General features: G+C 38.2%; 1 pseudogene across 1 annotated transcript; it reads left to right on the plus strand.

Moving 5' to 3' along the window:
* Positions 1–28,101: 28,101 nt before the first annotated feature.
* LOC308610438 (ferritin light chain-like) lies at positions 28,102–97,601 on the plus strand (annotated as a pseudogene). Its single transcript has 2 exons — positions 28,102–28,109; positions 96,911–97,601. The product of its transcript is annotated as a ferritin light chain-like (transcript).
* Positions 97,602–144,179: the final 46,578 nt, after the last annotated feature.

Consider the following 144,179-nt stretch of genomic DNA (forward strand, 5'->3'; position numbering starts at 1 on the left):
AAATATTTCCTCTGGCTAAGTGATGAATGCTTTGATCTAGAAGTTGACTTAATATAAAATTGCCTAATTTGTATGCTGAGAGAGAGAGGAGGTACAGAGCACTGTTAGAGAAGCGTTAGATTTTCCTGAGTTTAGTGTTTTATCAATTGATGCAATTAATTGTTTCTAGTCTATGTGTGTATGTATATGTATTTTATGTATATATATATATATATGTTTCTAGTCTATGTATATATACACATATACATCATAAGACTATATATAAATACATATTTGTAGTATATATAAAATATATAAAAATATATGTAAGGAAATATAACATTTTCTTATTGAAAAGGGGGAAATTAGTAAAGAACAATTATTGTATAGTTAAACTTATGTAATATATGAGTATACCCTAGAAAAAAGATCAATTCATATTTGTCTGATATATACATATGTATAAGACAGTTATTACGTGTCCTATATAGAAAGAAAACTTACTACATTTGAGATAGTATTTAACATGTTTGGAATGACTCCAAAAATGATTTGAAATAACGTGAATATTAGATGAAAATTGCCCTTTGAATATATTACCTACTGTGTGTAATTGTTACTACTGTAAGAAACTTATCACTAGTATTATAAGCATCCTTAATTGTAAGTTATTGTTTTAAACCCAATTTTACATAAGATAACGCATTGCAGTGCATGTTGGTGTCAGTCCTTCTGATTTCAGACAGATCTTGAGTGCAGATGGGGACTGAGGAATGAGTTGAGGAGACAGAGCTGAGAGTTCAGAGAAACCAAGACTAGAATTCGTAGGTCAGAGGAACAGTGACAGGGCTGCACAGAGAGAGAATTCCAGATGGCAGCAGAGTGCTCCCCTCCAGCATTTGGCTAAGTGCTGATCAGGGCATGTGTCTGAGGTTAGGGAAAACCACCTCAAGGATTGGGTGTAACAAGGCATGGCATTCACACAAAGACAGTCATAGTGCATGTTCTCACCCCACCTTCCCGACTGGAAAACCTCAAAGTTTACAGGGTGCTGTACACAGAAGGGTTTTGCCTCAGTAGTGGGAAAAAAATTAGCCTAAAACAAAACTGCAAAAGTTCCAAATAACAAATCTTATAAACCAGATCCAGAGGATCAAAGCATTCCTAAGGAATTTTAATAAATCTCAAAATTAAGCATAAGAATGTTTATAGAAATAAATATATCTAACACTCACTATGTAAAATTCACAGTGTTAGAAAACCAATGAAAAGTTACCAAGGAAGTGTTAGAAGTAGTAAGCACTGATATTAAAACAATTATTATACCTGTACTGCCTATGTCCAAAAGGAAGTAGAAACAAAGAAGATAAAAAGTAATGCAAAACAGACTTTCAAATTTCTAGAGATGAAAATTACAATGTCCAAGATGAAAATAAATTGGATGTAATTAAAGACAAACTAAATATGGTCAAAAAAAGTTTAATGAACAATAAGCAAAGGGGTAAATAAACTGTACTATATTCATAAAAAGTAATAAAATGACAAAAAGGAATGAATTATTGACATACACAACATGAATAAATCTCACATATGCTGACAGAAAGAAGACAGACAAAAAGGGTATATATGGTGGAATTGAACATATATGGAATTCTAGAAAAATGCAAATTATTGCATGGTGACAACAGATTAGTTGTTGCCCGGGATTAGAGGGGTAGGTAGAGTTGGAAAGAATACATTAAAAAGACCATGAGGAAACTTTTTTGTCAACAGATCTGTTTATTATTTTGATTGTGGTGATAGTTTCATGGTTTTATACATACATCAAAACTCATCAAATTGCATACTATAATATGTGCATTTTATTATATAAACAACTTAATAAAGCTGTTTTAATATTAATTTACATGAAAGTATGAAAGAACATGTAATGGATTTTCCTATCTCTTCAAACTTGTGTTTTAAAGACTTGAAATTACCACTGTAATGTTCAAAGGAGCAGTTTTACAGGGTTCACCACTGTAAAAATTTATATAGCCTCATTTTTCTTCAAATTAAAAAAATAACATTGATTTAATGGCAAGAATGAGGTTTCATTTTTTATTATCTATAAAATTGCAACCACGTGTGGTAAAAAAAATCTCTCTGGGTCTCTTACGTATTTTCTGACCTTGAGAGTAGAGGCAGTGACTTCTAATTTTCCAGATTATCTTTTCAAAGACTCACCATTCAGTCTAAGAACTGAACATGACTCTTACCTTGATATCACTTGCATGACTCTGGTGACCTTTCCTCTTTTCTGATCCCCTCAGAGGTAACCACTATCTTCAGTTTTGCATTTAAAATTTTTTTGCTATGAATTTAAGCTTTACCAAATAAATTGAGAGAATTTATGGGTTATTTTTCTGTTTTTTTGACATATCTCCTAGTGTTAAATATGCAAGAACAGTTAGGCAAACAACTAATAACAATGTCTGCAGCATAGTGTGATATTTTCAGTTTTTAAAAATTCGATTGTGCCAAATTATTTTCTTGAGGCTTCCCTGGTGGCTCAGTGGTTGAGAGTCCGCCTGCCGATGCAGGGGACACGGGTTCGTGCCCCGGTCTGGGAAGATCCCGTGTGCCGCGGAGCGGCTGGGCCCGTGAGCCATGGCCGCTGAGCCTGCACGTCCGGAGCCTGTGCTCCGCAACGGGAGAGGCCACAACAGTGAGAGGCCCGCGTACCGCAAAAAATAAATAAATAAATACATAAAATAAAAAAGGCTCTGCTTTCCCCCATTTAAAAAAAAAATATTTTCTTAATCTCTTGGATCACCATATTCACCCAACAGAACACTAATGTGTGTAACAGTTGCACTACTTCCCTGCCATCTCTTAGTGATATCTCTCTGTGCTTTCAATTTGTATGTTCCTTATCATTAGTGACACTAATCACTTTTTCATATGGTAATGATTCTTTAAATTTTTCCCCCTAAATCCCTGATTTTTTCCCCATATTTTTCTATTTTTAATTAAAAAAATTTATTGGAATATAGTTGCTTTACACTCTTGTGTTAGTTTCAGGTGTACAGCAAAGTGAATCAGCTATACCTATACATATATCCCCTCTATTTTGGATTTCCTTCCCATTTAGGTCACCACAGAGAACTGAGTAGAGTTCCCTGTGCTATACAGTAGGTTCTCATTAGGTATCTATTTTATACATAGTATCAATAGTATATGTATGTCAATCCCAATCTCACAATTCGTCTCACTCCCCGCTTCTCCCTTGGTATCCATATATTTTTTCTGTATGTCTGTGTTTCTATTTCTCCTTTGCAAATAAGATCATCTATATCATTTTTTTAGATTCCACATACATGTGTTAGTATACAATATTTGTTTTTCTCTTTCTGACTTACTTCACTCTGTATGACACACTCTAGGTCCATCCACGTCTCTACAAATGACCCGTTTTCGTTCCATTTTATGGCTGAGTAATATTCTATTGTATATATGTACCACTTCTTCTTTATCCATTCCTCTGTTGATGGACACTTAGTTTGCTTCCGTGTCCTGGCTATTGTAAGTAGTGCTGCAGTGAACATTGGGGTGCATGCATCTTTTTGAATTATGGTTTTCTCTGGGTATATGCCCAATAGTGGGATTGTTGGGTAATATAGTAGTTCTATTTTTAGTTTTTTAGGAACCTCCATACTGTTCTCCATAGTGGCTGTATCAATTTACATTCCCACCAACAGTGCAAGAGGGATCCCTTTTCTCCACACCCTCTCCAGTATTTATTGTTTGTACATTTTGTGATGATGACCATTCTGACTAATGTGAGGTGATACCTCATTGTAGTTTTGATTTGCATTTCTCTAATGGGAAAATGAAATGTTTTATCTGGGCATTTTTTTTGTGTGTGTGTGTGGTATGCGGGCCTCTCACTGTTGTGGCCTCTCCTGTTGCAGAGCACAGGCTCCGGACGTGCAGGCTCAGTGGCCATGGCTCACGGGACCAGCCCCTCTGCGGCATGTGGGATCTTCCCAGACCAGGGCATGAACCCGTGTCCCCTGCATCGGCAGGCGGACTCTCAACCACTGTGCCACCAGGGAAGCCCGCGGAAAAGCTTTGATGCCTAAAAATGTCTTCTCATCTACTAACTGATGGTTGGCGCTCAACTCTCATCCTTTTATCTCAGAATCTCATCCCTTTAGCTTAAATCTTTTTTTCCCATTAAAATTCAAATACTGGTTGTGCTTTAAGATCGTAGTCATTTTTACCTCAGCCTGAATGATCCAAAAGCAAGTTTTGATGATGTGCAAGAGGGAAGAGAACTTGAGGGCATAAGGGTTCTGCAGAGGGTATTAGGGAATAGAGAAGACAGAGCAATAAATAGACTCACAGGGGAAACTCAGAAAGTGGAGCTTGATGAAACAAGCAAACATCACGGTTTTGCTAAGGTCTATTCTAATTAGTTGTTATTCGTGTGTAAAAGTTTGCCTAAAAAGCATAACCTATGAGTGATTTGTGCCCCTGCATATTACGGATGTATCATAAAATTCAAACAGTGCAAGGAACACACAGATGACCACATGGCCTCAGCCATGCTCCATTTTGTAGTCTGCCCACTTTGAGCATCAGAAAATGGATTGTAGAAATCTGGTTCATCTTATTTTAAACTTCTCATTCCCCAAATTTGAAATAGTATTTATTTAAAAACCAGGTTCTTTATAAAGATCGCAAAAACACTATAAAGTATTCATTGAAAAGAACCTAACATTTACTACTGTAGTACATTATGTACAATTTATTGACTATTTCTACTGAATATACATGTATGTATTACATAATCTAACATTTATATTAAGTATAACTATAATATGATTTTTTTTTAAATTTATTTTATTTATTTATTTTTGGCTGTGTTGGGTCTTCGTTGTTGCATGCGGGCTTCCTCTAGTTGTAGCGAGCAAGGGCTACTCTTCGTTGCGGTGCACGGGCCTCTCATTGCGGTGGCTTCTCCTGTTGCGGAGCACGGGCTCTAGGCACACGGGCTTCAGCAGTTGTGGCACGTGGGCTCAGTAGTTGTGGCTTGCGGGCTCTAGAGCGCAGGCTCAGCAGTTGTGGCGCACGGGCTTAGTTGCTCCGCGGCATGCGGGATCTTCCCGGACCAGGGCTCGAACCCGTGTCCCCTGCATCGGCAGGCGGACTCTCAACCACTGCGCCACCAGGGAAGCCCCTATAATATGATTCTTGTGTCAACCCTGACAAAGCTGGTGAAATCCTTTGCTACAAAAATATGTCTCTGCCTTATATTTTTGTTTCAGTATTAGTTTCCACATTTGCCAGCAAGATACTTTTCATCCTACTAAACTAATAGGCCACTTAGTTGAATACTGGATAAAATACAAATGGCAGAGAATTCTCCATTTCTGTTTATAATTTTAAAAATTTCAACTAAAAGTGCAAAGCTTTTATCAATTTCTGTAGCTTGCTCTCTTCCTAAACCTACTTGCTTCTTCCATCAATATTTAAGTTTCTGGTTTTAAATAACTGTGACTCTCCTTTAACGTGTTCTCTGTTAAAGGCTTTCTCTCCCTTTAGAATTGTTAGTAGGAGAAGTGGTACTTTTGTGGGAAGAAAACTGCATCTTCTCTACTACCCAGCTGTCAGGACTATAGAGCTACATCCTCAGTTGTATAATCAGAAACCTGGCCTGGCATCAACTAGTGGGATTAATAACCACTTTTTCAATGCCTTGCAATTAAAAGATTTACATCAACTTCTCTTTGTTTTAACAAGAGCATATAGAACCCAGTGTGGGTGTGGCTCATGATTCTGCTTCTCTGACTCATGATCTTAGACTTCTTGCTTCCAACTTCCTAATGAATGTGCCCTTTAGCAATTGCTGGGGGCCAGGTTTGTTTACTGCTACTCCTTTCCAACAGTTCAATGCCACGAGGCATCTCTTGAATGTATTTCTTTGCTACAACGTATTTCTCTCCCCTGCCCTCACCCCACTCTCAGGTTCTGTTGCTTATTTAAGATTTGCATCTGTAAAGAGTCCTTTGGGTTTGTTTCCTTGGTGGACTGGCTGTCTTCCAAGATTTTGTTGTTAATCTTGTCTGACCTTTTAAAGATGACCTTTTGGTGTTTTTATAAAACTTCTCAAGAAAAGGAAAACAGAAGTGCTCATCTAACCCTCTTCTAAAGACTAGGCAAAAAAGCCAGTTGTTTTAAAACATTATGGCTGGTGATATAAATGGCTGCAGCATATTATATCTACACCTGCATGTTTTTAACTTCCAGAAACTAAAAATCAGCTCTGCAACATGCAATCAGCCATGAAGAAAGAAACAAACAAAAACCCAGTATTGAAAGTTTTTTGCCTGATACCTGAATGTATTGGTGAACAAGCCTGCTACTTCTAGTATTTACATAAAGACAGTAGTCAAATAACCAATGCAGTAAAACAAACAATTCTTCTGTGAGAAAAAAAGAATGATGCTACTTAGAGTTGATGGACATGAACTTTAGGAATTTTAGAGCTGAAAGTAATCTTGGAGGCCTCCTTTTATAGATGAGGAATATGAGGTCTATGGTGGTTAAGTGAATTGTCCAAACCAGAGATGGGACTAGGGTCAAAGTTGAGGTCTTCTGCCAGGATGTTGAGCTTACTCTTTGAACTTGCTGGGTGTTTACATATTGCATCAACAGAGCCCATATGTACTGGATTTTCTTCCATTTACTAATAGAAGCAAGTTAGTGCCTTTACAGGTATTGTAGTATAAAATCAGCCCATTCAGTCAAACTAGTCAAAAATTAGTCAATCTAGGAGTCCCAAAGAGACAATGCTTTGCAGGCTTTTTCTTTTCTTTTCTTTTTTTTTCCACTGGAAATGGGAATTAGATAGATAATGCATGTTTGTGTGTATGTATGTATGTGTATATATATATATATATATATATATATATATATATATATATATATACTTATATCTTGTTCAAATTTAAAAGAATACAATTTTTTATAGTCTATGTATGACATAAAAATAGAACGTCATTAATCAAATACATTTGCAGTATTTATTTTTGTAAGTAACTTCCTTTCTTTATGTATCTATACAGTTTTAAAGATAATGGGACAACACAGAAATATTATTCATTTTCAAGCTAACACTGATAAATAATGTTTTGTAAGTGCCCTAAATTATGTAAAGACTAAAAGTTCCATTGTTCTATCTATTCTATGGAAAGTGGTTGATGTTTAGCTATGAAATAATGTATCAATCTCAGGAAACAATTCTTAGGTTAAAAAACTCATTTTCCCCGTGATGTCTTTTCACAAAGATTTAATTCAAAGAATTTGCCTTTGTAAGATCTCCATCACTTTTCACCATTGTTCCCATGCATGTTCCTGTTAAGAGTGCCTGATTCTGTTGCTAAGCAACCTTGCAGTCTTGTTGGCTCATGATGATGAACTAATAATTATTTAAAATGTGTCTGTTTGGATAGAGTCTTTTAAAGAATATCATGATACTTTTGTGTAAGAGGCTGGGTAAGAGGGTTCTTCATTTCAACTTACAGTTCTACAGGAATATAAGTGATAGAATGATGTTTTCCAGAAGAGTTGGAAGAATGCCAAGAGTACACTAAAAAGCACTAGGTCTTACTTCCTCCCGGTATGCTTTTTTTCTAGAAAAGGGTAAAAGTCAGTCAGATGACAAGTCAAGAAATTTACCAAAGGACTTCAAAGAAATATGAGGAACATCAATATTCCTTTTATTGACTAGATTAAATTATTATGTTTTTCCTTCTCATCCCAAATTCTTAAGAAAAATTGTCAAGCCATACTATGTTGAAAAATAAGTCCCATGTAAGCGAGACATGGGTATTTGAATTTTATCAGGCTTCCAGAGAAAACTAAATTGTTGATTAAATCCTCATCCTGCTTGCTCTTGTCCCAGACATCCCTCTCCAGTTCAGGAATATCCTCCTTTAAATAGCATATTTAACCATATGGGACTGATGCCAGTAGCCTTAATATTTTCTGTACGGTATACTGCGATATAGAAGGGGACTACCATCATATCTCTAGCATGTAGTGAGAGTTAGTAAATAGCATTCCCAGTGTGTATCTGGAAAAACAAAAAGGTTGTTCCTTTAAACCATCTTTTTTGGTGATAAAGCAAAGAATCAAAGGTATTTCATTACTAAAGAATCCGAGAATGTCCTAACTCTAAGAGAAGAGCACTTCTAATGTCATCTCAAAATCCATCCAATCCAGAAGCAGAGCTGATGGTGCTACCAAGAGACAGAGTCTCCTTGTGGTGACACCACCTTCAAAAGTTTTGCAAGGTACCCCCAAACATCACCAGTTTTCTTTACAACCTTGCTTGTCTCTAGTATTTAAAGACACATCTGATACTTATTGATTCTATTTATATTTTGAGGGTGATCCCTTCTTAGGGATATCATCTCATATGCAAAGTTAAAAGTATTGGTCATTTTTCTCTCCTAAACTTAAACTATTATAATTTATGTTTAAGGCAGCCAAATTTAACAGCTTTGGGGCCATAAAGGTGAGTGTTTAAATCTTGGTTCACTGTTCTGGAGGTGGTATATGGCCACTCCAGGTATCAGTTTTCTTACTTATAAAATAGGGTTTGCAGTGCTTTCTTCACAGATAAAGGATTAAATTTGATATGCTAACATAGTGTCTACCATATAGTGTACATTAAATGTGAGCCCTCTTTCCTATCTCCACTGGGTGTGGCCAACTTCTAGTTTTCTAGGATTTACTAGAAAATTTCATACCTTCTAGGAATATATGGCTTCTGATCATATTCCCTTACCATCTTCATTTTACTAAACTAAAGGCTCTTAATTTTCTTGTAATTCCCACATTCTTATTTCCTATCTCAGCTACTTTTCTGTTATTTTTTTAGAATTCAGTTTATTTTAGCAGGCATGAATTGAGGTAAGGGGAATTACAGTAGGTCCTGTGGTTACAAATGTCAACAGGATCCCTGTTCTCAGGTACCTTACAGTCTAGTGTCAAGAGTAGTAAACAGACAAAAAATTGCAATTTGACCTGATAAATTCTGTGATATTGGTAAGCCTGTGACAACACAAGGGAAATATCTAAATCAGATTAGGGAGGATGGGAGATTAAAGGTAAAGGAGCTTGCCGTACTTGTAGGCTTTTCTCTAGAGTTGGCAAACATCTTTACCTGTGTTCAAGGTTTAGATTGACCAAGACAGCCTTCACATTCCTTTCAGCTTAATAAAACTTTAGACAGGTTTCTTCCTGACTTATAGGCCCTTGACCTCCCCTTATTTAGAACATTCACTCTAAAAAACATGCAAATTCTTTTTTCACCCCTTTGACACGTAAATCTTCTTCTAGTAATCTTGCCAGATTTACAACCCAGGAATGTCTTTCTCACGGACATGGGAGCCATTTTTCGAAATGTAATCATCAAGAAAGATAGCACCACATTCTCTGTGGGAGGGCAAGAGTCTAACTTCAATAAGTGCTGATTAGCAAACACAGATGGCCTAATCACATTAACCAGTCTCCTCCTAATGTCCTCCAGTACCAGTCCACTAGCTCACTCCAGAATTGGTAAACTGTCCCACCTTTTGTTTCAGCAGAGTTTAGTCCAATCTCTCTCTCCAACTGCAATCGTTTTCAATAAACTTTCCCTTGCCTGTTTAAGTCTGTCCTTGGACAGGATGCATCCAGGTTTTGTACAAGGGGGAAAGACTGATTTTTGCCCAATAATCTACTCACTGATGCCTGGCACTTGGTCAACTTTTGTAATTGCTGATTAAAATAAGTCCATCATGTCAATGTCTAGGGGGAAATGTTTTCAATGGCTCTAAACACTTTGAGCAGTGATCAATGAAATCTCTGAGTTCACCATCTTCTAACTGGAACTAGAATTATTTTTCCAAAAATATATTTCTTTACACTTATGCACAAAATGAGCCTCTGCCTCAAAGAGACTGTGAGTAGGCTCAAGTATCCACTCGTCCTAATAGCTTTATACTCGTTCTTTTGGTATTTCAATTATCTCAAGTGTTCAGAATCATGAATAAAGTTGGGAGCAATTCATGATGATGTTAATCAACTATAAATTACTCAACAAGGGCTCCCCTTATTATACTCTCCATGAAGCTCCCTAGAGGATCAGCTCAGGTACTGGCCTCATGCACAGTCTACATTGAGAGGATTTCCAATAATTGATGGTTTTAGCCAAAATTTTGAATTCTAAAAATGGATGGAAATGTGGAAATTCTAAATCAATCATAGCAAATTACAAATTATCATCAAGAAAGACTGCATAATAAAAATTTCTAAAGGTTACTGTAGAAATTAAGCTTAAATTCAAATTTAATTCTAAGGTAAATAAAAATATGTACTCCATTTTCTTTTTTTCATTATAAAATTTATAAAACCAGAATTTTCCTTCTAATGTGCGCATTGGGTGTACTTGCTTTTTCTTTCCAAAAAAAGTTTCACTAACTTAAGGACATATACAACATATGGCACCTTAGAATTAAGGAAATATGGGAGAATGATTTTGATTACCTCCTCATGCTACATGAAAATTCATTACTTCAAACTTTCTTGAGCAGTTTTTTAAAAGATGCCAGTTATCTAACTCATACAAACACCCATATACATATGTACATCTTTCTTGTTGGGGAACAGACTTATATTAGTGTAAATAAGTGGTCATTAAAGTTAATGGGTTCATTTTATATAGTTATAATTTAAGATATAGTAGAAATTGGTTTGAACATGATATATACCTTTTTGAAATATATTAGAGACTTATAGAACCACCTCACAGTGACTGTATTTGTCCATTATGAGGTTTAGAATATACTTTACTACTTAAATGAGTTGAGTATGATATTTTATCATTATACCTTTGCTTTTATCATATATTGTGGATGTAGAGTCTTTGGTCAGAAACACCCTCTATATTATAAAAACATCATTATAGAAAAATGCAGTATTCTTTTAATATATAATTTAACTTGAAACTAGGACAGATTTTCAGCAGAAGAAGGGAGCTGCATATATTTGGCTTTTACTGGCGGGCCTGTTTCTGCCCAGTAATTACCCAGTCTTCACATACATGTTACAGTTCAGTGCTTTTAAGGAAATCCAGCTTTCTTTGCTCTCTGATCTTTTCTTCTCACAAAATACTTAGCAAACACATAGCTATTAGCTCCATAGGAAGTGGTTGTATATATCAGGTATTTTTCACAAGCCCACTTAACCAAGGTACCAAGTAATCTGACTAGAATCCAAACCAAATCAGTTGAAGAGCTAAGTGTGCAAAAAATCCTGTAACACACTACATTCCAATGAGCCACAGTTTTATTAACACTGCATCACTTAGCAAACTCAGATGGGGTCTTTGGGTCTTTATGTTGAGTTTCTTTAATTGGCAAATGCTTAAGAGCACACTTTATTTATTGATTGATTGATTTATTAAAGAATCATCTTTTTTTCTAATTTATTTATTTTTGGCTGTGTTGGGTCTTCATTGCTGCACGTGGACTTTCTCTAGTTGCGGGGAGTGGGAGCTACTGTTCGTTGTGGCGCGCGGGCTTCTCATTGCGGTGCCTTCTCTTGTTGCAGAGCACAGGCTCTAGGCACGTGGGCTTCAGTAGTTGTGGCACACGGGCTCAGTAGTTGTGGTGCATGGGCTTAGTTGCTCCACGGCATGTGGGATCCTCCCGGACCAGGGCTCGAACCTGTGTCCCCCGCATTGACAGGTGGATTCTTTTTTTTTTTGCTGTACGTGGGCCTCTCACTGCTGTGGCCTCTCCCGTTGTGGAGCACAGGCTCCGGATGCGCAGGCTCAGCAGCCATGGCTCACGGGCCCAGCCGCTCCCCGGCATGTGGGATCTTCCCGGACCAGGGCACGAACCCGTGTCCCCTGCATCGGCAGGCGGACTCTCAACCACTGTGCCACCAGGGAAGCCCCGACAGGTGGATTGTTAACCACTGCGCCACCAGGGAAGTCCCTAAGAGCCCACTTTAAATGCAGTTACCCAATGACATCATGATAAGAAATGCTATAGGAATATAGGCATAGAAAAAAAAATTATCATCACTCACATATGCCCTGAGCATTTTCTGCTGAAGAGAGAATCTGAACTCCATAATGAGGGTACTAATACATTACATGCTTCTGACAGTAAGTTCTTATCACTTGAGAAATATCATTAAACATTATATCTCTGCAGCTTAATCCTTCTTAACCTGAAATATACCTTTAGAAATAATATTTTAACAGTTTGAGAAAATTCAGCTATTACATAGCTATTTATCTAAATATTTACGTGAGATAATTATGAAGGCATTCTATTAATAATTTTGTGAAGACATTGTAATAACAATTTAGTCTTAGAATTTTAGAAAAAAAATAAACCAATAAAAAGGTACTTCTTCTGGTTCAAACTGTACAAATGAAAATTCTGAAGCTAAGTAAATTGGGCAAAGTATGTTGCTGTTTCATAAGTTAATGAAAGTAAATTTATTTATTAAATTTTTATTTATTTATAGTTTCATGGGTTTATAACACATAAGGTTCAGGTGTATAATATTATATTTTGACATTTATATAAACTACAGTGTGCTCACCACCAAAAGGTTAGTTGTCAACTGTCATCATATTGTTGACCCCCTTTACCCATCTTGCCCTCCCTCCACCCCCTTCTCCTCTGCTAACCACTACTCTGTTCTCTGTATCTATTTATTTCAGTTTGGTTTCTTCATTCATTTTGTTTTGCTTGTTTTTATATGCCACATATGAGTTAAATCATATGGGATTGGTCTTTCTCCATCTGGTTTATTTCACTTAACATAATACCCACAAGGTCCAGCCATGTTGTCCCAAATGCCAAGATTTCATCTTTTTATGGCTATTCTTCCATTGTAAGTGTGTGTGTATCTTCTTTATCCATTCATCCATCAGTGAACACTTAGGTTGTCTCCACATCTTGTCTATTCTAAATAATGCTGTGATGAACACAGGGGTGCATATATCTTTTCAGATTAGTGTTTTTGTATTCCTTGGATAAACACCCACAAGTGGAATAGCTACATCATATGATAGTTCTAGTCTTAATTTTTTGAGGAATCTCCATGTGATTTACCATAGTGGCTGCACTAATTTACATTCCCACCAAAAGTGCACAAGGGTTCCCTTTTCTTCACTTCCTCTCCAGCACTTATTTCTTGTCTTTTGGATAATAGCCATTCTAATGGGTGTGAAGTGATATCTCCCTGTGGTTTTGATTTACATTTCCCTGATAATTAGTGATGTTGAACATTTTTCACATGCTTGTTGGCCATCTATATACCTTCTTTGGAAAAATATCTATTCAGTTTCTCTGCTCGTTTTTTAATTGGATTGTTAGCTTTTTTGTTGTTGAGTTGCTTGAATTCTTTATCTATTTTGGATATTAGATACATGATTTGCAAATATCTTCTCCCATTTGGTAGGTTTTCATTTTGTTGATGTTTCCTTTGTTGTACAGAAGCTTTTTAGTTTGATAATAGTCCCATTTGTTTAGTTACGCTTTTGTCTCCTTGCCTGAGGAGGCATATGCAGAAAGATATTGCTAAAACCAAAGTCAAAGCGAATACTGCCTATGTTTTCTTCTAGGAGTTTTATTGTTTCAGATCTTACATTGGAGTCTCTAATCCATTTTGAGTTGATATCTATGTATGGTATAAGATAGTGGTCTAGTCTCATTCTTTTGCATGTGGCTATCCAGAAAAACTAAATTTAGATGCTCTCCATCCTTTCATCAAATTTTCAACCCATTCAGATTAATCTGCAAAACTGCATCAAGAGGTTTGAAGGTAGAGAACTTTTTACTGTCTAGCTGATTTTTAAGAGTGATTAGGGCAGAGTTATAAATCAAATTACTGCAAAAAACGTTCTGGCTAGTCCATGTCAGTCACTTTCCTAAATTTCAAGGTTATTGACTGCTCAACTTATCTTATGACTTTAAATTTGAAAGCCTCAAATTAGCAACAAGTTCTCATAGGATTCAAAGCAGTAGGGGTTTTACAGAATGATTCTGTTAAATTAATCTTTTCCTCATTTGAAACGTAGATGATTAAGATACATATTAATTTATTCAGAAAAGTCATACATTTTTTCAATGGAAAAAATCTTCCCTTCTGTGCTCCCTAGGGCTATTTGTGTGCAAAATTTAACAAATATTGGTTCAACTCTTTTTTTTTCTGATTCAAAACTTCAGCATGAGTGATGATTAGTTGGATGGCTAACGAGACAGTAATCTCCTCAAACATCTTTTAACCCACTTGTACATTCTACATGAAGCAGCAGCTCAGTAACTGTTGAATGAACGAGTGGACAGATCCCACTTACCCAGAAGACTGAATTCTTCTTTAAGAATCTGAGGTTTAATTTTGCGGTCAAATGTTTAGAAATGGAAATAGAACTCAAAGTTCCACTTGACTTATAACGTGACTTCTGTCCTCAGCAGATGGTTAAAAAGGTTAGTTCTACCAGTGGCTTCAGAAAACACACAAAAGGTGTTAGCAGAACCATGATATTTACGGTATACATTTGATTGTTTCAAGAACTGAGTGAACAGGTAGTACTTGTAAGGGCAATCAGGTGCCAGTTTCAATGGTCAGGCCTGAACTGCAGGGGTTCCACACTCAGCCCTGCTACTTGTTAATTCTGGCTTCACTCATTATGCTTCCCGATGCTGCCACACAGCTCCTTATTTTGAGGTAACAGGTGATCTGACTATGCTTTTTTGTTTGTTTGTTTTTCTAACGTTACACAGAAAGCTAGAGTCAAAAATTTGTGTGTAGTCTGAGAATGATACTTTGGATATATTGCTATTTATGATAAGCCCAGATTTACATGTTTACCTCGAACTGGAAAAAAATTGCTAACTAGCATTTCCCCCGTAAAAGTAATTACTGACAATGTCTTCCTCCTTAACCACATGGACCTATATCAAGGCTGCTTATCTGTGCAAGATACCAAAGTTGTTACCACAGGACTATGATATCAGAAGCAGATTTTCTGCCAGTGGGCTGGGCCAGCTTTTGCAAACTACAGGAATCCTGGGCTCCTAAAATAACCTAAGGGACACTCCTGATCTAAACTCAAACAGAATGGGGTTAATACATAAATCCTTGCAGGAAGTTTGGACACTGAAAAGATCTGTCACTGAGGATGGCGATTCAGCTTAACAAATGAGGCAATGAGACTGATGGAATACGCCCTTTCCAAAGAAGTTACAATGATTTCCGTTGACACTATCAGTATTTCCACAGTCCTCTGTTTCCAGGAGGTTATATATAGTATCACAGAAGAACCCTGAGAACAGATAATCAAGCCTTTATAAAGAATCAGAGAAATATATTAAATGTCTCTTAACAAGGAAAATTGAACTTTTTTTACTAACAATAACCATTATTATCATTATAGAATTATTATATTGTTCTTAATATTTTATTATTAAATAAATATTATCTGCAGGGAAGGCAGATTGGCATCACATAAGTGTTATGTCACTGAAAACTAATCAATACACACACAAAATAATGTGCTAAGGCTACACTAGGGAGTCTCACTTCTGATCTCAAGGTTCTGCCAGTTTATCCCAATTTCTCAACAAAACTCTTTATCAAACTTATTGTATCTTATCCCGCACTATATCGGAACTGTTTTAAAAGGGATCTTGTTAGTCATTTTCCTTAAAAAAAAAAAAAGAGAAATCCAAGTCATGCCTTTTCTATGAAATCTTTGGAGGTTGCTATGACAATGTTATTTGTAGCTCAGCCCACAATTCATATTCTTCAGCTTTTACCCAAAGTAACCTGGTTCTGCTTGCTAGGTATCATCTTCTAAGACTCCAAGAGATATTGCCAAAGCTTTCTCCAGAGACTAGGATTGGAAAAATGACGGCATTATTAAATGCTGAACTTTACAAAAATCATTTCTATTTTGAGCACCCTAACATAGTTATCTTCATTTTGCATAATCCTTTTTTTTTTAACAAGGATGTATATTTTTACATGGTTGCAATTACAGCAAACACAGAGTTTTGTGTTATTCCTTCACCATTTCCAATAACGAAAGCATTTTTCATATATTACAATTGGGGGATTATTTTAATGTTAAAGAATACATGATATTTAATGGATACAATCTATATTTAATTTAATCCGCTTCCTATTACTAGCTATTTGTCTTCATTTTTTTCCTTATTACAGATAGATTCACAAATAATATTATTATGAATATTTTTTTCCTCTACAGAATTGTTTCTTTGAATGAGACAGGGGTTATGGTTTGTTTGGCTTGTATCGACAGTATTTATAAAAGTGTAAATCTGAATGTGTTTAGGTGAGGCAAGTACAGTAACCTGTATTCCCATTGCCTTCCCCCAGGCCAACATTGTACATTTAGATTACCTGCTTGACCCTGAAAGCATTTGAATTTTTGACTCCTGGATTACTGGCTCAAAGGCGTAAGTATCTTTATGACTTTCAATAACAATGATCATTTAACTCTTCTAAACCAGTTATACATGTATTTCAATGTCACCAACTTTCATTTATTTGAGTACTTTCCAAACGTTAGGTGCTGTATAGGCATTGGGGACACAATGAGCAAGTAAGACAATGAACAGGGAGTTACAATGCAGTCTGAATTAATAGAACTTAGAATAGGGTACTAAGGGAACCCATAAGAGAAGCAGAAACAAGTCTTCTCCAAATCGGGTCATTACATGGGGAAGTGGTAGCAAGTAGAAGAACGGAGGAAGGAGAGAAGTCCAGGCAAAGAGAGCACCACGTGCAATGGCCTGGACAACATAAAGCAAGCATATTTTAAGTATTATGAGAATGGAGAGGGTGAGGTTAGTGTTGAAAGACATGAATATATATGAAAAAGCATATATATATGATTTTATAATGTAGTCATCATTAGGTATCATTTAATAATTTTTTGTCAAATTTACTAACTATATAAGCATGTTATACGTGTAAAGTAGATTTAGTGTGCATCGCATCTAAGAAAATCCGATTCCTGACATAATCAGCAGAATGAAAAGTGACACAGAGATTAGAAAACTCCCCAGCACTTGAGAGAAGAGAGGTTTGTGCAGTTTGATGGCAGCACAGGCCCATGTGTAGGAGAAGGGGAGGTGATGGAGCAGCAGGGATAGGTTAGAACAGTTGGAGTGCCTGGAGGGCCAGGCCAAGGAGTTCACTTTGTATTAACTCAATGGTCAATGAAATTACATAGCCATTTTAGAGGAAACAAAATTATAATTAAAACTGTAGAGGAAACACTCATTCCTTTCACTAAAGCAAAATGCAGAACATCCTGGTGTCAGCACTGGAAAACAATCTCCAGGTAATTGAAGCAGGAAAACCACATCCATTTAGGGGTTCTCTCATTTTCATTATGACTGCTACCACCATAGCAGCCTCTAGGCTTCCATTCTAACACTTTTGTCCAGGTATGGAGCAATCAAAAACATCTTGCTTTGTTTCACTTTAGTACAAATGATATAGAAAAGACATCAAAAGAATTTATTAAGTGATAAGAGAGAATAACTGGGAAAAAAAGCGTGTGTATGAAATATATAAACAGTCTAGTTTACAAAGAACTACTTTATTCTTTATAGAACATTGTTAGCCCATAGTCCATGTTATTCTACATTGGACACCAAGTATCGGTTACCCCTATGAAATAATATGTAAGACATTATGTGCACTTATATAGTCTTTGTATACAGGATGTGATGGAAGAGGACCTCTACCAATAGATAGAAAAGAAGTTCTTGTAATTGTGTGTTATGCAAGCCAAAAGCGGATGGGGTAATTTGCCAGAAATAATACTATAAGGGATATAAGTAATTTGGTCCAAGTACTCCACTCTCTGGGTTGCATTATTCAAGAGTAAATTTTAGAATGTCTGGAAGCAGAGGTCTTACCCAGTGTTCGAGACATATGAGGTCTCTGAGAATTTCTCTGAAATCACACTGAACATCTTGTGTACATGTATGTGTGTGTGTATATCTCCTGGGAAGTCTTTAAAAGGCTCATAAGCTCTTTTGTGGCACTTCTTCAATTCACTTCTGTGCTGGACCTCCCCATTTATGAAAGCAGAAGTTTCAGCCTCTGAGACTTTGGGCACAAGTCAGCAGGTGGTGACAGCTTTCTCTTCCAACACTGCATCTTTTAAGCATTCTTAAGAAAGCAAGCAGCCATCAGTTATGAACATCATTCAGGTGACGTTCTGTATGTATGAACTGTATTTGAGATTAAAAGATGGGGAAGAGATGGGAAGTGAGTAGACATGAGACTATTATAGGGCTCAGGAGAAAAGTGGCAGAATCTAATTACGATGGGATGAGTGGGAATACAGAAATGAGGATGGGCAGAGGATGCACATCTTGGTATTTGGTATATACCGCAGGGTTTTTTTTCACCAAGTTGTCATTCTGTGTTTGGAAAACAAAATTGGGGGGAAAATGAAATCAAAGAGTAAGTCAGTGCTTGGCATATAATAGGAATGTAATAAATTTTGGAAAGACTCACACTACCATGGTGAAACTTTTAGTACTAAACATATATTTAGGATTAAACATATATTCATTTGCAGAACAGACAGAAGTTGGACTTTTATATTACTAATGCTTACAATACTTCAACTTCTGGTCATCTTATACAAGTTCATTAGACCACTGATCATTGTTGCAATGGAGTTCTGAAAGTTTAATTTTGAGATGTGAATGAGAAATGAGGTCATGGCATAGATGAAGACAGGCAATGAAACTATAAAATTGGTAAGCTTGGTCTATGAGAACCTATATGAGCAAAGAATCTGAAAAAGAATAGATATATGGATATGTATAACTGAATCACTTTGCTGTACACCTAAAACTAACACACTGTAAATCAACTATACTTCAATAAAATTAATTTTTAAAAAATTAATTAGTTAAAATTAAAAAACATTAAGCTTGGTGAAGTGTAGTTGACCTCATTCAGGAAAGTAGAAGTAGGCGCTGGTTCTGGAGGATACAGGAGTGGTTTGAATAGAGAGAGGGCCAACTTTACTTCCTAACAGTAAGTTAAAATTAGGGGAATACAGAGATTATAGAATAATAATCAGAAAGTGGCCTAAATGTAAGAAGCAGGCTGGCTCTTCTTATACTAGAGAAAGAGAAAGCTAAATTTGTGGTGGAGATGGTAGGGGAATCATTTGAAACAATCCAGATTTCAATTGAAGTGAAGAGGTCAGAAAATATTAAGGATAAATAAAGCTTAGTTTATTCATTAGGAACATGGAAATTAGGAACATGGAAGTTAGAGTTAATAAAAACCAGTCTCAAAATGATAATTCTCGGGCTTCCCTGGTGGCGCAGTGGTTGAGAGTCCGCCTGCCGATGCAGGGGACACGGGTTCGTGCCCCGGTCTGGGAAGATCCCACATGCCGCAGAGCGGCTAGGCCCGTGAGCCATGGCTGCTGAGCCTGCGCATCCGGAGCCTGTGCTCTGCAAGGGGAGAGGCCACAACAGTGAGAGGCCCGCCTACCGCAAAAAAAAAAAAAAAAAAAAAAAAAAAAAAAAAAATGATAATTCTCTAATTTGATAATTCTGAACTAATCAAAAAAAATATGAACTATAGTGCACATTAAGTCAATGTTGAGGAAAATGATGTATTTATTGGAGTACAATTCAGTTGTTATTTTACAATGCTTTAACAAAAGTACGCACTAAATACATAGAATTTATATATACTATAGTATAAGTATACTTTTTAGCATAGAAAATTACAAAATTATCTAATCACTTAAAAGAAAATAGCATTATCCTTCTCACAAAGTTCTGAAATTAAAGAAAAAAATTATGAAGATATAAACTATTCACTGAAGTTTCTGAAATAATCAGAAAGCTTGAATCAAAGAGAGATTGCATTTAAGGAGGATGTGTTATTGTTTAATTCAATGGTTAAAGAAACAGAAAAATTAAATGGGAACACTTTTCTGTTAAACTTTCCCCTCGGGCAGCTGGTATAAATAAGGGAGCTAGCATGGACCCTCCATTTCCCTTGAACAGGTGTTAACTTCTTCCTGTTTAGAGGGTTTCACTTCATGGTTAAGAGCATGGCCTCTGGGCTCAAATATTTTGTGCCTGAATCCTAGACATGTCACTTGTTAAGTGTGCAACTTTTGGCAAGTTTCTTACTTTCTCTAAGCCTCAATATTTAACTGTGTAGTGTGGATAATATTTGTGAGGGTTAAATGCCACTGACAAATGGTAACTGGTATACATTTAAGCGCTCAATAAATTTGTCTATCAGGAGGAGTTTGGACATAGAGGGAGATGGTAGATAGATTCAGAAGGGAAATGTGAGAATTCGTTTAGAGTGAACAGTTTCGAGGAAGATGACAACTGAAAGGGGGGTCCTCCTTCCCATTCAGCTGCTAGAAAAAGAGGTGTGTTTAACAGAACAGAGAAAACAGGCTGAAAACTGGTGGCCCTGTGGGCATTGGAGGAGGGGAAGCATGTTAGAAGTGTTTCACACACAGACCGAAGAAGCTAAATACTACACATCCAACAGAGCTGCGGATATCTATTTCAGTATGTCTGTGGGTCTATCTGTACAATGTTTCTCTTGAAAAGTCAGCAAGCGCTGTGAAGATAGAGCTCCAATCCTCTCTGACACTTGTTTAGGGGAGGGGAGGCAGCAGAGAAATCTCAGGGTGGAAGACAACCTACAAATACCTGCAGGGACATACATGACTACTTTCCACTTTCCTCCTGGTGTCAGAAGGCAAACAAGCTAGCACCTCTGTCTTGGACTTCCCAGCCTCCAGAACTGTGAGCAATAATTGCTGTTGTTATAATCTACCCAGTTGGTGGTATTTTGTTATAGCAACATGATTGGAGTAAGATAGCATCTTTCTACCCTAGAGGAATAAGTCCTAGACTAATTACCTAGTAAAATTTGTGCATTACCTCAACATACACCAAGTGATGCTGGATGAGGTAAAATCCAGAAACAAGGTTGCTGAAGAGTTCTGTCATGATCTACTCTCACATACTATCACATACCTCAGAGATACTACATATTTACTTGTGTTAGGAGCTTCACATGGCAGTGGTTTTCTTCATGGCAGTGTGAACACCAGCATCACTGCTACTTGCTACTCCTAAAGGAGCTCGAATGCCTCACTCCTCTTCCTTGGGAGCTATTCAAGTTTTCACTTGGCTGATCTTCAAGCTACTTACCATAAGTGTCCATTCTCTTGATTTTCAGGAACACTCATTACTATTATATCCCTCAGGGCAATTTTAGAAGTTTAAAGCAATGAAGAGTAGCTTCTTACGATAAGAAAAAAGAATAAGGTGGGTTGTTGTTCATTTATTGATCATTTATGAGTAGCTGTCATATGCCAGGCATTGGGGCATTGTGCTTTTGACGTCAGAAGCAGTCCCTGCTTTCAAGTGGTCTCTGGTAAAGCTGGGAGGAGTTTCAACTGGACAGAATAGTATAACATAATGAGTAGATAAGTGCCAGGACAGGGTGCCAGGGTGGGAAGGAGGACACAGAGAAAGAATGAGTTCATCATGAAATATTTTTGAAGAACAGGACACCTGATTTGTGTTTTGAAGGAAATGTAGAAGTGTGAAAGACAACAAAAAAGTTTCAGAAGTGAACATTCTAGGCAGAGGCTACAGCAAGATTTAAAAAGCAAGAGGGCACAAACCACAGAGCTGATCTCCCTGTGCTACGTGGCTGCTTCCCACTAGCTATCTATTTCACATTTGGTAGTGAGTGTATATATGTCCTGTGACCACCTAGAGGCGTGGGATAGGGAGGGTGGGAGGGAGACGCAAGAGGGACGAGATATGGGGATATATGTACATGTATAGCTGATTCACTTTGTTATAAAGCAGAAACTAACACACCATTGTAAAGCAATTAGACTCCACTAAAGATATTAAAAAAATAAAATTAAATTAAAAAAAAGACACGAGGGCATACAGAGCAATGGTGGGCCTAAAGAACTGCCAATAGGTACGTATGGCTGGAGTGTAAGATCATTTGAGCAAGTAATGCAAAGCATACCAAAATGTGCAGTGGATAATCTAAGGTAAGGATATATCACCTTTCTTTTTTTCACCCTAGAAATATTTACTGAGTGACTCTTATGTGCCAATGATTGTTGTAGGTTCTGCAGTGAAAAAATCATGACTCTACCTGCACGGAATTCGCATTCTACCTAGGGAAGAGACCGAAAATAAACCAATACCAAAATATTGATATATTGTTTGGCAGACGGGAACAAACATATGGAGAAAACTATATCAGAGATGGAATGGAGCATGTGTAGGTTAATGTGTGCACCTGCATGGGGATGCACAACAGCTGTTTTTTATAGGATGATCAAGGTCTCACTGATGTGGTGACATTTGACCAGAGACTTGAAGGTAGTCATATCCTATCTATTATCATAACCTCTAGTATCATATTCTATTTATATGTGTATGGATTACTTTTCTAGAACATTTCCAGAAGATGAAATCGTAAATGCAAGGGCCTTTGGATGGGAGAACGTTGAGTGTTGAAAGTACAAACTAAGAGGCTGGTGTTCCTGGTGTGGAAAGAGTGAGAAGAGCAGTGGATAAACTGCAGAGCTGGTGGTGGTGAAGCGGGTGCAGAAAAGATAGGGCTTTTTAGAGTCTCTTTAAGTACTTGTTCCCTTGTGGCTCCCCACCTCTTAGACAGAATCAAGGAACTGTCTAGCCCCAGGCAGTGGAGAATAGGCATTTGATAGTTTTTGCTAAAGAGTTAAGCTTAAAAGCCTAAAATCTTTATGGACAGAGAGAAATTTTGCTAAATTTCTTCTTTACTACATCAGAGTAATAGATGGATAAATCCAAAGAATTTTCCACAAAGGGAAAGCACCATCAGGATTTGCGTATTTTTTGTTTTGTCTTGTTTTTTAACAAGAGGGAAGGGAAATTACCGTTACTGTTTGTAATCTAGAAAGACTGGGGTAAAGAGAGGTTAAATGGCTCATTCACTGCAAACCTGGGCTTAAGAGGACAGTCGAGAGTGTTCAACATGATGCCCTCGGGCAATCACTTACTCAGAGGAGGGCCAATTACTTTTTAAATTAAATTAAATTTATTAATTTATACAGCAAGTTCTTATTAGTTATCTATTTTATACATATTAGTGTATACATGTCAATCCCAATCTCCCAATTCATCCCACCACCACCACCCTTGCCCCGCTTTCCCCCCGTGGTGTCCATACGTTTCTTCTCTACATCTACGTCTCTATTTCTGCCTTGCAAACTGGTTCATCTGTACCATTTTTCTAGATTCTACATACATGTGTTAATATACGATATTTGTTTTTCTCTTTCTGACTTACTTCACTCTGTATGACAGTATCTAGGTCCATCCACGTCTCTACAAATGACCCAAGTTCATTCCATTTTATGTACGTACTATGTCTTTTTTATCCATTTGTCTGGCAATGGGCATTTAAGTTGCTTCCATGACCTGGCTATTGTAAATAGCGCTGCAATGAACATTGGGGTGCATGTGTCTTTTTGAATTATGGTTTTCTCTGGGTATGTGCCAGTAGTGGGATTGCTGGGTCATATGGTAATTCTATTTTTAGTTTTCTAAGGAACCTCCATACTGTTCTCCATAGTGGCTGTATCAATTGACATTCCCACCAACAGTGCAAGAGGGTTCCCTTTTCTCCACACCCTCTCCAGCATTTGTTGCTTGTAGATTTTCTGATGATGCCCATTCTAATCGGTGTGACTTTCAATACGCTTCCCTGGGGCAGTAGTGATTATCTTCCCAATAGCTTGGGCAGCTTGGTGAAGAAGATCAGAAGCTGACTTCAGCTTTTCATAGCTCTCCATCTTTCTACTTCCTAAATTCCCATTCCTTTTACTTGAGCAGTGGTTCATCAAATATGTAACAGCAGCAGAAGCTTCTCCTAGAAACTTGTTAGAAATGCAAATTCCCAGCTGAGGCTCCGGAAATCATTGTTTTGACAAGCCTTCTGATTCTAGCTAAAGCTTGAGACCCATTGCTCTTCTTCTGATCTGAGAGAGAGCGAGGGGTGGGGGAAAGAGAGAGAAAGCCCAGGAAAGAATGCTGGAAAGTAAATTCAGAGAGCTTTTTATATGGGGTTTTTACTGTGGTAACTTACAAATGGTTGAAAAACACCCACAAATTGAAACATGTAGCTACTTTAAGGACTCTTTAGCAGAAATCAATCTTATTCCCGATCTATTACTTAATAGGTCATTTCCTCATGGGGATGACTAACAGCAATTCAACAGGAAATGCTTTTTATATTTAAATAACACTTTCTGTTCCAAGATGTCAAAATGTTTGACAAGTGGTCAAAATGCAGCTCACTAATATTCTCAACCCCATGGTAGTAAATAACCCACATCTACCATCACTGCTGTTTACTGGTGATTGCTTTTCTGGGAAAGTTGAAGCGCCTTTGCTATCTCTGTAGAAAGTCAATGACTAAAGGAGGAAACGTCCTTCATCTTGGTTCCCATAGGAAACCAAATTGATAAATCACTCACTGACTTCTATTATTGCATCTCAAGGATAGTTAACAGTGCTCATCAAGGAAAAATCCCAAAGAACACTCTTGCCCTATCTCTGATTAAACCTGATTTTGGAAAATCATCTGGCTCAATCTACATTTAATTACAATATGAATGCTACTTAATTCCCTATTACTTCTGATTACACAGGATCAATGCCACTTGAAGAGTAAGAAGCAAAGGTTCACTACATTGGGGTCTCCTGGACAGCCAAGCCTGTGCCTTAGTCATTTTGACTCCCTAGTGACCAGCTTGGTATCTGGAATAGTATATGCGATCAGTAATTATTTCTTGAATGTATGATGTATGAATGAGTCAAGATATTTTGAGAGTTGGAGTCATGGGTCAAGAGGAGAAAACGTGGTTTAAAAAAACCCACTGAATTCTCAGAAGCCGGTGCTGCAATGAATGCTAATAACAACTTGACAATGTCCTCTGTCATTGCAAATAATGTGATACCAACATCTACTAATCAATCAAAAAAAGACTTTCAGAATTCAAATTTGGATAGGATTTTGAGCTGGGGATTCCTCTCACCCACCTTTTCTTATGATAAAACTTGGAACTGTAGTGTCAATAGATAATATGCCAGGTTTTCACTTAAAATTGGAAAATTTAATCTAATTTCGGAGGCATGAAATAAAACTGATGGGCAAATATTAGAATTTCCATCAATGAAAAAGCTTAATTTCTAAAATGCTGAAGGTTAGTTTATCAAAATACTGAAATTGCCTCATATCATAAGTCAAAGCACCCTCTCCTTACTAAATAAGGAGCTACAAAGTTGTACAATTACTGTCAATAATTTTTTTACTTGGTTTGAAAAAAGGTTGCTTGTTTTAAATAAAACAAAGTTCAACTGAAGTGACTATAATACCATCAGTCTTGTAAAACTCCTTGTGTTAGATTTCTTCTATCCCCAAGATGCCAACCATGCATATTAAACGGACTCTTGTTTTTTGCGTATGATTTCTGTACATCTTTCCTATATGAATTTTCATGTTAAGTACCCTTTCTTAGAGTGTGGATTGTAACCACTCTGTTTAAAACTCTATCACCAGTACCTAGAACAGTGCCTGCCACATAAGAAACACTTAATAAAATTTCTAAATTATCTTGATTAAAATCCATACTCATCCTAGCCTTAAGCATATGAAGACAGAAATAGGTTCCAACTGCATAAGAACACGTGACTAATCCAGAGTAAATGTTAAGTATACGTACAAATTATCTGTTGATTAAAATACAGAACATGTCTGAGATTTGGAATTCCTTCCTAATAGCCCTGAGTCGGAGCTGTGGTGAAGGCTTACTGGGGGCATGGTACCATTTTCTGAGGACACACTCGGAAGAGGAAGAAGTTGATGAGACAGCATGCAAGATTTTCCAGGCTCAAAATGGAACTTGACTCATCTGCATGGAACCACCCAGCGAAACACAGAAGAGCTCACTCTTCTGCTGGATTAAGCTCACCCTGGTGGAACGGAATGGAACAGAAACAAGAGACTGAGGTCGAGGTTTTGAGGATCTTCACTCCACTTACCTGCTGTCACAGGACCAGGCAACGGACAAGAAGAAATGTGGAACTGTTGCTGTGTACCTCTAAACAAATACAGTCACCCTACGTAATAGAATGTGTCCTAAATCTGACCAATTAGAATAATTCCTCCATTCTTGGTGGAGTAGCTCTGATAGAAATGGACAGAGCTGGGCTCAGGGTGGGAAGGGGGTGGTTTCCTTCTGTTACAAGCTCTAAACTTTCTTCAAGTTTCCTATGATTTAAGCCTAACTACAATTTATGGACTTTTGAAAAAGAGTAGGTACTAAAATTAAATAAGCTGAGAGTGTTGATAACAAATTTAAGGAAATGTAGAATTATTACTATGAGAATTACCATAACTGTGTTTGTTCCAAATATGAGCCTGCTATAGCATTTTAATTATGAATAGAATTAAACAGAAATTCACTTGCTGTCACCATCTGATAATATTACCAGAGACTTCCCTTAAGGAAATTTAAAATTATTTCTTCTATGTAAATCTCTACAAGTCCTTAATTTCAACCTTATTATAAGAAATAACACACAGTAGCAACAAGCTGGCAGAATTTTGACAATTCTCCTGCCTCCCTCCATTCCGCCTTCTTTTCCTCTTTCCCTCCCTCCCTTTCCCTCCTCTTCCCTCACTCCCTTTCTTTCCACAAAGCAAGTAAATGGGTACATAGAAAATAGTAGGGGTCACACGCTTTCATTACAGGGGTTGGGAATGTGGACTCTCACAAAAACAGACTTGATTTTAAATACTGTATCTGTGCCTTACTAGCTGTGTGACCATGAATAATTTAATCATTCTGTGCCTAAAATAGGTGTAAAATTAGGCTGTAAAATAGGTGCAAACAGTACCTACCTCTTAGGTTTGTTGTCAGGGGGGATTCCAACTGGTTTTAAAATAGTATTTAGCACAGAGGAAGCATAATAATTATTATTTTTCACTTCTCTGAATATATAAAACATTTAGTATTGGGATTCATAGTCTCAAAATCTAACACTCACTGATGTGAATATCTGATTGGCTAAATGGAGAAAAACATTGTTATAGTAATTATTTCTTTAGTTTCTCATTTTGTTTTTTTAACTGAAAACCAGAATCACAATTTCTTGGTATTATCTGTTATCAATGAACAGTATAAGACTGTAATATTATTTTTGACAAGGCACTGAATATTCGAAATGAAGAAAACTAAGAAATAGTAGTAAATAAAACTTTTCTGGTACTAATCCCAAGTGAAAGATGAAATTAATGATGATATATATGTGAAAACTCTGGAGAAGTCATACAGAAAGAACCTCAAGTACTTGAGGCACACTTGAAATTCAAATGACATTAAATGACTAATTCTTAAATCAAGAACCCTTCACTAAAATTAAAAACACAAATGCTTTATTTTTCTTTATTTCTTGTAGGAAGTGAAAGAGTACTCAGTAGGTGTCAGACTATTTTAAAAAGCAGGTTATAGAGATGATATTTCAGGAGTGTAAAAATACTAAGGCGGATCTCATAAATGATTGGTATATTATTTAATTCAGGTTAGCGTCAGAATTGTCAATGTTTGTTTCTTAAGCAATGCAATCCTTTAGGTAGGAAGCATGGTTCTTTGGAGAAGTTGAGAGACACAAGATACACAAACTGGAATATGGTGAAAAAACAGACAGTATCGATTTTTTAAAATTAAACCTAGGAATTATTTAACATGGCCATTTCTTTGGGTTGAAGAAAGAAATTCATATAGATTTTCCTGGTTCAGGCTCCAGTGAGGTCTATAGGCAAATTTGCAACTAGAGCAAGATTCAGACCTATTTCCAATTTTGTGCTTACCTCTTAAATATGTCCAGTTCCTACAGCATAGAGGAAAGCACTAGATTGGCCATGGCATGAATGGCCAGGTTAGGATTCTGGCCCTGCCACTTAATAACTGTGTACGGCTTAAATAGGCAATTTGCTAAACTTCATGAATTTCAATTCCCACTCTCCAACCCCCACCCTGGGCAAAATGCGTAAAATCCTTTTTCTACCAACTCTAGAGAGTTAGGATGGTCTGAGGAGAAAATGTACATAAAAATGCTTTGAAAATTATTTAATGCTTTAAAAATATTATTTATCATTATTATTTCAAGATGAGGGAAAACTCCCCCTCCGCTAATATATTCAGCTTTTTATGGCCACCTAGATCTTCCAGAAAGCTACATAAAAACTGAACATTTTAACAATACTCGGCAATGTTTAGATGTTAAAAAAAAATTATCCAAACTGGCACATTTCTTCTTAAACAGTTCTAAAAGTAATACATACATAGTGCAATGAATTTGGAAATACAGAATGAGAACGGGAGGAAGTAAAGGTCACCCTGACTCTCTTATTTCTTGAGTTAACCATTGATAAATAATTTTTACATTTTCTTTGGGTCTTTTTTCTCTATGTGTGTGATATTCAAAACCAACTTGTGAATATGCTGTATTTATTATTTAACATTCTTCTCTTCTCACTTGACATTTTACAAAAAACAATTTTAATTTGTTAACTTCTGTATTGTTTCCATTTCTAAGCATCATAAAATACTTAATAGTGAAGGTTACCTATGAGCTATTATGTAAAAAAAAGTTCAGCATCTATAACCTAAATAAATATATTAGAAATTCATATGCTTTAAAGCAGTGATCCCCAACTGTTTTGGAGCTAGGGACCGGTTTCGTGGAAGACAATTTTTCCACCAACAGGGTGGGTGGGGGGAGGATAGTTGGTTCCAGCTGTAATGCGAGCGATGGCGAGCCATGGGGAGCAGCAGATGAAACTTCGCTCGCTCGCTCGCTCGCTCGCTCGCTGGCCGCCCACCTCCTGCTGGGCGGCCCATTTCCTCACACAGCCAGGGGGTTGGGGACCCCTGCTTTAAAGGATATCCCTATGTTTTTATGTGATTGACCATTTCAAAAGTTTCATAGACAATTCCACTATTTATATTTAATTAAAGACCATGAAACTTGTTTTTAGTATTTTTAAATAAAAGATAAAGATGACTTCATTTAAAAGCTGATAACAAACCTCTAGAACACGTCCTTCTACTTAAGTGAGGTGTTAGATAAAAAAAGCACAATAGATATATAGATTATACTTGACTTTAAATAAAAATCTGAATAAATACTATAGAATTGTTATCTCCCCTTTATTCTGTTAATAATTGCTAATAGGAATATTATGGAGAATGATTGAAGCTTAATAGTCATATGTCAATTACCAAGATCACATTTGTGTGGTACAATGAATTTGCAAAGGTAGACTATCAAATGTATTTTATTGTCAAAGGTGGTCTGCCAATCGGCAAGTCATTTCGTAAGTTATGCTCTAAAATATATCATTTACCGATACCCAAGAGACATCTCGGTATGTCATTAATAGCGCAGAAACTCTAAGCCAGGGATATTTTTGTCTTTATAATTAATTTGAGACAGCAGCTAATAAAAACCAGAATAATAACACTAATAACCTTCAAATTAATTTTGACCCTAAGCTATAGCAATTTCAACAGAAGTTAGTATATTTACATACCAAATTAAGATTCCTAAACTTGTATTACAATTGATGCAATGTTTTTATGAAATACTACCTATATAATATTTCATTAAGATAATAAAATGAGAATAATATAGAAATGTCATAAATGTTTGTGTCCTAGAAAGGATTTAGAGGGAATTTCTGGTAGTATAAATTAATACATGATTAATCATATTACTTTTATTTATAAAGCATCCAAACATACACATCTGTAATCTTATATGTCTTTACCATCAAGAGAAATATATTCCAGAATTAATTTTAAAAACACTGCTTTTACTGTGCTTATGTATTCTAGTTGAGAAGTCTGGACTTTAAGCATTATTAAATTATAGAACTCATCAGAAAGCAGGAGGAAAACAACAATACAACTGATGGCATTTGTTAATATAAACCTTTGTGTAAAAATGTTATGAAACTAAGAATGGAAAAAGTAGAATTATTAAGCAACAAATGGCTGTTTTAAAAAATCTCGTTAATAGTATATACTACCTGGGTTATTCTTTTACTTGAAAAAATTACAGTATATTAGGTTGTCCTAATTTGGAACTATGTAACTGCCACTCTCATGTTTCTAGTTTTACTAGAAGAGTGCATTTTTTTGGTATAAGCGTAAGGAAAAAAAAAAAAACTGGAACGTTCCATACTGCAGTTTCCTTCCTCCCTTTCCCCAACAGAAAAAATAAGAAATACTATACCTAACCAACAGATCTGATGATTCCAAAAGGGACAAGTCTCTATTCTGAAACACTATTCAAGTCAGAACATTCCAAATTATGATTTTGTGAGACACTGGAAAATTATGGCATGAAAAATAGAAGAATATTTCTAATGCACTATAAAATGTATTCCTCAAAGCAAAAGAGCTAATGGAAGGCCAGAGCACTTAATGGATAAAATATAATCAAATGAAACAGAAGCATGTTCCAAGCTGAAAGGCAACAATCTCACTATTCTCACATAATTGGATAGTAGACATAACCCAGTAAGATCAGGTTTAAAAACATTTAAATATATATAAATACACATATGTATAAATAACATATATAGCACCTGAAGTAAATACATATTCATATTCATATATTAAAGAATCACTTTAAAATTTAAAAATATTTTTTTAACTATTGAAAAATAAACAGCTAGTGAAAAAATAAGTTTTCTTTGCAAAACTTGACTCTGGAAACAAAGATTCTTCAAATGCTTCTCCAAGAACTTGTCTGTTTATTTTAAATATAACCAAATAAAAAAATAAAAATAAAAAGTAAATAAATATAATCAAATATTTGAAATAGAAGGCAAATGTTCATGAAAGCAGACATATATACATGCATTTATATGCATATATACACATAATTGGATAATATAATGAATATGTATAATACACATAAAATACAGATCTTCCTTAACTTACTATGGCACTGCATCCTGATAAACCCATCATCAATTGAAAATATCATAAATTGTAAATGCTTATACTACACCCAATCTACCAACCGTCATAGTTTAGCCTAGTCTACCTTAAATGTGCTCAGAACACTCACATTAGCCTAAAGTTGGGCAAAATCATCTACCACAAAGCCTATTTTATAATAATCTGTTGAATATCTCATTTGTTTTATTGCATACTGTACTGAAGGTGAAAACCAGAACGGTTGTAAGTGTGTCAGTTGTGATCGAGTCGCTGAGTGGGAGGAGTGGCTTGCTGCTGCTGCTGCCCAGCATCACAAGAGAGCATCATGCTGCATATCAGGAGTCTGGGAAAAGTATAGTTTCTACTCTAAATTCAAAGTATACTTTGAAAAAATGAAAAAATTCAAACTATAGTTTCTACTAAACGAGTATCACTTTCGCACCATGGTAAAGTTGAAAAATCGGTAAGTCGAACCATTGTAATTCGGGGAATGTCTGTATATAAATTTTTGTATAATATATGTGTATATGTGTTTGCACGTGTATATTTAAAACTGGAATTTAGACTGTTTGCTACATCTCATCTTAGAAGCAGACTGTGCCCAAAATCTATGCCTCAAGCCTTTGGTGAATAGCTAATGAATTCAGTATTCAAACAGGGATTAAAAATATTGACTTGGAAATTCAGGACAAACTTACTACTAAAAATGTTTTACACTTTTTACTTAAAAGAACATAGTTAGGTACACATGATTAGACTCTACCAACTATAATAAATTATTGCCGATTTGGCTAGAGTTGTTGATCACCACAAAATTCTCTCTTGCGGACAACTATGGCTTACATATTAAATGGAAGGCTTTAGGCAGTTTTTGTACTTGTTTCCTTAGACCTAAATGGTCCACATAATGATAAAAAGTTAAATAAGAAAAAAATGTAAAATTATGTGCTTTTCAAGCTCAACAAAATTGTTATCATACTAAAGCTCGCCTGTGTACTAACAGTACAGTTTTTATAGGCAGGTGTTTCTGCTACTAAAGTTTTCACATTAATTGAGGCTCTACTTTTGATTTCAGTTTAAAGGTGTTGCTAGTGATTGAATCTACTCAGTAGTGCACTTTTATGAATAAGACTCTGAATATTAAAATTCTTACATGTACTCTCTCAATTCATTGAGATTCAGTCAAATAGAAAGATATCATATACCAAGAAGATTCCTTTGTATATGATGTACAATGGAGTAACAGATTAATTTTCCTTTTTGGACAACTTAATGATATTGATTAACATTAAAAAATTTCAACAGTTACATATTTAAAAAAAAGACTGGGGTACAAGGCAGATAATTAGTAGTATTACCTTTAAAGGCTTTTGTTAGAGGAAGTGAATGTTAACAACTCTTTATAAATTAAAGTTGCCCTCTCCCAGGAACTTCAATACTGTATCAGAAAAAAATAAAATAAAATTGTCAACTATTGCTTTTAAGAAAGGGAACAATTCCCATTTTCTATAACATTACTTCTGAAATCAACACCCTTATTCAACAACCTTGATATCATTTCTGATAATGAGTCAGTGAAAAGAGTGATTAGACAAATGGTACAATTCAGAAAGAAAATAAGATGCAGAAAGAAATTCAGAAAGAAAATAAGATGCCAACTGAGTTTTCCCAGGTCATCCAATCAACTCCTTGCAGAGTTAAAAATAGAAGCTAAGACTAATTCCCACAGCTACTGCCAGATCAGAGCCTGACAACTTTGCATTGTGGTAGCTTCAACCTCTCCTGCTACTGGGATTCCCTGCATTGAGACATCTTCCTATGAGGTTCAGTTATTTCAAGGTTTGCTTTAAAATGGAGAGGGGTAGGAAAAGGTTCATAATTTTAGGGAAAATCTGTGGTAATGAGATCTCATTGTAAACTGCTCACGAGAATTAGAAAGATAAAAACTGGAAATATTTACTAACCCTTACTATGTCTCAAACACTGCAGTAAGTTCCCTTTTATGTTATCTTCTTTAATCTTCGCAACAACCCTGTGATTTTCCTGTTTTAAATATCCAGAAACAATTCACAGTGGCTAAGTAACTTACCCTAAGTCATAGAGATAGAAAACAATAGAGGTAGGATTCAAACTAGGTGAGGTTCAAAGTTCAAATTCACTTCCTGAAAAACATGATTAGAACATAAATGGTAGCCAAAACTCCCCAAAATAAATTAAAAAATTAAAAGAAAGAGAGAAAGGAGGGGAGGAGGGCATAGTGATCTGCATACCTTAAAAATAATGTTTAGAACTATTTGATTTATCTTAAAAATGACCAAAAGCTAGCTGCCTGAGAGCTCTAAGAATAAAATTATTAACAAACTAAACAAAAAATATTTTTATACTCACTCACTTTGAGATCACCCAATTGCTTTCCTTTCATAACACTGTACTGCCATTTTATTTCATTTTCTATTATATTTATTAAGGGATAATTTAAAGACAAGTATTTTGCCTAACAGGTTAATGATTTTTTTTTCTTCTAAACGATGACCAAGATGCCGATCCTCCTCCCCTTATTCAATGGACTAATTAGTGTCAGATCACTTTAGTGTCATATTTAATTTCTGTGGTGAAATAGTGATTTCACAAACCCTGTGAAGATGTTACACATCCACTATAACATGCATGCAGGTGGAAAAAATTTTCAACTGATGTAGATTTTGCTTTCTCTATGATTGTATTCTTCACAATCAATGAGATAGAAAAAGACACAGAGATAAGAGAACTGTTGACTCATATTTTCTTATTAAAATGTGTATCTTGGGCTTCCCTGGTGGTGTTGCAGTTAAGAATCCACCTGCCAATGCAGGAGACACAGGTTCGAACCCTGGTCTGGGAAGATCCCACATGCCGCAAAGCAACTAAGCCCATGGGCCACAACTACTGAGCCTGCGCTCTAGAGCCCGCGAGCCACAACTACTGAGCCCATGCGCTGCAACTACTGAAGCTGGCATGCCCTAGAGCCCGTGCTGTGCAACAAGAGAAGCCACCGCAATGAGAGGCCCATGCGCCACAACGAAGAGTAGTCCCCACTCCCAGCAACTAGACAAAGCCCAGGCACGGCAACAAAGAACCAACGCTGTCAGAAATAAATAAATTACTTAAGAAAATAAATAAAATCTGTATCTTGCATTTTCAATTTTCTAAAAGTTCAAATCCATGGTGGTTGAAAAAAGAAGAGTAATGTCATATGTTTTCTTGTCCTGGGTAAATGGATTGTGCTTGGTTGAGTGTCTTTTTTTTTTTTGCCAAAATTTCTTTTTTATTATTTTTATATCTACTATTACTTATTTGAATTCTACTCACTGCTTTTTGTTTTTTCATCTTTATTGGAATACAATTGCTTTACAATGGTGTGTTAGTTTCTGCTTTATAACAAAGTCAATCAGTTATACATATACATATGTTCCCATATCTCTTCCCTCTTGCGTCTCCCTCCCTCCCACCCTCCTTTTCCTACCCCTCTAGGTGGTCACAAAGCACGGAGCTGATCTCCCTGTGCTATGTGGCTGCTTCCCACTAGCTATCTATTTTACGTTTGGTAGTGTATATATGTCCATGCCACTCTCTCACTTTGTCACAGCTTACCCTTCCCCCTCCCCATATCCTCAAGTCCATTCTCTAGTAGGTCTGTGTCTTTATTCCCATCTTACCCCTAGGTTCTTCATGACCTATTTTTTTTTCTTAGATTCCATGTATATGTGTTAGCATACGGTATTTGTCTTTCTCTTTCTGACTTACTGGTTGAGTGTCTTGAACTGCTCAAACTTTAAGGTCCATCATCTCTAATTTCCACCCTACCAAAACCTCAGACAAGAAACAGGAGAAAGGGTAGTGCCATCCATAATTCATTCCCACCACACCTACAAAAATAATCACAAGGAACTTGTGTAGAATACCAATTCTTTTGTATTAGGAAGGCAGTTTTCAAAATTAAATGGTATTGGTTCATTTGGTTGTTTAATAAATATCTTGCAGATGCCTATCATAAAGCCAAATACCAAACTGACCATTTAAGTTGCAGGAATTTTTATGGTCTTGATATTTTACTATTTTAAAGTAACAGTTTACATTTGAGTGCTTACCACAATATGTAATACCAATAAGCTCCCTAGAAATCTAAACATTTATAAAATACACCAAATGCTACTGTCTCATGCCTTGCTTTGCAATCCTGGATTGCTTTCTACTATGGAGATGATGTAAGAAATATAAGCTAGATATCTCTTCTATGGGATCACCAGCCATGTCTCAACTAACTTTTATCAGTGGAGACTCTCAGTACATACATATTTATTTATTATAAAACTCTTCGGTACTGATCATTAGGTAATTCCGGTAAATGTGGGCACGTAATAATAGTTAAGAATGTCAGCCCCATTTCATTTCAGCTTGATCCACTGCAGGAAAGCACAAATTAGATGAAAGCAATTTCCCCAAGAACAACTCACTTCCTTGAGATGAGACATAAACTTGGGTGAACAGTGATTTGTCACAATTTATTTTTGAGGGTAGTCGTTTAAAAAAAGTGCTAATGTAATCTTTTCAGAATGAATCCTTTTAAAAATGCATTAATTCTCCAGTGAATATAGCTTATAATTAAAAACCTATACATGTAATTTTACTTTTCTAAATTTTTACATATGACCATATATAATAAATATGGAAATCTTAAAATCTTCATTATCTTTAAAATTTGATGGCCTTTAAATCTGAATTTGGATTTGGTGAGTCTGACGGATTATTCTTAGTGACTCTATTGGGTACCACCAATTCAGATTCAACATTATTTCTGCAAGTCTCAGAAGCATTAAGTTTTGTGAATGGATAGAGGGTATTAACATCCTGGTGGTTTTTCACTACATTGAGATGACCAGAGAACCTGAGTGTGAAAGATCATGGAGAGAAGTGTAAGAAATGGCACTAAAGGTATCACTGACTTCTCTCTATTTACTCAGATTCTGCAGTATACAACAGAAGGAACAAAGCAGGTTGTGTTGTTGCTACTGTTGCAATGACCAAGGATCCTCAGTCTCATAGCCACTGCAGTCCATTGTTTAAGATGTGAGCTTGTTGTTGCTTATTCAGGCAAAAGTCAGAATGCTTATTTGTTTTATGTCTGTTTTTTAATGAGGGTTTGATTAGACAGCAATAAAGACAAAAGTAAATAGGAGAAATGTTTATTAATAGGTCCCTCCATCCCTATCAACCAAAGAAAAGGCATACCTTAAAATATTGTAGTGTAATGTCTAGGGTGTGTCTGTCTGTGTTCTTGCCAGCCTTCACCTTTAAGTAGCTTTTCAAAAATATGTTATAAACATGTTGCTTCATCCTTGCCCTTTTAGCCTGTTAATGTCTAACTTAAGTAAAGCAGGATGCAATCCCCAGCAAGTTATCTGTTTCTCCTTTCTTGGACCATGCAAATCAAAACAGTCTTCTTCTAAGGAGGGTGGAGAAAAGTTGTGCCAATTGTGTTCGTACTTCAGCTATTCCAACGTTCTTTGGTTTATCTTAAATGAGACATTCTCATCTTTGGGCTTTAATTATTCTGTTTAAAAATAAATTTTAAAAGATACTCTGAAGAGAAACTAAGAAAAAAAACAACAAAATAAAAGATTTACCATAATGCAGGTACATAAATATGAACTAAAAATACTTTTAAATTAAAAATTAATCTTTTTTATTTTAAAAATTAATCTAATTAAAATTACAGATTAGGCTGGATAGAATTGATCCATTGCTGAAGCTTAAAAACAAACTAGCTATAAATGTTACTAGTTTTCTACACTGCTGTTACAAGACTTGACTGACATCCGTGATGTACTCTGTAATATTTTTGAAATGATGAAATGTGTGATCCAGAGACTTGAAATATTTCAATACTTGTGTATAGGAATTTTCTTCCATGAACTAGAAATGAAAAAAGTGAGAATGTTTCCTTGCTCAAATCACATTAAGTGGATTCCCTTACATTACTTGCATTCATTTTTAAGATAGTCATAAATGGTTACATAAAATACAGGAATATTATCTGTTGAAGAAGTTGATGGTTTTTATAGTCAATGTATGTATTCAAATGATAAATGTTTCTGCATAATCTCTGACCCAACAATACCATTCCATGCCACTCCAAGAATTCTTCCATCAAAAGTAAAAGCTCCAGGACATAAAGACATGAACCTCTATGTCCATTACCACATTTCTTGAAATCATAAAACTGTCTGGAACTTAATAAATGTTTATCAATGGGTTTTGACTGAATGAAATTATGGCTCACTCATAGTACACATTACTGGGCATCTACTAAAGGTAATATGGTAGTGATATATGCTAGATATCATTAATATAATAGAAACACAATGTACTAAAAGTGTTTTGCAACTAAAAATCACTATACATTGTATGGCTTTAAAAAGGAATGAAATGCTGCTACATGCTATAACATGGATAAACTTTGAAAACATTATGTTAAGTGAAAGAAGCCAGACACAAAAGGTCAACTATTATATGATTCCACTTATATGAGGTAGTTAGAATAGGCAAATTATAAACCCAGAAAATAGAATAGAGTTAACCAGAGGCTAAGGGGAGGGGAGAAATAAGGGGTTATTGTTTAGTGAGTACAGTTTCTGTTTGGGATAACAAGAAAGGTCTTAAAATGGATAATGGTAATGGTTGATCAACATTGTGAATGTACTTAATACCAATAAATGATACACTTAAAAATGGTTAAAATGGTAAATTTTACATTATGGGACATTTTACCAAAATAAAAAATAAAAATATACTCTAAAATAAAGTAAAAATTTACCTCATACTAGGCATACTATGAAGTTTGCATAAAATTGCACTTATTTTAGGAGCTTATATGGTTATTATCATATTTGGGGACGTGTAAAGAAAGCAACAGCTTAAGTAGTCCTCTTGAGTTCTTTCTCTCCATCTTTCCAACCTGGTGTTTTCTAGATTAATGGTTTTGTCACGCCTCTCTTTGAATACTAGCATCAGTAGGAATGCTAGCTAGTACTCGTTTCCTTAAGTATCAGCTAAAAAGTTTAATGTATTTTTATGCTGGTAATTGTTTTAGAACCTGGGAGGGATGTCATTGTTTTCTTAACTTGCCAAAAGCAAATATAGTACTGTAGACAGCATTACTAGAAAGAAATAGTAACTTTGAAGTAGACATATGTCCATCCTAAGCAAACTGAATATATTTCAAAGCAGACCACACCACTCAACTGCTGGCAATGTTCTTCCACATACTTGGCAGTATACTACTCGAAGTCTGAGAACTGTTTCTTTTTTGTAAAAATGATTTTGATTGGAAAACCCTGAATAAATCCTTTGGAATGTGTAACGTTTAGAGCTCCTTCTGGGATTCCTTTTCCATGAATCAAGGTTCTTTGATTCACTATCCTCCTTGGCACTTGCTTCCTAGTCATCTCAGCAGCCTTTGTGCCAGTGCTAATGAAGAGCTCCCACTTTAGGTCCTAAAGCAGGGAGAACAATAAAAGGAGAACCTCATTTCAAGTACCAGAAATGTCTGGGCTATAAAGGACACACATATTGTCAAAGTAAGCCCAGAGTGGGGTGACATCACCAAGGTCATTCCTGGCTCCACGTCCCCCACAGGAGGAACAACTAACAATTATTTGGAAACAGGACACTATTTGAGAGAATCCTAGAACATGGAGGTGAGGCTGAAGCACCCCCGTGCACCACAGAGACCAAGACAGACTGCATTAGAAGGGTGAGAAAAGGAGCTTGACCACACTGCCCCTCCCCCAAGCCAGTGGAGCACCATGGGTGAGGTGTCCCCTGAACCTCTGGTTCCTCCAGTAGGGGAAGAGAACTGGGGGACAGCAAGCACCACCACTAGCATTGGGGTTGCTTTGTGGGAGCCACTGCTCTAATCTGCTCCACTGGGATTGCAGGGGAATCTGCAGGGTTTGACCACTAAAAGTTGGACTGTGATGAAGGGGGAAGGGGCATGCAACAGCCAGCACATGGATTGTGACCGATGGAATTCATACCTGCAGTGCCCAAGTAGTGATCACAACTGGCACCTTTGCTTATCTACAGAGCCAGGTTGGTGGGACACTACAACCGGGGAACTCAGCAGGGTACAGATCCACCTGATACGCATCTGGCCCTTGAACCTGGTTTGCCCATACCCAGGGAAAGAGCAGAGTCACAGCCCACCCACTGTGGAGAGTGTTTTCTGGCCATCTGACCAAAAGGGCTGGCAATAAATCCTGGAAGCTATTTGGCCTAGTCGTGCTCCAGCCAAGAGGCAGGCAGCCAGAGCTCATCACTGGCTCTGGTACAAAGCAGAGCCAGTATCAGGTGTGGAGGGATCCTGTACCATGCACAGGCAGGGAGATTAATTCATATCCAAGGCTGAGAGGAGCTCCCAGCTCCTCCCAACTGGGGAGTCTGTTTGAGAAATTAAGAGTCGCCTGGAGTGGTCCCTCCTCATCCCACCCAGGCAAAGGAACTGGGACTAGCCCCATCCCATCTGCTGGGAGAGTGTCTTCCTGGCCCATCTGACTAGAAGGATTGGTGACAACTCCTAGAAACTGTGCGGCCCAGCAGTGCTCAAGCCTAGAGAAGGGTAGACAGAGCTGATAGTCGGCAAAGCAAAGCCAGTGGCCTTGTTCAGCCACAGAACGTGGAGTGTGGATCAGCTTGAGTTAAGACAACGAAGAGCTTTACTGGCTTTAGAGCTGCTTCTCCTGCTGCACCCAGGCAGGAAATCTAATTCATAGCCCTACTCATCACTGAATACAGCCTTCAGCACGTCCAACTGGGGAACCTAACCAGAGAACATGGGAAGCTGTACAGCCCATTAAACAGCCCTAGATACAGTGGCACTTGAACAGACAGCACAGCCTGTGGCCTCCCCCTTCTGCAGGGCAAAACCAGTGCCCTCACCTGACCAGGGAATTAAGTGCACACTCTGGCCTGATTTGGGTTCCCAAACAATGAACTATACAGGCTCTGGGTCCTGTCCAGAGCCAGGTCCTATACAAGCTCTGATTCTCTGCCAGGAAACTAATTCATAGCCCCATGTACTACTACTACTGAATATAATACCCAGTTAAGTCTGGAGGAAGAGCCCAATTATTCAGATATGCAGATACCAATGTAAGGAATCAAGGATCACAAAAATTAGGCAAATAGGACACCACCAAAGGAAAGTAATAAAACTCCAATAACTGACCCTAAAAAAAAAAAATGAAGATCTGGGCTTCCCTGGTGGCGCAGGGGTTGAGAGTCCGCCTGCCGATGCAGGGGATGCGGGTTCGTGCCCCGGTCCGGGAGGATCCCACATGCCGCAGAGCGGGCTGGGCCCATGAGCCATGGCTGCTGAGCCTGCACGTCCGGAGCCTGTGCTTCGCAACGGGAGAGGACACAACAGTGAGAGGCCCACGCACCGCAAAAAAAAAAAAAGAATATCTATGAACTGTCAAAGAATTCAGAATAATCCTCCTAAGGAAGTTTAGTGAACTACAAGAAAGCACAGACAGCTAAGTGAAATTAGGAAAACAATGCATGAACAAGACAAGGAGTTTGACAAGGAAATAGCAACATCAAAGAAACAGGAACACTAGATTTTAAAAATACAATAACTGAACTGAAGAATTCAATAGAAAGTTTCAAAGGTAGATTCGACCATGCAGAAGAAAGAATCAGCAAACTGGAGGACAGGACTTTAGAAATTACCCAGTGAAAGGAACAAAAAGGAAAAGAATAAAAAGAGTGAAGAAAGCCTATGGAAATTATGGGACACAATAAAGTAAACAATGTTCATGTATGGGAATTCCAGAAGAAGAAAAGAGAGAGAGAAAGGGAAAAAAAGTATATTTAAAGCAATAATGGATGAAACTTTCCCAAACCTAGGATGAGAAATGGACATCCATATCCATGAAGTCCAAACAAGCCCAAATAGGTTGAACTCAAATAGGGCTACTCTGAGACACATTGCAATTAAATCATCAAAAGTCAAAAACAAAGAAAGAATTTTAAGACCAGCAAGAGAAAAGAGAGAAGTTACATACAAGGGAACCCTGGGATAATTGGATATTCACATGTAAAAGAATGAAATTGGACCAATATCTTATACCACTCACAAAACTAACTTGAATTGGATTAAAGACTCAAATGTAAGACCTGAAACTATGCAACTGCCAGAAGAAAACATAGGAATAAAGCTCATTACATGGGTTTGGTAATGACTTTTTGGATATGACACTGAAAACACAAACGACAAAATAAAAAATAAACAAATGGAACTACATCAAACTAAAAAGCTTCTGCACAGCAAACAAAAACAAAAACAAATCAACAAAGTGATTGAAAAGACAACCTATAGAATGCGAAAAACATATTTGTAAACCATATATCTGATAAGGGTTAATATCCAAAATAAATTAAAAATTCATACAAATCAATAGCAAAAAAAATTACCCAATTAAAAAAATGAGCAAAGGACCCAAATAGACATTCTTCCAATGAAGACACACGAAAAGCCAACAGGTACATGAAAAGATGCTCAATACCACTAGTCATTAGGGAAATGCACATTAAAACCACACTGAGATATTACCTCACACCTGTTAGAACAGTCATCCTCAAAAATGTCAAGAGATAACAAATGCTCGTGAGGATGTGGAGAAAAGGGAAGCCTTGTGCTGTTGGTGGGATTGTAGATTGGTAAAGCCAGTATGGAAAACAGTATGGAGGATCCTCAAAAATTAAGACTAGAACTACATATATCTAGCAACTCCACTTCTGGGAATATATCCAAAGAAAATGAAAACACTAACTCAAAAAGATATCTGCACCCCCATGTTCATAGCAGCATTATTTATAATAGCCAAGACATGGAAACAATCTAAGTGCCCATTGATGGACAAATGGGTAAAGAGGTTGTTTTATATATTTATAGATATATACGTATTATATGTATACACACACACACACACACTGAAATATTATTCATCTGTAAGAAAACAAAGAAATGCTACCATTTGAGACAACAGAAATGGACCTTGAAGGCTTTATGCTAAGTTAAATAAGTCAGAGAAAGAAAGGCAAACACTATATGATCTCACTTATATGTGGAACCTAAAAAAAAAGAAAACAGTCATAGAAAAGGAGATCAGACCTGTGGTTACAGGAGACAGAGGGTCAGGGGAGGGGAAATTGGAGGAAGATGGTCAAAGGTACAAGCTTCCAATTGTAAGATAAATACATACTATGGACATAATGTACAACATGATGACTACAGCTAACACTGAGGTGTGATATATAGAAAAATCGTTAAGAATAAATTCTAAGCATTCTCTTCACAGAAAAGTATTATTTGATCTCATTTATATAAATTTGTGTGTTTGTGTGAGAGAGAAGGACAGAATACAAAAATGCAAAAAGAAAAGTTGTAAAGTATGAAGCTGCTTAGGTTTATATCTCAATCTATAACAGATAACAATTTGTTTAATTTTAATAGGTACAAAAATAAATATTAAGCATAGAACAAGCAAAAAGAAAAACTGAGCCCAGCGTAGATGTCCTTACAGCATTTGCAAAGGAGGGCTTTATTAGGTCCGCGAACACCTGCAATTACAGGCAAAATTCTATGTGTGTGTGTTGTGTATGTACTTGGGGAGTGGACGCATAGCCTTTAGTGAATTATTAAAGGGGATGTTAAGACCCAAAAGTTTAAAAAGCACTGGAAAGCCTGACCACAAAACCATTTTAAACTACTCTGATTATGTTTTTATAGTTTTCCTTCACTCGTTAACACTTCAAAGAACAGCATGTGAATGTGGAAAGAATCTCTGCCATTTAGGTAAGATCTCTGAGTCTCAGTGTAAAATTAGCATATAGTGGAAGGATGAAATTATACACCATAGATGAAAGTACCTAGCAGAGCGCTTTAAGACTAGTACTTATTTATGCAAGACATCTTCCCCTGCTTACTTGTTTTCAGTAGAATGAAAGCATACTGAAAGCTGGTACAATGTCTTCTTTAAACTTTTCTTTTGTAATGCTTACTATGCTTTTTGATACGGATGAGCCAATATCCACTTAAGGGCATGTAAGCTCACAATAACTTTTGTTGAATATAACTGTTTGAATGTACTTTCACTATATTATTATATAGGGATTTTAAACTAAAATGTACCTGCACACACTATTTAGAGCCTAACTTGGATATTTGAGTAGGTGGATATACACCCCTGGAAAATAATAGCTAATTTCTTCACTAAAATCAAATTGCTGAACATCTACTTTGCATATACATAGCTAGGCACTGTATTATGAGTTTCAGGTAATAAAAAGTTGTTAGTCAAAGACTCTGCTCCCTAGGGTTATTTTACAACAGCAAATCATGTTCAAACTAAAGGATAGACCAAAATAGAAAGTGCCACAGGCATTTAGACAAGGGAGAAACACATCTGAAATGAGAAGGAAGGTGGGTATGGGGAAGGGTTCATGGAAGAGGCAGTGTATGCTGTGAGCAAGGTTTCAACGTGTAGCAGGGTGAGTGAAAGGAACAAATGAAGACATATAGTCGTGATATCATGAGGCACAAACTAGAAATAAACAGCACTTGTTCTAGGCTGGTCATGAGGTAATTTAAGGGGATTAGTGAGAAACTAGATAAAGAGATATCTCTTTATGTATTACTTATTAATAATACTTTTGAACACAAGTATTTAATTTTTTAAAAAAAGAACAATATTGGGATAGGAGACTAGGAGGTACAAACTATTATTATAAAATGAGCTATAAGGATATACTGCATAGCACAGAAAATATAGCCAATATTTTATAACTATAAATGGAGTATAACCTTTAAGAATTGTGAGTCACTATATTTTACACCTGTAACTTATATAATATTACACATCAACTATACTTCAATTAAAAATGCTATTTTAGTGAATAAAACACTAAGCAGTAAAATTTTTAAAAAAGAACTTAGAAGAGAACTTAAAAATAAAGACATAAAGAGCAGGTTGAAACAGCACAGAAATCTGGCAATTAAGAGGCCATTGATAACTTTCAAAATAGCACTTTTTCTACCCATTCTCAGTGGAGGCAAAGCCTTATGAATCCTACTATTTCTTTTTCTGTTTTTCAAAATCTCAGGATAAGTCTACTTCAATTGTAGCTAATGGCAGTAAAGCAGCACCAGAAAATGCCTTTTGTAAAGAGAGGGCAACTTTGTGAATCCTAAGTGGGTACTCAAGTCTTAAATTACTGATAACACTGACCACCCACCAGACTAAATGTTTTTTTTTACGTGATTGGAAAGCAACAGATTGATTTCAATTCTATCTTGTCATATCTACAAAAAAGTTCCTACAGTTCATTTAGCAACTAATAGAATACATCCTTCTATTTGGTATTAATCCTCCTTAACACGGGGCAATTAATTTTTCCTTTCTCTGGGAAACGTTTTTAACAAAGGAAATAGAGTCATAAATTAATTTCGGTTAGGAAATCATACAACTATTTCTACCTAGGGCTTTGAATTTAGAAACTTTCCTCAGAAATTGTTTAAATATAACGAAGTCCAAATTCAGAAATACCTTAAATTTAATTATCTTAGTTGCACTAAAATAACAAATTCTATTTTCTATCTTGTTTTCTTTCTTCCCCAGAAGGCTTCTCCAACCCTAATCCATAACTTAATGCATTCATCTCACCTATAAAATCACTGGCAGGTATGATGCCGGCTTTGGCGGCTCCAGTCGCCTAATCCTGACCCATTTCTTGCCAAAGAACTCAGTTTCTTCAGAAACCAAGTAACAGACATTTCAATTTCTAACCATCATTAGCATATTTTCATGTACTAATACTCAACATAAAAACACCTTTCAAAATTACAGAAATTTTTACTGTACTTAAGATCAATTGCATTAACCTGTATTTCATAAACCTTGGGCTACTTTCAAAAAATGAATTATTATTTTAATATGTTTTTCACCTATTATTCAGAATAATTATTCATATAATTAAATATTTTACAATTAGGTAAGAAAGGTGGAAAATCCGATTTCGGAGGAAGATGGCGGAAGAGTAAGACGCGGAGATCACCTTCCTCCCCACAGATACATCAGAAATTCATCTACACGTGGAACAACTCCTACAGAACACCTACTGAACGCTGACAGAAGACCTCAGACCCCCAAAAGGCAAGAAACTCCCCACATACCTGGGTAGGGCAAAAGAAAAAAAGAATAAACAGAGACAATAGGATAGGGACGGGACCTGCACCAGTGGGAGGGAGCCGTGAAGGAGGGAAGGTTTCTACACACTGCAAGCCCCTTCGCGGGCGGAGACTGCAGGTGGCGGAGGGGGAAAGCTTCGGAGTAGCGGAGGAGAGCACAGCAACAGGGTTGTGGAGGGCAAAGCGGAGAGATTCCGGCACAGAGGATCGGTGCCCTCAGGCACACACCAGCCCGAGAGGCTTGTCTGCTTGGCCGCCGTGGCGGGCGGGGCTGGGAGCTGAGGCTCGGGTATCGGCTTTCAGTCGGAGCGCAGGGAGAGGACTGGGGCTGGCGAAAGGACGAGAGCCTGAAGGGGTTAGTGCACCACGGCTAGCCCAGAGGGAGTCCGGGGAAAGGGTCTGGAGCTGCCGAAGAGGCAAGAGACTTTTTTCCCTTTTGTTTCCTGGTGCACGAGGAGAGGGCATTAAGAAGGCTGCTTGGGGAAGCGCCGGAGACAGGTGCGAGCCGCGGGTAAGGCGCGGACCTCGGAGACGGGCGTGAGATGCTGGGGCTACTGCCGCCGCCGCCGCCGCCGCCGCGGCCCGCCGCCGCCGCCGCCGCCGCCGCCGCCACCGCCGCCGGGCCTGTGTGCGAGCGCGGGTCACTGTCCGCTCCGCCTTCCGGGGGGCCTGTGCACCCCGCCACTGCCGGGGTCCCAGGATCCGGGGACGGCTTTCCCGGGAAAGCGCACGGAGCGCCACGGGCTGCTGCAACGTCACGGCGGCCTCTGCCGCCGCAGGCCCGCCCCACACTGCGCGCCCCTCCCTCCCCTCTGCCGGAGTGAGCCAGAGCCCCCGAATCAGTGGCTCCTTTAAACCCGTCCTGTCTGAGTGAAGAACGGACGCCCTCCGGCGACCTACGCGCAGAGGCGGGGCCAGGTGCAAGGCTGAGACCCGGGAGCTGTGAGAACAGAGCAGAGACAGGGAAATCTCTCTGTGCAGCCTCGGAGGCAGCGGATTAAAGCTCCACGGTCCATTTGATGTGCCCTGCGTCTGTGGAGTGCATGAATGGACAGCGAATCATCCCAAATTGAGGAAGTGGACTTTGAGGACAAGATTTAAGACTTTCCCCCCTTTTCCTCTTTTTAAAACGAATTATCCCAAATTAAGGAGGTGGACTTAGAGAGCAAGATTTCAGACTTCTCGCCCTTTTCCTTTTTTTACAACGAATTATCCCAAATTGAGGAGGTGGACTTGGAGAGCAAGATTTTTGATTTTTCCCCCTGCTCTCTTCTTGTGAATGTGTATGTGTAATCTTCTGTGTAAGATTCTCTCTGTATAGCTTAGCTTCCACCATATGTCCCAGGGTTCTATCGGGCCGTTTTTTTTTCAATAATTACTTTTTAATTTTAATAACGCTACTATATTTCATATTTTATTCTATTTTACTTTACCTGCTCTTTTTTTCCTACCTTCCCTTCCTCCCTCCCTCCCTCGGCTCCTCCTTTCCTTCTTTCTTTTTCTTTCCTCCCTCCCACCCTTCTTCTTTCCACTTTCTTTTTCTTTCCTTCCTCCCTCTCTCCCTCCTGTCTTTCTTTCTTTCGTTCCTTCCTTCCTCCCTCCCTCCCTTCTTCCATTCACTCTTCCTTTTGCTTTCATTCCTCACTCACTCCCTCCCTCCTTTCTTTCTTTCCATCCTTCCTGCCTCCCTCCTTTCTCTCTTTCTTCCTTCCTTCCTTCCTTTCTTCCCTTCTTCCTTTCTTTCCCTCTCTCTTTCTTTCTTCTACTAATTCTTTCTTTCTACTTTTTCTCCGTGTTATTCTGAGCCGGGTGGATGAAAGGCTCTTGGTGCTGCAGCCAGGAGTCAGTGCTGTGCCTCTGAAGTGGGAGAGCCAACTTCAGGACACGGGTCCACAAGAGACCTCCCAGCTCCACATAATATCAAGCAGCAAAAATCTCCCAGAGATCTCCATCTCAACACCAGCACCCAGCTTCAGTCAACGACGAGCAAGCTACAGTGCTGGTCACCCTATGCCAAGCAACTAGCAAGGCAGGAACACAACCCCACCCATTAAAGGAGAGGCTGCCTAAAAACATAATAAGGCCACAGGCACCCCAAAACACACCACCAGACGTGGACCTGTCCACCAGAAAGACAAGATCGAGCCTCAACCACCAGAACACAGGCATTAGTCCCCCCAACCAGGAAGCCTACACAACCTACTGAAACAACCTTAGCCACTGGGGACAGACACCAAAAACAACGGGAACTACGAATCTGCAGCCTGCAAAAAGGAGACCCCAAACACAGTAAGATAAGCAAAATGAGAAGACAGAAAAACACACAGCAGGTGAAGGAGCAAGATAAAAACCTACCAGACCTAACAAATGAAGAGGTAATAGGCAGTCTACCTGAAAAAGAATTCAGAATAATGATGGTAAAGCTGATCCAAGATTCTATTTCCAAGATCCATAATCTTGGAAATAGAATAGACAAAATGCAAGAAACAGTTAACAGGGACCTAGAAGAACTAAAGATGAATCAAGCATCGATTAACAACACAATAAATGAAATGAAAAATACTCTAGATGGGATCAATAGCAGAATAACTGAGGCAGAAGAACGGATAAGTGAGGTGGAAGATAAAATAGTGGAAATAACTGATGCAGAGCAAAATAAAGAAAAAAGAATGAAAAGAACAGAGGACAGTCTCAGAGACCTCTGGGACAACACTAAACGCACCAACATTCGAATTATAGGGGTTCCAGAAGAAGAAGAGAAAAAGAAAGGGACTGAGAAAAGATTTGAAGAGATTATAGTTGAAAACTTCCCTAATATGGGAAAGGAAATAGTGAATCAAGTCCAGGAGGCACAGAGAGTCCCATACAGAATAAATCCAAGGAGAAATACACCAAGACACATATTAATCAAACTGTCAAAAATTAAACACAAAGAAATCATATTAAAAGCAGCAAGGGAAAAGCAACAAATAACACACAAGGGAATCCCCATCAGGTTAACAGCTGATCTCTCAGCAGAAACTCTACAAGCCAGAAGGGAGTGGCAGGACATAATTAAAGTGATGAAGGAGAGAAACCTGCAACCAAGATTACTCTACCCAGCAAGGATCTCATTCAGATTTGATGGAGAAATTAAAAACTTTACAGACAAGCAAAAGCTGAGAGAGCTCAGCACCACCAAACCAGCTTTACAACAAATGCTAAAGGAACTTCTCTAGGCAAGAAACACAACAGAAGGAATATACCTACAATAACGAACCCAAAGCAATTTAGGAAATGGGATTAGGAACATACATATCAATAAATACCTTAAATGTAAATGGACTAAATGCTCCCACCAAAAGACACAGAGTGGCTGAATGGATACAAAAACAAGACCCATATATATGCTGTCTACAAGAGACCCACTTCAGACCTAGAGACACTTACAGATTGAAAGTAAGGGGATGGAAAAAGATATTCCATGCAAATGGAAATCAAAAGAAAGCTGGAGTAGCAATTCTTATATCAGACAAAATAGACTTTAAAATAAAGACTATTAGAAGAGACAAAGAAGGACACTACATAACGATAAAGGGATCGATCCAAGAAGAAGATATAACAATTGTAAATATTTATGCACCCAACATAGGAGCACCTCAATACATAAGGCAAATACTAACAGCCATAAAAGGGGAAATCGACAGTAACACAATCATAGTAGGGGACTTTAACACCCCACTTTCACCAATGGACAGATCATCCAAAATGAAAATAAATAAGGAAACACAAGCTTGAAATGATACATTAAACAAGATGGACTTAGTTGATATTTATAGGACATTCCATCCAAAAACAACAGAATACACATTTTTCTCAAGTGCTCATGGAACATTCTCCAGGATAGATCATATCTTGGGTCACAAATCAAGCCTCGGTAAATTTAAGAAAATTGAAATTGTATCAAGTATCTTTTCAGACCACAATGCTATGAGACTAGACATCAATTACAGGAAAAGATCTGTAAAAAATACAAACACATGGAGGCTAAACAATACACTACTCAATAACGAAGTGATCACTGAAGAAATCAAAGAGGAAATAAAAAAATACCTAGAAACAAATGACAATGGAGACATGACGACCCAAAACCAGTGGGACGCAGCAAAAGCAGTTCTAAGGGGGAAGTTTATAGCAATACAATCCCACCTTAAGAAACAGGAAACATTTCGAGTAAACAACCTGACCCTGCACCTAAAGCAATTAGAGAAAGAAGAACAAAAAACCCCCAAAGTTAGCAGAAGGAAAGAAATCATAAAGATCAGATCAGAAATAAATGAAAAAGAAATGAAGGAAACGATAGCAAAGATCAATAAAACTAAAAGCTGGTTCTTTGAGAAGATAAACAAAATTGACAAACCATTAGCCAGACTCATCAAGAAAAGAAGGGAGAAGACTCAAATCAATAGAATTAGAAATGAAGAAGGAGAAGTAACAACTGACACTGCAGAAATACAAAAGATCATGAGAGATTACTACAAGCAACTCTATGCCAATAAAATGGACAACCTGGAAGAAATGGACAAATTCTTAGAAATGCACAACCTGCCAAGACTGACTCAGGAAGAAATAGAAAATATGAATAGACCAATCACAAGCACTGAAATTGAAACTGTGATTAAAAATCTTCCATCAAACAAAAGCCCAGGACCAGATGGCTTCACAGGCGAATTCTATCAAACATTTAGAGAAGAGCTAACACCCATCCTTCTCAAACTCTTCCAAACAATATCAGAGGAAGGAACACTCCCAAACTCATTCTACGAGGCCACCATCACCTTGATACCAAAACCAGGCAAGGATGTCACAAAGAAAGAAAACTACAGGCCAATATCACTGATGAACATAGATGCAAAAATTCTCAACAAAATACTAGCAAACAGAATCCAACAGCACATCAAAATGATCATACACCATGATCAAGTGGGGTTTATTCCAGGAATGCAAGGATTCTTCAATATATGCAAATCAATCAATGTGATACACCATATTAACAAGTTGAAGGAGAAAAACCATATGATCATCTCAATAGATGCAGAGAAAGCTTTCGACAAAATTCAACACCCATTTATGATAAAAACCCTGCAGAAAGTAGGCATAGAGGGAACTTTCCTCAACATAATAAAGGCCATATATGACAAACCCACAGCCAACATTGTCCTCAATGGTGAAAAACTGAAACCATTTCCACTAAGATCAGGAACAAGACCAGGCTGCCCACTCTCACCACTCTTATTCAACATAGTTTTGGAAGTTTTAGCCACAGCAATCAGAGAAGAAAAGGAATTAAAAGGAATCCAAATTGGAAAAGAAGAAGTAAAGCTGTCACTGTTTGCAGATGACATGATACTATACATAGAGAATCCTAAAGATGCTACCGAAAAACTACTAGAGCTAATCAATGAATTTGGTAAAGTAGCAGGATACAAAATTAATGTACAGAAATCTCTGGCATTCCTGTACACTAATGATGAAAAATCTGAAAATGAAATCAAGAAAACACTCCCATTTACCACTGCAACAAAAAGAATAAAATATCTAGGAATAAACCTACCTAAGGAGACAAAAGACCTGTATGCAGAAAATTATAAGACACTGATGAAAGAAATTAAAGATGATACAAATAGATGGAGAGATATACCATGCTCCTGGATTGGAAGAATCAATATTGTGAAAATGACTCTACTACCCAAAGCAATCTACAGATTCAATGCAATCCCTATCAAACTCCCACTGGCATTTTTCACAGAACTAGAACAAAAACTTTCAAAATTTGTTTGGAAAAACAAAAGACCCCGAATAGCCAAAGCAATCTTGAGAACGAAAAACGGAGCTGGAGGAATCAGGCTCCCTGACTTCAGACTATACTACAAAGCTACAGTAATCAAGACAGTGTGGTACTGGCATAAAAACAGAAAGATAGATCAGTGGATCAGGATAGAAAGCCCAGAGATAAACCCACGCACATATGGCCAACTTATCTTTGATAAAGGAGTCAGGAATGTACAGTGGAGAAAGGACAGCCTCTTCAATAAGTGGTGCTGGGAAAACTGGACAGGGACATGTAAAAGTTTGAGATTAGATCATTCCCTAACACCATACACAAAAATAAGCTCAAAATGGATTAAAGACTTAAATGTAAGGCCAGAAACTATCAAACTCTTAGAGGAAAACATAGGTAGAACACTCTATGACATCAATCACAGCAAGATCCTTTTGGACCCACCTCCTAGAGAAATGGAAATAAAAACAAAGATAAACAAATGGGACCTAATGGAACTTCAAAGCTTTTGCACAGCAAAGGAAACCATAAACAAGACCAAAAGACAACCCTCAGAATGGGAGAAAATATTTGCAAATGAAGCAACTGACAAAGGATTAATCTCCGAAATTTATAAAGAGCTCATGCAGCTCAATAGCAAAAAAACAAACAACCCAATCCAAAAATGGGCAGAAGACTTAAATAGGCATTTCTCCAAAGAAGATATACAGACTGCCAACAAACACATGAAAGAATGCTCAAGATCATTAATCATTAGAGAAATGCAAATCAAAACTACAGTGAGATATCATCTCACACCAGTCAGAATGGCCATCATCAAGAAATCTAGAAACAATAAATGCTGGAGAGGGTGTGGAGAAAAGGGAACACTCTTGCACTGCTGGTGGGAATGTGAATTGGTACAGCCACTATGGAGAACAGTACGGAGGTTCCTTAAAAAACTAAAAATAGAAGTACCATATGAGCCAGCAATCCCACTACTAGGCATATACCCTGAGAAAACCATAATTCAAAAAGAGACATGTACCAAAATGTTCATTGCAGCTCTATTCACAATAGCCCGGAGCTGGAAACAACCTAAGTGTCCATCATCGGATGAATGGATAAAGAAGATGTGGCACATATATACAATGGAATATTACTCAGCCATAAAAAGAAACGAAACTGAGCTATTTGTAATGAGGTGGATAGACCTAGAGTCTGTCATACAGAGTGAAGTAAGTCAGAAAGAGAAAGACAAATACCGTATGCTAACACATATATACAGAATTAAAAAACAAATGTCATGAAGAACCTAGGGGTAAAACGGGAATAAAGACACAGACCTACTTGAGAATGGACTTGAGGATATGGGGAGGGGGAAGGCTAAGCTGTGACAAAGCGAAAGAGAGGCATGGACATATGTACACTACCAAACGTAAGGTAGATAGATAGAGGGAAGCAGCCGCAGAGCACAGGGATATCAGCTCGGTGCTTTGTGACCGCCTGGAGGGGTGGGAAGGGGAGGGTGGGAGGGAGGGAGATGCATGAGGGAAGGGATGTGGGAACAGATGTATATGTATGACTGATTCACTTTGTTATAAAGCAGAAACTAATAAAAATAAATAAATAAATAAATACATTGGGGGAAGAAAAAAAGAAAGGTGGAAAATAGTTTTGCTATTCTTGTTCTTTGTTCTCTCTTCTAGTTGGTGTGCCTGAGTCAAAATTTTAGAATATTGAAAATTTAATATTTCAAACCCAAACCACATTTAAAGATAATAATAACAACCAGCCAAAACAATATCGGTCCAGAGGTTTGCATGGTCCGGGGAACAGTTCTCTGAGTGGGCCACTTGGAGTGGGATTTGCCCACCCCCCTCCACTCCTTCTGCCTCATATACTGAAGATAGAGACAAAGAAACCAACTCAAATCTTTCCAAAGTGTATTTATAAATAGAGAATTTGTAATCAGAAAAACAATAACAATATATAATAGAAGTAACATGATTTTTCAGAACCAGTATCTTGTTCTAAAGCAATATATAAAAAAGAAGGTTAGCTATAAACCCTGGACCTCTTTTTCATTGATCTCCTATTTTAATTTGTTAAAATAAAATCCATGGCCTTTTGAGTCAAACTGTCTCTTTAATTTCAGATTTAAAGATAACAAATCTCTTTTTAAATGGAATATTGGCACACAGACACCACACAGTCTGGCTTATTGCAACTGTTCTCTGTTGGTGAAGTGGCACATTTGTAATCCCCACCATAGCAATCTTCACTATTTCACAGAACATCATTCAATTGTACATCCCTAGGTGGCAACAAGAATGGGCACTTGAGCTCAGCAGCAAAGCGTTTGTGGGGAAATCCTAGGTCAGAACCCCTAAAAGGGGAGACTAACTTGAGGATGCCCAAATAACCTGAGGTTTACCTTGGCCACCTCCCCTGGCTTTCTGACTGCCTGTGGGAAAAGCCTCTCTGGAAACTCTTTTGAGGTTATTGGGGGAATCCTAGGACAAACACACTGCTTGCTTTTGCAGGAGGACTTGCCCCATACCCTACCCAGCTAGGTGTCTCACAACCTAGCTGGACTAAAAAAGCTTCAAGAAAAACGGGACAGACTGACATTTGCATTTCTACTTCCACCTATTCTTATGCACGTGGAGCAAAATATGTAGGTATAGCCCTCTTTCTCACACCCCAACAGATCCTGCTGTCCTCGAAACCCATCTGGTAGCTGCAGTGACTACAATGAAGGGAGTTATCTGAAACCATGTTGGTACTGAGTTTAAAGGATTTTTCATGCCATGCATTTTGGGGAAGGACACAGATAATAGTCCAAACATGGTATAAGGCAATGCCCTTTCTGGGTCCTTGAAAAATCAGTCACGGAACAGAGGTGGTGGACAGGAGCTGACAAGAGCTGGCTTGTTAATGAGCACAGCATCCCCGGGGTGGGGGGTGGGGGAATCCATGAAATGATTGACAAGAGAAGATGGTAAATGAAGGGAGAAGTGGGGACAAGTGCTGCTCAACCCAAGCTGAACTCCAGGAGGTAAGTTTCTCCTCTAATTGGAGATTCTTTCTAAAGGTTCAGTATTGAAGTGGGTGTTTGACGTTGAAATGTGCAGACCCATTCTAATAACTGGAAGGGGAGAAGACTGAGGAAGGCAAAAGAAGAGGGAAGATTTCCGATTACTTCTCCAGGCTGCTGACAAGAACCTGCTGCTCGCAAACCAAAAATAACCAAGCGAAGGTTGAAGGTAGCAACGTAAAAGTGCAACTCAAATTATTTTACATTCTGAATCCTCTTCAATATCTAAGCGAGTGTGGCACAGCAATGGTTGATTATCTTAAGATTACAGAGGCTGACCGCCTTCTTTGTTTGCCCACTAACACCGCTCCTCCAATAATCTCAAGCACTTGGCTGATTAATAATTCAATTCCAGTTGCTGCTCCTTTTCCCATTGCAGAAGGCGGCAGGGATATTCCCCTTCTTCCCTCTGTATTACAAACCCCATTAGTGTGGCCGAGGCTAATAATAGCCGGGCTGCTTACCTTCTCCGGAGGGATCGAATCAGCGCATGTCCCCGCGCCGGCTGCCCCGGGGCCGCAGTGCCGCCGCGCCGGGTCTGTGCTTGGTCAGTTCGGCCGGCCCCCACCCCACCTGCCAGCTGCAGCAGCTGCTCCCGCCGCTCCCGCCGCCGAGCTCCGGCCGCAGGAAGTCATCCCCCGCGCCGGGCCGGATCGCCACATTCCGCGCCAGCCGCGGGGGGAGAGGGGCCTCTTCCTGCTGCGGGGACCGGCTCCTGGAAACTGCGCTCAAAGATCGCTACCCTTCCCGGTTGTAGGGTTATTTTCTAGGAATGCTTTTACAGAAGAAGCGTCGCCGGCTGGTGGACCGAGAGAGAAGAGCCAGAGTGACTTTCTCTGCAGAGCGCCTTACCTCTGAGCGCTCCCCTGTCACTCCCGCGGCATGTACAGCTCCATTCCGCTGTGTGGGTTTTCCACCCTCTTCATCTTCCTTATCTGTATTGTTCATTTCGCTGAATTTGAGAGTGGGATTAGCTTTGAAGATATCATTCAAACACTCCGAAAATATTTTAAATTGGCGACTAGTTTTTCCAAGCCCCTGTAGCAAGCTCCACTTTCCCTCAACACACACACACACACACATACACACACACACACACAGTTACTCGCACGTACACACCCAGCCAAACCACTCACAATTAGGAAAGCTGGGACCTCTCGCCCTCTTGCCTACGTAATGGAACAGGAAACTCCCAAAGGAGTGGGGAAGTAGGACCGGCTAGCGAAAGCACTCGAGGAAAGAGAGAGGGGTCGCCCCAAGATTTTGTTGCTGTTCAGTAGTGTCCTTAGTGGACAGATGTTCCCCCTCTAACCCCCTGGCCCCGCCCCAAGTGGAATGGCTGGTCTGGTGACCGCTGTAACATTTGGAAACAAAGAAGCTGAAGCCACATTAACAGGTGGCTGCATCTCTTTCTTTCCCGAAGGATTTATCAGAATTGGCTTTAGGAATAATATTAGCATATACGTATATAATAAACCCTTTCCTTCTCTCTTTAAATTGGCACCAGCTATTAACAGGTTTCTCTCTCTCTCTCATTTTCCTCCCTCCCTCCTTCCCTTCCTCCCTCTCCTAAGCTGACCAGATCATCAGTTTCCGGACTTAAGGGGGAAAAAAAGGCCAAGGATGTGCTCTCTTTACAGCTGAACCAGGGCTTATTTTCCCGGTGTTCAGCCATTCCCAAGTAGAGAGGCTTTTTGACCCTAGGGTTCTCTGTGAGTGAACTTCTCACATTCAGCTTGCTTTTGGAATTGCCCATCACTAGGTCCAGGCCAGTTTTATCCTTGGATTTGTCCAGCAACCTAAACAGTATAATTGCACAAGGCCAAGGCAGTACTTTTAATCTAGGAAGAGTTCCCAACTCTCTGTTTAGCAGTTCCAAAATTAGGAGGTAGTGTAGCAAACAGTTTCAACAAGGCTCAGTAAGAATTCTTGACCCTAGAATGCGGGCTTTTAAAAAGCTGGAACAACCTAATTCATCTCTCTGAGTTTCACTTTCATAAAATTAGACCTCACCAAAGAGCAGGGGATTCTTAATATGTATCAAAGTGTATGTGGAATCTGGATGGGAATATTACATCTTTAATTTCACTAACCTCTAGCTGCAATTTAGTATTTAGCATGTCCTTTAAATCTAAATGCAGACAACAAACCACAATAATATTAGGAGTACCTGTGACTATATCCCCAGCAGATACCACAGACAATTTCCTAAGGCAGTTTTTATAGATATCTCAAAGTATCACTACTCTGATGTTACAATCAAATCATCATTACCTTTTTTTGTTTTATCTAATAGACTATATCTATTTTAGAAAGGTTTTAGATATACAGAAAAATTAAGGGGATAATACAGAGTTCTTATATATCTCATTCCCAATTTCCTCGATTATTGACACCGTACACCAGTGTGGTACCTTTTTTACAATTAATGAGCCAATATTAATACAATAATATTAACCAGAGTCTGTACTTTATTCAGATTTCCTTGGCTTTTGCCTAGTGTCCTTAATTCCATTTCAGGCTTCCATCCAGGACACCACATTACATTTAGTTATCAAGCCCCCTTAGGCTCCTCTGGGCTGTGGTAGTTTCTCAGGCTTTTCTTGTTTTTGATAACCTTGACAGTTTCTTTTTTAAATGTATTTATTTAATTTATTTATTTTTGGCTGTGTTGGGTGTTTGTTGCTACGCGCGGGCTTTCTCTAGTTGCGGAGAGCGGGGGTTACTCTTCGTTGCAGCGCGCCGGCCTCTCATTGCAGTGGCCTCTCTCATTGTGGAGCACGGGCTGTAGGCGCGTGGGCCTCCGTAGTTGCAGCATATGGACTCAGTATTTGTGGTTCACGGGCTTAGTTGCTCCCTGGCATGTGGGATCTTCCCAGGCCAGGGCTCGAACCCGTGTCCCCTGCATTGGCAGGCGGACTCTCAACCACTGCGCCACCAGGGAAGCCCCAACCTTGACGGTTTTGAGGAGCAGTGATCAAGTGTTTTGTAGCATACCTCACTAATGTAAACTGTCCAATGCTTTTCTCACGGTAAGACTGGGATTATGGTTTATTGGGAGGACAACCAGATAAAGTGCCTTTTTAATAACATCTTATCAAGGGTACATGCTATCAATGTGATTTGCCTGTTGATGTTGACCTTGATAACCTGGCTGAGGTCGTGTCTCAGATTTCTCCACTGTAAAGTTACTCCTCCACCCCTTCCACACTACACTTGTTGGAAGGAAGTCACTATGTGAAGCACAAACCCAAAAAGTGGAGAGTTATGATCCACCTCCTTGAGGACAGAGTATGTACATAAAGTATTTGGAATTCTTCCACACAGATTTGTCTATTTTCCCCTAAACATTAATTTATTCAATTATTGATATTTATTTATATCAGTATAGACTCATGGATATCTATTTTATCCTTTGGGTTATAATCCAATACTACTTTATTTTGTTGTTTGAATTGTTCCAGCTTTGGCCATTGGGAGCTTTTGCTTTTGGCACCTGTGCTCCTTTGACATACTCCCTTTGGGGTGTGTGAGTTTGTGTGTGTGTGTGTATCTGTGTGTATCTGTGTTTAGCATGCATGTTTGTGTGTGTGTTTAATACTTCCTGACTTTCTGGTACCACAAGATGCTCCAGGCTCATTTTGTGTATTTCCTGCCCCAGTCCTAGAATCAGTCATTTCTCTGAGGAGCCCTGATTCCTTTTATTGGAGAGTAGTAATAGAAACCAAGATCTGGGCTCTAGATGTGCTGTTGCTAATGGGCTATTATTTGATTAGGCTCTCTTAACTGAGAGAACAAAGAAATATATATGTATACTAACCCATGTATATACACATATCAGTAAATACTTCTATATATAACTATCTATATCTATATTGAGCTGAGTGTATACTGATGTCTGCAACTATAATGCATTAACGCTGAGATTAGTTTAGCCTTCTCCTCTTGTTTATCTGTAAATTCATACTTCAATATTGAGAAATGTGGCTACCACCATCCACCATCTATTTATTTAATTGTTCCAATTTCAGTACACATGTATCAGAGTTGTGAACCCATCTCCCCAACATCACTATTTTTAAGTATAGTAGTTAATAGAGTCTCTGTTATATCTTGTTATTTGATGAGTTTAAATACCCATTCGTTTCTATATCACAAATTTGGTTTTTAAAATATTCTAATGACTACATTTAAAACATAGTAACTAGTTTCTTTTGAGATTCTATGTATTATATTTTATGAATTTAAAAGTGTTATTTTAAGACTATTTAAATGGGCTACTCCATATTGTCAAAGGGATTCACAGTAAAAAGAAGGTTAGGACCCCAACCTCACAAAGATTATTGTCAGTTTATAATGAGATGATGTGAAATTGTCTGGTGCAAATGTTGGGAGCTCATGCTTGATAAGTGTTAGCTTTGTCCACTTGGGCAGGCTTCTTTCTCCTTTAAAGTTCTAAACACCTTGGAAGAGAGAACATGCTAAACCTTATGGTTAATAATTTATAATGTAGTGGAAGGATTTGCTAGGCATCAGTGTTGGAGGTAAAGGTCCATATAAGGTTGACGGAGGATGAGTGATTCCACTGCAGAAGTTTGTACTTGATATAAATTAATATAAGTGCAAGCAATGTATTTTAAGTTCATTCTAGAGGAGTAGTTCAGAATAGCTTCATAGAGGAGAAGACCTGAGCTATCTTGGGAGATGTTTAAACAGATGAGGAGTGGAGCCGGAGTTGAGAAGGCAAAGGCAGTGTAGCCTTAGAATGCAAATGTTCACAGACATGATCTTGTGGTTTATTCACCATCCTTACCAACCTAATAAGGACACCTGCTGGTAGCTGCATCATCATCATCATCACCATCAACATCATCACCATCATGTTAATAAAGAATGGATATATTTGCCAGGTAGTCAAACAAGCTCTTTGCATGTAGCACCTAGATGTTTTCTACGATCCACCTTATGAGTTCAATCATTGTAATTATTCTCATTTTTCACATACAAAAATGAAGACTTAGAGAGATTAAGTAATTTGTTCAAATCTTGGTGTGTGCCCTCTCAACTCCATGCTCTTTACCTCTGTGCTTAACAGGCTAGGATGATTTGCCCATATTAAGGGCTCAAATATTGGTTGATAAGTATAATAATCTCATAAAAGGAAAAGTGAAGTAATCTACTTTGATGTTTATGGTGCAGTTTGGTGAATGCACTGAAGTGCCAATAGATGAATAATAAAAGTTAGAAACACACAAAAATAGAGAAGAAAAATTCATATGTGTATGTCTGCTGGGAACAAAAAATCCTCCTGAATATCTAACTTCTTAGTAAATATCAGGATATCACATACACATCATTAGGCAGCATCAATGGAGGATCCTCTGTACCCTGCAAGAGGGCACTGTTATAGATGCACAGAAAGAAAATTCATATTTCCTGTACATTATAAATAAGGACATACTATGATCACTCTTTAAGAATGAAGTAATTTGAGTTTTTAAATTTTCCTTATCAATTGGTGTATATGAATCATGTTAGGTGAAGAATTATTGGTTGATTGGACATTTTATGTTTTAATTCTTTACAGAAAACAGTAAACAAATCCTTTTAGGCTTAAAATATCACATTCAGCAAATGAGTTATTATACTGAAGAAAGTGATGAATTCAGTAAAGTGTCTGGAATCTAAAATAAGAAGTAATTGAAGGAACTGGGAATAGATGACATGAAGCAAGACCAGGAGAGAAGTAGGTGGTCGCTCTAAACTATTTTAGGAGTTGTCCTATGAAAAAGGGTTTAGACTGTCCCACACTGAAGATTTTAGACCAAGTAGACAGGTTTAGGTTGATAAAAGGATGAACATTTTGACAAGTAGAACCTTTCAACTATAAAATGGACCGACTGCATTTTAAACTCAAGAACTCCCTGTTACTGAAGTGCTTTAACAGAGGTTGAAGTTAAGCAGTTGGAAAAGTAAGAGCCTTTACAGTGAGAAAATTCTATGATTCTATGGTTTTCAACTCATAAATTTGTGTAGTTCATCCATTTTACTCATTGTATACACTTAAGTATATTGTTCCTTGAAATGGCCATTCAAAGTTGTTTCCTGTGCCACACACTATGAATGTTAGGGTTAGTCCTGTGTAAATCTTACCCCCATTGAATTAGTATTAACCCTAAGCAAGCAGCTTTCTTACATAAGGAAACAAAAAAAGAGGTTCAGAAATGTCCAAACTAAGTTTTTATAAAACTGTGTTATCAAATCTAATTTATCAAAAAACTTCAAACAGGGGCTTCCCTGGTGGCGCAGTGGTTGAGAGTCCACCTGCCGATGCAGGGGACACGGGTTCGTGACCTGGTCTGGGAAGATCCCACATGCCGTGGAGCGGCTGGGCCCGTGAGCCACGGCCGCTGAGCCTGCACCTCCAGAGCCTGTGCTCCACAACGGGAGAGGCCACAATGGTGAGAGGCCCATGTACCGCAAAAAAATAAAAATAAAAGGAAGATGCAGACCTGTATGCTTCAGGATTTTCTCACCAAAACCCCACACAATTTCTTTACTATTCCAGCCAAGTATGGCCTAGCCCTACCCTCATCCCTGTTTTTCTTGGTTTAGTAATAAAGAAAGAGATGGAAATAAAGAAGAGATATCAGGTAGAAAGATATAAAATAGTGGGGAAAATAATATAAGTGAAGTCAAGTACCACCATCATTTACTAGAAGTGAACTTTCAGCACCAGCATTAATATTTTTTCCTGTTATATCTGTAAATGATAATAACTAATATGTACATAACAATTTTCAATTTAAACAAATCTCATTTTTATAACTAACTACTTCGCAACAAGCAACATGCTAAGGCAACACCAATAGATGAAAAACGGTAGTCCCTGGCCCCAAGGAACGTTGTCCAGGAGAACACAGATATATGTAAACAACACAATCACAATACAGTGTAGCGAGTGCAACAATCAGGCATGCAGAAGTGCAAGGGTAGCAAAAAGGAGCATGTGATCACAACACTAAAAAGAAGACTGCACAAAAGACATAATATGTAAACTGAGGTTTGAAAAATGAAGTGGGTTTCCCAGGTGCCCCATAGGGAGAAAGGAATTCTTGGAGGAGGGAAAAGCATAAATGAAGACAGTGAATTGTTCATATAATCCAGAAGTGAAGTAGGCAATGGCAAGAGAAATGATTGGACACAGGCGTCATGAATACTTGCATGTCTGCATTTTAGCAAGTCCATTCTAAAGGAAACTTTGAGGATCAACTCGGGGGTGGGGGGCCGCAGGGGGCACAGAACTAGTCATTGCTGCCAGAAACACGGGAACCACTTTCTACCAACCCACCAAAATAACGACTTCAAAGGCAACATGGTATCACAGAAAAGGTTTGTTTTTTTGTTTGTTTGTTTTTAGTTCATTAGGTCTCACTTAAAATTCTGATTCCACAATGCACTTGCTTTGGGATCTTGAACAACACTCATAACCTCTGCAAGTTTCAGTGTAGTAAGTTTATGTGATTACCTTCATCTGTAATATCCCTGCGTTGCAATCTTAATGGAAACTCAAGTTCAGGTCAAAGACAAGTTTCTCTGTGACCTCTCCTCTGAATTGATTCAAAAGCTGTCTCTCCCGTCCTCATTTGGCTTCTCTTATGGAATCTCATAAAAACTTCTATGACCTCTTTTGTGTTTTTTTGTTGTTGTTGTTGTCTGTTTGTTTGTTTTTTAATTTAAGTATAGTTGATTTACAATGTTGTGTTACTTTCAGGTGTACAGCACAGTGATTCCTTTTTCACATTCTTTTCCCTTATAAGTTATTACAAAATATTGAGTAGAGTTCCCTGTGCCAATAAGGAGATCCTTGTTGTATCTATTCTATGCCTTATTTGAATGACCGTAGCACTCGTTGTCTGTATCATTTTTATGTCTCTGGTTGCTTTGTGACTGAAAATGAAAAATTTCTATTTGTTCATTTCCTGGCCCTTCCTTAAAAATGTGTTCATTTATGTATTTCATATTTATTGACTACATCTTAGACACCGTGTTAACTGCTGGTTCTAGATGTTAGTAAAATATAGACCTTCCTGCTCAAAAGGTCACAGTATTTGTGGGAAAACAAAAAAATGAACTACCTATATCTCAAAGAGCTTTGTACTTCCCAAAGAGAACACACCTAGTAGGTACAATAAATACATGTATCATACATAAATGTATAAATAGTTAATGGGATTAAAAACTAGAGATAATTGCTTTTCGATTCTGAGGAAATGATGATTATATTTCACCAGGAGCTCAATACCACTCTGAGAATGAGGGCTTAACCCCCGTCCTGACTCACTGCATTGCTTTTCTGTATAAAAAATACACAAGTCTGTATATACGCTCTAGAAAAAGGCTTATCTGGCATGAATTTCAGAGAGCAAGAAGAAAACTTCAAGAAGTTCAGAGAAGCATCCAGCAGCTCAGATGATTGGCACTAATACAACTTGCTTGACAGGAAAATTGAGCTGTAAATCTCACAAAATTAGATGATCTTTGAAGAATTTCAAAACCTCCTGCTATTAATTGGAAATCCTAGAAGAACCGCTTCTTTTAAAGCATACTGATAATATGCTTTACAGCTTAATATTCAGAAGCCTATGTTTTGGCTAAGTGAGCTTCAGGAAAGAAGGAAACTTGTGGTTCCGTTCCATCTACTCTGCAAACTCTGGTCAAGACATCTACTTCTGTGCTCAGCCATCTTATCATCTGTAAAATGGAGGCAACTCTAAGAAAACATAGTTACAGAGATGTTGCACAGTTTCATGTGTCATTGTCTTCATTTGTTTCAGAAAACCAATAACATCTAAGCTACTACTGCAAAGAGTGCAATGTTACTTGGGGTCATCTGGTGCAGCTCTGTCAAAGTAAAGAAAAGGAAAGCGGCCTAGAATAACGATAATTTTCCCAAGAGGACACTATTATTTTATGGTAAATCTGGGACAAGAACGCTGATCTCTTTGATGCCATTCCATTGTTCTTTCGTTGGGTTCTGAACAACCCAGAGAAAGAAAGAGAAATAAAACTCCTATGTGCTGTGTCACTGGTACAGGTCGTGGCAAGATTGGAATTGGAGCACTACATATTAACAGGTATTTGGGGAATTCCTCAAACTAATTAAGATATATACCAGGTCCATAAAAAACAGTATGTTTTCTGAAGATGATTCTGTGGCATGAACAGAACTGGTAACTGAAGGTGTCTGTGTGCTGCAGTTCCAAACAGCATGGATGAATGCTTGTTTTCTGGCACCTTGAGGACTCCATCCCAACATACACATTAAAATAAAATTAACATTTCAACTGGGTCATATTTAATTCTGCATGCTCTTGTAAGTCAGCAAAATATTCCATATATCATTTAAGTTGTCACTCCCTTTCTTTTTTTTTTTTTTTTGCCGTACGCGGGCCTCTCACTGTTGTGTCCTCTCCCGTTGCGGAGCAGAGGCTCTGGACGCGCAGGCTCAGCGGCCATGGCTCACGGGCCCAGCCACTCTGCGGCATGTGGGATCTTCCCGGTCCGCAGCACGAACCTGTGTCCCCTGCATCGGCAGGCGGACTCTCAACCACTGCGCCACCAGGGAAGCCCCGTATCTGATTTTCGTATTAGGACTCTTCTAATTTTTTATATACATTGGAAAATAACTGATGTCTTTCTAAGGTGTATATCTTTGATTATGTTTTCTATTTTCATAAAGCTTCTTGTATTCTCTACTCAAAACAGGAGTAAATAATGGCTGCATATAACTAATCATAATCAGCCATTTTGTCCAGATTTTTAGATGTGTTGGTATAAAGCTACCATAGTATTCTTTTGTAATTAAAAAAAATTCTCTCTGTTTTATAGGTAGTCCCATCTCTATCATATTTGCCAAATATTGCTTATTTTATTGGTGTTTGTAAAGAGCAAGCTTTTGGTTTTCTTTGTCACGTTTACTGCTTTTCTTCTCTATTTTTGACTTTTCTCTTGATTAATTTTGTCCTTCCACTCTTTGGGATTTACCTTGTTCTTTTTCTATGTCTACGGTCCATTTCCTGTAGCTTCAAGAGCCATTTTCCACAACTCAATGAGCTCTGCTGGCTGTGTCATGGCCACTTCATCATATGCCATTAAAACTTAATCTCATACACTGTGTGAAGACTCGGCGGTCTTATTTTGCTTTCAAAATTGTTCTATAGCCTTGGATCCTTCTTCTTCTCCTAAATTAGCACTATCATCAGGGAAAATTCTAGTGGGCCTAGAATTCTAGGCTTGCCTTTCCTGCAGTTTCATAATCAAAGAAAAAACATTTCCACCCTTTTTTTGATGTTGATCGAAAATTTAGCAACACTTCTTTGCACTGTATTCAAATCCCAAAATATGAGCAAGCCTTCATGCACACAGGCTCACTGAAATGTCATAACTTTAAACTATGTATGACCTTGAACAATGACCTTTCCAAATACTCCACACTCTTTCTAGGTGTTCAGACTTTTTCATTCCTACAACATCTTTTACATAGGGTCGATTTGTGTCCTAAGTTCTTCCTCACGCCCACTTCTGAGTATATATCCAGAGGAAATATCATCATAATTTGAAGAGATATCTGTACTCCCATGTTTATTGTAGCATTATGCACAAGAGCCAAGGTATGGAAACCACCTAAGTGTCCATAGTAGATTAATGGATAAAGGAAATATGGTATATATATAGAATAGAATATTATTCAACCTTAAAAAAGAAGAAAATCCTATCATTTAAGTCAACATGGATAAAACTGGAGGCCACGATGCTAAGTGAAATAAGACAAAAACAAATAGTGCATGATGTCACTTATATGTGGACTCTAGAAAAATAATGAAATAAATCAACTCTTCCCTCCCTGGACATTTTCCTCAGCAGAATCTAGCAGCCTCTACTATGAGTATTATCTTTTTTCTTTTTATTGTTTGTACCAGATCACAACCCCAGGGAACCTATGTATTTACCGATGTATATCTACATTATAGTTTACCATTGTTCTTTTCCTTTGTAATTCATTCCTTCCACTTCTGGCCTCAGAACCTCATTTTTACTTTGGAGAAGTCCTTGTGATTCAGGTAGGCTGTGTGTCTCCTTCCTAGGCTGTGTGACTTGGGGCTGGCTAGACACAGTGTTTCACATATACTCTATATGTCTTAAGTACTTATTTCTCTGTTTTCCATCATTTTCCCTCCAAATTTTTGTGTAGTTATTTTTTAATTGACATTTGTATTCCTTTCTTTTGTTTGACTAAGGTACTGTTCAACCAATCTTCTGAGTGCTTAATTTCAACTTTTTTAATTCTAGAAGTTTCTTTTGGTTGCATTTCACAGATCATTTTTGCTTAAATTGTACATGTTGCCCTTCTTTTAATACATTAATCATAATTTTAAATAATAGTTTCATTGAGATATATTTTACTTTCCATATTATTTAAAGTGTACAATTTAATGTGTTATGCATCTACCACCACAATCAATTTTAGAACTTTCATCCACCCCCCAAAAGAAAAAGAATCTATTATAGGTCACTCACTCCCCCATTTCTCCAAACCCTAGGCAGCCACTAATATACTTTGTCTTTACAGATTTGTCTAGTCTGGACATTGCATACAAATGGAATCATACAATTACTTAGCATGTTTTCAAGGTTCATCCATGTTGTAGCATGCATCAGTACTTGATGTCTTTTTATGGCTGAATAATAGTCCATGGTGTGGATATTACTATGTTTCATTTATCCATTCACAATAAATGGTCATTTGGTTATTTCCACTTTGGGGCTCTTATGAATAATGCTGCTGTGGTTGGATTTACGTGCAAGTTATGTATGCAGGTCTAGATTTGTTTTTTAAATTAACAGACTATTTCGGAGCAGTTTCTGGTTTACAGAAAAATTAAACAGAAAGGACAGAGTTCTCATAACTCCTTAGCTCTCTACCCAGTTTCCCCTATTATTAACATCTTACATTAGCGTAAGATGTTTGTTATAGTTAATGAACCCATATTGATACATTATTACTAACTAATATCCATGGTTTACATTAGACCTCACTCTTTGTTTTGTACATTATATGATTTTTGACAAATGTGCAATAACCTGTATCCACCATTACAGAACCATACACAGGAAGTCTCTTTGCCTTTAAAATTCCGCACTTCACCCATCCTTTTCTCCCTCCCCGCAACCTCTGGCAACCACTGATCTTTTGACTGTCTCCACACTTTTGCCTTTTCCTAAATTTCATATAGCTGCAATCATATAATATGCATGTAGCCTTTGCAGATTGGCTTTTTTTCACATAGCAATATACATTTAAGCTTCTTCCATGTCTTTTCATGGCTTCATAGCATTTTCTCTTTATTGCTCAATGTTGTTCCTTTGTACCAACATATACCATAGTTTGTTTATCCATTCACCTATTGAAAAACATCTTGGTTGATTTCAAGTTTTGGCAATTATGAAAGAAACTGTTATAAACATCCATGTGCAGGTTTTTATGTGGACATAACTTTTCAGTTCCTATGGGTAAATACCAAAGAGCATGATTACTAGATCACTGTATGGTAAAAGTATGTTTAGTTTTGTAAGAAACTGCCAAGTACCCTGCTAGCAGCAAATGAGAATTTCAGTTGTTCTGCATCATCAACAACTTTGGTATTTCATTATTTGGATTTTAGCTATTTGAATAGGTGTGTAGTGGTATCTCGTTATTCTAATTTAAAATTCCCTGATGACATGGAATGTGTAGCATCTTTTCATATGCTTATTTGCCATGTGTCTATTTTCTTTGTTTAATCATAGTTGTTTTTTGTTTTTTAGCCAATGCCTACTAACTCTTGTCCTCCTGTGTCTATTTATATTGTCTTTTTTCTTTCTTTCTTTTTTGAGCTTTTGATCATTGAGTCTTTTTCCTGGTATGTCCAATTATTTTTTATATTAAAATTGGGCTTAACTTATTTTAGGAAACTATAAAGATACCTCCATATTCTGGATGTTGTTATCGTTCTCTTGAAAAGATTTCCTTTTGCCCATGGCAGACAGTTACCATAGGGACTGGAAACCTTAGTCCATTCTCAGTTTGAGCTCATTCAAAGCCTTTTTTTCCGTCTGTGTGAAGGGTGCTCTATTTCTGTCTTGTCCTTCCTCTACGGGTGTTGCCGTTTGGGATTACCATGTGAAAGTTTGGATTCTCCCTATTCCCAACTACCCTTGTATTTGTTAGGCTTTAAATGTAATGGTTCCCCCAGCCCTGTGAGACTAAGGATACGTGTAACTTGTCATTCCATTAGTTGTTGCTTTTAGCCTCAGCTCTTGCCGTTTGGCTTCTGTGGTTACAGTCTTTTGAACTCCTTGGCTTTTCAGCTCCTAGGCTATAACATTTGAATCAGCAAATGCCCCAAGGAGAAAAGCTGCACCAAATGTCAAGCTTGCATCTGTGTTTCCCTTCTCTCCAGAACTTGGCCCACATGTCTTGGTGTCTCTCTAACATTCGGATGCTGGCGAACACATGTTTTCTTACTGTATCCAGGTTTTCTAAAATTTCTTTAGACTTCACCTGATCTTATGTTATTATTGAAGTATCATCTCAATTAGCCCTAGGAAGAAAATTTACAATTTTATGTTTTTTTTAATTTTCTATATTACCTCAGTTTCTGTAGAGACCTTTTACCTGATTGTTCAGTCTAGTTCCTGTGTTACCAGTAAGATGGAGATAGGTGGAGTCTAAGAATATTGGGGGGAAAATCACTGATGAATGATATGGCTCGTTCTTTTTGTTTTTCCTCTCCTTATTTACTCTGGCAGCCTACATTTGCCCTTCTTGATTTGACCCAGTTGCCCAGATAACCAACCCACTCTGGCAAAGACATGACTTTACTCTCATAAATGTCTGCATGTTAGGATAAGTTAGATGATGAACACCATGCCAAAGTTCTTTCTGTGACCAGTCAGAATGGCCATCATCAAAAAATCTACAAACAATAAATGCTGGAGAGGGTGTGGAGAAAAGGGAACCCTCTTGCACTGTTGGTGGGAATGTACATTGATACAGCCACTATTGAGTACAGTATGGAGGTTCCCTAAAAAACTAAAAATAGAACTACCGTACGACCCAGCAATCCCACTACTGGGCATATACCCTAATAAAACCATAATTCGAAAAGAGACATGTACCACCATGTTCATTGTGGCAGTATTTACAATCGCCAGGACATGGAAACAACCTAAGTGTCCATCGACAGATGAATGATAAAGAAGATGTGGCACATATATACAGTAGAATATTACTCAGCCATAAAAATAAATGAAATTGAGTTATTTGCAGTGAGGTGGATGGACCTAGAGACTGTCATACAGAATGAAGTAAGTCAGAAAGAGCAAAACAAATACCATATGCTAACACAGATATATGGAATCTGAAAAAAAATTCTTCTGAAGAACCTAGGGGCAGGACAGGAATAAAGACGCAGACGTAGAGAATGGACTTGAGGACACGGGGAGGGGGAAGGGTAAGGTGGGATGAAGTGACAGAGTGGCTTGGACATATATACACTCCCAAATGTAAAACACAAACTAGTGGGAGGCAGCCACATAGCACAGGGAGATCAGCTTGGTGCTTTGTGACCACCTAGAGGGGTGGGGTAGGGTGGGTGGGAGACACAAGAGGGAGGAGATATGGGGATATATGTACATGTATAGCTGATTCACTTTGTTATAAAGCAGAAACTAACACAGCATTGTAAAGCAATTCTACTCCAATAAAGATGTTAAAAAAACAAAAAGTTAGAGAGTAAAAAAATTCAAAAGAATTGGCCACACTCCTCCAATAGATTCTCTAACATTTAGCAGAACAGAATTCACACTGAATCTGGTTTATGAGTAAAAGACAAGTCAACTTTAAAGTGGATCAGAGATGACAACATTTCTTTTTCATGTGGCTGCTTTGGAGCCATATTTCTGCTGACCACTCAAAACCTTCCTCTTGAGTATTCTGTGATATATTAGAACCAGGAATAAGGGGTGTTAGTGCTGGTAGGGTCAGACAGTGGTCTGCGATTTAATTCACATATCCTTTCTGCACCAGACTCTTTAAGATCATTGAGTTATCCTAAGAATTTTGAAGCTGTAGAATTCACGACAGTACATTACAATATGCCAATATTACTATTCTCCTGCTCTGACATTCTCCACTGATGGACAGATGAAGGAGAAGGAAGGGCAGTCAGCAGTAACTGAGAGTAAATGAAACTGGAATATTATAATTCAGTATCATTTGAGTGACTGAATTGGCTGGCCCAGTGTTCTCCAGTTAAGGGTGAGGGAAGATTAATCCTGCACATGACACCACTACTGTATTTATACAAGTCTACTGGGACAGTTGTTTGCCTTGATTTGTTTTCTTCATTCATTTCAGTCAGACAGTTGTGTTGACTGATTTTCCTTTTTGATGTATGAAATGACTGTTTGACTGAATTTACCATTTACTTTACACTAGTGCACTGGAAAAATGATACATTCGTCAAATTGGATTGGCAGGTATGAAAATGTTTACCCCAGAACTAGACAGAAATATAATATTGCCTTCTACAGAAATGTAAGTCATATGCCCTGGATTTTGGGGAAATGTTCCAACTTTAACTATTTTGCCAAATTTCAAAAATGTAGGGTAACTGATCCCATAGTAAAAATAAGAAGATCTGTGAAGTCCAGATAAAAATAGTTTTGTGTGACTCTGACAATCACATAACACAAAAGAAAAAAGTATTATGAGATAAATTTTAGTGATTTTCATACTTATTAAGAGGTGTTTCTATGTTAAACTTTTGAGTCTTATTCTAGAAGTTCTTTAGGAACAAACACTTCAAATATATTCATAGAAAACCCTCTTTATTTATAATTCCATTCTTCCAATATTTATAGTTACTATGACAGGCCATTTCTCCACATCCCATCCCATGATTCTCTGCTCCTATTGAACATTTGGAAATTGGTGGCATGAGCAGGAAAGTGAAGCAGTTTTTGAGATTACTGAATAATGCTGATTTTATAAAGACTGCTTTCTTCCATTGTTGACAAACTTATTATGGTACCGATGGTTGGATACTACTCTTAGAGATGAAAAAGGTCTTAAGGAATCTTCCATATTCCATTCACCAATCTGTGTTCTTGTTCAAAGCAAAATTAATTCCTTTCAAAATTAACATATTAGCTTAATAATAATTTTTAGTCTAAAATAATCTATCTGGGAGAATGGGAATTTTTGGTGGGAAAAAGCGACAGAAGATGGGACGAAAAGAGAATTCATAGAAAGACAAAACAGCATTTTTTAAATGGTGGGTATGAACTTCTGTTTCCAACTATATCAGTTTACCTTAGGAAAACACACTAGAAAGGCCAGATAAATCATAAGCAACATTGGACTGTGAGCGTTAGAAAGCTACTGAGGTAGCCATGACCTAGAAAAGTAAAATAGAGAAAGAAACTCACTGAACTGAGAACAATATTCTGCACATGCTTTTCTAGCCCAGTCATTTAGAAACTACTGATGAAGAGCAAAAGGCTGAGAAACCAAATGCGGCTCCTAAGAGGTAGAAAAGCCAGTAGATCTTAGGACAATGTCATAGGACTAAGGAAACCAGAATTGGAATTGAGAAATAACAAGGCAGCTAGAATTTTAAGGACCAAAATCACAGAGAGAGTAAAGATTCAGAGAACAGAGCTGGATTCAGCAACAGTGTTCCCTTGCAGTATTTTCCATGTATAATAGGTAGACAAGGCAAGATGCTAAGAAGTCAAACAAAAGCTAACTGAAGTCAAAACAAAGACTTAGTTGGTTCATAATGCTGAAGAGACAAAATTGGGGTTCAGAACCTATGAAAGATTTGTGGCCCAATGGTAAACTAATGATATGAATTAGGACATTGAAATCTCTACATATGTGTGTGTGTGTGTGTCTGTGTTTGTGTGTGTGTGTGTGTGTGTGTGTTAGGAAGGTTGAGGCAACATCTACATTGAACCTTATAAAGAAGGAAAATGAGTATGAAGTTGGTCCAGTGACTGAGGTGATCTTCCCCTCTGCTCCCTACCTAAGAATAGGAAATTCTCTCCTCAAGAAAATACAGTTGACCCTTGAACAATGTAGGGGTTAGAGACACTGACTCCCTGTGCAGTCAAAAATCCACATATAACTTTATGGTCGGCCCTTCTTATCTGTGGTTCTGAATCTGAGGATTCAACCAACCACACATCATGTAGTACTGTATTACTTATTGAAAAAAAATCCATGTATAAGTGCATCTGTGCAGTTCAAACCCAGGTTGTTCAAAGGGCAACTGTAATGTCATTCAGATTCTATACAACTTGTCATATCCCAAGTCTGGTATTCACTGAAGAGCCACCAAGACAACCAAGAAAAGGAGAATTAGAATAAAAAACAAAACAGAATCAGAATCATAGATGACCTAAACATTAAAGTTCATACATATTTCGGTAAATATTATCAAGTTCAAGAAAATAGATGACAAGGTGGAGAACTTAACTTGACGAGTAGAAACTACAAACTGATTGAAGTTGAACTGATAGAATTAAAAACTATACGAAATTTAAAACTCGGTACTGGATTGGACACAGGTAAAGAGAGGTAAGTGAACTGGAAGATAGAGTAGTAACAATATTAAGACTAAAGCATGGGAAACGAAAAGAATAAAAAGTAGACAAAAGCGCATTTGGGACATATGGGCCACAGTAAATATTTTTTATCATATGTGTAAACCAGAGTCCAAAGAAAAAAGGAGAGAGAGATTGGGATGAAAACAATATTTCAGAAATATTAACAGCTGAGAGTTCTCTAAAACTAAAAAGAATATATGGAGCCATAAATTCAATAAGCACTAAAAAATGCAACAAGAACAAATCCAAAGAAAACCACACATGAGATCACCACAGTACAATTCATGAATAGCAATGAAAAACATAACATCTTAAAAGCTGCCCGACGAAAAAGAGAGAGATTACTTTCAAAGGAACAATAGGATTAAGATTACAGCTTTCTTCTCAACGAAACTGACTGGATACTAGAAAATAATGGAATAATATTTTTAAGTGCTAAAGAAAAGAACTGCCCATTGGGAATTCTAGAGGCAGAGAAAATGTTGTTTGGAAGGAAAGATGAAATAAGGAAATTTGCAGACAAACAAAATTTAGAAAATATGTTCTTATCAGAACTGCCTGAATTAAATTATAAAGGGAGACCCGCAGGCTGAAGGAAGATTATCATAGACGAAAATAAGGACTTTATAAAGAATTATGTATAACAGAAGGAATAAATAAGTGGATAAACCTAAATAAAATCTAACAGCACAAAAAAGTAATAATAAAATATATCAAAAATTAAAATGCATTAAAAAAATGGAAGAGAAAAAGTAGTAAAAGATATTTAAGATCTCAGCATTGCTTGAGAAGCAGTAAAAGAGCTAATAAGTCATGGTACATGTGTAACTGCTACTTATGTACAAATAACAAGCTAATACAAGGGAAAATGGAATTTGAAGAAATCTAAAAGGAAGAAAGAAGAGCAAAAGGAACATAACAAGGTGGGACAGATAGTAAACGAGGAGTAAACGGTCTACAAGAAAATACCTTAACTGTAAATACTCAAATTAAAGGACAAGGATTATTCAAACAAAAAACGTAATTCTATGCCACCTACAAGAGACAAGAGTCAGATTGAAAATTAAAGGATTCAAAAATTATGTCCTAACAACAATAAGTAAAATTGAAGAAGATTTTTTAATATTAACATAAATTTGAAAGCAAAAAGTATCACTGGCGATAAGGCAGGATAATAAAACCCACTGTTACTTTACAAGGAATATATTATAAATCTAAACTTCAATGCAATAGATGAAGGGAAATTCCAAAAAACTAAGTAGAAATAGAAAAATCTAAATTACCTAGATCAGTAACATAGAACCACAACAACAAATCAGCAGGTTAGAGAAGATCTGAATACCGTCATTAAAAACTTTGGCCTACATTTACATAAAACACTGCAACAACAATGATGGAATATATATATTATGCAGAAAATTTTAGGTGCACATGGCACATTTATAAAATTGACTATATTCCGGTTATAAAACAAGACTCCGAATAAGCAAGAATTTAAAAAATATATAACCAATATTTTGCCAAATAGTTGGATATTAAAAACATACTTCTGATCATTATGTAAGTCAAAGATAAAGTCGCAATGGGAATTAGAATTTTGTTAATTGAATGATAATGAAAATATGCCATAACAAAACCTGTGGGTTGCAAATAAAGCTGTGGCCACAGAGAAGTTTATGTATTCAAATTATATTTTCTAAATGTAAAAGGGAAAGGAATAAAGCAACTAGAAGATAACCTATCACCCTGAGGTAGGCAGCTCCTGAAGTGTACCTGGTGGGGAAGGCAGGGCAGAACTTCAGGAGGCCAGCTGAGAGCACGGTGAACGCCACGTCAGGAGCAGTCTCCAAGAAAGAGCATTTAATGTACAAAGGGATGACTAAAATATATTTAAGAGCTAGCACCCTGACTCCTCTTAAGGATGACTTAACTTTGCTGGGGAAAAAATAAGAAGTGCTCGATGTAGAAGGTGAATAGCTTTATAATTCCCAGGAGAATCTTGGTACCAGGACCACACAATGAAGAACTTGGAGTCCCCGTGGCTAATCCAGCAGAGAGAAAAGGAGAAACAGAGATGCGAGAGAAAATAAAGGGAACTCTTGGTGGAATTTGGTGCTGCTGCAGGCCCAAGTCCAGGTATGTGCTCTCTAGCTCCCCATCTTAAATAAAAGCCACCATGTTCCTCAGTCTTTCAGGTACTTAGAATTTCTCTTTAGAACCTGAAAATGGGGTCAGGTTTCCTGTCTGCATTGCTACAGTCCAAAATAGAGGCAGGATGGTTGAAATAGTTCTCTATCTGGCAGAGGAGGCCTTGAAGCTGTGAGCCACTCACTGCAAACCAGCAGGACATGAAGGATTCTTGAGCAGACCTGAAGCTACTGGGAGGCCTTTCAGGTGTTAAATCCCATAGTAAATACTGTACCTTCATTGGCCCCTTCTCCCTCTCTGTCCAGTCTTCCTCCACACCCATGGGGGCCCAAAGGGGTTAAATGAGCACTCTTTGACTTGTACTTGGTGGTCCCAGAACTTGACTTGGGCTTGGAGACTTCCATGAAAAGTCTGCCTTCCACCTACTGGCTTGGGTTTCTTGGTCTCTCTGCTCCAGGCTAATCCCTTCAACCTGCTTTTTCCATTTCTGCCAATAAGCCCCCTCTCCAGACCTTCCTAATGCTCTTCTGGGGTGGGAGGAGACTTACTGAGGGCAATGTTTATTTCTAGAGGGAGAGGTGACCACATGACCTCACAGTGGTCATCCCCTTGATTACTCAGTTTCTGTCTAGATTAGTCGTGGGTGTCTGTGCACCCCAGCCTCACCCCCAGGAGTCTTTAGATCACTGTCCTTATCTCAGCCCTGAGCCTCTCTCTATCCTCCTTCCCTCTCTCTCCTTACCCATCTTTACCCACAGACTCGCAGACTTTCTGGACCTCTGAGGACGACAAGCACTTCACAGAACCTCTGCTACAGAACCAAACATACTGAAATGACTCTTTACAAAGCTATTGAAACAACAGAAAAAGAATACATGAGGATTGTTTCTCCTGAGGGTTCAATTACCTAGGGGGCCTTTAGCAAACTTTGATTGATAAATCTAACCTTTCCTTCCTTGGCAATAGTTGATCACACTGTGAGGAAAACAAGTTAGAGAAAGGAAAAATAATATTTGGATTTCAATGAAATAATAAAGATGCAGGGACTATCTTTGACTTTTGCAAGCTGAGAAGAGGTTTACATTTTGATTATTTGATGGCAGGAATCCCTTTTAAAACAGGGCCAGTATGCATGATGCATTTAAAAATCAACGTTTTCAAATAGAGCCATAACCCCCACAAGATTTCCTGATTTCTCTGGGGTCAGATAAACCATCACATTTCACAGTGGTGCCCTGTATAAGAAAGTGATAAACATAATCTGGAAGCACGGCAGTGGCTAAAAATATGGAGCTGGAAGGCATTCGTTGAAATGATTTTTTGCTTTTAATTCATTGCATAAAATGCTAATGTCCAAATTCAGGCAGGTAGATCTTACCAACCATCAAGAGCTTCAACCCTGCTAACAGCTAAGTGTGCACTTTTAAACCCTACTTTGACTGCTCCAGAAACTTACTAGGTTTCTTTAATGCCTCTGTTACTATTTCCTTTGTGTCATTTTGCTTTTCTTTAAAAACATAGCTGTGTGACCTTGGGGAAGTTATATTATTTCCTTGAGACTTGGTTGCCTTCTCTGTGAATATCTGGGTATAATTTTAGTATTGCTCAATAGAATTTTTGGTGATAATGAAAATATTCTATATCTGTACTATGCAAAGCAGTATTCAATAGCTACATGGAGCTAATAAACATCTATGAAATATGGCAAATGCAACTGAGGAACTGAATTTTTAACCTTATTTTAAAATTTGTTTCCACATAAATAATGCCACGTGGCTAGCATCTGTTGACAGATGCTAGACAGATCTACATAATATTTTAAGAACACTCTCCACTCAAAAACTCTACTATTCATTAAGTCAACCTAAATAATTTTGCCCTCTGACAAACAGAAAATAATTTATGCTTCCCTTGAAATTATCTGTCAAGACCTTTAGCAGTTAGGGGACATTATATTCTTAAAATTGACTTTGCTTTATGAAACTTTAATAATGTTGGAGTTCTCTGCCCTTGGTACCACCTTTGTGATGATGGGAAATACTGTGGATGATCAAGGACTATTTCAAGAGAACATGGAGAGAAACCGTCTGGATTTAATTTCATTATGAGGATGTCAAAATGTTAAATTACTTAAAATAAAACCCATATTGTTTTTATGCTAAGTTATAGTCTACATGTAGCTGGAAAAATGTTAAAAATATTTTTAAAGAACTACACATCTGGGCTTCCCTGGTGATGCAGTGGTTGAGAGTCTGCCTGCCGATGCAGGGGACACTGGTTCGTGCCCCGGTCCGGGAAGATCCCACATGCCGTGGAGTGGCTGGGCCCATGAGCCATGGATGCTGGGCCTGCGTGTCCGAGCCTGTGCTCCGCAACGGGAGAGACCACAACGGTGAGAGGCCTGCGTACCGCAAACAAACAAACAAAAAAATTAGAAGTATCTGAAATAAGCCTAAATTCAGAGTTAATCAGATTGGCCTGCTTTCTCAGGGGGACTGGAATTCACTGCTCTTTCCCCTCAACTCCCTGATGTCAGTGGCACTTTCCACAGATGAAGTGGCCTTCTATGCCTACTGCAGAAGCTCAGTTCCCCCAGGCCCACTCCCTGTTTGAATCCCACCCTTGAGGCCAGGTGCCACCCTTCCCAGAACATTCGTGGTCTCATTTCAGTTTTTGACCTGCTCAGATTGAGTCCCTGTAGACTCTTTCTCAGCTTGAAACCTGATCTTCAACCCCTTTCCCTGACCTCGATGGTTACCTTCCTACTTTAGGTCTCAGGTGCTTTAGCTATAAAATGATATAGTTGCTCTTAATTCTAAAGTCTTCTTTCTAAAGCTCTACAATGTGGTGGCTCCTTGAAAATGTTTCTCTTTGCTGGTTTTAATTTTGTAGAGAATTAAAACCACAGCTACTCTAAAAGACAGTATGTTACATTGGATAAGGAAAGTGTGTTTTTGTAGTTAGATTAACAGGGATGGAAGACGACTTAGTATGTTTTAAGATACTCATGATCCATTCTAGTGAGAGTCAGGGGAAGAAGGGGAAGAGAGTTAATAAAATACCAAACCATTGTGACAAATTAAGTTAACCAAGATGTAGCTGATTAGTTACTACTTGAATAAGCCACACATATCCAATTCAAGTTTTCCTTTATTTTTCTAAGAAGGGATCCCAGTGAACTGAGTCCCACGTTCAGGAACTCCACGTTCAATGGCTTAGTCTTTAAAAACTGTTATGTTGCTGGAAGAAGAAATATTTCCCATCAAGTCCTAATTGATGTTTAGCTATCACGCACATTTGAAATAAATTTATTACTTTGCCTGATCTCAGTGTAATACATTCCAAAGGGGCAAAGAGCACACGAAAATTTATGGAGTCTCCATCTTCTACACTAAAGTGTGCAATAAATTACATAATATTGGGCCGTGAAATTCACAAGCCATAGAAACCACACCATTAGCAATGTATACAGTGGTAAACAGCAGGTAATGATAATCATATAAAACAAAATAGACTGTGTGTGTTGGCACTGCTGCCAATAAAGCAATCATTAAATGCATTCATAGGCATCTACGCTAGGTAAGCTCTTTGAGGGTAATTGCTATGAATTCTACATACCTGTCAGGATATTATATATAGTCCAGTTTCTACGGCCTTTATTCAGAGACGCTGAGAAACGGTTACTGTGGGTAAATTCAGACCTTTTCTCAATATAGAATTTGGTCAACATGCATTCTGAACAGCAAAATTTCACACTGCTTTCAATTTCCTACAGTAATTGCCACCTCAACAAATGCAGGATTAAGTAGAATGGATTATAAGAAGTTAGAAAGGAAAGATGGAAGAAAAGAAGGAAGGTAGAAAAAAGTTGCGTATGGAGTACATCAACATTTACATAAAGAGTGGACCTAAAACTAACCTGAGGTTACCCTAAACTATTAGCGTATGATATAGAAGCATAAATGAAAAAAAAAAACCAGCAAGGAAAACTCAAAGATTCTTTTTTTGTTTACTTTACTGCATATACACGTCCGTCTTAAACAATCTATATGCTTATATCCAATAAGAGCATTGTTTTGCAAGGCTATTTGGGTTCTATCAGCAGGTAAAGGTCGGACAACTCAACTTTAGCAGAGTTAGCCTTCAGGTGAATAATTGCTTCTTTCAGGTTGTGAGCATTTCAATTTTCCAGAAATGTTTCCCCAAAAATGAAAACTAAAAGAGTCCTAGGACAGCGTCCTTTAGAAGTTTTATAGTATCAAGGTTTTTGGAGGAAGAGTATCCTTGTCGATTATCAACACAATGATTCCAAGCAGGTCAATTTATGCTGAGAATATTATATAACAGACCCCACTTCACCTCCATTATACTGACAATGATCTTCCTTACTTCAACCTTGTGCTTCTTAGTAAAGTTGAAAATACTGAGCCAAGAACAGACAGTGACAATGCCAGAGACTCAGATGTACCTATAGGTGCCTTCAGACAACATCAGTCACCCAGGCTAAAGTCCTGGTTTAAAACATCCCAACATGAATGAATCTCAAAAACCATATGCTGAGCAAGTGAAGCCAGATCAAAAGGGCACCTACCATATTATTCAACTTACATGAAATTCTAAACTGGGCAAAATTCATCTCTAAAGATAAAAATCAGATCCGTGGTTGCCTTGGGGTGGGAGATGGGGATACTTTTGCAAAAGCCTAGGAGGAAACTTTCTAGGGTTTTAGAATTGTTATCGATCTTATGGGGGTGGTAGTTATACAAATGTGTACATTAATTAAAAGTCATTGAACCGTTGACTAAACATGTCTGCATTTTATTGTGTGTAAATGATACCTTAATAAAGTTGATTACAAAATGAACCAAAAACAAAACAAAGAAGAAGAAAAACCTCTCAAGACCTCAAAGGAAATACACTGTTTTCTTCCAGGGTACCAGATTGGAAATGAGGCACTGGTCTGTTCTACCCTCAGATTATCCCGAGGATTATCTAGTCTATTTGAAAGCACTAGAGTCCCCTATCAGAAAAACTCACCCCATGTTTAATTACTTTGATTTCTTCTCTGCCTCTTCTCCCACACGGTGAAGTCATTTACGGAAGAAAAACCAGCTTTTTCCAACTTTGCATCATCACATATTCTTTCCAAAGCTACTATTTATGGAACAAAATTTGGCTACACTTTGTAAAAATCTAGTTTTTTGAGCCTTACAAATCTTAAAAGTTAACCTATTGCCTCCTTTAGAATTTGGAAAAAAAATTATTTTGAAAATGAATAGCTGAGATTTGACATTTTTGTGTTTTGTGATTTTCTCTTCCCCTAAGAGAGAAGTGAGTAGGAATGAGAAACACATACATAAAGAAAAAACAAATTATCTTGCTGCCTTTGCATGGTTATAATTTATAGGAGGCCCTTTTCAACAATAATCTATTATCAGAATCAATAAAAATAATCTCCATGAAGGCCAGGCCAGGATATTTGTCTCTTTTTCAGCAGATTGCAATACAAACCACATTCATGGATATGCTTCTTCATGATCTTTGTAATACTGTAACAGCTGACCATTTCCTCATGCCTCTTCACCTTAACTTAAACCTGGTTTTTCACTAATGACCTCACATTTCCTTCTCTATCACTTGGTTGTCGGCCTCTTTTCCAACTCCAACTCCAACTCGCATTTCACTCTGGAACCAAAGGAAGACACACACCTTCCTGCTTTTTAGTGGTACCTCAAGGTCATTAACATATTGTGATCAACCTGAAGAACAGCCAGTCAATTGTTATTGCAGAGCCATCTGAGAGTTTGTAGCTCTAAAAATTAACTAAGGACCACATTTGTCAAAAATACCCTAGTTTAAGATTTTGGTAATATAGCAACAATAATTCCGAAGTCATCAGTGTGGGAAGCACCCTCCTTCGGGAAGATCCTTTGCCATACAATACACTTTCCCTGTCAGGTAATAAGGAAGCACGGCCGTGGAAATTAAACTTTTGCGGAAAGAAATACTTGGCTTCGAGAAGGCTTGAAGTTCATACATTTTTCTTGAATTAGATTCCCCATTAATTACATTATCCACAGAGAGGTAATTATCAGAATTATGTAAGCAATTAAGGAGATGCTACTCCACATTCTTTCAGCTTGTTGACCTTTCTCACTTTATTTCATGTGGCTATCTGAAACATCAGTGATTTACATGTCTTTCTTTTTTTTTTAACAGATTTCTGTGTGTGTGTGTGTGTGTGTGTGTCCCCATGATGAAAACATCATTAAAATAAAATATCATGAATAGACTCTTAAGAAGCAGAGTCTACTTAAAGTCCTGGAAAATGTGAAAGCACTAATATTCATGGACAACTCTACACTCTGAACGCTACTCCAAATTTTATTGATCTCTATTTTGTCTAGGAGTTTTTCAAATTTTCTACCATGATCATTTGTTAGTTTTATAATTACATAATAAAGGCATTACATCATACAATCTTTTGTTATCCATTGCAGTTTTAAAACTATTCCTTTCCTTGTCCTCAGCAGATATGTCATAGATTATTAGTACACAAGCAAAGACTTTCAACGTAACAGTACTTTATAGTGAGAAGAACTATACTGAGCTATCTCTATCCTAAGACAATGCACTAGGAAAGCACTAGGAATTCTTAAGCACTAGGAATACAGAGACAATCAAGGGGCAAGTCCCTTGCCTTCGAGTATACATAATCATTATAGCAAATGCTTAAATAGCACTTAGTATATAATTCACCACAGCAGTCTTATTATACTCCTTTTAAATAGGTGAGCAGAGGAAGCCACAGGGAAGTCATAGGGTCAAGCCAGAATTTGAACCTAGGTAGACTAGTACACTGTCCACGGCTTTAACTACTATGATAATATATATATATAAATATAAATATATATATATATATATATATATATATATATATATATGTCATATATATATCTATATAACTCCAAGTATTCCGAAGTTACAAAGCACTTATCTACCAAAACTCAAAAAGGAGCACACAAAATTGCATAGAAAATAAACATGTAAAAGGTCATAAATAAACCACAATATAACCTGCTCCACATAATATACTGACTGCAGTGTCCTGGGCCTCTCCCATCCTTAGGTAGCTGGAAATTACAATAAAATAATACTTTTCACTTTTGGAAGCCACACTATCTCTCATATCAACCAACCAATTACTTCCTTATAGAGAATAGGAAATTAACCTGAATATCAGAAAAAATATATATATATAGCATTACTGATGTAGAATCTTTATTTAAAGACAATAACTTCAATAGCAGAGGGAACTTTACCATTGCAGGCTTCAGATAACCTCTATATTTCTCAGATTTTATGCTAAATCATAAAATGCCATATTGTGTCTGAAGCTATTTTTTCAATAGTCCATTTTCTTAAATGGACTAGCAAAGCAGTAAATACTGAGGAACATTTTGGCTCCCAAATCCTAAAGCCATTCTGATTATGCCTGGGTCATCATGGGGACATCATCGGAACTACCAGAGGACTGGCAGAAATACCAGTGGTCTAGCCAGCTTATAAATTAGAAATTATACAGAATCCAATTTTATTTTTTTGTTAAGTAATTCCTATGAGGTTTTTGGGATGTGAATGTAAAGTCCTTTGATGTGTAATCTTTATCCATTACATAGGGAACAATGCCAATCCCCATCATAAATACGTTCACAATCTGACACTGAAAATCCACTGTAGGGCATAGGACCTGCAAATAGGATATGAATCACACACATTCATCCACTCATTCAGACAATCCACAAATATTCATTTTTAAGTCTACTATATGCCAATAATGTACCGGGCTCTAAGATGCTACACCATGCTAAATGCTGAAACAGACATACTCAGTTCTGGCCCTCCTGGAACTTATGACCTACAGAAGTGCCTTCATTGTAAATGGTCAGGACTCAGCCAATGCTATTATCATCAGCAGGTGACCAAATGATAGAGCTTGCTTTCTAAACAAGCTCCACACTCTTTGCTTTCAACATTTTTGCTTTCCTTCAAGCCACATAATCCAGTGGTCAGTTTCTCCCAGTTAGTGAGGTTTGGGGAAAATGTACCCAGTGAACAATTCCTTGTGGCCTCACTCTTTCCTCACACTCTCCTCTGTGCTCTTGAGCTAAAGAGACCTGGATTCAAGTCACTTGCTCTAACCTTATTATTTTAAAATAGGGCTGCTCCTGCTTTGAGGATTTCCACGGGATCAACACAGTAGCAAAGCAGCACTGAATCAGAAGCAGGTAAATTTCAAAATGACAGCTCTAAAAATATCCACTCTCCTTTTGTTCTCCTCCTATCCCTTTGCTCTGAACACCTCTGCTCTGAGGCTTTGCCTTTACCCTTCTCTGATTACTGCTCCAAAAGGGTTTCCAAGAACCGGGAGTATTTATGGTTTCACTTGCTCCCAAGTCCTTGGTGGGAAAGGATGCTTGCTTTCTGATTCTTACTAATTCCACACTCACATTGTTAACACAAAAATCATCATTTAAAAAAAAATTTCCTCAGCTTCATATTTCATCTGGGCCAACACTGAAAGAATATTTTCAAAGAAACAATATCCTCTCTCCTTTGCTCTTCTGAGTTTCACGTTTTTACCTCCAGTCTCATTTTCAACCCTTATTACGGGATGCATCACCAAAATAGAAGAAAGTTCTTTCTGCTTTCCCTGTACCAGCCAATTATTCTACTTTGTTCTGTCTCTAACGAACAGAATGCGAAATCAACACAAAGCCTGATTATGCGACCTCTTCCAAGGGAAAGGTCTGAGAGTTGTCTATTTACTAATGAAGCTCAGTGTGTATTAAGGGTTGACTGAAGCAATCATCAGGAATTTTCATCCCTTAAATTAGTGTTTTCCACCAGATGCACATCGTTCATTTCAGATAATATAACTTTTAAGTTCAGGATACAACTGGACAAAAGAAAAGAAAAAGAAGTAACCAACACAACACTTGCAGTAATAACACAGTAACAGCTATCATCCTTCCCTGAGGAATTCAGCCTACTTTATGGACACAATTTAGTACAAACTCATAAGAAAGCTAACAAAGCCCAAAACCACTTCACAATAGCGTAGATAGGTAAAGGTCAAAACTTATAACTGCCAGGCCTAGCAGACAATGGCACCTACCGAAAAGAGCACAGGACAGGAAAACCTGGAAGCCTGTGTTCCAGCTTCGGTTATTCCTGTAAGCATTGGTATGATCTGAGTGAACTCAGCCTGCCCTGCTTTTTCCGTTTATAAAAACCTACATCATCCTCTCATTAGAATGAAATGCCGCATCTGAAAAGTTGCAGATCTCTTTAGGAAAGAAACAAAACTCATGTTTCTAACCAAAATGGAATAATTCAGTCAATGGAGACATAATAAAAAGCTGCCATAAAGCAACTGTTTACTTGAAATCTATCTTTTGTGGTGTATTTATATGGGTAAGGAGTGTAAGGATATCATAAGTAGAGTTACCAATTCTTCCAGAAATCAAGGTCATTGAGTTCAGATTCCAACTTTGACCTTGACCCAGGCTTACAGAGATGTAACATGTGCCAATACCTCATATCCACCATACATGGGAGAAACAAGGTATGCAGACAGATCTTCTTCTAAGTATCCCATATGTAGTGGTTTTAATACAGGGTCTCAGATTCGTTGCCATTCTTCACATCCAGATGTGGGCATTTTCCCTTGAATTTGGGCAGGCTTTCCATGGCTTCAAACAATAGAGCAGGGGTCAGTAAATTATGGCTGGTGGGCCAAATCTAGGCCTCTACCGGCTTTTATAAATGAAGCTTTATTGGAACACAGCCATGTTCCTTAGTATATGTATTGTTTGTGTCTGTTTTCACATCACAGCAGCGGAGCTAAGTAGTTGCAAAAGAGACTGTATGGCGTGTAAAGCCTAAAATATTGACCGTCTGACACTTTATGGAAAAAGGTCTCCAACGCCTGTATAAAGTGATACTATGTAACATCTAAGACTAGGTCATAAAAGGTCATGCAGCTTTTGCATGATTCTCCTGGAATGCTTCAACCCTGAACGCTCATTCTTGGGATACACTATCTTGAATCCTAACTACCACGTTATGAGAAGTCCAAGCCACATGGGCAGCCATCTATAGGCACTCCAGGCAACAGTCTTTGTTGGGCACAGTGTTCAAGTCATCCCATCTCAAGGGCCAGACATGTGAATTAAAATTATCTAGATGATTGCAGCCCCAGCCATTTGAATCCTCATGAGCTGAGGTTTCAGACATCAGTCACAGAGTAGAGACAAGCCATCTCCTCTGCGTACTGTTTGAATCGCTGACCCACAGAATCTGGGCACATATTACAATTTTTGTTTATTTCACCACTAAGTTTGGACTTCTTTATTATGTAGCAATAGATAACTACAGCACTGTGTCTGTACACAGGAGATCTACATTTCACAGAGCACATACTTTTAGATGTGAATGTTGACTGCTCAATTTCTAAGAAGAACGTATACACACATATAGGTACAAAATAGTTATGTATATGTAAATATTAGACCTATATAAACTAATCTATATTATCCATAAAATGAGGGGCCCTTGATAATGGCTAACATTTCTTTTCAGTATTTATTGTGTTCCAAGAACTGATAAATTCTTGCATTGTATGAATTTTTTTAACCCTCATAGCAACTCGCTGAGAGAAGTAATGTTATCTCTATATTATAGATGAGAAAACTGAGGCAAAAACAGATAACATGCTCAAGAGTACTCAACAAGTAAATTTTAGAGTCAAGATTGGAACCCAAGTTCTCAAGGTTTAGATCCCTTACTCTTAGTCACCAAGCTATATACTGAGTAAGGAGATGAAAGCTGAAGCCATTACCTCATGCTCAAGAAGGTAGACAGAAACTTAGCAGGCATGGTTGAAAGAAAACAGGACTTGGAGTCGTAAGTCCAGAGCCTGAGTTATGAAATGAATTCTCCTCTCATCTAGATATAGGTTTGTTTTTAGAAAATGAAAAAGATCACTGCATATTTTGATGGTTAATTTCTGTACTTAATGATTACAAAAGAATGGAATTTTACCAGGGAGCTATTTTGCAATGACATAACTTATTGATTCAAATTCAAACCTTTATTATAAATTCTTGATTCAAAAGCAAATCTTTATTAAGTCTCCGTTGCATCAGAAGTCTTTCCCATTCTTCATTTCTTTTAAAACCCTTTCCTGTCTACTCTTGGCCAAAGCTTGAAGCCTAATTTAACATTGGAAATAAAATAATGAAATAGTCATAACACAGCAATTCCAATGCCTACTGAAATGGAAGCTCTAAATAATTTTCCAGATAATTTAGGAAATCAAAAATATTTACATCATAGATGCAAAGAGAGAAGTTACTTGTGTAATAAAATAAATGGTGAGACAAAAAGTTTCTGGTCAAGTAGATTTGTTTAAATATGAACACTAATTTCAGCTCTATCCCGGTGCTAAAACCCAGTGACAGGTTGCATACAGTTTCTAAAGGGATAGTTCAGTGCATTGGGTCAAATTCATGCCATAAAATGTGGTATTATTAGTAGTACTAGAAGACAGAGTGTGACTGTCTTCTTTGGGACATAGATAAAGACCCCAAGTTAGACAATATCAAGCACAAGTTATGTAGAATAAGATATTATCTCAGTCTTTGGAACATGTCATCCAGGATTGAACAAGAGGCAGATTTATTATGAAGTACATGAAGCCAGAGACAGTAAGCAATGAGTGGTAGGTGGTTAAAATAGACAGGTTTTAGAAGTAGAGGCAGGGATGTAGAAAACAAACTTAGGGTTACCAGGGGATTGTGGTGGGGAGGCTAAATTGGGAGATTGGGGCTGAAATATACACACTGCTATACATAAAATAGATAACTAATAAGAACCTGCTCTTCTTATTAGCACAGGGAACTCCACTCAATACTCTGTAATGGGCTATTTGGAAATGACTCTAAAAAAACCTAAAAGTGGATATATGTATATGTATAACGGATTCACTTTGCTGTACACGTGAAATTAACACAACACTGTAAATCAACTATATTCCAATAAAAATTTTTTTTAAAATAGGTTTTAAGAACCATAGTCAGGGAGCAGTGTGGATTGGAAAGACCTGGCAAGAAATGTTTCTGCATCCTCAGACAATGCTCCCCAAGCTGGCTATTGCAAGGGTGAGCATTTAAGAGATCTTTGACCTAAGGAGGACAGGAGATTAACAATCAACCCCAATGTGCATGAATTATTCTCCTCTGTGTTATCAGAAATCAGATGGCATCCTAGAGCAAGGGTCAGCAGATCTTTTCTGTAAAGGGTCAGATACTAAATATTTTGGATTTTGTGTACCATACCTCTCCGTTGCAACTGCCTATCTGCTGCTGTAGCACAGAAACAGCCATGCACCATACATTAATGAATGGGTGTGGCTGTGTTCAAGCAAAATGTTATGTACAAAACCAGGAGTCAAGCGAGATCTGATCAGTGGGCCAGAGTTTGAGGACCCCAGTTCTGGGTCAGTGTTCACAGCTGAATGAGTCATGAGGCCTTAAGTTCCAGTTCTCATTGTACTAATTTCTACCTGGGTGAACTTGGGTTCATCCTTTTATTTATATGGGCCACTATATTAGTCAAGCTTCTCCAGAAAAACAGAACCAACAGCATGTGTATACAATGTGCCCATATATATTGATAGATATAGATCTAGATATCAATAATGATACCTAGATCTATATCCATATCTATATAAAGATAGAGAAAGAGAGAGAGAGATTTTAAACAATTGGTTCACACAATAATAGAGGCTTGGTCAATTCAAAATCTGCAGGTTAGGCTGTCTAGAGACTCTAGGAAGAGTTGCAGTTCAATTTCTGTAAGTCTTCTGGCAGAATTCCTTTTTGCGACAGGGAGGTCAGTCTTTGTTTTATTAAGAGCTTCAACTGATTGGATGAGGCGCACCCATACTATGGAGGATAATCTGCTTTACTCAAAGTCCAACACCAATTTAAATATGAATTTCATCCAAAACACCATCACGGAGACTACCCTGGTGGCGCAGTGGTTAAGAATCCGCTTGCAAATGCAGGGGACACAGGTTTGAGCCCTGGTCTGGGAAGATCCCATGTGCCGTGGAGCAAATAAGCCCGTGCACCACAGCTACTGAGCCCGTGTACCTAGAGCCCATGCTCTGCAACAAGAGAAGCCACCACAATGAGAAGCCTGCACACCACAACAAAGAGTAGCCCTTGCTTGCTGCAAATAGAGAAAGCCCACGTGTGACAACGAAGACCCAACGCAGCCAAAAATATAAATAAATAAATAAATAAAAATTGTAAAAAACACGAAAACACCATCACAGAAATATCCAGAATAATATCTGACCAAATAACTGGGCATGGTGGCCCAGACAAATTGACATAGAAAATTAACCACCTAAGCCATAGTTTTGTCATCTTTTACTGAGAAATTTGACTTATCTGAACTATTTTGATAACTAGAAGATACCGTCTAGAGGTAACACCCTCAGGTTTTTACATGGTAGGCAGCAGAGGGAAAGAGCCCATTTGTCCAGTCAGATGACACCTAAAGATAAAATTCTGTCTTCTCTTTCCAACCCACAAGGATGAATGCCAAAAATACATCACTTATATCTGCTTTAGCTAACATAGGATAGGTCTGAAACAGACCTATGCTCCCAGTAAGCCTCATGAAATGCTATTTCATTAAGGGGAGACTTTACTTGCTAAGATTAGAAGCAAAAGAGGGTGGTGGATGAAACACTGCCCAAGGATATAAGTTCATGCAAGGAAGCAGGAGAGAGAATGGGTATCCGAAGATGTGCGCTCTAAGCCAACACTAATTCCACAGCATCAGGTTATAATTCAGGGAGCACAACTGCTGGGGGGTTTTTCCCCCTCTTTTTTTCCCCCAAAGAGGGACAAATCAAGCATACTGACAAAGGAAGAGCATTAGTCACCACAGATAAATTCCTTTTTAGAGGTGATCTCACAAATAATTTGGCTCAGTGTAGACTATGATTTGGTTCCAAAAACCATAAGCTAGAGCATTTCATTCCAGGTCCCTCCTCAAATATCCATGATAGGTAGAAATTTGGCATCGGTAGTTCTTGAAATCTCCCCAGGTGATTATAATATGCAACCAGGGCTGAGAATCTGGAGATGTAGAGAGAATTTAAATTGAACTTTAGTTAAACAGTAAAACAAGCTCTGACTCTACTGGCTGGAGCTAGAAAAGGGATATGCATTTACTGGGATGAGAAGATAAAGAAAACCAGGGAGTAAATCAAATGCTTTACACCTGTGCTTAGCTAATTGTTACTCAGATAATTCAGACAATCTTACAGCACCTGAACCCTGAAATTCCTTAGTTCTGTTTAAAAAAAAAGTAACTCTTCAAGTAACCGAACTCTGAGAATCATGTAAATCATAAAGAAAAAGAAGAAATCTTATTTTTTGAATTAGTTGATTTCATATATACTGTTTCACTTTCATGATATTAACTAGTTAGCTTTCTTTCCATTTTATGTTTGAGGAAAGTAAGGCTTTAAAAATCTTAGTAATTTTCTCAAGGTCACTTGTTAAGGGTGTGGTAGGCAGCATAATGGCTCCTAAAAATGCCCTCACCCTAATCCCTAGAACCTATTAATATGTTACCTTACATGGTGAAGAGGACTTTGCAGATATGACTGAAGTTACAGACCTTGAGATAGAAAGATTATCCTGGATTACCTCATGGAACAAATCTAATTGCATGAGTCCTTAAAAGTAGAAAACCATTCCCAACTGTAGAAAGAGAAAGAGAGAGATGTCCTAATAGAAGCAGAATCAGAGAGATTCAACATTTTGGGTTTTGTAGGTGGAGAAAGGGGACTCTGAGTCAAGGACTACAAGTGACCGCTGGAAGCGGATAAAGTCCAGGGAACAGAAACACCCCTAAGAGCCTCCAGAAAAGAATGTAGCTCTGCCAACACTTTTTTTTCTTTTTTAACCATCTATATTGGAGTATAACTGATTTACAATGGTGTGTTAGTTTCTGCTTCATAACAAAGTGAATCAGCTATACGTATACATATATCCCCATATCTCCTCCCTCTTGCATCTCCCTACCACCCTCCATTCCCGATCGCACCCTTGTAGGTGGACACAAAGCACAGAGCTGATCTCCCTGTGCTTTGCGGCTGCTTCCCACTAGCTATCTATTTTACATTTGGTAGTGTATATAAGTCCATGCCACTCTCTCACTTCATCCCAGATTACCCTTCCCCCTTCCTGTATCCACAAGTCCACTCTCTACGGCTGCGTCTTTATTCCTGCCCTGCCCCCTAGGTTCTTCATAACCATTTTTTCTTTTTTTTAGATTCCATATATATGTGTTAGCATACGGTATTTGTTTTTCTCTTTCTGACTTACTTCACTCTGTAGGACAGTCTCTAGGTCAATCCACCTCACTACAAATAACTCAATTTCATTTCTTTTTATGGCTAAGTAATATTCCATTGTATATATGTGCCACATCTTTATCCATTCATCTGTCGATCCTGCCAACACTTTTACTTTACTCAATTGAGACCAATGTCAGACTTGTAAGGTAATCAATTTACATTGTTTTGAGTCACTATATTTGTGGTAATTTGTATGAAAGCAATAAAAAACTATTACAGGGGTCCTACAGGAGCCAGGCTATATATTTATACTTAAGTATTTCTGAAATGAATTTAACCTTGTGATTGACAGCAGCAGCAGCTTCCAAGGGATCCCACCACACACCTGAGGCAAAAGCAGCCTAATACAAAGCAGTGACAGCAGCAGGTCACTGCCCCACACTTGGGGTAGAGGGGGACTTGATCTACTGTAGCAGCAGCATAGCCTGAATGGGAACCCATCCTCCTGTGGCACTAGTCCCATCAACATTAGTCTAATCTGCTAGCACCTGCTGCGCCAACAGGCCCAACATATACAAACCCTCCAACTCAGCAGCATTAAGTGAGCCAGACTCAGTGTTTCCTGAAACTCATATCCAATGGCACTGGAAAGCCCAGATATCACCTAATGTTATGAAAACATAAAAAAAAATCAATAACAGAAGACTGGGAACTTCAGAAAGAAAAGGGGAACAATGGAATGGGTGAAAACAAATGGGGTAAATATAAGAGACTATCATTAGCCTCATGAGTTTCTTAAATACTATCTGATGGTCAAAGCAAATATTATGACACAATCTGATGTGGTTCTCAATGTAGAGAAAGGAAATACTACAGAAAATCATACTTTAAAACTGGGGAATATTAAGAGACTAAATGGAAGTAAAATTTTGGAACTTCACTTGAAGTAATAAAACACTGATTCCAGTAGGCTATGGTAAGTTACATATGTATACTGTGATGCCAAAAGTAACCACTAAGAAAACTATACAAACAGTATACACAAATGATTATAAATAAATTAAATTAAAATGGACTTATTAAAAAATGTTTAAGTAACCCACCAGGCAAAATAAGAGAAACACAGGATTGAGAAACTAAGGTAAAAGACAAAACAAAAAATAAAATGGTAGACCTAATCTTTAACATAGCAATAATTACATTAACTGTAAATGATCTAAATAACCAAGTCAAAGACAGAGATTGGAAGAGTAGATTAAAAATTCACAAGCATGATCCAACTATATACTGTCTATAAGAAGTTTACTTTAAACATCATGATATAGGGAGTTCAAAGTAAAAGGAAGATAATGATATATCATGTGAACGTTAATCAGAAAAAGTAGGAATGGCTATATTAATATCAGATAAAGTAGACTTCAGAGCAAAGGAAATTATTAGGGGCAAACAGGGTCATTACATAAAGATAACAGGAATAATCCACCTAGATGACCTAATGATACTAAATGTGTGTGCACCAAACAACAGAACTTCAAAATACATGAAGCAAACACTGAAAAAAGTAGTAAAAGGAGAAAATTTTAAATCCACAATTATTATTTGAGACTTCAGCACAGCAATTTATAGAACTACCAGAGAGAAAAATCAGCAAGAATATGGAAGAAATGAAAACATCATCAATCAATAGGATATAACTGACATTTAAAGAACACACTCAGTAACAGCAGAATACATATTCAAGTGTCCATGGAATATTCACTCATATACTATATACTGGGCAATAAAGAGAACCTTAGCAGATTTAAATTGTAATGTGCCTAAGTGTTGGATGCTAAGACTCAGAGGTTTTCTTATTTCTTTCATTTATATATTCATAAAAAAGTTAGCAGATTTAAAAGAATTAAAATCATAGAGTATGTTCTCTAGCCATAATGGAATCAGACTAGAAATCAATAACAGAAAGACAACAGGAAAATCTTCAATCACGTGAAAACTAAACATCACAATTCCAAATAACTCATGGGTAAAAAAGACAGCATCAAGGAAATATTTTTTAATGCATAGAATAAAAGGAAATGGAGATATAACAGATCAAAGTTTGCAGAATGAAGTGAAAGCAATGCTGAAAGAGAAGTCTATAGCACTAAATTGGGAAAGAAAGTGTTTCAAAGCAATAATCTAATTTTCTATATTACAACAGTAAAAAAGGAAGAGGAAAAAACACTAAACAAGCAGAAAGAAGGAAATAGTAAAGATGAAATAGAAATCCATGAAACTGAAAACAGGAAAATAGGGGGGAAAATCAATGAAACAAAAGGCTGGTCCTTGGAAATAAACAATCTAATCAATAAAGATCTAGCAAGACTGATAAAGATAAAAAGATGGATGGCACAAATCACAGATATCAGAAATGCAACCAGGGATACCATGGCATATCCTGCAGGTTAATGAGGAACAAGTTGTTATGAGCAAGTCTACACTATAAATTCAAAAATGTAGATGAAATGGGCCAATGCTTCTACACTCAAAACTACCAAAACTCAGCCAAGATGAAATAGATAATCTCAGTTTTCCTGTAACCATTAGAAACACTGTTTTTTCATTTAAAAACTCCCAAAAGGAATATTCAGGCTTAGATGTTTCACTTTTACCCAAGACATAAAGAATTAACACCAATTTTACATGATTTGATAAGAAATAGAAGTAGAAGGAACAGTTCCTAATTAAATTTATGAAGCCAGTATTACCTTGATACCAAAACCGGACAGGGATATGATAGAAAGAAGAAAACTACAGACCAATATTTTTTATGAAATTGGCTGTAAAAATCCTCTGCCAAATATTAGCAAATTAAATCCAGAAATATATAAAAAGAATAATATACCATGACCAAGTGGCATTTATTCTAGTTATGCAAAGTTGGTTAAATATTTTAAAATCAAACAATGTTATCCACCATATCCAATAGATTAAAGGGAAAAGTCATGTGATCCTATCCAATAAGGCAGAGAAAGCACTTGACAAAATCCAATCCCATTCATGATTTTAAAAAAAGAAGAAAAAAGAACTCCAAGCAAACTAGGAATAGAAAAGGAACATACTGAAACTCATAAAGATGATCTACAAACAACCTATACCGAGATTATATTTAACCGTGAAAGACTGAATGCTTTCTCTGTAAGATCAGAAACAAGGCACAGATATCTGCTCTCACCACTTTTATTAAATGTATTACTGGAGGTTCTAGTAAGAAAATAAAGCAAAAATAAATAAATACATACATTTAAAAGTTAAATTTTTAAAAAGTTCATTTAAAAGATAAAAGGACTATTCCTACTATGTTGAATAGGAAGGAATATATCCTACTGAATGTTGAAGAGTAATATATCCTATTATATTGCCTAAGGAAAAGTAAAACTGTCTGTGTCTGAAGAGGACATGATAATCTAAATGGAGAAAATACCAAGGAATCCACAAAAAGCTTGAGAAATAATATTAGTTTGTAAATGTTTTAGAGTACAAGATCAACACAATTTTATCACATTATATATTAATAACAAATGTGTAGAAGCTTAAATTAAAATATGTGATGCCATTTACAACTGACCTAAGTAAATACTTAAATACAAGCCCAATAGGACATTTATAGGACCTCTATACTGAAAATTACAAAATGCTGATGAAGAAAAATTTTAAAGTCCCAAACAAATAGGGAGACATACCTTGTTCATGGATTAGAAAACACAACATAATAAAGATGTCAATTCTCCCCAAGTTAAGAGGCTTAACACAATTACTCTTAAAATGCCCTCAAGGTTTTTGCGGATATAGACAAGCTTTTTCTAAGATTTGTATGGTAAGAAGAGGCTGAAGAATAGCTAAAACAATTTGTAAAGGAAGATTAAAATGGGAGGAATTAATCCACCCAATTTCAAGACTTTGCAGTAATTTTGGAGGGTAGATACATAGATCAATGGAATGGAATAGAGAACCCAGAAATAGACTGACATAAATACATTTAACCTGTTTTTGACAGCAGTGCAAAAGCTATCAAGGAAGAATAGACATTTCAAAAAATGGTACTGAAACAGTTGGACATCCCTTGACAAAAACAAACAAAAAATGAACCTTAACCTAAACCTCCACACCTTACACAAAAATTAAATCAAAGTGGATCATAATCTTAAATGTAAAAGCAGGACATTTTTAGAAAAAAAAATAGAAAATCTTTGGCATCTAGAACTAGGTGAATAATTCTTAGACTTGACACCGAAAGTATGATCAATAAAAGCAAAAACTGATAAATTGTATCTCATCAAAATGAGTTAAAAATGCTTCATAGAAGATCCTTTTAAGTGGATGAAAACTCAGATTACACAGTGGGAAAACATATTTGAAAATCCCATATGAGACAGATGACTTGTATCTATAATATACAAAGAACTCTCCAAACAACTTAAAAAAATCCAACTAGAAAATAGGCAGAGGACAGGAACAGACATTTCATGGAAGAGAATATACACATGGCAAAGAAGCACATGAAAAGATGCTCAACATCATTAGCATTAGGGAAATGCAAATTAAGACCATAATGAGATATCAGAGAATAACTAAAATTATAGTGACAACATCAAATGCTGGCAAGTACGTAGAAAAGTTATATCACGTCACTGGTGGGAAAATAAAATGGTTTAGCCACTCTGAGAAACAGCTTGACAGTCTCTTTTAATCCTAAAAGTAGATTCACCCTACAACGCAGTACTTGTACTCTTGAGCATTTATCCAAAAGAAACAAAAACTTAATTAAGTTCCCACAGAAACTTACACATAAATGTTCATAGCAGTTTTATTTATCATAGCCAATAACTGGCAACTACCCAAATGTCTTTCAATGGATGAATGTTGAAACAAATTGTGATAAAATCTTATGATAGAATACTACGGAGCAACGAAAAGGAACAAATTATTAATATATGCAAAAATTAAAATGAACTTCAAGGGAATGATGCTGAAGAAAAAATTTTTAAAAGCCAATCTCCGAAGATTAAGTAATTCATGATTATGTTTACATATTATTCTTAAAATAACAAAACTGTGGAGATAGAGAACAAATTAGAAGTTGCCAAGGGTTAGAGATGGGGGTAGAAGGTACAGTGGGGAAACTTCGTGAGGTTTTTGTGGTCCCAGTACAAATAATACAGCACTCTTGGTTTTAATCCCTAAAGATTTTTAAAAACAATTCCTAATAAGAGTTGTCCAGATATTTAGCAATGGCAGCAGATTACAGGTATAGCTCCCCAACATGACAACTTCAAAAGAGATTGTACTAATTCAATGCATATGTTAATTTTAAAAAGGCCAGTCACAGTACTTAAATGGTATATATCTTAACGATATTATTCTAAGTATCTAGCTGTACCAGATGGACTAGCAGGATTTTCTGTACATTCAATCTTATTTAAGACAGTAAATCTTATAATAAGAGAGTTAAAAAAAGAAAAAGAAAAACAAACAAACCTCAACTACAGTTGGATATTCTCATAGGAAGATGAGGTGAAAATATGTAGCAGTGGTTCAAAAGCTTAAGCAGTGGCACCTAAATTTGGCTGCATATTAGAATCATCTGAAGCACTTTTTAAAAACCCTCACACTGACTGTTGGTCATCCTAGACCAATAAAATAACTTTAAATCTCCTCAGACGATGCCAGTGTCTAGCCAGAACTGAGAACCAGCAGACTAAGCAGAAGGGGATGTTTCTACAAAGATTTCTTAACAATAAGTCCTTTCACCCAATCAGATTTACCTTCCCACAAAGGGGTAAAGAAGGCTAGATGCTGACCATACTTGCTTAGCTTTAATTAGCACTTGTGACTCGCCCAAATCCTAGATCATGTTTCCCCTAAATTTCATGTTATTCCCTAAGTTTTTCAAATCCAGGGCTAAGGGGTTTGCCAGGATGAGGTTTTAAGTGTTCACACAGGGGAAGTCCCTGGCAAACCAGGACAGCGGTCACTACATTGAATTGTAAAGCATCCTAAATAACCCTGCCACTGCTCCCAGATACTAGTCTGTGCCAACCAGTGGAGAAAAGGCATTCTCCATTACTACCACGGCAAATGCTGCTGTACTTGCCTTGGCTACTCCCTATCTTTTCCAGGCATCACTCCCCTTCACCTGCTGGTGGACACTTTGGCCAGCTGACAATGCAGATCTTTTCAAACTTTAAGGTGAATAAAAATCATATGGAGGGCCTGTTATAACAGAGATCACTGAGCCCCACTAGAGTTGCTGATTCCATAGGGCTGGGATAGGGCCCTAAAACTTGAATATCTGACACATTATCAGGGGACGCTGGTAAAGCTGGTCAAGTTGTTACCGAATGCAGGTTCATGTGTCTGAAGCACAGTGAGGCCAAACAAACCTAAAGGTTGGAGTCTGGAGAAGAGAAAGGTTTATTGCAGGATCGAGCAAGGAGAGGGGTGGTCCGTGTTCCAAAACCCCTGAAATCTCCAAAGGATTTCAGCAAAGCATTTTTAAAGGCCAGGTGAGGGAGGGACATCCCAGGGCATGTGATCAGCTCGTGCACAATCCTCTGATTGGCTGATGTTGAGGCCACAAGGCAGGTAACATTATCCATCCTTAGGTGCCAGGAGGTCTGAGGGCTACGTGCTCATGATCATCAAGGAGTTCATTTCTTCCATTGGGTGGTGGTTTTTAGCATCTGAAAACTCAAGAAATATGCCTGAGATACTATTATCTGAGTACTTCAGAGAGAAACTACAATAGAGGATATGGTGGATGGGTCTGTCCTAGGAAGGCCCCATAGGGTACTGCTTGGTTACAAGGTGACCATACTTTGAGAACCACTGCTCCAGTGGCTTGGAATGTTAAGAAAGTAATGGAAGAATCCCTTCCCAGATCTAGATTCTAGTATCACCAGCTATTTTGGTGGGAGGAAGGGTAAGTTTTGTCCTTGCTTGGACTTCTTGTTCATTTATATCAAAGCCTATTTGAGGCAGTGCGTTCGGCAGTCCTGCAGATCTGTCTTTTGCTTCAACAGTGTTTGGAATGAACAGACCCAGGGACGCTCCTTGCTCCAGCCCCCGACCACCTTCCAACCTTTCTTCCTTTCGCAACCTTTGGAATCAGACACTCAGCTATCCTCAGCCTCCAGGACAGGCCAACACCAGTTTTTGAGCTTAGCTCCTTATCACTGATCAACCACGAGTTCACAGGTTCGTCAGAATTATTCCACCGAGGTGGAGGCCGCCGTCCACCGCCTGTTCAACATGCATCTGTGGACACTTACCTCTCTCTGAGCATCTATTTCGACAGCAACAATGGGACTCTGGACAGTATGGGCCACATTTTTCGCCAACTGGCTGAGGAGAAGTGTGAGGGCGCCCAGCGCCTCTTGAAAATGCAAAACCAGTGCTGCGGCCGCGCCCTCTTCCAGGATGCGCAGAAGCCTTCTCAGGATGAGTGGGGTAAAACCCAGGATGCTGTGGAAGCCGCCATTCTTAGGGAGAAGAATCTGAACCAGGCACTAACGGATCTGCGCGCCCTGGGTCCTGCCCGTGCAGACTCCCAGTTCTGTGATTTCCTGGAGAGCCGCTTCCTGGAGGAGCAGGTAAAACTCATCCAGAAGATGGGAGACCACCTGACCAACCTCCGCAGGCTGGCTGGTCCGCAGGCTGTGCTGGGCGAGTATCTCTTTGAAAGGCTCACCCTCGAGCCAAACAGGAGTCTCTGAAGTCCAGCCGCGTCTGAGGAGACCCTCTGGCGTCAGAGCTTCTGCCTGAAGCCCCGCTCTGCAGCCACTAGGCAGCTTTGTAACCGCCCTGGAGCCCTCTCCCAAGCCTTGGACCAAATGGAAACAATAATGCTTTTTGCAGAAGGAAAAAAAAAAGCCTATTTGAAATACAAACAGAATAAAGTGAAAAAAAGAAATATATACATATATTCACGTTCTTTTAACATATGAATTGCCCCACTTTATCTGTGTGAAATAAGTTTGTTCCCATTATTGGGCTGGTTCTCAAGCTTTGCTGCTCGTTTGAATTACCTAAAGAGCTTTGAAGAAAAACATTGGTGTCTGGGTCCCAGCCCCAGAGATTTTGATTCAGTAGGTCTAGGGAGGAGCCTGGGCACGGGAAGGTCTCAGAGTTCCCCAGGTGATTCTAATGTGCAGCAACTTTGTGAACCACCTCTTGGCTTCAATGCAGCTAGTCATCAGATATTAAATCTAAGACACATGGACTACTAGTGCGTGAGCTCTGTCGCTAGGTGTATTCCATTTTCTTTCTCCTGGAAGATTCGTGCCAGGGAAAATGATTGATAGTTGTGTTACTTCTCTGAAATGGATGGAAATTTCCAATTAGCGTGAACAGGGGAGGGTGAATGGGTGAATGCAATAAGGTGTATCATTTACGTATTGCCCTATGTGTATGGCTAGAAGCTTTTGCAACTGAGGTCTGCCCTACTTTTCATGCTAATGGTAATGCTTGTCCTCCTAATGCAGCCGTAAACTTTATAAGCCCATAGGTAGACAGCATCACAAAATATTTACCCCTCCCCACTGGCCCACTCTCAAGCTTCACTCCCCTTCCCCAATACACAAATGTACATCAGTGCGCTTGAGACCAATATCAACATACTGACCTTCAATTCTTCTACTCTGCAGCTTCCCTCTTATCAGGAGATGTCAGCATTTAGTGCAAGGACAAATGCTTGCCTCTTGAGGAGTAATGTAGACAAAGCCTCCAAGAGACAAATAGCCCTTAGGGAGGGGGAAAAAGTCTTTCAAAAAGGTTGATGCCCAGAGGAGGCATTTTCAGTCATCTCAGCTTAGAGGTCAAATATCCAAAATTAAAAAGGTTAAAAAAAAGAAGAAGAAAGCAAGGAAGAAAAGAAGGAAACAATTTTCTTATCTCATAGTAATAAGGCAGTTTTCCTTAAAAAAAAAGCCTTAAATTCTCTTTCCTAATCAAAATGTGCTTTTCCATCTTTAGACTATTCCTCTTATATCCTGTATTATTCATGATGTTTAATTCTTGAAATAGCACATGGCTGAAAACAGAAGCTAACCTCTTGTTCACTATGAATTAAATCTTCTTTTCCTAGGACCCGTCTACAATGTACAATTTGGGGTTGGCCAACATAATTATTTTCTCTGAAATACGTTACAGCATTTTGCCTTTTCAATATATAGTTATACAATACATTGATAACACAACATATTTAATATAGTCAATATAGTAAATACAGCTATAACACACATGATATGATGCCACTTTGGTGATTTTCTTCATCCATGTAATTCTGAAATTTGACAGTATAGTTTTCATATTCTAATGAGCTGAGTATTACCTTTGCAAGGATAGAAAAATAAAATAAATTCATAATATTCTTGTGTGGTTTGCCCCTGGGGTGGATTACCATAATGGGGGGATATTTGAGCCTTTCCCCAAGTCATTAAAAATCCTCCAGCGAGCAGCCCCTTGTCCTCTGCAGGGAGTGGGGGGAAAGGATCTTTAATCATAATAATCCTGGGGGGAGAAATCTCGGAAATAAGACATCTGCTTCTGTGCCTTGTTGTTTTGCAGAATAGCAATCATTGCCTTAGCAGCTTCTATTGCCATATGTATACAATAAGTAAATGAACAGAAAATTGAATGAACGCATAAAAGAAGGATAAACCCACCCAGCTTAACAAACCCACTCTCTCACCTGCTGTGCCCCGAAACATGAAAGAAAGAATCATGGGATCATAAGGATTAATAAAATAACAGTCTCTGTTAACAATATTGACAGGAGGTATAAGGATAATTTGTCTGATGTGGGACCAACAGCTTAACTAACTGCTTAATTCTTTTTTTTTTAAGGGCAATTCATTCATTTATTGTTTAAAGATTGTAAGACATCTGAATTTTTGTAGCACAATTTAAATGTTTTACTTTTTTGATAAAGCAGAGTATAATAGCAAAAACAATTAGTTTCCAGTAATATCTATATCTCTATTCAGAATTAAGTCTTCCACAGACATGTAACCTGGAAACAAAAGCCTGTTACAATAAGCAAAGCTTCAACGGAGTGGCTACTTTTCGGGCCAGGGAAAGGTTCATCCCTATAGGAGGATGATGTGCTATGTAAAATGGCTGCAAGGTCACAGCCTTGAGGGCGTTGGAAGTCTACTATCCTATTCCACATTACGTAGTTCAGGGAACTTCAAATGTCTGTTCATCTGCAACCAAGCTGGCAACCTTTAACTGCTATTTCAAGCAGGTAAGAAATAAATGAAAAGAAATCCCTACATTGATGTTCCTTGATTTACACTGTTAAATGGTTCATTAACATGTAATTCTGGCTAAGAATTACATTTGAGACTCCTTGCCCAGATTTTGGTTAACAGTACAAATCTTTCAGAAATTCATGTTTTTATTAATCAATAATTTGTCAGCTAGGATACGTTCAGGCATCAGCTGCAACATCAAAATAGGTGCACTGCCTCAGCGCTTTGGAAAGACATAATCTAAAACACTAATAGCAGACAAAATATCTGTTACTAGACAGCATATGTGCAGTACAGCAAGACAAAAACATATTCATATGTGCCACGGACCAGCCTCAGAAAGAGGATTTCACCGCCCAGGGTCAGAAGGGACGGGGTAAGGAACTGAAGTAGCACCGACGAATGGGGTCAGAAGGACCAAGACAACTGACGGTTGCAAGGCAAGTTTTATTATGCTACAGTTGCAGATTATATAGACTAGAAAAGGGAAGGTTGCCAGACGGTGGTTTACATTATCTAATGACTGTCTCGGCTCAAGGTTAACTTCCCTGGCAGAAAACCCATAAACCCAGAATCATCCAAAATAACCTGCACGTGCAGGGTGGAGACAGATTGGCTTGTCTCATTTTACATACTTTCTGATTTCTGGGCCCTGGTGATTTATCTCCCGTGGAATGGAACAAGGAGGGGAACAAGTAGGGACAGTCCCTTCGAGCAGCGGCGGCATGCCTGGCATGTCTGTAGCCTGCTCTCAAGGCTGATTGCTTCCCACAGGTCCCCCTTCTTTATTTTTTAATTTTTGCTGCAAAATAATTCCATGAAGCTTAGTGCCGAGAGTAGTATACTGTAGCATGAGGATACGAAACAGACATGAGAAGATTATTATCAATAATAGGCAAATTATGGCCAGGGTAATAACTCCTGACAACCCTCTAGTAATCCACGACTAAGGGTTTAACCACTTTAAATGATCCAGTAAAGTTTGAATTACATCTTCTGGTGAAATATCATCAAGATGTGCATGTTGTATATCCTGAATTTCAGCATTTAATTTCTTAAGATCAAGACTAATATTATTATCTGACCAAACACTCAGCAGATGCATTTTTACTTTTTCCCATTCCCAAATACAGTCATTGTACTTGTAAGGAATAACACAAATCCACGTATACTTTGCATGACAAGCTAAACGCATCCTCAATTTTAATGCTGCCATCTGATCTCCAATCCTCAAAATTGCGTTTTTAAATTCATCTAACTTGTTATTAATCTGTAAATCTATGTGACTTTGTAAAGATTAAGCAAGACTGGTATTTTGAGATAATTGATTAGCAAAGTGAGCATGATTAATACTCTGTGAAAGAGCAAGACGGGCAGTAGCCGCGGTAGCAGACAGAGCAGCCAAGGCAAGTAAACTTACTATTAGCCACCCAATAAAGCGTCTCCTTCTCTGCAAGGCTTTAGAGAGTTCCACCCATGCCTGTACTCCAGTATCTTCATACCAAGGTTCTCTCAGATGTACAGGCACCATAACATATATGGGTTGCCTTAGTATAAGCACAGATTGTGTTCCTGCAGAAGGGAACATACAACTGCTAAAAATACAATTAACACAGCTAATATTATATCCTCCTTTGGAAGAATTACCAATGTTAATAGAACCAATCAAAAGTGTATATGGAGGAGCAACACAAGTTATAACAGGTGTATTGGAATAAGTTAGAGCTAGTTTCCATATATCCCAGTTCTTTTGAAATGTGATAAACCTATCTATGATGGGAATAGAAGAGAGAAGAATTGACCCCTTGGTATGATCTGTAGTACACCATATTTGGTTATTATTCCAAGATGCATTGCAACATTCAAAATTGGATCCAGCAAAGTTAATGGTCATAAAAGGAGGAAATTGAGGTTTTGATTTTCTGTTAAGAATAGTAACCTTATGTCCAACTATAAGTATCCCTTGTCCTCCAAGTAAATGCTTCATACAGAAATAATTTCCTGAATCTTCACCTGGAACCTTGGCCATAGTAATAGCGGAATCCCAAAGTGGCGAGGCATATGAGATTCGACCTCTAATATTAATAGCTTGCCCATTTTTATACCAAATGATGGTATCCTTAAGATCCTCTCGTCGGCTGGTAGCCGGGCCTGTAAGAGTAATGTTGGTTCCTGTAAAATGAAGGTTCACAAAAGCAAAACAGTGTAATAAATGAGTGATAACATGTTTAGTAGCTTCTCGGGTCTGTGCTGTAGCACAGAGGAAACCAGAATAAGTATCAATAGTGACATGAACAAATTGTAATTTCCCAAAAGACGGGATATGAGTAACATCCATTTGCCATAAATAACTAGGTAATAATCCACGAGGATTAACACCATAATGTGGAACAGGAAGGTGAGGTAAGCACTGTGGGCATTGCTTAACAATTTGTCGGGTGGCTTCACGAGTAAGGGAAAATTCTTTGCGTAATGTAGCCGCCGACTGATGGTGTAAAGCATGCGACTGCTGTGCTGCTTGTGAAGCAGTTTGATCATAACTTACCATAATATGAGGGTGTCCAGGACATGGACCATGAGTATCAACAGTATGAAGATAATGAATGCAATACCTTAGCCATTCTTGACAGCATGACGAACGGAAAGGAGGAGGACGGTAATTTGGGATATGTCCTGCTTTAGGGAAAAGAGATTGAGGAGGAAGAGTAACTTTAACTTTATTTTTGGGAGGAAAACGCACAGGATAAAGATCACGTTTAGATCGAGTTAAAACATCTGCAGTCACATTAAGTTTAGACAATGGACCAGGCAAGTTAGAATGAGCACGGATATGCAGAGCTGCAACACGGCCATCGTGGGAACGAATAAGCTGTTGAAGCAAACGAAAAGAGGATGATAATTCAGGGTCATTAGTATGTCCTCTGGTCGCAGTCTCCAGAAGAAATAATAAGCTGATAAGATATTTACTATCAGAAAACAAATTAAAAGATACAGAAGGCAAATGTTTAAAAGCCATCATGACAGCATACAGTTCAACATGTTGAGCTGAAGTCAAGGAAGTTTGTTTAATGAGTTTTGTTCCGTCGTCAGTGATTACAGTAGCCCCTCCTGAAGAAGAACCGTCTGTAAAAACCAAAGGTACATGAGGAATAGGCTGTTGCCTAATTATAGAAGGAAAGATATAACAGTTAACTTTGTCGAATTGGATCAATTTATCAGCAGGGTAATGGCATTCCAAGGCACCTGAAAATCCTGCAAGAGCAAGACCCCATTCATTACTATGTTGAAAAAGCCAATTTTGTTGATTAACTGAATAAGGGATAATAATTTGAGAAGGTTCTATACCCAGAAGTTGTAAGCATCTAGTTCTACCTTGCATTATTAGCTTACTACTAAGTTCAAAATAAGGGTTAATAACCTTAGAGGATGTAGTTTTCATATGAATCCATTCAATAATGCCAACAGTTTGCCATAAGATGGCAGTAGGCACATGAGGTGTTGGACAAGCAATTAAAGAAATTGGCAGGTGAGTATGCATTCGAGTTAACTGTGCAGAGCTGATAGCTCTATTAACTACTTGTAAAGCTTGAAGTGCTTCTGGAGTCATAGAGCGTGAAGTAGAAGGAGCTGAGTCACCTTTAAGAATATCAAACAAAGGCTCTAATTGAGCAGTAGTAAGTTTTAAGGAAGGCCTTGGCCAATTAATGTCTCCAAGTAATTTTTGAAAATCCTTTAATGTTTTTAAATTATCAACTCGAATTTGCAGTTTCTGAGGCCTAATGGTAGTGTTATCAATATATTTTCCCAAATAGAAAAATGGAGATTGTCTTTGAATTTTTTCTGAGGCAATGACCAAGCCAAATGATTGTAAGGATTGTTGTAAAAATGGAAAAGCAGTCTCTAATAAAGAAATATTATCAGTGGCTAAAAGTATATCATCCATATAATGTATGAGATATAACGTTGGAAACCTTTTTCTCACAGGAGTTAAGGCCTGAGCCACATAGTTTTGGCATAATGTAGGACTATTTGCCATGCCCTGAGGCAATACTTTCCATTGAAAGCTCCTCGTGGGCTCCTTAAAATTTAAGGAAGGCAAGCTAAAAGCAAAATGTTTTCTATCTTCAGGAAACAAAGGAATAGTGAAAAAAACAATCTTTTAAATCTATAACTAAAAGATGATAATCGTGTGGTATGGCTGTTGGAGAGGGTAGGCCTGCTTGAAGAGCTCCCATTATTAGCATAGTTTTATTAACAGCTCTTAGATCCGGTAATAACCTATATTTTCCAGATTTTTTCTTGGTAATAAAAATAGGAGTATTCCAAGGACTACTGGAAATTTCTAAATGCCCTAATTGTTCCAGTACTAATTGTTCTGCAGCTTCTAATTTCTCCTTTGTGAGGGGCCATTGGCCCACCCATACAGGGTCATCACTCAGCCAAGTAATTGGATCAGCAGTGAGTGGAGGAGAATCCAAGGCCCCTAAGAAAAACACAAAACTTGCCTATCATTTTTTATTTTCACATCAATAGGATAGACAGTTCCTTGTTGATTTGTTCCCAGCCCTTTTGTGGGAAGAAATCCTTGATCCAACATCATATTAGAGACTTGAGAATTTGGACTATAAAGTAATACTCCCATTTCTTTTAATATATCTCGGCCCTAGAGGTTTAAAGGCAGCCTAGGCAAAACATAAGGCTGGAAGTATCCTGAATGGCCCTCACTATCTTGCCATAATAATAACTGACTACTTTGCATAGGAGAAGAACTCTGTCCTATTCCTTGAAGTTCTGTAATAGTAGGACTAACGGGCCACTGTTTATGCCAGTGAATCTGTGTCATAACAGAGACATCAGCTCCAGTGTCTAACAAACCTGAAAAAACCTTTCCATTAATGGTTCATTTCCTTTCTGGACGTTCTTTCCCTGTCTTCTGAATCCAGTAGGCAGCATTAGATGATCCAAAAGCCTTTGTGTCTCTCTTTTGATGTTGTAAAATTTGTCCATGAGGTACAAAGGGCAAAAGTAGCAATTGTGCAATTTTATCCCCAGGAGAAATCATTATTATATTTTTAATAGTTTGTGCCATGATTTTTATTTCTCCTTCGTAGTCACAATCTATAACTCCTGGCATAATAGTTAAACCCTTCATGGTGACACTACTTCTTCCCAATAATAGTCCCATCAAACCCTTGGGTAAAGGTCCACAGATGCCCTTAGAGAAGGCCTGAGGACCCATTTCAGGAGTTAATACATATCGGGCGGAGGTACTGTGGTCCAGTCCTGCGCTTCCTGCTGTTTCTCTGGAGAGCAAAGATATTGTATGTTTTTGTTTTTGGTTAATGTCTGATTGATAGTTTGAGGAGGATACACAGACATTGCCCCTATTATCTGTTGGGGCCGGGGAAGGCCCCGGGAGGAGTTTCCCGACAGTGGTGTTCCATCCTTGTGGGCCACTGAGCGACAACCTCGTGCCCAACGTTTTCCCCTATTGCATTTAGGGCATAAACCAGGGATTTTCTGACCATCTGGAGGGTTTTGAGTCGGGAAGGAAGGACCAGGGTTACAGTGAAAAGATCTACATTCTCCAGCAAAATGACCTGCCTTTCCGCATTTAAAACTAGTCTTTGTTCTCTTTGGATTGTTTTTAAACCCCACTTTAGTTGATGCTGCAGCCATAGCAGCACCCTGTATATAAGCAGGCCCAATGTCTGCACAAAGGCGAATATAATCCTTCAATGTTCCCCGTTTTCTCCAAGGTCGAATCGCAGCCTGACATGCATTATTAGCATTTTCAAAAGCAAGTTGCTTAACTACACTTGTACCAGTGAGTCCATCCACAATGAGTCTCCCCACCGGCTGTAACAATCTATCTACAAAATCAGCATATGGTTCATCAGGTCCCTGTCTAATTTTTGAAAGATCCTCAGTTTTGTGTGTAGAAGATAATTTCCTCCAGGCTTGTAATGCCAAATGATTTATTTGAGGATAAGCAACAAAGGGATAAGTTAATCGATCTTGTAAAGAAATATATGGTCCTTCCCCAATCAGCATATGATAATCAACTGGAATATCATGGGTAGCATTCTTTTCTGCTTGTTCAGCAGCCCGTTCATAAAAATCAAACTTCCATATTAAATAATCTCCACCATTTAAACAAGCTCGTGCAATAGACTGCCAATCAGCAGGGGGAAGAGCTTCTCCTGTAATAGTGTCAACCATAGCAGTAGTAAAAGGAGCAGTGGGCCCATATTGAGCACAAGCAGATTTTAAATCTTTCAAAACTTTAAAAGGAAGAGCCTGATGCTCCCTAATAGCCTGTTGAGGATTATTAGGATCAGGTCTTTCCGTGACAGGACAACAGAAAATAGGATCTTCTCCTCGTTTTATTGCTGCTTGTACAGCACGTTGCAAGGGACTGAGCAGTTTTACAGATGGAGAATTTTGAGGAAGACAGTCCTTACTAATTTGCAGCTTTTTCACTGACTTATCTATTATAGCCATTAGAAAATCATCTTCAGGATACTTCTCTCTTTTATGTTTAAAAGCCTCATGTGTTAAGTCAAAATGTTCCTCTTCATCTGAAATATTTAAATTTATTAGCTCTTTTGGTTTAGGAAGTGGCGACACAGTAGCTGATAATACAGTCGTTTCTTCTGTCAGAGGCTTATGTTTTTCTGACTTTACATTCAAATCAACACTATCATGAGAAGAACCTAAACATATTTTTATCAGATTCCACAAACTAAATGTAACAACGGCAGTATGAGTAGGCCCTCGAGACTCATAATAATTTTTAAAATCTTCTCCAACTTTCTGCCAGATTTCTATGTCACAGAGCCGCCATCAGGAAACCAGGGAGATACATCATGGATATGCTGAAAAAATTCAGTCAACTGTGAGGTAGAAACTTTATTACCCCGAGCTTTAAGCATCAAAAGTAAAACCGGAGCAAATAATTCACACTCCTTTGAGCCCTTTGAGCCCATCTTATTTTACTTCTGACTGTTGCCTTATGCCTCTATTAGTTTCACTTATACTCGTGTCCACACATATTTTGCATAAGGGTTCTCTTACCTGCACTTTCTTTTTCTTTTCATTGGCTTCACGCTTCAGGTCCCTGTTCGGGCGCCACTTGCCACGGACCAGTCTCAGAAAGTGGATTTCACCGCCCAGGGTCAGAAGGGACGGGGTAAGGAACTGAAGTAGCACCGACGAATGGGGTCAGAAGGACCAAGACAACTGATGGTTGCAAGGCAAGTTTTATTATGCTACAGTTGCAGATTATATAGACTAGAAAAGGGAAGGTTGCCAGACGGTGGTTTACATTATCTAATGACTGTCTCGGCTCAAGGTTAACTTCCCTGGCAGAAAACCCATAAACCCAGAATCATCCAAAATAACCTGCACGTGCAGGGTGGAGACAGATTGGCTTGTCTCATTTTACATTCTTTATGATTTCTGGGCCCTGGTGATTTATCTCCCGTGGAATGGAACAAGGAGAGGAACAAGTAGGGACAGTCCCTTCGATCAGCGGCGGCATGCCTGGCATGTCCGTAGCCTGCTCTCAAGGCTGACTGCTTCCCACACATATGTTGGCTTGTTTAAGCCTCAAGCCCTCGATCCTTTGTTGAAATACAATAATTTCATTCCTATGGTTTTCAATACCAAAAACTCAACCTCCAGGAGGGCTAAAGTCTAAATTGTACTCCAAACCAAGTAGCAGTGCAGTTCGCTACTACTGAGGCTGAATCCATAAAGACTTCAAGACCACGACCAGAAGACAAGTTATTATATATAATACCCTAGAAGGCCTGAAACATAATTATCATATACATAGCTGGTCCTTCAGAGCTTTTTACCTATAACATGTTTTTTGATGAAAGTTATTTAATGTACTGGAGATAACTGTGACTTACTGATCAAATATTTGAATACTTATACTTACCTGGGATTTCATTTCTGCTGAAAGAAAAAGGAAGAACAGGACTCACCTAAAAAACAAACTTTAGAAATGAAAGTAAAAACCTTATCACACACTATCACTTTTGGAAGCAGCATAGAGGGGCAGTCAACGGTAAAACACTGGTGAAATAGGTCAAAACTCTAGGCCAAAAATCCATTATTATTATCGTCAGTGACAGTACCACAACTGTGCCCTTCATAATTAATAAGCACTCCTAAGAATCTTCATTTGGCACCACATGATGTGTTGAAGAGAAACACTCTGGGAGGTTTTGAATCACACTTGGTATTTTGTTAGCCAAGTTACAGGAGAATTTTTAAAGTGGGGGGAAGGGAAGAAGGAAACGGACCAGAAAAAGAATTGAAGCCATCATCTACAGACCAACAAAGCACTGAGAGTTCCAAACGTTATGTCAGACACTAAAGTGACTGATAGAGGCTCAAGTGGTTTATAAAACCTATAAAAAGACTACACCAGCAAAGTCCCCATTTATCGGTAGAGATCAGAAACTAAAACAAGGAATATTTTAGCTTAAAACCTTATCTCAAGAGAATCATATACACTTCACATGAATAAAAATACCTGAAACCAAACATTTTTAAAAGCTCCAATACCCAAAATAGAAAGAAAAAAATTAATTCAGAAGACTCAATCAATCCGTGATAATCACAAAACGGCTGGGCAATCTCTATCTCCCTTCCACATTAACCATCCATCCCCTGGAAGACCAAGGGAGATCAGACCTTCCAGACTTACCTTCCAGACCTTCCAGACACCTGGCTGCTGCAAAATTCGATGGAGACTCCTTGTGGAACAGCAGTTTCGCATCTCTTGGGTCTCTCCCTATCGTGATCATGCAGGAAGCAAGTCTGGCTGTGCTATTTCTTATCATTGTCTGTCACCCATCTGCACCATGCTATTGAAAAAGTAGTTCCCTTTCCCCCAGAAGGTTGAGGCTCAGCTACAGGGGTAATTCTCCTGGGCACACAGTCATTATTTAGGCCGACTCAGTGACTTCAACAGGCTTAATCATGTGATCAGGTTTGTTGCCAGCTGCATAATGCTCCCACATCTGTAGGTAGAGCCGCTCTAGTTCCATTGTGTATTGTTTGGTGTTGAACAGAGGGCTAGATGTTCTCTGCTTCCAGACTTTGCCACGAATTTTCTTCAGGTATTCGAGATCAGTTCCCAGTTTCACAGCTATCTCTTCATATTCTTGCCGATTTTTAGCAATCAGCTCAAGACAGCCTAAACAAGTGAGCTGGGAACCTGCAACTCGGGAAGCAAGAGTCTCTCCTGGCATAGTCACCATGGGGGTCCCTGCCCAAAGGACATCCATCCCTGTGGTGTGGCCATTACAGAGTGGAGTGTCCAAGCAGACATCAGCCAGCTGGCCTCTCCGAACATGTTCCTCTTTAGGAGCAACAGGTGAAAAAATGATACGGTTTGGGGGAAGGCCCATATTTTGTGCGTACTGTTGAATATTAGCTTCTCCTGCTGCTGGAAAACGCAACAGCCACAGTACACTATTGGGAACATGCTTCAGAATATTTGCCCACATCTGCAAAGTAGATGGGTCAATTTTGTATAACTGATTAAAGTTACAGTACACAATGGCATCTTCCGGTAACCTGTACTGAGAACGTGTGGTTACAATAATGGTACGGGGAACCTCCTCTCCAGTGGCAGCCTTATTGTTGATCAGGGTAGTTGCCAGGCCATTGCTAATACTGAATCCATTCATTGTAATCTGAATTTGTCCTCTGTTAATCATTTCAATAACTGCTTCTGCAACAGTATTCATAGGAATGACAGGCATATTAAGAGCTGTATTACTGCTGTCTGCGTTGTCTTCTCCATCAGGACATTTCATCTTGACTATTTGCACATCTGATAGACTATCAAGAAATCCTTGGAGGTCGATGCCATTCAGCACAATCCGATTGTCATAAATGTGCCCATTGGACTTAAAATCGATGACGGCTTTTTTCTTCAGGTGCGGGAACATATTAGTATGATCACCAATAAAGAACGTATGGGGCATATAAGCCAGTTTCTCAGAATACTGCTCAGCAACTTCAGCAGGTGACGTTTCCTGATCAGTGATGATATAATCCATGAAAAGCACGCCACTAGTCCCAGGGTACCCCAGCCACATTGCCTGAATAGGAGCTGGCCTGAGAGCAAAGAGTTCATTTCGAGCACCCCTGGTATAACCATTCATATTTACAAGGATGTGTATACCATCTTGATGGATGCGATCAGCTGCTTTCCCATTGCATGGAATCTGAGAAAGATCAGTGAAATGATTGGCTTCTGCCATCACCTTCGCTCGGAAGTTTGTGCCATCATGTGGGCTCAGGGCATAACAGAATATCTCAAATTTATCAGAATTGTGCATGCCTGGAATAGACTGCATAAGGTGAGAAGTAGGATGGTTCCCAAAGTCAGAACTCACGTATCCTACACGCAGTCGACCATCACTGAGCTTCAAGTCTGTTATATGTTCATACGGTGGTTTATGAAGGGCACTTATATTAGCCAAGCAGAGGTTCCCATGCCTCTCAGCAATAGCCTTCCTGAAGCCATGAGGAAGAGGATAGAGCATACTATGATGAGGCTGCACAGAAGGCAACCTATTCTTCTCCAACTGGTCAGCCACAATGCTGACCAACTTCTTCATTCGCTCATCATAGTCTGTCCAATCACAGACAACCTGCAGGCAATGAGCCAAATTACAATAAGCGTCAGGAAAATCAGGTTGAAGCTTCAGAACAGTGCGATAAGAAGCAATTGCTTCTGGAATATTCCCTGAATCCTGGTGAATGGAAGCCAGATTGCTGTGGGCATCCGCAAATGCAGGGTTGATCTGCACGGCACGAGTATAACACTCCAAGGCTCCCTGAACATCCTGCATCTCCCATAGAGTGTTTCCCATATTACAGTACGCATCAGCAAAGGTAGGACTGATTCGAATAGCCTCCTTATAATGCATCAGAGCTTCGTGCAGTTTTCCCTGCTGCTTCAATACACTTGCTAAATTTGAATGGGCATCAGCAAAGTCTGGGCAGAGCTCTAATGCTTTACGATACAAGTGAACTGCGTCTTCACTGTTTCCCTGTTCTCCTTTGATATTGGCTAGGTTATTCAGAGAGTCTGCATGGCTGGGACACAGCCGGAGAGCTGTACGATAACAATCTTCTGCTTCAGCAACACTGCCCTTCTCTTTGAGAGCGTTGGCTAAGTTGCAGTAAGCATCAGGGAAATGTGGTTGCAATTCAATAGCTCGCCTGTAGGTGTCTATTGCCAGATCCATCAGGCCTTGCTCATAGTATACACAAGCCAGGTTGCCATGTACCACTGCATGATTTGGACTCAAGCTTAGGGCACGAAGGTAAGCTGCCACAGCTCTGTCAAAAATCCGTGCCTCATTGAAGACATTTCCTAAATTGATATAAGCATCCAGAAAATTGGGGTCAAGGGTGACAGCCTTTTCAAAGTGATGAATTGCAAGCCAAATCTCCCCTTGTGCATTGAAAACACAGCCAAGATTACTCCAAGCTACTGCAAAGTTCGGTTGCATCTCAATTGCTTTCAAATAACATGCCTTGGCTTCTTCTAAGCCACCCAGGGCTTTGAGCAGGTTCCCCAGGTCACTGCGAACACAGTACAAAGAAGGATTGTACTGAAGAGCAGAGACGTAAGCTTGTACTGCCCCTTCCATGTCGCCTGCTGCTACCAAAGCGGCTGCCAGGTTAATATAACCATCGATGAAATCTGGTTTGAGACGCAATGCATGCCGGTAATGCTCAGTTGCTTCCTGCAACTGCCCTCTTTCCTTGTACACATTCCCCAAATTCGAATAGGCTTCTGCCAGAAGAGGGTTCTGTTTAATTGCCAGAGTACTAAAGTGGGCAGATCTGTCCAGCCTTCGACACTGGAAGTGTATAGATGAAAGTAATAAAAGTACACCAGTATTGCCTGGCTCTTGTCTCCAGAGCTGCATGCAGTGTCTCTCAGCTGTCTCAAAATCTCCTGCCTGATATTCTCGATGTGCCAGCTCAGCTAACCCTTGGAAGGAAAGCATACGTTTCGTTGGTTTTGTGCTGTCGGCCACGTTGCCCACGGAAGACGCCATCTGGAGCTTCTGGAGAGAGTGAAAAAAGGGAGTAATTGAGTCCCGCTGCCGCCACTACTGGCAAGAATGTTTCTAGTGGTAGCAAACACGAGCGCAGCAGCCGTACCACTGCTTTGGCATGCTTAAGCGGCGGCAACAGTTACCGGCACCGAACCTTAAGAACTATGGTTGGCCATCTACCTCTCATGCTCTTGAAATCTTAATTCTTAACCCTGCCCTCTTCCCCCATTTTTCTCCTAATCAGGGAATAAAAATTACCTATCCATTTGCCTTAGAAGAAATCAAAAGTCAGTAGGCCAAACACTTTTCAAAATATTGTTTTCTGTCCAGTTGGAAATGAAATACATGATTGACTTTTCTTCATCATTCATATAGTCAACGTGGAGAACATTAGGGCCGTGAATTTCAATACAGTAAGATGAGAAAATTTTAAATTGGCCTTCCCAAACCACTAATAAGTAACCGATGTTCTATAGAATGCTAAAATCTTAGAGACTGAGTTTGATATTTTAAAAGTTCTGCAAACATGAGCTAATTTCTCCTCATCAAATTTCTCATGCCTCAAACCTGAGTATCACTTTTTAAAAGATAAATTTATTTTTATTTATTTATTTATTTTTATCTTGGCTGCGTTGAGTCTTCAGTGCTGCGTGCAGGCTTTCTCTAGTTGCGGCGAGTGGGGGCTACTCTTTGTTGCGGTGTCCGGGCTTCTCATCACAGTAGCTTCTATTGTTGTTCCACAACTCTATGGGTTCCTTTTTAGGTCCTACGAAGAACCCTAGAAATTAGTTCATGTCATTATAGGTTTTTGCAAAATTGTCAAAAGTGAGATATTTTTATTTCCATCAGGTAAGTCCAGCGTCTATTTCTTTGTCAATTTTCCTTCTATCATATTCTGCTATGTTGGATCATATTGGATTGGTCACAGGCTTTCTTGAAATCTGGCTAAGGAGATGTTTTAAGTGAGGCTATTATGTGATTTTCAGACACCACCATATGTAACTGACTATATAATATCCCATTACAGGAATAACTTCCAGTACTCTTACTGACTACTCTACTGACTTAACTAGGACAAGACACAGAAGCGTAAGGACAAAAACCACCCTACAATATAGCCATGTCTTGCACTTCACAGCTCTCAAAGCATGTGCGTTTGAAGAAGAAAAAAAGAACTGAAAAGTATAAAACCAGAAGTTATTCTGTGGAAAATTATTTCAATCATCAGGCATGTGAAGGATAAGTCAAAGATTCAGTTTTCTTCAATGCTTAGTCAAAACGGAAATTTCCTTCTGTCAAGAATATACCCCAGGGCTTCCCTGGTGGTGCAGTGGTTGAGAGTCTGCCTGCCGATGCAGGGGACACGGGTTCGTGCCCCAGTCCGGGAAGATCCCATATACCACGTAGCAGCTAGGCCCGTGAGCCATGGCCACTGAGCCTCCATGTCCGGAGCCTGTGCCCCACAACGGGGAGAGGCCACAACAGTGAGAGGCCAGCATACCGCAAAAAAAAAAAAAAAAAACCAATATACTCCAGGGGCTTCCCTGATGGCACAGTGGTTAGGAAGTCACCTGCCAATGCAGGGGACACGGGTTCGAGCCCTCGTCCGGGAAGATCCCACATGCTGCGGAGCAACTAAGACCGTGTGCCACGACTATGGAGCCTTCGCTCTAGAGCCCGTGAGCCACAACTACTGAGCCTGCGAGCCACAACTACTGAAGCTTGTGTGCCTAGAGCCTGTGCTTTGCAACAAGAGAAGCCACCACAATAAGAAGCCTGCACACCGCAACAAAGAGTATACCCCAGTCGCTGCAACTAGAGAAAGCCTGCGCACAGCAACGAAGACACAACACAGTCAAAAATAAATAAAGAAAGAAATAAAAGAATATACCCCATCAATAATGTGTGTAATGGAATGGTGTCAATGAGTATTTTATCAGAATTCCTGTAATGCACAAACCTATAGCAGTACTGAAATCAGTAATGCATTTATAATAGTAAATATTTATGAGGAAGTAATCCATAGAGGTTTTCTCAAAGTTAACAATGAACATTAATGTGACATTATCAATAATAAATTGTGATGCTGAAATAAACTTTTCTAAACTATTAATAACTAAAAGCAAACTCTAATCAACCATGTGAAAAGAAATCTATGTCTATAAACTACAAAGTTTATTTCTTAAAATTTTATTTCTAAAACACATAAACTGTCATATGAGGAGGCAGTTAAAGAATATATAGCTACAAGAGTGGGGAAAAAGTTTTATAGAGACACATCTGGCAGTAGTTAATTTTCAAATGTCATTTTTCTAGATTTTGTGACACCTATAGTATTGATAATTGAAAGCATTTAAAAAATTGTAATTTGAAGGTTTGCTACTTCCAGGTAGAGTAAAATATTTTGAAGCAAAACAACATTTCCACTGAGAAAAATTTTAAAAGCCAAATAAAATAGTCAGCATTCAATCAAAAAGTTCTAGACATACCAAGAGATAGAATCATATGACTAAAATTCTAAGAAAAGAACAGATAATACACAAATATTTATATAAGATATTGTGTATATTTATCAGGAAAAGTCTTTATCAAGAAAAGACTTTTAAATCATCAAAATTAATATTACATTTTATTTATTTGTATATTTTATTTATATATAGATATTTAGATATTTATATAAAGAACTTAAAGTTAAAGCTCTAGTTAAGGCAGTGACAAAAGCAGTAGCAGTGGCAGTGAAAAGAAATGGTTATATTCAAGGATATTTTGTCAGTAAAAGTCCAAGATCAAATGTCTGACTGCATACATGGGATGGATAGACGGAGTGGGAAAAATCAAAGTTAACTATAGAGGTTCTAGTGAAGATGGGGTTGCCATCACCCGACCCAAGGGGTTGCTATCATCCCCAAGGTCTAGGAGACTCAAAAGGAAGGTCATGGTCGAGGAAAAGTTAATTGCTGGGAAAATAAGACTCCCAGTCTCTCCAGCTCCTTACACTAGTTTTTTTTTAAACATCTTCATTGGAGTATAATTGCTTTACAATGGTGTGTTAGTTTCCACTTTCTAACAAAGTAAATCAGTTATACATATACATATGTCCCCATATCTCTTCCCTCTTGCATCTCCCTCCCTCCCACCCTCCCTATGTCACCCCTCTAGGTGGTCACAAAGCACAGAGCTGATCTTCCTGGGCTATGCGGCTGCTTCCCACTAGCTATCTATTCCTTATACCAGTTTTGTTTTTCTGCTCATATACGTAGCAGTATTTCATTCAAGGGGAAAGTCATTGATCTGACTGGTCAAATTAAACACCATAGTTCAAGGCACATTTACAGTGGTTAGTTCCTCCACAATTTAGAAAGTAACGTTCACAATTTCCCTCTTCCTACACTGTGGAACACATTGGCCATTCCTCCAAAGTTTCCACTCCATAGAGTGGACCAGAGATGACATTAGCCCAGAACTGAGAGCTTGGCATGAGATGGTGTCAACCCCACCTAGAGCTCTGGCATAAGTTATGACCCAACCCAGCTCTACAGAGAGTTCTGCATGGAATCTTGTCTCAGCCATAATAATGTGATTCTGTTTTTCATTTGGTTTTCTTCTTTGCTTAACTTTCCCTGGCCACTCTGACAAACAAAATTTCAGGCAATCCTGGGCCACTCACTAACTTTATTCCATCTAATGTTATCCAGATTCCCAAGAAAATTACTAACTATAAAGGGGGAAATTTGGAACATGGTGAGTTTTAGGTGCCTGAAATATACAGGTAACTGAATCCAGTTAAGTAGCAAATTATTTGGATCTCAAATATGCCAGTAGAAGAGCAGACTAAGCTCAATTTAATGTACTCTTACTGGAGACACATGTAAATTCTGGGTCAGTTTTGAAAATGTTAACAGCACATAGCTGAGATTAAAAGAAAGAAAGGAGCACCTGCATGTTTCAGAAAGTAACAGAGAAATTAAATCCAGAGAAATAAGAGCAGACTGATGTGTATGCGTTCTGTTCCTTAGTAGAGGCCTTATGTACATAGGGGCTGGAGCTAGAAATCTAACATTACCTTGAGGCCAGGAATTTAGACTCAGGATGGAACAATATGGAGAAGTTAGTACAGATATCCTACAGAATTTTCATGAGGAACTGCTTAGTCCATTAAGAGGGCCAAGGGAGGTGGTGAGGAAGATTGATATCTCTTGAAAACCTTCAGGTACAGAAAACATCAGCACCTCTGAAAAGTAGGCCTGTCCTTCCCAGAGTTGTGATGGCCAGGTTGTCACTAACCTGTAAGGCCCTGTATGAATCAGAAACTGCAAGGAGAGGAATTCAAAGAAAACCAGATGCAGGATGGGTGTGGCAATAAATCCTAGGACCCTATCAGAAACAAAATTAAAACCACTCTAGAGGGAAATTTTAACAAACCAGGGCAGAGAGTATCCTAACCAGAATAAAATAATAATTCTGAGGAAGTTCCTTTACTTATTTAAGTAAGATTCAATACATTTCCATGGCCAGGCCCTTTAGAAGAATTCTAAAACATATACAAACAATTCATTTACATCTTGTATATCCCACCATCCAGAGCAAAATTCACTTAAGAACTGTACTGGTGGAAATTGGGCAGCACTATGGAGAAAATAAAATGTGTTTACCATCAAAAAACATGAAGGTAAGAAAGATAATGTCTAATTTTTTAATTATCCTGTGGTTTCTTGAAATCTTTTGGAAACCCAAACTAGAGAAACCTAGGAGGAAATGAAGATTTAAATGTTTAGAGATTTATCAACTCATCTATAAAAGCTTTATTAATCTCTTCTTTTAATAACATTCCTGAGAGGTATAAATGTGTCCAGTGATAGGGTTGAATAAGCCTGAGAGAATTTCAATTGTTTACTATTCTTGGTCAGCTCTTAAGACCTTTCAGGAGCATCTTGATTTTCATGGCCTCATCCAACAAAAGCAGGATATTTTACAGAAAGTCCTGGGCCACTTTTCGGCTTGCTTTTGTGTTTATGCTTTTGGTTTTTTCACATCGGGCGGTACATTAGGCTACCTATTGCATACTCCCTCATTCATGCATGCATTCACTCAAACAATATTGACTGAGTTGAGACATTTAATTAACACTCAATAAATGATGTTTAGATGAATGAATGCGCTTTCTATCAAAGTAAGTGTAAGTACTGAGAAAAATTACAGAATGTATGATCCCAGCCCCACAAAAGCTTATAACTGTGTTGAGGATATAACATATGCGGATGAAATAACTAATATATCATATTGGACAGTGTCTAAGTTCAAAAATGAGTTTTTATAAATAATCAGAGCCTAAGGAGCACAAAGAAGGGACAGTTCATTATGGCTTGAATCTATCAATAAATGTACATTTCAGATGAGATTTGAGATTGACCTCAAAGAAGAGGATTTAGATATATGAACAGAGAACAAAAAAGGCATGGTGATAGCATGTGCATAGATAGTGTGGCCAATATTTATGTTCTTCATTAAAGATAGTCAGAGATAACCCAAATGTAACTGTTTCCATGGGTCCATTCTCAGTATCCAAACAAAACGGCAAATCCTATCTTAGTAAAACTAATGAAAAACACAGTCTTTAACAAAGAGATTGTGAAGGAAAGGGGGAGAGAAAGGCTTGCATCCCACACCACACAACAAAACTTATTGAACTATTTGTTTAATTGTCTCCCTCTGAAAATTTCCTCTCCCTCTCTCGGTACGCGTCTCTTCTCCCACATCTGACCACACTCTACCAGCCATCTTTCCAGATCTTTCCAGAACTCTCCATCCTAGTTTCATTAGGCCACAATTTAAACATCTCACAGGTCTCCAGGATGCATCCCCATCACTTATTCCACAAAGACAAACAAAGGACACTTCTCAGGATCACGTTTCTTTGAAGGAAGAGGTCATGAGGAGTGATTATAAATAATATAAGGTGGAGAGCAGTGACTTAAAATACCATTTTTCACCTTAGAATGTGAATACAGGGAACTTTGGGAAACTAGAAAATCTAGAAAGGATTCACTGATAATTATTTATGTTCAATGAATAAAATAAAATGTAATAATACGGCTGAACTCTGACAGATTCACTTTTTCAAAAGTTGCTTTCACACACTTTCACTATTGGGATGTTTGATAAACACACCTTTCCTTCTTTACTTTCTTCTTTCTTTGCAGATACTGGCACCAAACTTTCAAACAATAACAACCTTCCCATAAGTCCCTTGCCAGGCAAGGTTAAGGTATAACAATCCAAACAAAGTTTTGAAGAAGATAACTGCTTGAAAGCACAGGAAAAGAGCTGGGTTTCTCTTATTCAACAGTCACATAATGAGTAATGTGCGAATTGGTTTAAAAAGTCTCTCTGCATGAGGGGCTAAGGTTAAGATTAGAACTTCTGAGGCCAGAAGAGCAAAATGACTACAACAATCCACATATTTTCAAGAGCTGCCCTTTGGATGTGAGGCATTGATTTTTCCCACTATTTTTTCAGCAACCCAACTGGTGTCTTTATTAAACGACATAAGAGAATACAGTGTGGCCAAGAAGGCTTAGATTTCCTTAGCCCCAAGTCAGATATTCTCCAGTGACTGTCCACTCAAATGAAAAAGAGAGATTTACAAGAGGAAACTGGATACAACTGAGTGTACTTTAATTTTACCTGAATTATTTGTTTTGTTTTCAATTCTCCGCTGAAGTGCCTACATTAATATATCTTTAAGAGCATTTCCTTAAGTTGAAGTATTCATTCAGTATATTCATTTACTATAATTTAGAAAAGCCAAATGATTTAGACAAATTCATTTCTATATTGCCACAACAGTGTATTGTGAACTAAATGACACCTGGCAGTTCTTTACTCAGATACTAACTCAATTAGAAGGCAGAACAAGGATACCTACCCATTCAGGGAAGGATAGGTCACTTAGCCTCTGTAGCTCTCTTAGGTCTCTTATCATCACAGTAACAAATTGAAGACTAAAAACCATATGATTATCTCAATAGATGAAAAAAAAGCTTTTGAAAAAAATTCAATATCCATTCATGGTAAAAACTCTCCAGAAAGTGGGCATAGAGGGAACACATACCTCAACATAATAAAGGCCATATACGACAAGCTCATAGCTAACATACTCAATGGTGAAAAGCTGAAAGCATTTCCCCTAAGATCAGGAACAAGACAAGGATGCCCACTCTCACCACTTTTATTGAAGGTACTTTTGGAAGTCCTAGCCACAGCAATCAGACAAGAAAAGTCAATAAATAAAAGGACTCCAAAATGGAAAGGAAAAAGTAAAACTGTCACTGTTTGCAGATGGCATGATCCATAGAAAATCTGAAAGACACCATCCAAAAATTATTAGAGCTCAAAAATGAACTTGGTAAATTTGCAGGATACAGAATTTATATCTAGAAATCTACTGTATTTCTATACACTAACAGTGAACTATCAGAAAGAGAAATTAAGGAAACAATCCCATTTACAATCACGTAAAAAAGAATAAAATACAGAAGAATAAATCTGCCTAAGGAGGTAAAAGACCTGTACCCAGGGAACTATATGACACTGATACAAGAAATTAAAGATGACACAAACAGCTGGAAAGATATACCATGGTCACGGATTGGAAGAATTAATATTGTTAAAGTGACCATCATACCCAAGGAAATCAATGGATTCAATGCAGTCTGTATCAACATATCAAGGGCATTTTCCACAGACCTAGAACAAATAATTTTAAAGTTTGTATGGAAACACAAAAGGTCCTGAATAGCTAAAACAGTCTTGAGAAAGAAGAACACAACTGGAGGAATCATGCTCCCTGGCTTCAGACTATGCTACAAACCTACAGTAATCAAAACAGCATGGTACTGGCACAAAAACATCGATCACTGGAACAGAATAGAGAGCCCAGAAAGAAACCCATGCACTTATGGTCAATGAATCTATGACAAAGGAGGCAAGAATATGCAGTGGAGAAATGTCTGGGCTTCCTTAGGGATGGTTTCATCAATTAATTTGTTTTCTTAAATGGACCATACTTTTCCATGTCTTTGTATACCTTGTGATATTTTTGGTTGAAAATTTGTCTTTCAAATATTATAATGTGGTATCTATGGAAATCAGATTCTCCCACTTTCCCAGGGTTTCCTGGGCTTTTGATTGTTGGAGGCTGTAGTAGTCTGTTTGTTTAGGGACCTTTCCAAACTATTTTTGCAATGACTGTTTTCCTTATTGTATGTACGCACTGAAGTCTCTGTTCCTTTAGTTCATGTTTAGCTAATGTTTTGACAGAGATTTCCTTGAATTCCTGCACCTAAAACAAACAAAAATAAATACACACAAGCACATCCACATGCACACCCAAAACCACACACCTCTGCCCATTGTGCAGATTGCTGGATCACTCCTTCAACATTTAGCTGACCTGCATTGAGTTCAGGGCTCAGCCCATGGTAAAAGCTTAGAGACTCCTCTGGTGTTTTCAGAACATGCATCTTATCTCGAGTATGCATGTGGCTTTCCTAATTTCTCTGGACACATGTGTACTTTTTGTAGGTTCTAATTCCCCAAAGAATCTCCCCCAACTTTGGCTCCTGCATCTTCTGTGGTCTACTGTATTTCAATGCACAGTCTTCTGCCCCAGCCATCTGTGCTTTGTTAGTTCACCTTGAACTTTTTTGAGCATTGACCGCTGCTTTTCCAGACAGTGTTCCAAGTTAGCTAAGACAGAGATAAGCATCTTGTGTCAGTCCTTCAGGTAGCTCCCAGACAGGTTAGAACAGATACACATAATAATCTGAGAGTACAGTCTCTTCTGCTCCCTCCTGAAGCAGGATTGAGGGTCCCATTCTAGGAATGGTCTGCTGTTACTTTAAGACTATCACTGCATTAAGACTCCACCACTTTAAGACCATCACTACACTAACAGTGGATGGGGCAAGGGCAAGTAAAAATGCCACAAAGCTTTTCTGCCATTTTCAAATTGCCTCTTCCCTGGTTCACTATGTGTTTGGTTGCTATAAATCTTTGGCTGATTTCAGGACTAAGAGAAACTGAAAGAACCCCACAGCAAAAACCAGTATAATCAAACTCTCAGAAGCCAAACGACACAGAAAGAATCTTTTCTCCCAAAGGAGAAAGAAAAAAGAAATTTGTTACAAAGCAGGGATCCTCAAAAAGATTAGAGCTAATTTCCTATATGAAACCACGGAAGCAAGAGGCCAGCCATATTTAAAGTGCTGAAAGAAAAAAAATTGTCCACCAAGAATTCTATATTTGGCCAAACTGGTTTCAAAACGTAGGGAGAAATTAACGCATTCCCAGATGAACAAAGGCTGAGGGCATTTATTTTACAACTTCCTACCACTGCCCTATGAGAAATGTTAAATTGAACCTTCAGGTTGAAATGAAAGGACACTAGACAGCATCTCGAAACTGTAGAAAGAAATAGAAATCTCCAGTAAAGATAAATACATGGGCAAATACTAAAGCCAGTATTCTGTTATTGGCTTGTAGCTCTACTTTTTATTTCTTACATGATTGAAAAAACAAATGTATAAAATAATCATAAATCCATGTTATTGGGCTCACAAAGTAAAAAGGTGTAATTTGTGACAATAATAATGTAAAGAGGAGGAACAGAACTGTAGAGGAACAGAGTTTCTGTGTGCTACTGAAGTTGGTTTCAATTGAAATTATATTGTTTTAACTTTAGAATGGTAAATGTCATCTTCTTGATAACCACAAAGAAAATATCAATAGACCATATGCAAAAAGAAATGAAAAGGGAATCAAGAGTTCACCACAAGAAAATCGGCTAAGCACAGAAGTCAGTAATGGAGTAAATGAGGGGCAAAAAATGCATAAGACATACAGAAAACAAGCAGGAAATAGACAGAATTAAGTTCTTCCTCATCAGTAATTTTTGAAAAAGTAAGTGGATTAAGCTCTCCAATGAAAAGATAAACATTGGCAGAATGGACTTTAAAAACAACCATAATCCAAGTATATGCTGTCCGCAAAAATCTCACTTGATTTCAAAAGACACAAGTTGCTTGAAAGTTAAAGCATAGAATAAAATATCCCATGCAAATAGTAACAAAAAAGAAGGAAAGAGAGACAGAAAAAGAAAGGAAGGAAGGAAGGAAGGAATATAGATCTGGGATGGCTATGTTACTATCACACAAAATAAACTTTAAATCAAAAACTATCACAAGAGGAAAAGGAGGCCACTATATGTTGATAACAAGTTCAATCTATCAAGAACATAGAACACCTATAAACATATATGTACCAAACAACCCCCAAATATGTGAAGCAAACATTGACAGAATTGAAGGAAGAAATAGATAGTTCTAAAATAATAGTTGGAGATCAATACCTTGCTTTCAATAGTGGAAAACACATCTAGACAGAAGATCAGTAGAGAGGTAGGGGGACTGAATAACACATTTAACCAACTAAACCTAACAGCCGTATATAGATCACTCCACTCAACAACAGCAGAATACACCTTTTTCTCAAGTACACATGGAACACTCTCCGGGAAAGACCATATGTTAGGCCACAATACAAGTACCAATACATTTTTAAGAAATTGAAATCATACAAAGTATCTTCTTTAGCCACAGTGAAATGAAGGTAGAAATCAATAACAGAACCATTGATAGCCATTTCCCATCATGCCTGCCACACACGATATAAAGCAATGAAGGGAAAAACATAATTTACCACTTAGAAAAGTGGGAAGGAGGACATACCATTGACACAGAGTGTGTGCTGTTTCCCATTGTCAGGGATAGAAATAAATTAGCATCATTTATTCATTAGTGTGTTAATTTCTTGGTCAATCATTGGGCAGCCAGTGTTTCTGCCTGATGGGAAGATTTCCTATACTCAGTGTTGAGTGGAGCCAACCTTGAAAGGGACATTTTAAAGGATTATACTGTGATGGGCTTCGCAGTACCCTTCCTCCTATGCCAGTATTTAGGCTGGGGTATTTCCATGGATTGTGTACAATCGTAGGCCCCAGTTCACCAGAATTTAGCTTGACTCGTTCTGTTAGTACATTCCCTCAGTACTTTGTCTTTTGTATCCTTTTGCATTTACTTCATTCTTTATTATCACTGCAAAACAACTTTGTTTCCTGTTCAGATGCCAAAAAGTGGATATCAATACCTCCTGAGTTTTACACATCACAGATCAGTTTTGGATATCAGGGACAGAGACAACAGCTATTTCCAATGACTTTGAGACATACTTTGAACATGTGATTAACATGTTGAGTGTTGAAATGTGTGTCGAGCTCATTACACGTGCTCTAAAAGGTTTCAAACTGCAAATATTTAAAAATCTCTATCTTTGAATCGTTTTCCTGTGCTGTCCCTTTGTGTCAGACTGTTAATGTGCAGTCTGGCACCTTCAAATAATGTGGCTTTGTAACCAATTATTTACATGTTGTTTTATCCACAGAGAATCTATTTTTAAAATAAATTTATTTATTATTTATTTTTGGCCGTGTTGGGTCTTTGTTGTGGCACACAGGCTGTCTCTAGTTGGGGCGAGTGGGGGCTACTCTTCGTTGTGGTGTGCGGGCTCCTCATTGCTGTGGCTTCTCTTGTTGTGGAGCACGGGCTCTAGGCGCTGGGACTTCAGTAGTGTGGCACACGGGCTTCAGTAGTTGTGGCTCATGGGCCCTAGAGCACAGGCTCAGTAGTTGTGGCACACGGGCTTATTTGCTCTGCGGCATGGGGGATCTTCCCTGACCAGGGCTCAAACCCATGTTCCCTGCACTGGCAGGTGGATTCCCAACCACTGTGCCACCAGGGAAGTCCCCGCACAGAGAATCTTAAGGTCAAAACATACAACTCGATTAACTACACTTCCTCCTGTTCACATTTCCCTCATCTTTTCTTCATCTTCTGTCTATGTTTCCTTGGCCCTGTTTATATTAAGTGCTCTTGCCATTATATTTGATTGTTTGTATTATGGTGAGTTACCACAATGCTTTATGAGACACGCTAGGATATAAATGCATTTAAGTAATATATATATATATATATATATATATATATATATACACACACACACATATATATGTAGCTTGCTTGAGTGCAGTGTTTTTTGTTTTCTGTACTGAATTCATTAGCATGGGTTGGTATAATATTTAGCATAGGTCGGTATGTAATTTGTAAACTAATAAAGTCTTAAAAGTGAGGAAATAAGTCTTTCAAATTTAATTATTTATTTTAAAGAGCAGAATAGCATACATAAACAGGTGTCTACTGAAAACTTGTATTCTAATTTGGAACTCTCATGAACACCTATTCTTCTGTTCTTCTAATGGTATGATCGTAGGCCATTTGATTATTTTTATTTTTATGGCTTTAACTTTGGAATAATGAAATATTCGTAAATTTTAAAAAGTATTTTTCTTTATTTGATGGGGGTGGGATACTGGAGAAATGAAAGGTCAAACACCTATTGAGGAATCCATACTTGTCTATATAGTGTGTACTTTTATTTCAATAACTGATTTAAAATTTCTAAAAGGATGCTATAATAAGTTATTATGCCATTTTACAGACTGAATTAAGTGAATTTCAGGGAGGTATGAAACTTGCCTAAGGCTATCCAGCTGCCAAGTGGTAGAAGTGAGAATTAAATCCGGGTATACCTATCGCCAAAGTTGCTGCTCATCTCTTTACATCATCCACTTTGAATAGCCAATGCTTTTCTGCTTACAAATATGACTGAGGTTTCCAGACAGTCAACATTGCTTTTTAATCAGATAGAAAAATTACTGTTGCTTCTCTAAAGACATATTCCTTTTCCATTAAGTGACTTTAGTTGTTCAGATAATACTTCCAGACAGTAGTCATCATACAGTTGGAGACTAAGAACAGAACTCAGGGATGTGTCTAGCACTCAGTAAAGACCAACTGGGCTCACTGATGGTACTTACGGTCATTTCCTCTAGACTAAAATAATCTTATTAATAAGAGCCTAATAATTCACAGTACTGCCCTTGCCTGATTGTTTGTTCTTCTCCCTCTATCACTCTCTCTTTCCCCATATGATTATTATTTTTGACAATTTTTGGTGAATTAAATTCAGGGATTAGTATTCAGGAGCGCTAGTCACAAAAGCAGAGAATCTTAGCTCACACCAAAGGAAGAAAATAGAGAAAAAGTATAAATTATATGAATACACACATATCACATGTGTACCAACTATATGTTGCACTCCTCCAAAATCTATTTCGTATCTGCACATTTATTGTATATTAGCAGTAAGACAAGAAATGAGCGTAATGCTCTGTTTACAAGATACAGAAAACAGACCCAAATATGGAAATTACTAGCAATGAGAATGGGGAAGAAAGACTACAACAAGGAATGTAGATGATATTTTTGTTTCTTAGCTATGATGCCAAATATTGAACTTTCAACTTGAGACAAGGAGGCCATAAAAAGTTGTATTAGTTTCCTAGAGCTGCCATGACAAAGTCCCAGAGACTGAGGAGGTTAAACAACAGAAATTTACTCACTCACGGGTGTAGAGGCTAGAAATCTGAGATAAGGTGTCAACAGGATTGATTTCTTCTGAGGTATCTCTTCTTGGTTTGTAGATGCCATGTTTTCCTTTGGTCTTCACATGGTCTTCTCTCTGTGCATGTCTGTGTCCTAATATTTTCTTTTTATAAGGACACCAGTCATATTGAATTAGAGCCCACCCATTTGACCTCATTTGAACTCAGTTACCTATTTAAGGGCCTTATCTCCAAATACAGTTAGATTACGAGGTATTGGGGGTTAAGACTTCCACATATTAACTTGAGCAGGACACAGTTCAGGTGATAATAGAAGATAAGAGTAATTTAAGCAAGTAAGTAACTATTGTTTACAGTGAGTTGCTTAAGGATATGTATTTACTCAAGAAAAACAAGAAGAAATTACATAACACTCTGTGTTATACAAAGATATTAAATTAATCATCATAACATCCTGTGAGATGGGCATTAAATTAGACTAAGCAAGAGTAAGCAACTTATCCAGAATTGTATAGTTGGTACTTTCCAGAATTTAAACCAGGTATTTTCCCAGTTCCATTCTACGTTATATATTCATTTCATTATTTGAAATGAATTTTGAGTCTTCATTTTGCTTAGTTCCTGAAGTTATATGGGGATAGAATGGAGTTGGATATTTTCAGTGACATTCACACATGGGGAAGGAAATTGAGTCCAGAAGCTTCAGCAGTGTTTCCATGGAGAACGCTAACAACAGAACCAGAAACACCGTTATCCTTTTGGTTCAGTGATCTTTCCTATAGCACTACAAGAATCAATTTTAAGAAGCCCCATGTTTTCCAAACTTTCACCAATGGGCTCTGTAGGGTCCTCTAACAATATCTAAGAGACTAACTAGTTTCACATTCCAAGCCACTTAAGACAAGGAGTTCTGATTGTTCTCTGTGAGGAAATCAAGTGACAATCATAGCTGGTAATTTAGGATAGTTTCTTCAGGGCCCAGGCAAAACCTAATACACAAGTGATAACCATTGTTAAGTGCATCTTTGACAAGGATTCATCAAGTATCAAAGAGGTCTATAAATTGGGAGAAATTATGATCAAAGACAAACATAGACCACAGATATCTAATTAATGCTCAATTATTTATGAGTTTAACTTTGGTTAACCTCATTTTCCTTCTTCTAGACAATTTCCAATTCATCTCCACAAAGAGACCAGAATACTTACCTTCCAAAACAAGATTTATTGTGTTCCTTTAATTCAAAGCATACAGTGACTTCTACATTCACTCCACCAAGTTTTGCTAGGAGAGAAAAGGAGACATTATATTTTATCTTGAATTACATATGCCACCATACTTGACTTAGCTCATCCTACTGGAAGCACTTTGACGGCAGATTCTACAGTCTGGTCTGACATCCTCTACGGAATCAAGCCAAGGGAATCACACATAGTTACAGCTGGAAAAACGTTTGTTCTGGGTTGATACTTTTAGCCTTTACCACCAAGACTTTATCACCAAGATCTATCTTGACAGCCTCTAAACAGGAGACCTTCTTGCCTTCCGTTTTCATATTGACAAGGAAGGTAAAGGGAAGAACTGAGAAGTACCCAGCTAGCAGCTAGCAGCCAGCACAGATAAATCATCTGTGGAGATATTGTTTCTTTCAAAAGATATAAACATAAGAGGAAGTCCTAGTGTTTGAAACAATTGTGCATAATAAAATACTCCATGAAAACCTAGAAATCCAGATGCAGATCAGTAACATACTGGCTAAATAAGCTGTTATGTTCATGCAATGGACAAGTGTACAGACATTAAGAAGAACGTGATACTCTTTTCTATGAGATTCTCTTTTCACTGAACTCATCAGTGCTGCAAAAACAATGTTACATAATACTTTTTCTTTAACATTATATCAGGCATCCTCATCTTGTCCTGCATTTATTGCCAGTGTTACTAAAGTTTATCATTTACCTCTTTCTCTTGTAGACATATAATTTCTTCTTATTTTGGAAGCATTCATCAATCCCTATTTTACTCTTTCTTTTAAATTACAAATGAATATTGAATTTTATAAACTATCTTTTGCAGGATATTTCAAGTGATTGTATAGTATTGCTCTCCTTGGACCTTGTTATATGGTAAATTATATTTTGTTATTTTATATATGCTATTTATTATATGTCGTATTATGTTTACTAATTACATTTATTATATTATAATTACATTATAACTAAGGTAGCATTTTGTTTTAGATAGGCAAAACAACCAGTGGAATAGGAAGCATCTTAAAATTAGATGCAAGAGCATAAGGGAATTGAGTTTAAAATAAAATTCACATTTTGGATCAGCAGCAAAAATTATTCAAGAAAAGTGGGAAAATATGGCTATCATTACTAAATTCTAGATACAGCAAGTAGTTAAAAGTTAAAAAATAATGAATCTGTAAAAGTATCAGAAACCTGGGAGACATGAAATAAAGTATTCATGAGGAATACCTTTCTCAGATACAAAGAAAAAAGGATACATTTAATGATATAAGAAATAAAATTTGCCTCATGGCAAAATGCACTACAAAGGTCAGAAAACAAGCAAAAGAAATTGGGAAATATATTAAGAAATGGATATGCTTTCTTTACAACTTTTGAGGAAGCACATGTTTCTTTTTCCTTTAACCTGTTATGGGGGTATTAATCTATAATGTAAGTGCATGGTTCCTTTCCTTTAACCTGTAATGTGAGACTTAATCTATATGGTAAGTGCATGGTTCCTTTCCTTTCATCTGTAATGTGAGTGTCAACATGGGGCACTGTTTCCAAGCACAGACTTTGGATGTTCCTGTACTGGTCCCATCACTGACCATCCACAAAAACTTACAAATGTTGCTTCACTTTCCTGGGGGTTAGAGTCTTAGCTAAGAAATGGAAGCAAAATAGAACTTTCCCGCAGGGATGATAGAAGGTTTAAAGGAGTAAATATGTAAGTGACTTAGCACAGTGCCTAGTACAAGAGAGATCAATATAAGTACTTATCATTTTTTAAAGAGACAGATGAAAGAAATAAAATGTGGTGTTTTCAATCTATTGATATATATCCTTGACATTAAACTACCTTTTCATTCATTGGATTACCTAACTTGCTCATGCTTTTTCTTACTCTAGTGAACTTGGGTAGCTAATATCATAGTTTAAAATTTTTGCTTTTATATTTACAAGTAAATTTGACCTGTAAATTTCTTTTTCCTTACAGTCCTAATCTATTTTCAGTATTAGGATTTTATAGACTTCATAAGATGAATAAAGGAGAATTCTTCCTTCGCTATCTCTAGAAGATTTTCTTTGTTCATATTGATGTTATCTGTTTAATAGAAGTTCCATAGAATTCACCTCCCAAATGATCTGGCTGGGTCTGGTATTTTCTTGGTGAAAGGTTGTAAACTATTGACATAATTCCTTTACTGGTGAAAGAACTCCAGCTATAAATTTCCTCTTGTGTCAGTTTTGGTAAACTTTAGGAGCTAGGAAATTGTCCACTTTACAGAAATGTTCAAATTTACTGGCATTTCATATATTCTCTGCTCTAACATTGTCCTGATTCTTTCTGTATATTATTTACTTATGTTTTTGTTTTGCTTAATCAAAGTGTGTTTTTTAAATCTTTTCAAAGAATATTCTTTTGACTTACTAAATCACCTCAATTTTATACTTTTTTCTGTTTTATTAAGTTCTGCTCATATATTTATTATCTATTTTTCTATGTTCTCAGGGTTTATTGTTTTACTCTTCTGATGTCAATTAAAACACTTGGTTATTAATTTTAAGAAATCTTTTTAGTTATAAATAGTTGAACTTTTTGAAGATTCCAGATTAGTTGTAAGTATCTAAGGGTCAGCTCGTCCACACTGTTGCTAGCCTAAGGCTTAGTTCACCCTACCGCAATGTATATATTGACATGTTTTCCCCTTGACTTTCTGTGTTTTGCTACTTCTCACTTTTCTTTGGAGAGAAGCCCTTTGACATAACCTTAACTTATTTTACAGCCAATAAGTCTTTAAAGTAATGTGTATTTTTTAAAGATAAATCTACTTATATAATTAGGCAGAAAATCTGACCTGCCATATTTTTAAAAACAGCATAAATTCACACTTCTCCATGATTAATCTGCTGTATTACACAACCTTCGAGTTTTTAGCTTTACCAATGGCATGTACTTGAAAAATGTTTTAAAGATCCTACCCAGTCTTTTAAAACATCCTTGTTCCTTGTTTCAGTTCTAGTTTTATGTGTATTTTCTGCCTTGCACCTGATTATTCCAACATCTGATGGATGGCCTCGGGAATATAATTCTGGTATTGATTGTTTTTTGCTGATTCTCTCCACTTCTAGCTGATTTCTTCATTATTGTGTAAATTTAGATCATGAGCTCATGTTTAGCTAAACTTTATCTGTGGGAATGCTATAGGCCTGTGTTGAAGGTCTACCTCTCCAGAAAGGGTTTAGTTCTGTGTTTGGAATACCACCGATTTGGGAGCATTTTAAGTTAATTTCTTAGCTTCTGTTTGCAAGACCGCACATAAATTTGCAACCCAAACACTGGGAACACAGATCTGGGGTTCAGAATTCTCAAGATTTCCTACCTGTTTCCTACCCAGAGCAGAGGCCAAGAGAATTTGGTCTTAGTCTCCCTTTGCCAACAGATATTTTTTTCTCCTGGCACACCCTTTCATTGAAGGTGAAACTAGGGATAGATAGGTTTAGTTCTAACTTCCCATCTAGTAGGGATGGAGTCTTACCTCCTGCCTCTCACGTGGTTATGGCCATTTATAAACAAGTCTCCATGTCAGGTGTGTCACTAAACTATGGCCTGTATTACAAATCCAGACACAAGCCTATTGCTATGGCCTGTGAGCTATGAATAATTTTCACATTTTAACTGGTAACATTTTAAATGGTTACCTAAGTACCTAAATAATATCCTCAATTTTGCTCTTTGGTCTACAAAGCCTAAAATATTTGCCACTTGGCTCCATAAAAACAGGATTTCCAGCTTCTGTTCTAAGCTATCAAGATCTTCAACCCACTCCTAATATAGCTATAACTCTCATACATGTACCACCCTTCTTTCATGGGTCCTGGAAATTTCTACTGCATACTTCAAAAATCAACCACGCACTTAAAAATAAGTTGTGTACATTTAACCTAGCATACCTAACCCTTTTCCTTCAGGAGAGTTTTTCAAGTCATCTTGCCCACCGTATTCTTTAGAGCTTCATTAATAATGGCAAAAAATTAAAACAACTTAACATTCAACAAATGGGAATTGTTCATAACAATTATAGAAGCACATACAGTAGAAAACTATAAACTCTTATTGAAACAGTGAGACATAACTAGTTTTATTCTTAGAGAACTATGTTTATTTAGGTCCCTTTTGTTTAAATAAGTATATTTCTGTGTATGTATGTATATAGTCAGGTATTTATATACACATACATTATTTGTATGATATAGTTATATAAACGTATGAAATACATACCTATACACATACCTTTGATTTATATTTGTATACATACACAGGAATATAATTATATATATTATATAGTTATATACATTGAACTGAAAACTGGTAGTATACATATATATCGTGTATCAATGTGTGTCGTCTATGTGCATGTGTAGAAAAGCAGGTTGAGAGATATGGAAGCATGAGTTAGACAGGGTTCATGATTATAAAAGTAGTTATGTGTAGGTAGTGAGCTTAAGGCCCATTTGATTGAAAATATTGCATATTTTTACATCAATTGTTAGGATGAACAGATTCCTATGTAAATAAAATTATAAATAGCTATACATACTTGTATGTGTAATGTACAATTAAAATGTATATAGTTTTATAGATGTATTATATTTATATTACATAATATAATTGTCTTATACTAATACATTACGTATTGTGTTATATAGAATATATTAACTCTAGTGTATTATATCAGATAATAATAACTATATATTTATAATATATATAAATATATATTTATAATTTATATATTATGATATAATTGTTTTATAATCAATATTACAGGATATATCTTATTAATATTATGAACATATTAACCATATAAATACATTTCATTACCCATATATTTTGTATATAATATACGCTAGGCAAAAATATATATTAATATAATACATAATTGTTATACATTAATATAAATATTAGCATATTAAATTTATATATCAATATAATATTTAATATTGGTATATTTATATTATATTTAATATATACATAGCTAATGCTCTTTAAAGCCATCTGCTACAAGTAGAATAAGACCAGGAGTATGGCCAAAGCAAATTCTAAAAATATTAGATTACTTCTATTCATTTATATGTCATTTTCCTGGAATCTGCATCTGGCTATTAGAGAGGACACACAGCAAAATCAACACAAAGTGCCCAGGAGGACATAGGATCCTTTACTTATCGGAGCCTCAAAGGAAACACAGTGCTATCCAGTCCCCCATCAAAGAGCCAAGAGCAAACCTTGAAGCACCCAGTAAAAGCCCATTCAAACAAAAAAGCTTTCCCACTTAAACTGGAAAAAGTTAAGTTCCCAAGAGACCCCCTACACCAACCACCGAAGCTCATTTGGCAGTAAAAACAAAAATGTTCACCGAACAACAAGAAACCCAAAACAATAGTTGTTTTAGCACAAACAAAAAAAAAGCAGCTAATTAGTGTCTCTCCTGTTTGAAAGAAGGGGGTGGGAAGTGGGCAGAAGACCTGATAGGAAAGATAAAAAGAAAAGGAAAAGGAAAATAAGTTTCCAGTTTGACACTCAAGCTGTCTTCTGCATCCATTTTGTCAAGACCACCAAGTCAATGTGGAGGCTTTTTCCTCTTTCCCTTTTCTTTTCATGAGACTGATTGCAACCAGCACTGCAGATTCCATCGAATTAAGGAACGCTGTTGCCTACATGTGTGAATGAGCTGTGACTAAAGTACTGAAGTAGAGGACACCTGAAGTGAAACGTCTTCATGAATGTCCATGTGGCTGAGCAGGAAGTTAACCTTTCACAGATGTGCTAAAGAAGAAGAGTTGGCTTTTATTTTATTTACTTTTCCCTGCACTGTGTTGAATGACTATCATCTACAAGTTCAGGCTACTTTTTGCTGAGGATTAATGCACTGGGAGAGCTGAGAGAAAACTGAACAGTAGAGCTGTCTTTTTCTTGACCACTTCACCTTACTTCCCCAAACTCTAAGTCTTTCCCTAATTCTTTCTCCTTTTTATTGTAGTAAAATGAACAGAACACAAAATTCACCATTTTGATCATTTTACAATTCACTGTACCATTCAGTGGAATTTAGTACTGTCCCAATGTTGTGCAAGTATCACCGCTGTCCAGCTGAAAAACATTATCATCACCCCAAGAGGAAACCTACACCCATTTTAAGGAGCCATTCCCTATTTCCCTCTGTTCCAAACCCCTGGCAACCACTAATGTATAATATTTGCCATGTGTATGGATCTGCCACTGCTGGACATTTCGCATAAATGGAACCATATCATATGTAGCCTTTCCTGCCTGATGATAAGTTGTGCAGTGGTAGGAAAAACTAAAATGCGATGTACTGTATGATGTATGTTTTACTGAAGTGGCTTGGTCAGATTATAATGATTTATGATAAAATCATGTAAAGCAAGCATCACAATTCTCCAGGAATGTTCTGAAGAATGCTAATGTTAATTATGAATATGTGAATCCCAAATCTTTCATTTGTATTGACCCTATCTCATTAATTCTTCTCCCAACACTGCTATAACTAGAGTTGAGTTCTAAAATGTACCTTCCTCTTTTCCCATAGAAATTGTCCCACAATTTCAAAAAGTTCTCAAAGGTGAAAAAGTGCACACGACGTTTATCACGTTTGCAAATGCCAAGGGAAATGCTAAGCTAACACTGTCCAAAATGCAATATTCTTCTGTGAGAGCACCCAACTTTAAACAAATACACATATTCTAAATACAGCTTAGATCTGTGACATGTTTTGGCCACTGAAGTATGAGCAGACATGATGGCCTTAAATGAGCAGAAGAGGCCTTAAATGGGCTTGTGCGGTTGGGCTCACCTCTTATGTTTCAGTGAACTTTTAGAGAAGACAGGGCCTGGGAGCTGCGGCCTCACAGTTGGGCTCCAGACGAAGAGGTGTGTGACAGACCTCAAACTGACCCAAAACACGGAGCAAAACTAGCCATCTAGAGGTCTAAAAGAGAGCCACTGCAGCTAGCCCATAGGTCCAAGAGAAATAAATTCTTGTTTATGTAACTGACTTTGGTGTGATTTGTTCCAAAGCATTATCACAGCAAGAGCTGACTAACACAACATCCTCCAAATCATTGTTATGTAAATGGATGCCACCATGCCTACATGTAAGGCAACTGTGTACTCAAATTGTGAGAATTCTTGAACTCTTGGTGCCTCTCCAACACAATGTACATGGCTAAATTTCCACAAATAAGTTCACTAATATACCACAAAGATCTCCCTAAACTTTTATTAAATGTAATGCAAAGTTCTTTCTTTTCATTTTCTGCTTCTCCATGGTTAAAATGCTGTTTATCAATGTAAAACGGTTCTTGCCGTTTGGCTTCTGTCGTTAGAGTCTTTTGAACTCTTTGGCTTTTCAGCTCCTAGGCTGTAACATTTGAATCAGCAAATGCCCCAAGGAGAAAAGCTGCACCAAGTGTCAAGCTTGCGTCTGTGTTTCCCTTCTCTCCACAACTTGGCCCACATGTCTTGGTGTCTCTCTAACACTCAGACGCCAGCGAACAGAAGTTTTCCTACTCGATCCAGCTTGTCTAAAATTCCTTTAGACTTCGCCTGATCTTATGTTATTATTCAACTATCATCTCAATTACCCCTAGGAGGAAAATTTACAATTTTTAGAGAAAACAGAACCCTGGTACACTGTTGGTCGGAATGTAAACTGGTGCAGCCACTGTGGACAACAGTATGGAGGGTCCTCAAAAACTAAAAATAGAACTACCATATGACCTCGCAACTCCACTCCTGGGTATAAATCCAAAAAGAACAAAAACACGTGTTTTCAAAGACATGTATTTGAAAAGATACATGCACCCCAATGTACGGAGCATCAGTATTTACAATTACCAAGATATGGAAGCAACCTAAGTGTCATCAACTGATGAATGGATAAAGAAGATGCGGTACATATAACCAATGGCATACTACTCAGCCTTAAAAAAGAAAGAAATGTTGCCATTTGCGGCAACATAGATGGACTTGGAGGACATTGTGGTAAGTGAAATAAGTCAAACAAAAACAAACACTGTAGGATATCACCTATATATGGAATCTAAAAAATACAGCAATCTACCGAATATAACAAAAAGAAGGGGAGACACAGATATAGAGAACAAACTAATGGTTGCCAGTGTGGAGGGGGAGGAGGGGGCAATACGGGGTGGGGAAGTGAGAGATGTAAACTACTGGGTGTACGATAGGCTCAAAGATGTATTGTACAACACAGGGAATATAGCCAATATTTTGTAATAACAGTAAATGTAAAGTGACCTTTAGAAAGTATATAAAAAATTTTTAAAACAGAAATCATACTGAAAATTGGAAACAATTTAAATGTCCATCAACAGGAAAATGCACATATAAATTATTGTACTTCCCTACATGGGAATCCTACATAGTGAGGGAAGTACATGAACTAGACAGATCTTTATGTGTCAGCATGGATGAACCTAGCAAAGATAACACTAAGAAAAGCAAGTAAGAAGAGAAAGCATAGTAGAATACTATATGAGGTTGAAGAATACTTAAAAATGTAGCCTAAATAGAAAGACATCCATGCAGTGATGGAGACCAAGTTCAGAAGAGTGGTTACCCAGGGTCAGCTGGGGAGTGGCTGTGTTTGGGAAAGTGGTCACAGCAGGCTCTTCAAGAGGAATGGTAATGTTTCACTTCACACGCTGGCTGGAGGACGGAGGAGTGTCTGCGATATTATAATGTGAGCATGCTGCATGTGAAAGCCATTTCTGACCACATCTAGGGGATCTGATACGCGGGAGCTGGTAGTGGGTGGAGGCATCCAGAAGGTGGTGGTAGAAGAGGAACGTTGTATGCATAACGCCTAAGGCCTGACCAGAGAACGACCACTGTTCTAGAAACTGGACACAAATCCAACTTCTACGACCAATGTTACAAGACAAACTGAGGCATATTGAAAATAAGACTTTACGTGAGCAAAAATAGATTCAATTCAGGCACCACCAAAGCGGAAATGGTGAGGAGCACTCCAGCCACAGGAGCTGCAGAGATGTTTATTTTAAAAGGGCAGAAGCAAAGCAAGGAAATGACTGACTGGCTATAACTTTAAAGCCTAGCTGGTGGTTTGTGACTCGTTGTCCTCAGCAGTGTTCGCCACCCTGAGGCATTGACAGGCTTAGATTTTTGTTGGTTTACATAGGCGGCCACATCACTAGAGCCACCGCAGGCTAACGGCCTCCTTGCAGGGTTAATTTACTAACACCAGTTGTCTGAGTCCTTACTCTTACTCAGTCACTTCACTTCCTACGCCTCAGTTTCTCTTCTGGAAAGTGGATATTCAGTAGTAAATTCTCTGTGGAGTTGTCAGTACCAAACAAAGTGATTATTAGTAACCACGATCATGTCCTGAATGCATGGAACACGTCACCATTTGCCAACTACCGTGTCAAGTTAGCAGAAACTACAGAAATTAAGAGCTCTCCGCATAAATTCACACACCTGTGCACCAGGTAAAGGACCACAGACAGACGTTCACTCAGCCTTTCGTGTGTCCCTCACGGAGTGCAGGCTGTCTCCTGGGTGGGGGGAGCACAGACACTTACGGGAGTTTACTTTTAAAATGCGTTGATACAACCAGGTCTCAGTTTTGTTTGGATGAGTCAGCAAACGCTTTTTGGAAAGCCCAAAGTCTCCACACCTCGTACGTTTCGCGCTGCCTTAAGTCTCAGAGATCAAGCCCCTACTTTTCAGGCCGCGTCACCGTGGGAGACAGGGCTGCGTGCGGACGCACGGCGAGCGTGCTGACGTCCTCGAGCCCCGCCCCAACGGTCCCGCCCACTGACGTAAACCCCATCCCCGCGGCGTGGAGGGCTTAGATGCCTGCGCCAACACCAGGCCGCGCGGGGTCTCCGGAGCGCGGCATGGGGGGGTTGGCGTAGCTGGGGCCCGTGGCCCTATGTCTTCTGGCTGCGACGCCGGTCCTGCGCACGCTGCGGGGCCGCAGCCACCGGGCGGTGGGCGCCCGAGTGGCCGGGGCCCCCAGGCGGGTGTGGCCATCGTGTCCACAGCCAGCGTCCCCGAGGCCGTGCTCGGGCCCTGATCACTCGGTGAAGCTGCGCCGGGACAGCGCGGCCGACTTCTTCCCGCGCTCTGAGGACCTGTGCGCGCTGCAGGACTTGGTGCCTCTGCCCTCCGTGCGTGCTTCCCTGCAGGACGCCCCGCTGGACTTAAGGCTGACCGCCTCCGCGGGGTGCACTGGGTGCCGCTCCTGAGCACCCGCTGCCCCTGATCTGTATCCAGAGCTTCTTCCAGCCACGGCTTGTCGAGACAGGTTTGTACTTCCCGCTTCCAGGGACCCTCGTGTTGGCGCTGAGAAGCGGGGTTTTCGATGGTGCAAGGTGGAGGGTGGGCACTAGAAGCAGTGCCCAGTGCCCGGGTGTGCGTGCACTAGATGGGGCGTGCGGCCTAGGACTCCTGCCAGCTCGGTGACCCCGGCCGAGTGCCTTAAGGCTTCTAGGTCTCAGTGTTCTCATCTGTAGCGTGGGCTTAACAGGTCCCAGTCTCTGTGGTGGTTACAAGGATGCACTGTGTTAATGCTTCTAGACTCTACAAAGTAGAACACTTAGCACAGTTTGGAGCATCGTTAATTGTTGCACAGATGTTACCTGGTCTATTGAATGACTTTGCCTGGTACACACCAACGCGATTAGGAAATGGATATATCCCAGCTTCATTTCCTTTCCATTGAAACAGGGTTCAGGAAAAAAAAATTTTTTTTTTCAATAATCGTATCATATAGTGCAAAGATCACCGGTGTGAAGGCAGCTTAGGGTTTGAATTCCAGGGCTTATGCTGTCTGTGGCCTGGGCAGGTTTCTTTTGGACTACAATCCCCACACTTGTAAAATGACATTAATAACCTCTCTTTCTGTGGGTTCTTAGAATTAAGTTAGCAGGTTATGTGTGTAAAGTAGCCTGGCACTTGAATGAGTTGTCAGAACCAAGGGCTGCTGGAGACGATGCTTCTGCCCTAGGTAATCTCCCCTTCTACTGGGCGGCAGGTAAACACAAGCACAGTAGTCAGTGCTCTGGAAGAAGTGAGTTCTGGTGCTACAGAGCACAGAATCTTTTTTTAAAATTTAATTATTATTTTATATTGGAGGTTAGTTGATGTACAATATTGTGTTAGTTTCGGGTGTACAGCAAAGTGATTTAGTTATTCATGTATCCATTCTTTTTCAGATTCTTTTCCCGTAGAGTTTGTTACAGGATATGGAGTAGAGTTCCCTGTGCTATGCAGTAGATCCTTGTGGATTATCTGTTTTATATAGAGTCATGTGTCTATGTTAATGCCAAACTCCTAATGTCTCCCTCCCCCCGATCTTTCCCCTTTGCAGAGCACAGAATCTTGGAAGGGAAAGTTCAGGGTAGGCTTCTTGGAGGAGGTGCCATCCTTTCTAAGGATATGTAGAAGCTCCTGGGGTGGCTGGAGAGAGCAGTGTGTGTTGAAGTTTGAGAAATATAAGAAAATATGGCAAAACTAATGTACAGGACTGGAACTCAGGGTTTGGGAAAGAAATGAGAGTTGATACTGGAAAGTTAGTGGGGCCCAAGAGAAGGGGGCCTTGTTTGTCCTTTCAGAAGTTTGGGTGTTTATCCTGCAGGCTGTGGGAAACACCAAAGAAGAGTGAGATGGACTTGTGGTTTAGAGGCTCACTCGGACCTCCATGTGGAAGGCAGTTGATTTGGTGCAGGCTGAGTTGTAATCTGAGGGTCCCACTTAAGTTATAAAAGGTGGGACTGGATTTTGCAGATCTGAGAGAGAATGGGTGAGGTCTGGTGACCAGTTAGAAAAGGAAGGGCAGCAAGCGTGGGTGACAGTTTACAGCTGTATCTTTTTGAGAGATACAGAGCACAGTAGAAAGGGATTGGGGGTGGCAAGAGGATCTTACTTCATCTTCAGTGCTTTAGAGGGGCCTGGTAGACGGGTCTGGACCCAAGGTACAGATCTGGGCTTTTTGGGAGGACAGGTGTTTGAAGGCATGGTAGAGACTTAGGTTACCCACAAGAAGATCCAAAGAATCATAGGTCTGAGAGATTTTTAAGTGGGTATATTTGAGGATGTTTATAAGCTGTGAGAAAGTAACCAGCAGAGTAAGGGTGTGAAGATGTAGGAGAGGAAATGATTGTTCATTTGTTTTCAGAAAGCTGAATACTCATCGTGTGCCTGGACCTTTTCCAGGATCTGGGGTTCACACCCTCTGTTATCTCTTCTGCAAGGATAGTTCATCTCATCCCCTGGTGAAGAGAAGTCAGATTATTCTTTGCATCCCATTCAGGTATAAGAACTGTTCTGTACCTCGGAAGGGACTTTACTTAACCAGAGTAACAAATTAGAAATCAAAAGAAATTAGAGCTGGAAGGGACCTTAAAGGCCACTGTACTTAATTTTGCCTAATATTTTACATTGAATGTAAGAAAAATTTATTGTAGAGCCCATTCTCTTCAGAGTTCCTTCACTGAACTTTCTTTATGTCTTGCATCCAGTGGGTCTATCTTGTAAATTTTGGCCTCCTCCTAAATTTGCTTCTTCATCCATATTACATTTGGCCCAGACTATGGCAGAAACTCCTGGGTGGTTCACGGCCCCTGGATTCAGTTCCTCTAAGTTCATCCACCTGCTCGGGTTAAGTGATCTTCTAACATAAAAAGATGTGCTTAAAATAATGCTGCTAATGGCTTGCCCACACAGAGTTACTGCATAGTAGCCGCCCAGCGTGTGCTCTGCACGGAGGCGTGTAGTCTGAACTGTGTTCGGCCAAGCCTCATAGGGCTCTTTGCCCTGAGGAAGGGGAGCTTTTTGTGATCACTCCCTTTATCTAGTCGGTCCTTCAGCAGCGGGGAGCCTTTTTCTAATCAGCAGAGGCACCCTTACTCAGCCAGTGGTAGCCCCAGGTCTCACCACCTGTGGGATACAAGCCATGCTTTCTCCCAGGCTTGCTTGGGCCAACATCTCTTTCATTTCTGTCTCTTCTCACACTTGGACCCCTGGCCTTTAGTCATCCCCACCTGCAGTATTTACAGTGCCCAGCAGGAGTCAGGCTTGAGTGTCTTTTCACAGATGTTCCCTCTGCAGTTAATGCACCTCCTACTCCAACTCTGCATAGCCTCATCTTTCTAGATTCTGCTTCAGGGTTATCATGAAGCCATCACTTCGATATAACATTCTGCCTCCAAAGGAACCTCTGTGCATAAAGGTTATGTTTCTTTAGCTCATGTGATTGAAATTTTGAGTTTACACATGTCCCTCCTTAATGAAGGCTTTAAGGGCAGGAGTTGTTTCTAATCCTTAGCACAGAGCAGATGCTTTTTTTAAAAATGCTTTTTAATGATAGAATGTGTGTTTTAAATAATTTTAAATATTTAAATAATTTTAAATAATTTTGCTTTAGCTTCTGGCAGAAATAAAGTTTACAGAAGTCGTGTTCCTGTGAAAAGAAATAAAGATGTGAACTTCCAATTGTGTAAAGCTCTTAAACGCTGTGTAAGTGCATCGGGTGCGCTAAGGAACGTGGAGCTAAGTGGGCTAGTTGTGAGAGAGAGAGGCTTAACTATGTTAACAAAGGTAAGCCTTCATTGTGTCCTGCCAACATTTGATAGTTGCTTTTGGGCAAACTAAAGCCATAAAATTTTAAACTGTTCCTCGCCATTAAAGTGATTGAATATTGGGCCACTTTGGTGCACCTGTGTCTTGCGAATTGTCCAGTTGGAGATGGAGGTTTAGAAAGTGAGTTTCAGTCTTGTTTAAGACTCTTCCCATCAGACTGGGCTCGTGATTTCCTACACACCATGTTACTTCCTGTCTACCTTTTCTTGGTGTTGTTCATGCCTGGATTGTCTCCTGTACCTGCTCAAACCTTGGTCCATTCTCATTTGTACCATGAAATTTTGTCATTCTGGATACTGTCAGAACTAATTTTACTTAACTTTGTGTTAAGCCACAAACCACACATTTTGTATATTTTCTGTGTTTTGTGTTTGTCTATATTTTTATGGTTTCTCTTCAAGAAATATTATGGGAAGGGAAATAGCAAGATGTAAAGAGCAAAAAGGTCATCATTCTCTTTAAATTGTTAGAACATCTATCTGCAATCATAATTAGGATGCACTGTGGTATGTGTTAAAATAGTAAATACATGTAACGTCCCGTAGGTGCAGCACACTCAGTGGTGTTGGTGAGGGTATGTCATGGAAGTAATCACAAAGCAGGTGACTGTTAGTTTGGGTCCTGAAACATTAGTGTGCCTTCCCTGTGTCCAGTAGTGGTCTGGAGGGGTCAGGAAGCCTGCTTTTCAATTTGAGGGAACAGAGGGTTTGCTCTGTTGCTCTAGTATACTGCATAGCAGCTAATAAAATACTGGGTTTATAGTTGACGTTTAAATCACTGATTGATCATTAAGATTGGGATGTATCTTGGAAATGAAAATAGGAAGAACCTTATGCTTTTTCTTTTTTCTTTTTTTCCCTATATCTGAAAAGGTATGTAGTACTTTGCTGAGTGGTTGGGAATAAAGTTTGCAGTATTCAGTGTATTCACTTTTAGTATCTAAATAGAATTAAACTGTTGCTGTAAACTGGAATAGCACTTTGTTACTGACAAGTTTTAGAATGCATCTGTTCGTCAATGACCTGTTTGGGAAGATTGTAGTTAATGATTTTGAGAATGTGGCTATAAACCTCCAATTGACTCAAGAAAAGCAAATAAGTCAAGACTGACAAATGTATAGGCTCTTCATCTTATTGTGTATGTGTGTTTTTTTCCTTTTAGTTATTTGTCAAGGTATAAAGAATTCTATCACACTTAAGACAAGTAAACTTCATGGGGTGTATTCTGACATGGCAGGGAGCAGATCACATGGCCTAGATCTTAAAGGTGATTTTATGTTTAAACTTTCATGAAAACATATGTGATTGAAACACATTAATATATTGATACAGAGGGCAGTTAATTTTTGCCTTTTTTTTTTTTTTTTTTGCAGTACTGTTGTGGCCTCTCCCGTCGCGGAGCACAGGCTCCAGACGCACAGGCTCAGCAGCCATGGCTCACGGGCCTAGCCCCTCCGTGGCATGTGGGATCTTCCCGGACCGGGGCACGAACCCGTGTCCCCTGCATCGGCAGGCGGACTCTCAACCACTGCGCCACCAGGGAAGCCCTAATTTTTGTCTTTTGATACATGTGAGTGCAGCTTTCATTTTGCTGAAAGAATATGACCACTTTTCAGTTTGGGATTCTACCATTTAATAAAGATAGTCCACTTAATTTTAGAAATAAGAGATTTACTATATAATACCTAATATTACTTTTATGTATTTTTTTACTGAAAACATTTATTGTAATACTGTGAAGAAACTATGCCGTTATAGTCTTCAAGACTTAAATGAATCAAGTGTTTATTAGCTGCTGTAGTTTTTAAACTAATAAAAATCAGTACATCAGCAATTTGTAAATACAGTTTTTAAAATAATACCTTAAAACTTTACAGTGGTTATTATGACTGTATTTAGGCCTAAAGTTATTTAATAATTTGATATGAAGGCTTTTTAATAGTTTGATGATGCAGCTCAGGGATAGGTAAACTCTGGCTGGTAGGCCAGATGCAGCCCGTTGCCTGGTTTTGTAAAGGAAGTTTTTTTGGAACATAGTCGCACCCATTGTTTACATGGTAGTTATGGCTACTTTCACCCTACGCCAGTGGGGCAGAGTAGTTGCAACAGAAACTGTATAGCCCACAAATGTGGAAATGTTTAAATTTAGATTTTAAAAATTGAAAAATTCTTTGAGCCTATACAGGGCAAGTCCATTGACCCCTGAGGTAGAAAACAGTCAAGAACTTGGGTGCCGAAGCCAAGTGGCCTAGGTTCAAATTCCCTTTCTCCCATTTCATAGCTAGTGACCATGGGCAAATCACTTAACCTCTATGCCTCATTATGAGGTGTAAATGCACTCATTTGTATAAATAGTGCCTGGCACATACTAAGCACTGTGTAAGTGATTGCTGTTGTTTCTCCTTGGAGCTTTGATAAGTTATTGTTAATAGAAAAATGACACTAATGATTTTCCTTTTAGAGTAACAAAGGCACTTTGAGTCTTTTATTTTTTCAAGAATGTAATAAGACTTTTTTCATTTACAGTCAGTGTTCCCTGTTACCAAAATTTACTTTATGAATATAAAGAACTGAACGTCTTTAAGACAGTACTTTTGCTTAAATGTCAAACCATTATTTTTCCAAGGCACATCAAACTGGCTGTGCATAGTCCAGGCCTCTAAAGCTTGTGTGCATACCCTAGGTAGCATGTGAGATATACATTTTGTAAATATAGTTTTTAAAATAATGCTTGAGACTTCCCTGGCGGTCCAGCAGTTAACACTATGTGCTCCCAATGCCGGGGGCTTGGGTTCGATCCCTGCTCGAGGAACTAGATCCCACGTGCCTGCCATAACTAAGAGCCCACATGCCCCAACTAAAATATCCGGCATGCTGCAACTAAAGACCTGGCACAGCCAAACAAACAAATAAATAAATATTTATAAAATATAAGTAAAATAAAATAATGCCTTAGGAAAAGAAAATATTAGAACATTTTTACCTTTGTATTATTTTAAAAAATCTGTGTAGTTTATCATGTACATAAATTATATGTATGGAACTTTGTGTATATAATTTGATAATAAATAAGATGCATATTAAAAAGTTTTCTTATGGTTTGCCCAGTCAGGTGTTTGGAGACCACTGGAGGACAGAATGATGAAATTTAGAGCCTCAGCAATGATAGAATTTAGAACCAATTCCCTGACTTAGAAGATAAGGAAAATAATTCATAGACTGTAATTGAGTTGTCCAACTTTACATAAGTGTTCAGAAACAGTCTATCCAGTGGCTAGAATCTAATCACTGACCGAGTAGAATCTGGGTCACTGGACTCGTAAACCAGAAGTGACTGTTGAGTTTCTCAGGTTGATGCTCCTGGCATATATGCTTGATATGTGTGTGTGTGTAAATCTCTGACATAATAAGCCATACTCAGTAGGCACACCCTGTTTCCTTATTCAGGCATCTTAATTTCATCCCATTAAATCTTTGACATATCAGACTACCAGAAAGCATGAAGAAACCTGGGCTGAGAGTCTTCGTTCCAGGAGACCTGATCTTGACTGTATGGCTGGTTTGAGGCGCATCA

The sequence above is a fragment of the Mesoplodon bidens genome (assembly GCF_964165515.1).
Source record: "Mesoplodon bidens genome assembly, contig: HAP1_SCAFFOLD_303, whole genome shotgun sequence".
Lineage (NCBI taxonomy): Eukaryota > Metazoa > Chordata > Mammalia > Artiodactyla > Ziphiidae > Mesoplodon > Mesoplodon bidens.